We start from the raw sequence: 135,359 nt of genomic DNA on the forward strand, positions 1-135,359 counted from the left end.
CACTCGGGACAGCTGTCCAGGGATATGGTGAGATGGTGCATGGCATCTACAAGTTGGGAAGAAGGGCTGCAACATTACCAGCCCTGGTGCCATCTTGGTCATAAACTTCTGTTCTCCAGAATGGTGAGAAAATACAAGTCTCCTGTTTAAGCCATTCAGCTTGTTATATTTTGTTATGGCAGCCTGACCTAACCAACACATAGTCCTTTACTGTATTTTTGTTCTTTTGCAGGGCTAGGCCAATGCTCTCCCACCAAGCTAGGCTATACCTCTGGCCATTGTAAAATATTTTAAGAAAAAACAAATCTTTATACTTGAGTGCCTTTAATAACATTTCCTCCTTGCTTCTGAAAAAAAATCTCACCTTTTCTCCCCACCAGGTAGGTGCTGATAAGTGTTCCGTCAGCTCCCTGAGCGGAGGCCATCCTGTGCCTTCCCTTCATCCTCACAATGGTGTTCCCTTCATCATCCTCGCCCTACATCAGCTGCTTCCACCCTGACTCTAGATGACCTTTTAGGTTAAATACTCAATGGTAACCAGCTAATTAGAACCTAAATTCTAAATGTATGGGTGGAGAAAACCTCACTGGCTTATCCCAGACTCCAGGTCTGTGTTTATAATGTCATATGTTTCTCTGTTCTGCTGTGCTGGGGCTCTCCCCAGTATACTTGCTGTCCAGGTCGTCATCTGCGAGGCTCAGGTGGAAAACAGTTCTGAAGGTGGTGGTTCAGTCTGGGTTTATGCTCCTAAGTGAGATGATTGCAATGAATCTAGAGAAGGTAACCTGGCTTCATCTGCCAGTTCAACTTCTTCCTACAAGGGCTTTCAGTATCTTCAGCCGTAGTTGAAAGAAGAAAGAAGAAATCAGTGGTGCATTCTGAGGACTACCTCAGGACTGTCTTGGATACCTATTTACTGAAAAATAAAATAAACCACTAACTATAGGATTTTTTTGGAGATTTTTAACAGAATAATGTAAATATTTGCTTATTTTTAGTTAATGGTATCTAAATTCGTGTGTGTGTGTGTGTGTGTGTGTGTGTGTGTGTGTGTGTGTATTACTGGAGATTGAACCCAGAGCTAGGCACATGGTTGTCATAAAAATCTAATGATACTATTAAAAAGAGTGATTCTAATGGTTGGTGTGATGGTGTGATGAGAAACTACAGAGAAAGTGTCACACACGCCCGACAACCTAAGTTTGAGCCCTGCAACGCACATAAAAGTGGCAGGTGAGAATTGACCCCACAAAGTTGTTCTCTGACCTCCGCGTGCTTACCGTGGCATGCACACAACTGTAATAACAAATAACAAAAGTATTGTAATTCCAAGGCATTTGTCATATGTTTTCACAGGCAAATTTGGAAGATTTCTGTCAAAACAAGAGTAAAAGTTAGGATCACGGATCACTGAAAATTTAGCACTACAGCACTTTAATGAGCTGCAGCCTGGACCAAAGTCAAAGAAGAACAAAGCTCTCTGCGCCACTGAGACAGCCACAAAAATCAGTGCCGTGAAACTCCTCTGCTTTATTGTAGAAGAGGGGCTCACAGAATTCATACCCTTGCTTTAAATGTTGTCCGGACACATGTGCTGATGTGGTTTGCTAGCCTCCAGCAGACGAAAACAAGAATTTCTTAAGTAAAACATTGAGAGCAGCTTCTAAAAGGCTTAGAGTGATTACTGATATCTTTCAAGGAAAAAAAAATCACAGTCGTTTGGAGACAGCCATGACACGTGTGTTTCGCCACTCTTGAATACTTGTAATAAGCTTGAGTTAAGGGACCGTCCGTAGCCAATATGCACTCCCAGGATACAGCAGTCAAAAACTTGGTGCCCACTTCAGAGAGTTATAGCATAGCATAAAACACTACTATAATAATGTAAATGGAGATTGACTGGGCTTATGCCAGAGCAATAAGCTAAAATGCCATTAAGTGCTCCCAATGAGATTAAAAACCTGAATTAAGACTGGCTATAAAGTTGGAGAGCCGATCTGTAAGTTTGGCTCTCTGCTTTGGTGATTAAACACCGTGACTCAGGCAACTTAGGGAGGAAACAGCTTATTTGGGTTTATGGTTCCAGAGGATTAGAAGACTTGGTGGTGGCAACAGTGTGGCAGCAAGTACAGCAGGAGCTCACATCTCGAACCAAACAGGAAGCAATGACAGCGGAGTCTTTAAACTGTCAAAGGCTGCTTTGGGTGACGTCCTCCAGCAAAGCCACTTCCTCTAAACCTCCTCCGACAGTACCGCCAACTGAGCACCAAGTGTTCAACTACAGAGGCCTATTGGGGACACTCTTACTCAAGTTCCAGCAGCGGTAAGACTAGAAAGATCAAAGAAGTGGACAGAATTACTGGTGAGGGTGTGAGATTAGGTGTAAGCGGGGAGAAAGGGCAGAGCTCTAGAGTTTGGCTGGTGTGAAAATGTTTGGGGCACCTCACTTTCTCGAGATCATCTTCATCCAGCTGACATTTGAAATGAAGACTTGAAAATCATATATATGTATAAAAGGTCAGAGGAGCACAAAATCCACTTAGTAGTGACTTCCAGCCAGGGGAAGAAAAATCTCATTTTAAATGGCTGGTGCACAGAGAGCTTTGTAAGTTCCTTGAGGGCAAAGCACACAGTGTTTACCCTATATCCCCAGTGCCCAAATATGGTAGATACTTAACAATGATAATGCATTTATGTGATTTCTAGAAACCAATCAAAGTCACCTTGACCTTTTCTCATCATCTCCCAGAGGAAGTAAAATAAGACAAAGAAACGTGTAGATGTCTTTTGTCTCTTAACTAATAGTGGTGCCCTCCTACTGAGGAGGACCTCATGAGCTCAGACTGGCTTCTAACGTGCTATGTAGCTAATGCTGGCCTTGAATTCTTCATCTTTTCCCCTGAGTCAAGCCATATACCACCACGCCTGGCTATTTGGGTTGGAAGCGTCACCCCAGACCCTGACATCCATCCTTGGAGTGCCAATGGAGCAGGGATGGAGCAGGAGGTTTCATTTCAAGGCCCCTCCTCTGGGAGTCGCCTTGGTCTGGACTCCACCACTGGGAATGCCTGTCAAGCAGTGACCCCTCCCCAGGGAGGGTCAGGACCACTCCCACAGGCTATTTAGGCAGCTGCCCAGAAAGGAACACGTGGTCTCCAGGTTTGCGTGGTCCCTCTCTCTCTTGTAATGTGGGAGCACCACATTAATTAAACATGGGCATCTTTTATTTGGTCTAATTTGATCTAATCAGAATTATTTGCATTGGCAGAGAGGCTCCTCTTAAGAAATATACCTAACACTGGTCACATTTATCTTTCAACTTGTTTCTCAGCGAGGTATTGAAAGGTCCTTATCATCTGATGAGTCAAGAGCTTATGGTATCACCCTATCCATCTCTTCAGGCTCTAGCTGATTGTGTGTTTTTCTCTTCTTTTCTTTTCTTTTCTTTTCTTTTCTTTTCTTTTCTTTTTTTTCCTCTTTAGCTGCTGATGCTAATCATCTGCCTGGCTCAGCAGGAGCAGGGAGCAGAGGGAGATCTTCCAAGCTGTGAGTTCATATGCTATTGGCATGCTGTACGCTTACCTATCCAGGCAAGGGTTACCACTCCCTCAGCAAAGGAAGCTTCCCTTTTCCAAATTTGTGGAGCAAATCATTCTCTGAAACATTCCCGCTCCCCATTACGTTCCTGGGGGTGAGGGGGGAGCTCATCTTTACCTGAAAACAAATCAAGATGTACTCAAAGGAAAAGACAGGAATTGAGTCAGGTCTGGACACAGTTTAGACTCGATGCATATGGTGCTTCTTGAGAAAGAATGCTTTTGTGATTTTAGCTACTGATGTCTACTGTGGAATTACTTTAAAAAATTTCCCCTCATTTGGATGCTTAATTTTCACGTCTGAGAAATGGAAGCATTTTATCCTTTATTAAATAGTTCTGAATCACGGTTGATCTCTCTGGGGGGAAAAAGCCATTTAAAAATCTCAGTTGACGGGGAAGCAGGAGCCTAAACAAAACAAAAATCTCACAAGGAAACAAGATCCACCCCTCCCCCAATCACTTGTTCACTCTTGCATGAGAAATACACTCTATTATATCAGAATCAGATCAAATCGGTGAGGCTGATGGCAGATTTTGCACTCCCAAATCTCTGCTTGGCACCATCCTGTGTAAACCATTAAACCACAATGGAAACACAGCCGTGGGCTTGTTGTGTCTCTTGGACAGAGGAACCATTCTTGCTTTATCTGCTTTCTTTCCAGTCTTTCTGGAGTGATTTTCTATAAACCCGAGGTGGGCTGTTTTTCCATTAGCCACATCTTGCAGGGAGTTTATTCTGAAAACATTTCGCAGGAGAAAGGGAAGTCTCTAAGGCTGCCTGGAGCAGAGAGAGGGTGAAGCAGGAGCCAGACCAGGATACTTGGGCAGCTCTGGCTCTAATCACCCTACTGTCCTCAGTGAGGGGCCATGGTGAGGAGAGAAGGATTTGGTGAAGACCAAAATCGGCACAGTATCCGGAAGATAAGTAGAAAACAAAGCAGAGGGTGGGCAGCGCCTAGGTGGAGGGACCAGCAATTAGATACTATTCCATTTCTGAACTGGGGAGGAGCGGGGGTCACAGACATTGTCATCTCCCTATTAGGAAAGGTTCCAGGGTGATCAGGACACGACAGAGCTTTCCGAGAAGACTGTGAGATCAGATCGAGTCATTTTTGGATGCAAACGCCTGTGGCTCTCCTGCGCAGTTCAAGGAAGACTTAATTGCTGTGTGCTGCCTCCCTGCACTCCTCTCCCGCACTGCACCGCCCACCTTCCCGGAGCACATCTGCAGGCTCCGCAGAGACGTGGCAGGCAGCCACGATTCTGTCCCCTACTCAGCACCATCTCAAATGCCAGACTTGCTGGGATTCTGCACGGGAGAGAAGAGGGTACCCAAACAGTCGGAGGAAAGCGCCTTTGACTAGTGTAGCAGCTTCCTCAAAACAAAGCAAAACTCCGGAACCTTTTGGGCTGAAGGAAGAGAAGCTGAGTTTGAGCGTATTACAACAAATGACAAGTTGGTGTGTGTGCTGCTGTTGTTCTCAAACATAAAGTGCTTTTGGTGCTGGAGATTGATATTCGCCTCTCCATGGGGCTGCAAAGAACACCCTCCCACCCCTGTTTCCAAAATTTAATTCCAAACTCAAAGAACACCCTCCCACCCCTGTTTCCAAAATTTAATTCCAAACTCCGCCTTCTGTACTCAAGCTGGGAAAGCAAATCTAAACCGGAAATGGTCATATTTACTCACTCCACAACTAAAATCCTTGCAAACTTTGAATCCTTAGCAATCTTGCTTTCTATCATATACAATGTGTGGCCTCAGAGGCTATCCAATGGATTAAGACATTTGCTTATACAATTACACATTTGGGTACCAGGCTCTAACCAAACCCAGCACACTTTCCTAAAACAGAAGGAAGTTCACCCTACCACACAGTTCACTCGGGTTCATTGACTCATTTATTTGCAACGATGGAGACCCAGTCCATGGCTCACGTATGCTAGGCAAGCTCTGTCAAAGAAGCGCATCCCCTGACCTTCCAGGTCTTCCAGTGGCACTCAACCTTCCTAATGCTGTGTCCTTTCAATACAGTTCCGCATGGTGTGCTGACACACAGCCACAGAATTATCTCATTACTACTCTATAAATTCTATACTGTAACAAATTGTAATATAAATATCTGATACGCAGGGTATCCATGACCCCTGTGGGGGGTCTCGACCACAGATTGAGAGCTGCCATTTTAGACAGTTTCAGCTGAAGCATCCCTGGATTGACAGCACACTTTCCGTGGCAGACCCCAACGACTGACTACCTTGTTCTTAGTGACAGCTGAGGGCCGCTGTTTATTTCAGGGCGGCTCCTGTCTGGTGCCGTCATCCTGGGCCGTTTCCTCATTTCTAATGCATTTTGAATGTTCCTATCTGAGCTTCTAAGACATGTCTGCCTTTTTAACATGGCCAGAAGGATCTTCCCATTTAATTCTCACTCTTCCATCTTCATAACTTCTGCTCCAGCCCTTAGTCTTTAAAGATGCTCTAGCCCCAAGGCTTCTCTGTTCTCAAGGGTGGTACCAATCCCAGAATAAATGTGTTCGTAATAGAATTTCCACTGTTTCCCTTTCAAGTAATTTTAGGGGTGGGGAGGTAGTTCGGTGGGTGCCTTAGTTAGGTTATTGTTGCTGTGAAGAGACACCATGACCATGGTAACTCATAAATAAAAACATTCAATTGTGGTGGCTCATTTACAGTTTCAGAGGCACAGTCCCTTATCAGCAGGATGGGGGAGCGGTATGCAGGCAGATGTGGTGCTGGAGTTGAGAGTCCTACATCTTGGCTCAGAAGTAACAGAAGTCCACTGTCACACTGAGTGAAGGTTGAGAAAAAGACCTCAAAGCCTGCCTCCACAGTGACATACTTTCTCCAGCAAGGTCATACCTCCTAACAATACCACTCCCATTGGGGGACATTTTCTTTCAAACCACCCCAGTGCATAAGAATCCTTGATGTATGAAGACTTGAGTTCAATCTCCAGTATCCGTGTGAAGATCTAGGTGTGATCTTCTGTGTCTGTAACATTGCCATTATGGGAGGGAGGGTAGAGATAAGGGGACCATTGGACTTGTTTGTTGCCAGCTCCAAGTCAAAGTGAGAGCCTCTATCTCAAGAGAATAAGGTGGAGAGTGGTAGACTGGGCACCAGCATCCTCCTCTGACCTCCAGGAATATGCCTGCAGGGGCACATAAACACACATGCACACACAAACACACACACACACACACACACACACACACACAAAATGTTCAAATGTCACAAGCGATGCATACCCATGGTTAAAAATAAAAACAGGAAACTGAAAAGAAAAATCATGTACTTTCATGTTTACTTTTAGAAATAAGTATTTTTAAAAATGCATATATACTTATAAAATAATATATTATATGCCCCATTGCCTTGAAACATTTTCCTACTTAACATATTGCGATTATTTTTCTTAAGTCAAATGCTGGGCTAATTTTGCAGCGAAACGGAATTGATTTAATTGATCTTTTCTATTGGAGATGCAAATTCCTTTTAGGTTTTTGCTACTGGAGATAGCTGCATGGTATCTTAGAGTTTTTGTCTCTGTGCATTTGCCTTATCTGTTTTATAATGTAAGTTTGCTAGACCCGGTTTCTTTCTGACCACAGCTCCGCTCACGGCCTCAATGTTGCCGGCTTCAATGTGCCCTGACTTTGTTGGTGCTGGTGGTGAAATTGTCTTTATTGGATTCTCCATATTAGTTCCTCTGGTGTGGACTCTTGATTTTGGCTGTTGGGTCTCTTGTTGTTCCTCCCTTTGGGTTTTCTGGGCCTATCTGGAGTGGGCCAGGCTTACCTCGATAATCTTGTGATCCCTGCCATCTCTCAGCATCGCCCTTCTTTGTCCTCCCTTTACATGTCTCAAAGCGTATCTTTCCCAGATGCAAACCACGCTTTGTTCCCAAATTCCAGAAAGTTAAAACAAATACAGAAAAAAATTAAAAAAAAAAACATTTCCCAAGGCAAACATATGACTTATTTTACTCTTTTTGTATAATCCTTCAGAGTATTTTATTGTGTCTTGTTTATTGTAGGTGCATGTGTGCACGCATGTGTTTGAGATATGTACGTGAGTGCATGCCTAGCACAGTGCACATGTGAAGGTCAGAGGGCAGCAAACAGAAGTTAGTTTTCTCCTACCCAGGTAGTCTTGGCTGCCACTCAGGTGGCCTCTCTGGCCTTCTGATGAATCCATGCTATCTTTGTAAAGTTGAAGGTGCTTGCTTGTCCACTTCTGAAGTCCAGTTGACCTTATCAGCTTCATCACATTCTGCCAGTCTCTGGTATAAAGTTCCCCAGTGACTTCCCACGGGTACTGACACTGTCCCTCTCTCCGTCCCCTGCTTCATCTCTCAGCTGGCTGCTCTTGCTTCACTATGACCGACTGCATCTCTCTCACATCCTCTCCAGCACACACATGGAAGCCAGCACCTGAACATGTCCCCTGACCCTTCCCTTGTTCGTGAACCCCTGTCTGGATTGGGCTTTGTATAGTGGATCTCAAAACCGTCTTGGTTAGGTTTTTCTCCTGCGGTTTTCTTTTGAGAAGTCTTTCCACGTAAAATTAAATTTGATGAACACATGAAAGGCTTTTGTTTAAATTCTGAGTGTTCTTGGCAGCAGAAGCCCAGTTGGTTCATCACTACCTAATGCATATACACTGTCCCTTTCTACTGAATAACTGGTGTCTATCAAAGCTCAATCAAGTACATTTGTGTGGCTTTATTTACTGACATCATTTCATACAATTTCAAGATTTATGTATTTATACATTGCCCGCTACAGCTATTTGGCTGAGTAGCTACAATGTCATAGGTATTATTTTAGGTATTGGAAACGTAATAGTGGGGAAACGATTAAAATCCTCATCATTTTTATATTGAAAAGACAGCATTGTCCCAGGAACCACAAAGAAGTAAAAAAAAAGTCCTTATCTTGATAAAGTTGACATTGCAGAAGTCACGTGACATATTACATATTGAAATAGTTTTGGAGTTATTTATAGCTGTTGCCCAGCTAAACATTGCATGCGCTTCCAGTGTACCTGCCTGTCCATCACAGGCTTGGCCTGGCTGTTGTGCACTGGGTAAGGTATAGGTGATCTGGACAACCACTCCTCCCCTCCCATTGCCGTTCACTCTGATTTCATGGTTTTTCTTTTTTAACCTGTTGAGACATTCCAGTAGTGTGATTATCAGACTCAAGACACAGAGTACTGTAGGAAATGGAGCTAGAAGTCAAGCTGTATTTAACAACGCAGCCACACTCCAGCAAAGAAGCCTTTATTCTAGTTAAGTACAATGTCCCTGAGAGAAAGACTCTAAGGAAGGAATTTCTTTTTTGCTTGTGCTTTCAGAGGTGTTCGTTTGTGATTGGCTGGCTACATTGCTGGGGTCTGACAAGAGGTAGAAACATTGTGAAGAAAATCTGCTCGCCTCATGCCAAGTGGAAAAGCAGGGACAGAGGGACAAGCGGTCAGGACCAGATAAGCTCTTGAAAGGCATGCCTCCAACGACCTATGTCTTCCACCCGGGCTCCTCTTCTTCCTCCTCAGTAGCTCATTTGGTGTGAACTCAGTGCATTAACTCATTGATGAAGCTAGTACCCTCATGATCCAATTGCCTTCCAGCATTGTCCCTATCTGGGGACCAATCCTTCAACACGTAAACAATTTTGGGAAACATTTCATATCCAAACCATAATAGCTGGCTTTGGGGTATTCTGGACAATGAGCCAAGAATAAATTGTTATTCAGATGGAGGGGGAACACAGGCAGTTTCTGGCAGCTTAAAGTCTATGACTTGTTCATACCCTTGAATTGTGGCATTGTCCCTGTAATGTCTAGACTTGGTATAGAGTTTGGAGACAGGCCCTTGATGAATTCTTTGCCTATTTAAATAGTTTTTCCTTTTTCAATAACTTGAAATTTTCCTTAAGAGAGGAAAAGAAGGAACATGGGTAAGCAGGAGAAATGATGGAGAGGGAGGAAAAGATGAGGACAAAGAGCCAAAGTAAGTTCTTGGAAGACTGAGCTCAGGGCTGCCTGTCTGGTTCTGACTCCTGAGTAGAAACTTCTGAACTGTCGTGAGTCACCTGCAGGGAGAGGCATTACTTGGCTCTTTGTAGGCTCGTGGCCAAGGACAAGTTCCTGGTGGTTTGTGGGAAACACACTTTCAGGCTACTGAATTGCTTGGAAGAAAAAGAAGGGAAAAAAAAGGGATCATTCTAATTATTCCAGGAATTTTATTTTTATATTTTATAATAGATATTTAGAGGTGGGAGGTATTTTGGAGACCACGTATTTTTACCCTTTACCTTATGGGGGGATTCTGTCTTCCAAAGCTTCAGGATAAACCAGTCTATGTGTCATCTATCGAGCGATGGAAAACTTAGTCTTGTGTGGTCAAGAATCAAGAATTGCCATTTAATTACTGCGAGTAACTCCTGACTTGAGATGAATTCCGTTTTTTAGCAACTCCTAGCTATGCGTCCTAATTCCATTCTGTGACACCAGATTGTCTAACGTCCCCTTCACTGGGGAGTCTTTGCCTGTGGCACCTTCAGAACATCACCAAATCCTGGATTCCGTTCCTCCTTCTCTGCACATCTGAGACTTCAGATTCCTTTAAATAGCTTTCTAGTTGATTAGCAATCTTGCCAAGATGTAACGCTCAGAAGGAATACAGTACTACTAGTTTTTTAGACTAGGATGAAGTTGAATGCCAATAAAAGCCTCACTTACACTTAATTGTACTTCTGATTGCACAAATGTCTTCAGTGTCCTTCTGTTTTTGTTTTCACTCTCTCCTGTTTTTACAAAGGTAAAATTTCTAAATTTCTTTATTATATGTGGGTCAAAGATGTGCCTGCTTGACAGTGTTGTTTGAGTCTGTAATTATGCAGTCTTTTATTTTGAAAGTCAGTGACAATAAGCTACCAGGAAATATGAAACACAGAATAAAGCAAAGTCATTCTATTTAAAAACGATCACTAAGCATTTGTAACCAAGGCCACCACAGCACAGGCAAGGACAGTTCCCTGAAGTGTGAAGGCCAAACATTTTGACATCTTTCTTCTCTACACACTAAAATCTACTAACAGACACCAAGGTTAGACCCTTCAATACCTGTGAGCACTGAAGAGGGGCCTGAATTTCAAGTTTGTGTGAATTATAGTCTTCTTCATTTCCTGCAGGGTTCAGATGTTCCTTTTTTAAATAATTACAGTTTTTAGGAAAGCCTAGAAGCTTAGTTCAAGTTATTCAGAGCAGAAACTCTACTAACCAAACCATCCACAACTCTTTCTTGTGTAGAAGTTTAGACTTAGTCAAAAACTTGGTACCTAAGGCATGACCATAAACATACTTGTTTCTGGTCCACACGTGAAAGTAATAGCCTTGTCATTCCAAATGCCTTGACCAACTTCATGAAGGCAGTAACTAGCGATGGAGCCACTGAGAATGCCATTAAAGTATACCAAGGACTCTGGGGTTCTATTCTTGCTAAAGTAAATATACATATAAGGGCTCGTATAGCATACTAAATTTGAAGAAAAATAATAAAAGGAACACTCTGTCCATAGGAGACTTTTACAATTCTAATGACCACCCCAGTTCCTACTCTGTCCTTTGATCCCAAAGGGGGAAACTGTGACTATGTACATTGCAGTACTCATTGGTTCACCTTTTTTTTTTTATTTGTAGTTTTGCCACTATATCCTTTAAAAGCAAAACAGTGAATTAGAGAGTCAGCCTCACACCTCCTTTTTGTGGGGCTGGGATTGAGATGAACTTCATGTTTCCCCTCTCACATCAAATATCCTGAAATGTCTACATATTAAATCAGAGTAAGTAGATTTAAATACATCCATCAATCCCCATCCAAAGACTGGGGAATATATGAGGAGTAATCTATCACGGTTATATAAGGCCCTTCAGAGTTGTGTCTAGTTCTTAGTTCCCAGGGAAACCAGTTGCAGAGATGCAAATGGCTGGTCATACATCTCCCCGCCAGTGTCCATCTGTTGTCGTGGTCTCTGCATGGAAACATGAACATGAACCAGATGGCTACCCCTGATGAGGAGAAGCCTGTGAGAACTGCCTTTCCCAGGATGACAGATCCAGAAACAAAAAACCATCCATAGGGCAGAATAAACAGAACATGACTCCTATGTTTCTTTAGACAGCAAAAGGCAGATGTATCTCTTGCTGGAAGGAGCCTCACCCCAACGACCCAAATATTAACCTGAAGCTGTCATGTGACGCGACAATGAAACCATTAGGTGGGAAACCATTTGTGAAGAACCTTCAGCTGGATTTTCCTGGAATTAAAATCAGAATGGAAAACAATGGGCAAATCTGCTAAATATTACAATGAGAAAATTAGTGTCAAAACCCTGTAGCTGCCCAGGCACGGAGGCAATGGTATGGCTGTACAGACCTGCGATGAGGGTTGGCATTCTTTGAGAAGAGTGGTAGAGGAACAAAATCAGTGCCCACAGGTGAAGATGCATCTGATGGTCATCAGGTCACATGACAGACCATCAAAAAGCAATGCTTTTTAGAGACTCAGTCATATTGAAAGCACACACACTATATGTTCTAGAACAGCCAGGTCCCAGTGTATAAGAAAGGATCTAAGGTCCTGAAAGCATGGGGAATGAGGCAGGCAGAACAGGGTAGACATTGTAAGCCACTAGGGACTTACTGACAGAAGCGAGGTCCTGAAGTTAGTATCAAGGACATGAGGTATACGAGGTGTAAGTTGCACCAGGGTCTAATCATTAAATTCCACATACGACTTGTTATGATTTGAATGTGAAATGTCTCCAGAAGGCTCATACATGTTCATGCACGTGGTGCTGCTTTGGGAAGTTGTGAAACCTTTGAACAGGAGCCCTGTTAGGCAGACATGGGGTTGTAGGAGTGGGCTAAAGGATTATAATCTGCTAGGTTTCCTGATTAGTGGGGCTGTAATAGACCACACCCACAGTCCTTATCGCTGTGGTTAGGGCCCAGTGCCATATCTCCTCCATCATGAACCTGTAGGCTAAGATACATTCTTCTTGGGTTAAGCTGCTTCCTGTCAGATGTTTTTGTCCTAGTGAAAAGTAAAGCATCAGATACATTATTGCTTGACTTCTTTGTAGTGTCTTGGCAAACTCTGTGGGAAACCTAACCAGGGATGTTCCAGGGATACTGCAGTGAGCTGTGAACAGTTACAGCTCAGAATTGCTGCAGCCAGGCCAAACTGAATCGTTATGGAATCTATAAAAGACTCCCTTCCCTGTCTTTTTGAGAAAAGGTTTCATATAGTCAAGGCTGGCTTCAAATTCACATAGCTAAGGCTAGCCCTGAACTCCCAATTCTCCCATCTCCATCTTCCAGATGCTGGAATTACAGGCATAGTCATCACGCACGGCTTGAAGGACTCTTAATATCTCCAACTTTTGGTCACTATTTTTGCTGTTAAATAACTAAAGCTCAGAAAAATAATTCCCACTCTGCTGTTGATTCTGCCATAAATAAGACCAATACATCAAAGTGTAGTTATTAGTTAAAATAAAATAATTCTTTAGATTTTTGGGGGTGTGTGTGAAAGATCCAAGTTAACAGAATAATTCAACATGATCTCCATTTGGGAGTGTATGCATGCAAGACTCTGGGAAGGTCTTCAGAAGGACTAATTTAGGCTGGGTCATTCTTTGTTATAGGGGCTTCGTTGTGCAGAATAGGACATTTGTAGTATTCCCAGCTTCTGTCTCCAGCAGCAGAGATGCCGCCCTCTCCAGGGCAGGTGTGATGGTGCATGCCTCTAGAGCCAGTCACTCAGGGAGCGTGTGGTAGGAGAACCGCTTGAGCCCACATGTCCTAACAGCTTCTTAGGTTCTAAACCTAGTCCCAGGTAAACTTGGGCTGCATCGCGAGACTCAAAAATCAAAACCAAAATCAAAGTCTCCAGACATTGCCAATGGTCCCCAACTGAGAACAGTTTCTCTGCCCTAATACACTTACAGTGGTTAAATCTGTGCGGGATTTAATTACAAGTAACTAAAACTATTTCCATTTCTAGTTGGTCTATGATCTATCTATCTCTGTGTGTGTGTGTGTGTGTGTCTGTCTATCTATCTGTATGTATCTTAATGAATTTTCTACAATAAAAATAAAAACTATTAAAATACCCACAGCCATACTATTAATATAAATTATAGGCACTTTAAAAAAAATCTTTGAAAAACAACTGTAGATTGTGGCTGATGTAAAGTGAGGAACCAAAGAGGGAAAAAGAGAAAACAATCTCTAGATAATTTAGCTTGGATTCATCTGGAAGATGCGGGGGTTTTAATGTGTGGGCCAGAGAGAACATGATTTATGACCCAATGCCCCCAGCCAAGATGATCAGCTCCCTGTTTAATGCTCTCGTTATGTTTATCACACTGGGTAGCCTTGCGCTCTGGGCTGTACAAAGAGCTTTGCCTTGCTATACTGATTTCCCTGAGGTAAGCACAGCCCAGAGCATCAGCTCTTCCTCCTGTTCCAGGGAGACAAGTTCCCTTTGCACACTCTCAGCCCATGGACAAGATAGCACATTTGGTGTCACTCACTTCTCAGTGGTGGGATTGCCTGTCTTTTGTTAATAATATTTATTTTATTTCTTAAGTGTCTGGGTGATGTGCCTGCCTGTCTGTCTGTGTACCATATGCATGCCCGGGGCTTGTAGATGGAAGAGGGCATCTGACACCCTGAAACTGGAGCTACAAATGGTTGTGAGCAGTCATGGGGGTCCTGGGAATTGAACGAGAACATACAGTACTCTGACCATTGAGCCGTCTCTCCAGCTCCAGCGGTGACATTGTGATGTGTCTACCAGTTGTTTAGGAATTATGGGCAATGGGTACAGATTCAGTGACAAATGCCTTTATGAGTAAGAGAAATCTAATGTGGAAGCCGTATGTAACCCCCTGGACTTGAGTGATCACCAGTGGTAAGCTCAATAGCTGAACAGCATTGGTCAAGAACCCTGATGCTTCACAGCCATACTTCCTCCACTGGGATAGATACCCATGAAGATGCAGAGGAGGTGCTGGGGTCTGACCACAGAAGAAAGGATACATGACAGTTGCCTCCCACATCTGGGACGTAGTGACCCTCTCCCTTACAAGAAATATGCCAGAGTCTTGTTTGAATTAGTGAGATGATTTCACTAATTAATTCATCATAGGCTGAAAATATAACTTGAGAAATGAATTTAATATGCTGTACTAGTTTCACGTAGTCACAATAATAGACTGGGCACGTGCTACTCAAAAAGTAAAGAAATGCTGATCTTTGGCTTACAATTCCATTGGTTTGAGCTAGCAAATGAACAGCCTCTTGGATGTGGCCTCTTTGAGGGTCGCATACTAAGTCAAGCATGCACAAGGAAACCAGTGTTCGCAGCACAAACCAGGAAACAAAGACTGGGAGATCTAGGTCTCACAATTCCCTTTAAGGGTATATCCCCAATGTCCTAAATCCCTATACTAAGCCCCACCCACTTGAGGCCCATAGTTTTTAATAGCACAGCCTTGGGGACCAACCTTTCGACATATGGACCTGAAGAGATACTCAGATTTTAGCATCGCTAATCCAACTACCATGGCAACTCAGTCTACCACAGAGCTATTGCCCCTTTGTGACCACAGGGCTGATTGGGAGCTGTGACTTTCCAGCATTAGCAGAAACAACGGCATATCACCAGATAAGAGAACAATCAACTTTCGGAATTGAAGGGGTGCAGTTTCTACAGAATGCATAGACCTTTGATCCAATGAGCAAGTTGAAAAATCTAAGATGAATCCTAAGCCAGGGATTCTTCCTATCTCTGTCTTCCTCTGTGTGTATGCTCACATGTTTCAAGATACTGAAATGCTGAATGCTTCTGATACACTCAGAATGGCAAGAGAGAGCAAGACAATCCAGAATTAGGTTCCTCTTTAAAAGGCAGAAAATGTGTTTCAACACGGGATGATTTCAGTGGCAGCGCAGAGAAGGAAGCAAGTCACTACTGTGCTTCCAGGTGAGAAAAACCAAGTTAGACGAGGCAGACATTTGCATCATCCTCGTGTCAAGATAGCTCCTGGGTCTGATGCTGAGCACACAACTCGGCAGAGAATAAAGATGATGCCATAGCTGCCACTGCACACACTGCCCTGCTCTAAGTGTCCCCTGCAGCCTAGCTCTTTCCCCCCTTAAAACAATGATAAGGAAGTTTTTATTTGTACTTGACAGATGAGGACATTGAAGGATGTAGTAGGCACTTCATAAACAAATAAATATTTCGTGAATGAAATTAATAAGGCAAACTATCATCAATTATTTTCCTTTTGATTCTTCAAAACAACCTAGTCTTTTCTATTCCTGAACTTCATTTCCAGTTTGCAGCATAAATCTGCTCTTCCGAGCCACCAGAATCATTTCTACAAAGACTGAGAAGAACAGAACACTCTGATTAATATGATTATGCTCTAAATTAAACCATTAAATCAGAAACTGTTTGGATTTGTGGATAATTGCAAAAGACCATGACCCCAGAATCCATCTCTCCTACCAGAGCTGTCTGCCTCTGCCAAACATATGACTAAGGAAATAGGATGATATCTGTCTTCCTGAAAGATGCTCAGTGGGCAGAGTTCATAATTAAACAAAAACATAAAACATTGATATTCCTGTAGGTCTAAAACATGGAAACATCAATCGTTTTATAGATTCTGTCGTGTTTAATGTAGTGTGATGTAGAATTTAATTAAATGGGAAAGAAGATGGGAGTAGTTACTGGAATTACCAGGAAGGTGTTTTATGATGTACTTCAGCTCCCATAGTGAACCATGTCAAACCTTAATAAACTCTTCCTCACATAGTCATTTAACTTGCTTTCCTATGCCCCGTGTTTACTTACTGCGGATTTTACTATTATGTAGTGAGGTAATATTCATTCATACATCTCCCTAAGAGGCTTGCCAGTCTTGACTGCTTCTGTAGTGATTGAGCACTTCAGGTGTGGGACCTTTTACAGTTACTTAAATGTATTTCCAACAATACATCTCCCCCCAAACAAATGTGGCATTCTATTAAAAAAGTGTGACAGATCTTTTAGGCAACACAGGGCCCCACTAAATTACTGAGAGGGTGTTATCCTGACTACAAAAGAACAGTCATTTAGCTCACACTCCAAAACTGCTCAAAAGCTGACAAACACTGCCTCTTACGGAAGACAGAAGCATGAAGGCTGGCCTGACTGACTCGTTCTGAGCACGGGTCATCGTGGTTGCGCAGTGAGCTATGCCCTTTATATGTTAACACTCTCCATCCACTTCGTGGCACGTGCGCATTCTGGGGCGTCCTAACATTCACACAATCAACAGATTATAGGGAAGGGGTGTTTATAAAATAAGCGAATTTTATGAAACATTCGGATAGTTTAACACATATGGTAAAAATTCAGAAAATAACTGCACAGGCATTCTTGCTAGAAAATAGGAAACCTTGACCATGGTACACACTCCCCATCCAACCTGGAAATGCTTACTCTGTCCACATTAAAGCTCAGGGCTCTGCATTCCAGAAAGTTCCTTGTACTCCAGGATTTGCTGTGGATTGGGAAGATGGTCCCATAGAAGTCAGCCATCTGGAGGCGTCAGGACTGACTAAGTGCATAAAGAGAAAGAAGACAGTCATGTCTAATGCTGGGGAAACTGAACACAGACAGGTTGACCTATTCATTTCCGCGGTTCACCCCCTGACTTGGTTCATTCATTTGCTGACAGGCACATATCCCATCACTTAAGAAGTCAGTCAACAGAAAGTCTGGGGTTAGCTTTCCATTCGTACACTCAACCCCCATTCCTCCATAAATTGCACGAAATAGTTTTTATGCTCGTCCTCTGGCTTGTCAGGTGCCTGGCTCTCATAGAATCTAGACAAAAGGCCACCCTCTGCGAGCCGGTCTCTCTCGTAACGTCGGTATTCCACAGGCTCCTGGCCAAAGCTAGGTAAAGTAGGGATGCACAGCCTGCCAGTGTGAGGGTCCCAGTCCACCAGTGTGGTAGATGACTCTTCCCCTGGCCCCTCTTCTGAGCCAGGATGCTCCTGTCCCAGGTGACGTAGGTCTTCAAGAGGTGGACCTACGTTTGCTAAAGCTGCCTGTAGCTCAGGTAACTTCCCTGTGCTGGATGCCTCTTCCTGCCCGCAGAACTGGTGGTCTTTGGCCTCCCTGTAGAAATCAGTTGGGACACTGTATTCGGGCTTCGTGTCTGCCTCCGGTGTGGGCATGGTGCCACTAAGCCATTCACGCTGGATTAGGCAAGCATTTCTGTCGCCTCGCTCAACACCATAGACATTGTCCATCAAATACGAAGAGTATCCCAAGTGTGGTCCCTCCACCTCCTCCAGATGGGGCTCCCGGCTCCCACAGAGCTCAAGGTCATTCAGGCTGGAACTATCACTGCGTCTCATATCCTTTTGAGAACGTTTAGAATCATCCAACACATTGAGGGCGATAAAACTGAGCGTAATTGTTTCAGTAGGTTCAAAGAACCTTTCAATTTCATTTCCGTAAATCAAAACCTGCAGAGAGAAGAGAAGGAACTTCACCTTTTCACTTCAGAGAGAGGTTACAAACAGCTGCCAGCTACAACTTCCGGAATAGTTGTATCTGCTGGATAGTGTGAGATCCTCTCTGAATAACTCAGGGGAGAGAATTAGGCTCGGCCTATAGAGAAAACTTCACTCCACCCACAAAAACGCAACCGAAAGTGAACTGCATCACTGGTGAATATCCGGTGTGAGGTTCGCGGGGTGGGGGTGGGGGGTGACTGAAAAAGCGGCTGCTGGTGAGTCAATCAAGTTCTAGAATCTTCTCGATTCTTTAAGATTGGAAACTCTGCTAGATGAAGACTGTTGATGAGTAAGGCGGGTGAGGTGTGTTCTGTTTGTCGTTAGTAAGCTGGGGCTGCCCAGATCCCTAGCCCTTTCCGGGATAAAGTGTGAATATGAAAAGTACACAGGCATAAACGTAGGATACAGGAAGGGAGTATGATGTTTCTATTGTTGCCTTGACAGTACAAAATCACCTGGGGAGTGCTACATCCACGGCTGTCTCGCCAGTGTAGCAGAAATGCTGACTGGATGGGCAAATATTGCCGGCAGGATTGGGATTGGTGCTTCAAGGAGCTGTGTGTTCCAGGCGGTCCCTTGGCAACCAGTTGTGGTGTAATGCTACCTGAGTCGCCATTAGTACTTACTCGACTTGGCTGTCCTTGGAGCCATATGTGTGTCTTTTCCCTCGTCTGTGTGTTCTTTGTGATCTTTACATATTGCTAACAGATCAGACTATTCCAGGCAGTTGTGGATATAAACAAGACTGCTGAGGACATTTTTGGATTCTGCTCCACTATTAATTAAAGCCTTAAAAAAGTGGCCAGTTCTGAGAATTGCCAAAATCATCATTAGGACGATTCCTTGATGATGTGGAATAAAAGGAGTTAATCTTAGCAGAAAAAACCTTAGAAGCCTTCTACAGGGAAACAGCATTAGGCATTTATGTACAACTTAACAAGAAGCCTATGCAGCCTTCCTTATGGCCAGAAAACCTAGGCTAATTATAGCATCTGACCCTGAGAGTCGGGAAGGGAAAGGAGTTGAGATTAATGGTACAAAATGAGTCTCAGAAAGTTTTCCAGGAAGATAGTAGCCTTCTTCTTTCTCACCCAGACACACAAGGTCACTTAGCTGAGCCCAAGTCAGCCACCTGGTACAAGCTGATAAAGTTGGGCTAACTCAAGAACAATGGTCTCTCTAATAACAAGAAAAAAGAAGGGGTAACTTTACAAATGTAAGAAAGCAAAAGTCCTTGTACTCATGCCAAAGCATCTTTAAAGATTCTCTTTGAAAAACTGTTTTATGCCGTTCTTTTCTATTTTATGATCTGATGATGTATGCCTTTGCCAAGTCCTTTGTTTTGTAATAATATATAATCCTGCACTGAAGTAAGTAAATCGCAACAGCATGTCTCAAAAACATTGAGAGTGTCTGTGTGCCACTTTTCCTCGCCGTATCCTGATTTCTCCTGTGCCTTCGCCCTGATTCCCTTACTGTCTGAGTGGCTCCCTTGAGCCGGTCCGTAGCAGGGGAGAAACTCAATGAGTCCATGTTTGGATTAGGTTGGTCTGTGGGCAAGCCTGTGAAAGATTTCCTGAATGAAGCTGAAGTGGGAGGACCCTGAACATGGTCAGCATCTTTGCTGGGCTTTGGAGGCATTAAATCATTGTTCTCTGTGATATTCTGCTTCAAGCTCCCACCACCTTCCCCCCATTCCCCATGATGGGCTGTAATGATGTGGGATTTCCAATTGTATGCTTTAAATATGTTTTATTGCCAGTGGTTTATAAAGAATCTGTTTTGGGCCTGTGACAGCACAGAATAAGGTAAGGTGGGAATTCCAAGCAGAGATGGGGAGAAAGAAGGCAGAATCAGAGAGACGCCGCGTAGCTGCAAAAGGAGACAGATGCTGGAGAGAACCTTACTGGTAAACCTCGAGCCTCATGGTGATACATAAGTTAATAGAAATGCGTTAATTCAAGATGTAAGAGTTAGCTAATAAGAAGGCTGAGCTAGTAGGCCAAGCAGGATTGCAATCAATAAAGTTCTGTGTGATTACTTTGGGTCTGGGTAGCTGGAAACGAACAAGGCAGCCTTTGTCTACACTGTAATTTGGAACTATGGGCTGAAACAAACTCCTTTTCTCAAGAAATTGATTTAGTCAAAGCACTCTATTACAACACCAGAAAGGAGTGGACACGGGAATATAATGTTCAAATTGTGCTAGAAAAAGAAAACAAAAGCAATCATCTGCTGGTTTATGGGAGATTTTAAAAAAAGTCTAAATCATGTCAAGAATATACAAGAATAAAGAAAATCAATAAGGCCCCAATAACCCCAGTTACTCTGGAGGCTAAGAGAGGAAAAGCCATCTGAAGTGATTTAGTCAGACCTTGTCTCAAAAGAAAAGATAAAGAATTGTTTGGAGATATAGCTAAAAGACAAAACACTGTCTGCAAGTGCAAGGCCCTAGCTCCATCCCGAGCAACACAGACATAATTTTTGTTCTGCTTTGGGGTACATGGAAGGCGCCTGTTATTGAGAGAAGCCTTAGTGACAAGGTCCAATCTTCCTGTCACCCCGTGACATGCTTTCATTTAACTACTGAGCCCATTGGGTCCTTTTCACCAGATGGTCCCATAACATCTCATTTGTTTCTTCATCTTGCTTCCTCTTGCAGTGTATGCTCAAGCCCTGGCCATGCGCTTCCTAAGTGTGTTTAGAGTCCACATTCCGAATCCCTATCCCTATGGCCCATTCTCCTCTTTGGGACTGTCATCTTTTCTCCCCTGGACAGCGTCTTAGCTGCGTTTGCTTTACTAGGACAAGTTGCTTTTATTTTCTAGAAGATCTAAAACAAAATGGTGATCAAAGCATTGCAGCTCAGAACCTTACTGAAAATTCCCCGAAGACTAAATAAAGCTCAGCATTGAGAACAACACCAAATACTCCCGCTACACAGCCCGGTGTTGGCTCTCCAGTGTGGCTGCTCAGGGAGGACATGATAGGCTGGTCATATGACAAGCTTTCCCAGCATGCCATCTGCCTTCCCTTGCTCTGCTAATTTCTCTGCCCGTAGTAAGTGTCCCAGCTCTTACTTTCATGGCCTTGAATATGAAAATGGATCTCCCCCCACACACTAAAGATTTCAGGGCTTCCTTCTACCCCAGGAGTCCTCAAAAGCTTGTTTTCTTTTGTTTAACCTTCACACGTTGTGTGTAAGAGTCTTGAACTTGGAGAATGACAGAGAGATCATGACTTAAATGATCCATTTATTCCACAGCCTTATCTCAACCGCTTATTAATTATAAAAGTGTTTCAAACCTGAGGAGGGTTTAGTGTTGGTATATCTGTGAGTGAATTCAATACAAAAGCTGCTTTTTGTAGGGTTTTGGGGTGCAGGGGGTATCACCCAGGATGGCATACACGCTATGGAAGGACTCTCTTACTCAGCTATGCTCAGCTCAGAATGTTTTAGAATTCACCATCCACTTAAGCCACTTGGCTCTGATGTGAAACTGTATCTATTCTGACCCTCCTCTTCTCTCTTTCTGTTGTCAGAACAGTCTTGCACCGTGCCAAGCACTCACCAAATTCGATGGGTGCTTTTCTTTGCCAGCGTGAATGTAACGGTAAACTGAGTAGCCAATCACAGAGAGAAGAAAGACGATGACAGACGTGGGCAAGACATACCAGAAGATGACTTTAGACTTCAATGCTGACATTCGATCTGTTAAAGAAAAGTCACGGATCAGGACAGAACAGTTGTGTTTCTCATCTAGACGCCAAGAAGCTTCAGCTAATGCTGTAAGGGGTCTCAAAATTTGCCATCTCTCTGACAATGAAGGTCTCAAGGCACCGACAAAACTCACCCATGTCTTTATATTAAGTCTGCATAACTAATATAAGTCATTGGGCATTCCAAAATCTTTTTTAATGCTCTGACATTGATCCTGGCTCATGTATGTGAAAACCCATAGGTCTGTCAGCCTAGGAATTCACAGCTCTTCAAACTAAGAAGCAACAACCTCTTTAATTAAATTCCAAGTGCCAGACATGGGAAACCTCCCTTTTGGTTAGTCAGAGGAGTCCAAGAAACTCCTCAAACATTGTAGACTACTGCCCTTGCCCTTGGTTGCTTCCCAGAATGTGAAGGTAAGATCCTATTGCTGAAGATACTACACACTTTGGATACAGAAACTGAAGAGATCAAACTCTTTTTGACATGTTAGCCTCATTCATGAGAACCAGTTCTCAATCTTTAATGGTACAACACAAGCTGTCAAGAGAGAAAAACAATCAATAGTCCTACCCTACTGTAAAGCCTGCAGACCTCAACAATAATCAGCATGACATCATATACTCAAGGGTGCAATAGTGGCTCTTCCATCCTGAGAGTAACCAACAACCACCTAACTTGACCCAACATTGGCTCAATTGGAGGGAATTCATGCCTGGTACTATAAACCCAGCCAACTACTTATGGCTAATGAGGTCATGGACCCTAGAGGAGAACCTACTGCTCCCATTTTCCTAAATCATTATTTTCTAAATGCATTCTAGATATGCCCCTGTATCCTTATACCAAAAGGTAAGTGCAGCTCCAATCCTTCCCTCATCAAATAAGCTTGTTTTCTTAGCAAAGACCATTGCAGAAGCCCACAACTGGACAAAATGCAGATAGCAAGTCACTGTGGAGTGCTCAAACCCAACTGATCCATATACCCAACTGACCATCACACTTAAGGCTCAGGGAACATTTTGAAGTGGGGGTGGGACAATTGTAAGAGCCAGAGAATCAGGATGCAGGATGTCTCCTATGGAATAGTGTCTTCTATGCATGACGGGAAAGCTACACCCATGAAATCTAAAAAAAAAAAAAAAATGTGTCTGTCTACCACTTAAACAGGACAGTTGACATGGCAACGTGGATGGAGACATGTTATAAGATATATGCTACATGTTACATAGATAAAGAGCTACAGGCAATTCATGGTTGGCTGAGAGAGAGAGAGAGACATTCACTCTTCTTCAGGGACAAGGACCCTGGTAGCTTATCTGTTCCCAAGTGGCCAGCCCTAAACATGTATACACAGAAAGGACACTAAACTGACTCGGTAGGTTGTATTTATGTGTCTGTGTAAGAGAGTGGCAGGGGGTGGGGATGAATAACGTGAGAAGATGAGGTCATGAATTTGAGAAGCAGTGAGGTAGGACACAGAAGGAGTACTGGAGGGGAAGAAGGAGGGGTTAAATTACGGAAATACAGTGTTTATGCATAAAAGTCTCAAAATAAAACTTAAAATATTTTAGTTAAAACAAAAGATCTCAACCTCTTCCATGCTACTTGCGGGTCTCAAGTCCTCTGCATATATTCAGTAGATGACATGAATATATGGCATCTTCATACGGTGGCTAGCAGATTCATTTTGTGCTGGTGGGCTAGTCCTTCTGGGTAGGCTAAAGCTTAGGGGTAATCGTGGAACGTTGATGACTCCCTCTCAACCTTGCTACCCTGTGGGCCTGTGATGAGCGAGAAGTCTGTCCAATAATGAAAAGGTTGAGTGAAGAGTTTGAAGAGGAACACCCTGGCTCACGGCTGACCAGACCACACAGCTGAGGCAGGCTCCATTGTGTCTGGCACCTTTGTGAAGCTCATGGGGACTCCTTGGAAGCTGTGCTGGTTAACTTTATATGTCAACGGGTGTAGGCCATGGACGCTTGCTAAACACCATTCCAGATGTTTCTTTAGATGTTTGTAGATGAGATTTAGCATTTTAATGAGTAGATTTAGGGCAAAGAAAATTGTTCTCTACAATGTAGAAAAGTCTCGTCTACTCAAGTGATGCTCTTAAGAGACAGAGACCAATGAGCCTGAAGAAGAGGGAATTCTGCTACCACGTGGCATTTGGGAATGAACTCCAATGCCAGTGGTCCCTAGGGTCCTCAGACTGATGCCTGCTCCAAAGATTCTGTGCTTTCCAGCTTACACAATGACAAGAGCTGACTCCTTAATAGCTCTCTTGTGTCTATATATCCTGTTGGTTCTGTTTCTCTGGAGAATTCTAAAGTGCTTTAGAAACACACAAGTGCATGCACACAAACACACACACACACAGACCTTGCAAACTTAACACAAACCACGAAACCCTAGACATCCTTTATATACTAATAAGATCAGCCAGTGTGTCATAGGAACATTTTCATCCCTGTGGGTGCTGGATGCTGTCTGACGGAAAGAAAAGAGCATAGCATTTTTCCCACTGACTGCCATTCTCAGACAGGAAACAGATGTGTGTATGATGATTGTGATGGGGAGTGAGCAACCACACCAGAGGGAAAATCCATCGTGGGCATCCCTTGAAGTCTCCTTTACCGACTCCACAGTCCGCAGAGAGAGTGCTCGTCTGCTTACACAGGAATGTGCCAAGGCTGTGATGCAAACGCTGAGGTTGTCGGATACTTGTCCTGCTTCAGCTGGGACCTGTTCTGCTTAGATGGCAGCTCGGCCCTCAGCACAGTCCCTGATCTCACTGTGAGACCGGGCTTATCCTGCCTAAGACGATCATGACAATTTCTGGCGCTTAGTATGCCATAGCACATTTGCTACAATAAACCTGCTACATTTTGTTTTCACTTCGGGGGTTTAGTTGAGAAATTTCTGGAGCAGAGATTTTTTTTCAAAGCATAGTCCCTAAAGAGATAAAATTGATTTTTTTTTAAATAAAGAAAGCAGTGTCTTGGAAGGTGTGTTCAGTCATTGACTTGGTGGGGTATTATGAGAAACTTCAATACTAGATATGCTATGCCTGGATCTGTTTCTTTTACTGCACTGGCGAGGAAATGGGTTCCACGTTCTTACAGAGAAGATGTTGGGTGAGCTGTATTTAGTTGCCTTAGCTCTGCCCATTGAGTAAGTGAGCTCCATTGGATGATAGGTAAATGACCTATTATTGGCACTGATCAAACTCTTAGGAAACACAGCACTTATTCCAGACACAAAACTGATACCTCCAGCCTGCTTTGTGTTCCTCTCCTGCTTGCTTGGCATTTGAGTTCTATTTGTATATTCGGGTAGAGCAGCCTTTCTTGCTAAAGAGATGGCATGGTGAAGTGAGGCTCCCAGGTAAAAGGGAAAGGGAAAAGGAAAGCAACAGGGGTGGAGGTGGAGCACAGCGGTACTGAGCCTTGGCCTGGGGACTCTTTCTCTCTATTCTTCAAGACAGGGTTTATCTGTGTAGCTCTGGCTGTCCTGGAACTTGATCTATAGACCAGGCTGACCTCAAACTTAGAGTTTTACCTGCCTCTGCCGCCTAAATGCTGGGATTAAAGTTGTGTGTGTGACTGGCTAAGGGATGTGGGCTCTCAGGGATGGGGAAAGAACCAGAACCTGAAAGAGGTTGTGAGCATTTGTTAGAGGGGAGGGTCAGGATTATAACGGATGAAAACCATCTGATGAGGCAGACGAAGTTGAGGGTCTATCTTTTTTTCTATTGTCAGGTTTGAGTTGAAGTTCTCTCTGTAAGGCAGGCTTATTAAACAAACACAAGGCTCATAACTCCAGGTCTCTTAAAAGAAGCACCCAAGACTACAGTTCCTTGGGAGCCTTGCTCGGAAAAACCAAGAAGGAGGCAGAGAGAAGCAATTGTAGGAGAGTGATTCTGATGATTCCACATCTGCCTGTGGCTGAAAGTGATAGGTCATGTCCAAGCGGGAGCAAAGCAGTGGTGTTTGCAAGTGTTCACAGGACAACACTTTGCTTCTTACTATATAGTTTTTGGGTGTTCTCAGAGCCTTGGTTAGAGGGACTATGGCTGGATAGAAGAAAAAAATGACATATATGGAAGTTTTTTTTTTGAAGGGGGTGGGGTATCAAGACAGGGTTTCTCTGTAGCTTTTGGAGCCTGTCCTGGAACTAGCTCTTGTAGATCAGGCTGGCCTTGAACTCATAGAGATCCTCCTGCCTCTCCCTCCCAAGTGCTGGGATTAAAGACATGGGCCACCATCACTCAGTCCATGTAAAAGTTCTTAATTCTGTTTCTCAAGGTAGGAGAAATGTGAATTAGGGAGGACAGATGCCAATGGACTCCTGGGCCTGCTGACAGTTTTCAGATGTTGTGACAACCCTCTTTAATAGTGACCAAGCTCAATGGCAGAGCCCCAGACAGTTCAATGCAATTAGAGAATTTTACCACTGTTTCAAACCTGATATTCATAGACATATATTTGTTAAGACTCTATCTAAACTGTTGTACTTTTTGTTTTATCAGCTTTCTTTCCTGAAACTAGATAAACTCTCTTACAGCTTACCTTCCAAAGTACTGAAGCATCGCTTCTGAGAAGGTAGAGGGACGCGAGGGAGCCCTGGGACAAAACACTCCACATGGATGCAGTACTGAGTGCTCGGCTCCAGCCAGGTGAACTCCAGTGTGCTGTTGGTGATGTACCACTGGAGCAGGGAAGTGCAAATGGAGATTAGAGCCAAAGCCAAAGATTCCAGGACCTTCCCAGGACAGCTCGAGGAAGAAGGGAAGGGCCAAGATATCACCAGATCCTTCCTGTCATTATAAGTTTTTATTTTTTCAGCATAGTTTCAAAAATATATTTTCATTTAGTTGAACAGAACATAGTTAGAAGTGGACTCATCCTTAAGGTAGAGTTCTTGCTTAACTTTGTCCTGCCTTCTTGCTCATGTATATATAAATATGTGGGTGTATACATTATATAGCATATTATATATTCATATATCTATAATCCCTGGAAAGTGGCTGAGAAATGATGTGTCAGTAAAGAAACTTCCCCTAGGTGAAATGTCCTAGTGCTCTACACTCCGATTGTGACGTCACACACCCTTAGCAGTGCGCATCCGCAGGGAAAGGCCAGAACTATCTTCAGCTCTCATTTTATCTTGTACAATATCTCTTCTGAATAGTATCAGCTATCACCTTCTCGGAAGAGAACTGAAACACCAGAATTGCCCATGGTTGGGCATAGAAAGGGAAGCCCAGAGGACAGACCCCATCCCCGGCAGGGCTCACCATTCTCGATTTAGTGTTATACACAGACACGTTGTACTTCAGAGTGGAGTATATCTGTTGCATAGAGACAGGGTCATCTTCGGGATTTATTTTCCACTTCTCCGGTGCCGTCAGGACAATGGAGATGGACTTCTCGCCCATTTTCAGGACAACCTCTGGTGGGCCAATTTGTGCTTAGAGGAGAAGAGGGTATTAGCATCTTCAGGCGTGAAACAACCCCGAGATAACGCTACAGCACAACCCTTCTTGGATCAAAGGCCTAAAACCACCCTCTTATGGGAGACCCTTTCACCATAAAAGCCCAGAGGCTCTCTGCAGGCCCAGGATCTCTGCTGCAAGGACTCCACTCAGCTTGTGGCTCAAAAGTGTCATTGGCAGCAAGTGAACGGGGTTGGAGTTCTGGAAAACTTTACATGCAGACACTGAAGTTTGCAAAAATCTTTTCTCGATTAGTTATAAATTTTATTTGTATTTTATGTATATGGGTGTTTTGCCTGCACACCACAGTGCACGCATTGCCAGTGGAGGCCAGAAGAGGGTGTCGGATCCTGTGGAACTGAAGTTAGACATGGTTGTGAGCCATGTGGGTGCTGGCAGCTAAACCCGAGTCCTCTGCAAAGAGCAGCATGTGCTCTTTACTGCTGAGTCATTGCTCCAGACCCTGACCTTGAAATTTAAACTTTATATCATTTTCATGTGTCAAAAATATTGTTTTTTAAAAACTATTTTAAAAATATAAATAGCATTCTTTATTTATGTCCTGTTGAAAAACAGAGGAGCCGGATCTGACCTGAGGGCATGGGACACCAATCTCTGATGCACCCCTAGAAAAGGGACCGCCTCCTGGGCCTCTGCAGCCCTTGGATGTTTCATTATAGTGGCCCTGCCTGCATCCCTCATGGTTGGGTCACTCACATATAAGGGGAAGGAAAAAGAATGGCAAAAAAAGAAAAAAGAAAGGGAAAAGGAAGAAAAAAGAAAAAATAGCAAAAATAAAAGCAAATAGCAGGAATATTCTTGCCTTAATTCTGAGTTACACCTAGAAAAAACAGCACAATACCAAGTTTAGTAAAAATGAGATTTTGCTGTGCAATCAGAGCACATATCCATGACTGACTCACCCACAATGTATTTTTGAATGCATAGCCTCTGCTATGATAAAACAATGGTAAGACAAAGTTGCCGATGAGGCCAGAGTATCACACTAGGAATCCAGATCAGAACATGCTCAGTGGACAGTGGTGTTACTCACTTTCTAAGAAAGGAAAGAACCGTCCTGTTTCAGCCCATTCCGAACACTTGGTTTCCCGAATGGCCTGCACCTTGGCATAGTACTGGTGCTCATAGTCTGAGGTCTCAGCAGAAAGATCGCAGTAGGTCCTGCTGACGCTGCTGCATTCAGATACACTCAGCCATTCCTTCTGCCCATATCTGCCAAGAAAGAAAGCATGAATTAGTAATGAGGCCCCTTGCAGGTTTTACAGTTTAAAAACATCATTATAGAAAAGCGGATGGGGAAACCTTCTCTTCAGCAAAACACAGATGCCTTCTGTCGACTGGAATCCCCTTTGGCTGTTGTCGATATTTTTATTAGCTGTCAGGAGCGTGAGTCAAAGTTTCTATAAACACTTTGCTTTTCTGTGAATTATAATGTGGATAGTGCAGTCTGAAAGCATGTTATAGTTTCATACTTCAGCAACAGTAACATTTTTAAATACTGTGTGGTTAGTCTCTAGTAATTAAATTTTTACTCTAATATATATATTAGAGTTAGTTTGATGGATGCATTAAAGGAGAGTTAGTTTTTTTATTGGAAGAGATATTACTTTGGCATTCTTATAAAATTTAAGCTTTACTAAGTATTAAGAGCCTGGGGGAAATTTTACTAGGATGCAGTGTGTGATAGTGTACCATAACCATATTGCTACTGAATTGAGTAGGTTGTTTATAATTTCTTGTGGTTGTTGCTGTTATAATACAACATCCAAAGAAAATGGGGAGGGGAAACACTTTCAGCATTTCTCAGGTTAGAGAGACTGTGGCATAAATGTTCAGTTGAGTGGTATGTCAGTCAGAGAGATAGGGTCGCACTGGAGCCTACTGAAGGGATTAAAGTAGGTCGTTGGGGAACAAGACAAAAGGCATGGTTTAGAAGGCCAACCAGTCATCTCCAGAAAATGTAGTGTGTGGTGGTAGCCTCTAGAGGGCAGTCTGGAGGACACCGCTGTGGTACAGGTGACTGAGTGCATGCAAGCGATCACACTAAAGATGATGAAATACCTCTTCCTGGTTAGGGCAAGAGCAGAGAATATGATTTACCAGATAAAGATCACCAAAGAAGAGTGAGTTTGGGAAATCGGGGAGGGAAGGGATAGGAGGAGGAAATTCTAATAAATTCAGCAGTGCCAGGCTGAGTTTGAGGTATGTTAAGAGTTCTCCAAATGCAGGCACTCAGGGTTAGAGACAGGTATGAGTGGGAGGCAGTGATTTTGGAGTCAGTGTTCAGATTGTTTGTGGATGGCTTAGGCAGAAATACCCAGAGCAAAGTCTACATTCAAACCTCAGGAGCACGACTGAGCAACCTTTGGATATATACATTTACACAATGGAGTACTACACAGCAGAAAAAAATAATGACATCTTTAAATTTGCAGGCAAATGGATAGAGCTAGAAAACATCATTTTGAGTGAGGTAACCCAGACCCAGAAAGATGATTATCATGTGTACTCACTCATAAGTGATTTTTAAACATAAAGCAAAGAAAACCAGCCTACAAATCACAATCCCAGAGAACCTAGACAACAATGAGGACCCTAAGAGAGACATACATGAATCTAATGTACATGAGAAGTAGAAAAAGACAAGATCTCCTGAGTAAATTGGGAACATGGGGACCATGGAAGAAGGTTGAAGGGGAGGGGAGAGGCAGGGAAGGGAGCAGAGAAAAATATAGAGCTCAATAAAATCAATAAAAAAGGTTAAGGAAATAAGGTCTCATAAAATGAAAACAATGTTTTATAGCAGTGTTGATTTTTGTGATTACTTTATGGGCAAAAGTAGAGAGGTTTAAGAAGGACAAAAGTAATTAAAGCTGTACAGCAAAACAAAACAACAAAACTTCAGGAACATTAATTAAGGGGGCCACAAAACAGACTTGGGAATAGCAGCAAAAGTGGCGAGGGGAAAAGTTTTCATCACAGAAGTCATGGGAAGAGTTTGTCTTGATAAGGAGGGTTTGACAACCTTTCTGAGTATTGCCAACGTCGTCAAAAATGTTGCAACAGAGTTCTGAAGCAAATCTCTTTTATTCCATAAATGCCACATCTGCAGAAAGGTGTTAGAAGTTCAGTCAGATCTTAATCATCTTCTCCTTGAAGGTTATCAACAGTGCCTGGGGACTTTCTGATTAATGATGAAAGGGAAAATGGATCTGTATTTACATAGATGGTTACATTTTGATTCTGTTCACAAAGCATACTAAGACACAGAAACAGGTTTTACCAGATTATACCCAAACTTCTTTGCTAGCTGTGCATTTGGTTGTTTACCACTCCATACCATTCCAATTCTTTCCATAAAAGATACTATTTATGTTATTCAAAACTGATTTACTCTTCAATTTCATTTTATTTTGTTTTTGATCTTTTTAGATGGGGGTCTCAGGTGATCCAGGTTAGTCTTGACCTCACAAAGAAGCTGACAATGGCCTTGAACTCCTGATTCTCCTGCTTCAACCTTTCAGATCTTAGGATTAGGAATATGGGCTCACGTTGCCTTCTTAACCTGTCAACAGGTCTTGACTTGAAGTCGGGAAAATGCTGTCATTACTTCCTTTGTGTTCCCTTTTGTAAACTGCCTCACTCCACCAAAGGCAGGGCACCTTCTTATCGTGTAGATGCTGACCGAGAAGAAAATGCCTGTCATTGATATCTGCTTGGGAGACCTGACAAATAGTCCAGTAACAATAATCTCCCACGGACAAATCTTGTGGGGGCCTCGCTGGTCTCCATCTATTTCTAGTAAGTGCCAACATCTATGAATGCCTGTGATGAGTCGAGGCTGGTACTCCAGGCTTACACGTTTCACCCCACTGTAGCATGCCCAGGAAGTGTGCTTCATTGTTCTCGTCCCATTATTACAGAGCAGGGAATTGAAAGTCTGTTAAGATGAAGGAATCCAAAGTAGCAAAAGGTGTATCTGGAATCGGAATCACTTTCCTCAGCGCCAAAGCTGGTGTTTTGGGTGCTCTGCTGTTTTCTACACTAAATTATTTTGTGAGTATAACTGAAACTTTAAACATTTTGCTCTGGAAGCAAACCTCACTAAACACTATAAAAGTGTGTACCATACTCAAGGTTGCTTGGGCAGGCTCACAACCTGGCTACAAACCCAGGACTGTCTGTCTCCAGCACTACACCCATGTTCCTGTCCACTGGAACATAACATACCCAAGTGTGTTGGAACACCCATGGGGCAGGTGTCTTTTTAAGTGCTCCTTTTAAAAAGTTGCATAATTTAACTTATTTGTTCTCATACGGCAATGATAACCCTGACTATTATTTAAAGTACTTTCCGAAGCACTGGGAAGTCTACAGGACAGAGCAAGCTCTTCACCCCCCACCCCCTCCCGAGGGAAGGTGGAATGAGGGTAAGCAGGTGAGCTTTGCTTTCTGCGAAGCTGAGGTCTTCCTTTAAACACCAGTTCCAGATAGCATCCTTGGAAGTGAGAATAGGGTTCAAGACAACGGCCAAGGAGTATTCCCTGATGTTTCCGTGGTCAGAACTCATTTTTCAAGGACAAAAATGGTCATTGTCACTGGCAAATGTGGCGCATGCATGTATTTTAAAGTTCAAACCATCATACAATTCAGGGAGTATAACCAAGGGAGAAGCAAATCACTCTAACTCATTAACCAGAAACATTTGGTGTAAGAGATGCTGGGCGTTTTATCCTACTTATAGGAGGGAGGATGATGAGAGAGCTAGGCGGACAGAAATCAGGTCATCCCTGAATCGCGTTTCTGATAAAACAGCGACTTTTACTTGAATTGAATCTTAATCAAAAGAAATGCGGTAAAATGAAAAGAATCGCTGAAGTTCAAGTGCTCTGTGACTGTGAGAAATACTAGTTCCTCACGACCTTTGAAGTAAGGAAAATGGTTTTGCAAAGCACTGAAAAGTTAGCTAATGAAACAATGATGTGCAGTCAGTCCTTGGTACCCATGGGTGCCAGCTCTGTAGATTTACCAACCGAGGAGTAAGAACATTGGAGAAAGGCTTGCATCTTTACTGAACATTTGCCGTATGGCGGTACTCTGATAGCATTTACACTGGTAGCCTGTATTATAACAACCCCGGGTGGCTTAAAGACTACGGGAGGGTATGTGCAGATTGTAGGCAGATGCCATGTCGTCTTATAGGAAGGCCTGGCACATCTGTGGAGGGTCCAGAACCAGTTCCTCATGGATGCCAAGAAAAGAGGACGTTCTACAGTCACGCTTCCTGTCACAAATCAGTCTAGAAAAATTCTATCAACAGCCTTGTTTCTCAGTACATGCCTGTAATCCTGGGTCTTGGGAGCTAGAGAGAAGAATTAGGGGGCCCCACCTCAAAAACAAGGACGAGCAGACAGAAAAGGCTGGGCTGTTCATGTACTTTAATAAAACAGCCCAGACCATTACTCTGAATTCTTCTCTTCCTCCCATGGGAAAGGTCTTGGAGGAACTTTTTATTCAAACTCACTTTCCCCTTCATGCTCATAAATTCTAGGTTGGCATTATCCTAATTTCTCACTAGTACTTTGAATGTGGCTGGCTACCTGTTGGCTAATCAGGCAAGCCTCATCTGCCATAGTCAGAAAGCTGTATGAACGATCCCAAATGAAGCCAACAAAAGAGCCAACCCTCCCAGCCCACGAGACCCCGAGAACTGTGGAAAGCCTAAAATAGTATTTAAAAGTCTGAGGTGTAGGCGTGGGAGTCAGATAATGAGCCTTTTCAGGGCAGAATTTTAAACTGCTACTTCTGTCAAATACTTTTTTTTTTTTAAAAAAAATCAAATCTATTATTCCCTCTTCTGGGGCTTCTGCCTGCCTTCAGCTCCTGGCCTCCTGGGGCTGGTGTGGCTCATGGCACTCCGGTAAGGTCATGGTCAGCGTGGGCTGTCAAACATCCTCTGCATCTCCTTTCTTCCTGCCTCTCTCTACTCTAGGGTTGTCGCTGCACTGTGACTGGGCCCCCCATGATGAGTGTGTCACTTCAGCTCCCCTTCCTATGAGAGTCTGCGGCACCAAACTGTGGCTCCTTAGGGCTGTCTCACCGGTTGCTAGCTGTAAAGACACGAACTTACCCCTTCTCGGAGTGTTGGACCAGCCTTTTGAGCACTGTAGCCCTTATTATTGAGGAATTATTTTTACTCGTAGAGCTCGAGTGGTAGCAGTGTAGGGCTGGAGAGACTGCGCAGTGGGTTAAGAGCTTTACTGCACCCACGCCAGGGACTGGGAAACTCAAGTTCCAAGAGGTCTGGATCCTCTTCTGGTCTCCACAGGCACCCACACATGTTTGGCATACACTCACACAGACACATACACATGCAAAAGCTCATACACATAAAGAAAATGAAATCTTAAAGTAAATAAAAAGCAGTTCTTAAAAAAAGAAGTGCTGGCCAGATGACAGTGGCACAGGCCTTTAATCCCAGCAGTTGGGAGGCAGAGGCAGGCGGATCTCTGTGAGTTCGAGGCCAGCCTGGTCTAGAAGAACTAGTTCCAGGACAGGCTCCAAAGCTACAGAGAAACTCTGTCTCAAAAGAACAAAAAAAAGGGGGGGCTATTTCACTTTTGGCATCTGTGGTTGTTTCACTCTGGGTTCTACAGTATTTGGTTTGCTTGCTTCACGGTTGGGGGTCTGGGCTGTGCCCATTTCCTTTAGTCTCTGGATATGAACACTGTCTTGAGTATTTTGGCTTATTCTGTGCTTGGTAAAGGGTCCTGGAGGGCAAGGGAAAAGCGTCTATTTGCTGCTATGTTTAGTAAGATTCACATAGAATTCTTTGTTTGAGTTAAGAACCATAATTCCCATAATCTTAGAGGTCTCAGAGTTGGTGGCCTACTTCATTTGTATATACAAATTACCTCTTTAACCAACTTCCTTTCTCCACTCATTTTATCCATTGTTACCTCATCTGTGTGGATATGCATGTGCACCAATGTGTGCACACATGTGCATGCCTATACCACAGTGCATGTGTAGGTGAAAGAGTACACCTGGCTGGAGGCAGTTCTCTCCTTCCAACATGTAGGTCCCAAGAACAGAATTCAGGTCCTGAGGCTTGGTGGTAAGTACGTTAACCTGTCAAACCATCTTACTGGTCTCCTTCCTCAATTTTTGTAAGGTATCTCCTAATGTTCTGGCCTGAATATTAGGTGCTTCTGGCTCCACAAAATAACCATTTTATAATTTATTATAACATCAAAGAAACAGGAAATGTCCAAACTTTTCTTTCTCAAAGAACTTAATGCCGTAGAAAGTTTACCTTTGCACGATTAACAGGGTCTGAATCTCATGTTTATAAACTACATATAAGGAAAAGAAGCAACTTACATGAAATACTGCACAGTGTATGTGACTTCAGCTCCGTGTTGACCCTCGGGTGGATTCCAATGCAGGACATTCTTCATGTTGATAGACAAGAAGGTGATATTTGTAGGTTTAGGCAAACCGCCAGAGACACAAGGAGCTAGAAAAGGAGTGGAGAGGAAGTGACGTTTTAATGGAAGGAAGAAAAACTTAATCCTTATAGTAAGTGGCTGACCTTTAAAGATGGCCCCAATGCCTCGGATTCTGCTTTTTTCTTCAGACTCAACCTGAGTGGATGCTGTGATTCAGTTCATCTAAGAGCAAGTAGCTAATGTGACCCAGGAATTAAGGCATAAGGTCATCTTGAAGTTTCTGCTTTTTGTGCTTTTAACCCCCTGAGTGGCAGAGTGATGGAGAGAGTGAAGGAGAGGGCTGGCTGTCCCAGTGTCCCAGCTGAGCTCAGGCTTCCGCATGAAGTAGTTGTGCTCAATCCAGCTCCCTGTCCCCCCGCCATAGACTGAAGCTCCATGAAAGACCTCAAATAAAACCAGCCAAACCATGCAACTGAGCCCCAGGAGACCCTGAGAACCGAGAGCAGTATCGCCACGCAGATTGCGAGCAGTTGGCTTGAGGGCAGTTTGTTATGCACCAGCAGGAAAACGAACAATCCAGCTTTTAGAGTTAGATATAAAACCCACAAGTCCACACTACACGCTCACCACACAGCCAACCACTCCCCATTTCCCACCCTGACCCAGCATGCGCTCTGCAAAAGCCCTGTGTCTGTCCCTACCCCGCTAAGCTGCTATCTTCTCTACAGTGGGGTGACCCCTGCTGACCCACTGTGCAGACTGCAGGCCTGTGTTAAAGATTTAAACAGAAACTGGTCTTAAAATTTTGGGAGTATCATGTTGGTATCATTCAGATCTGAAAGTTAATTGAGAAGCCTGGAAAAATGTCCTTTATGGCTATACACCCAAAGTTTTATTTAAGCACGGATTATTCTAAAATACACTATTATGGTATTAAAGATGAGAAATAAAATTTCTGATGGATATTATTGAAAGACTGGCAGTAGTGGAGGTTGGAGTTTTGACTGGATTCACCAGCGTATATAATAAGGCAACAGACAGAAAAACAGTCAGTACAAGGTTAAGTTACTCGTTTAGTATGTGTGTGCATGCATGTATGTGTGTACATATGAGTGAGTGTATGTGTACAAGTGAGTTAGTGTGTGCCTGTGTGTGCACATGTCAGTTGTATGCATGCATGTGTGCATGTGTGTGTGCATGCATGTATGTGTGCATGTGTGTGTGCATGTGTATATGTGAGTGTGTGCATGCATGTGTGTAGGTACATGTGTGTGTGTACATGTGTGCAGGATCTCAGAGCCAAGGAGAGCAGAGAAGGCACTGGATCCCCTGGAATTTTAGTTCCAGACAGATGTGTGCCTCACCATTGGGTTCTGGGAACTAAGCTCTGGCTCTCTGCGAGAGCAGTAAATACCCTTAGCCACCAACCCACCTCTCCAGCCCGGAGTTTTATTTTGAAACATTGGCAAGCTCACATAATTGTTCTGTAAGTCAAACTCTGCCTTAGAGGAATTATTTATAGAAATCCTCTGAAAGACATAATGAAGGATTGAGAAGCTACCACAAACAATAGGAAGAATACATTTTTCTGAAATAGGAGGTTCTGTACCAGTGAGATGGCTCTCTGGGTAAAGGCTCTTACAGCCAAGCCTGAGGACCTGGGTTCAATTCCTGGGGTAGAGGGAGAGAACCAACTCCTAAAGACTGTCCCCTGGACTGTGTGCCCTGGCAGGTTCCCTGAAATAAATAAAATGTAATAAAAAGGAAATAGATTGATTCTTTTACTGAGTGTGTGGCAGGGTTGAGGATGGGCTTTGAATATGCTAAGCATGTCCTGTATCCCTGAGCTATTTCCAAGCCCAGTGATGATCCATGAATGAAAATAAATGAAAGAATTTAGTGTTAGCGTGTAGGAATCAAAGCATTAACACTGGAGAGATCACAACATATCATGTAATAAACAGTCCTCCAGATTTGGTGAGGAACTTATCCTTTGGTAAATACCCATATTCTGGTCTATGAACCTGGAAAACGTAAGATTCGATATTTACAAATGAAGCTTAGGAAATCAAATTTAGCCCAGTCACTGACATGGGGTCCCTTGATATGTGTGTGAATTAGCTGGAGCTAATGTCGAGGAAAGGAATTAGCTTAATGCTTTGGGCACTCCTTGGCTCCGATTACCTCTATATGATAAATTATAATACCACAAGGCAAACAAGAAAAAGAAAAAATTATTTGTTCTAGAATTAAACTTTGCAGCATGATCCTGATTTTAAGCAAGATCAGCTCTTTAACATCTGGGGGACTGAGGGCAAGTAGCTGTGCGTGCATGCGCAGTGTTTGTCCTGCCTCCCACTCTGAACCTTGATCACTTTTTAAAATAAAAAAAAAATAATAAAGTTAAACACTAAAAAAGAAGTGCCGTCAGATTAACCGACCTCTGCACACAGGGCTAGTGAGGTGATGTGTGCGGTGGGAACATCTCTGAAGGGCCAGCTTGACCTCACACCTTAGCTCTTCATACTTCCCCTTGGGAACACTTTGTGAAAACTGGTGCTGGCAGGTTCTGTAGAATACGGATGATGTACAGTGAGCAGTTATCAGTGATTTAATTTCGTGCTGTGGATGAATCAGATTTTTGAAGCGGGAACAAGGAATATAGACAGGCAGTGTCTCTGACGGAAATAAGTCCCAACTGTTCAGGACAGAGGAACCGCTTTAACAAAAAGGAGCCTCTAAGATTCTTGTAGGTCTAATTTCCCGTGGTGCCACAGTTTTCCACGGCACTGGCACGTGTGGAGTGGGAGGTATCGCAGGAGAAATGAAACTGAAATAAAACCGCATTCTGACGTCGCTGATGAAAGGAACTGCCAAAGCAAGGCTTTAGAGATGTAATCGCAAAGGAGAGGGGTATTCTGATGTGTAGCAACATGATCTGGAGATACAGATCTCAAGTAATCTTACATCTTACAGCCCAGGCACCTTGCCTCAAAGTTTATATGCATAAGCATCATCTTCCGTAACAACTAGTCTCTATTTGACTTTAAAATAAGTAAGCAACCCACAAACTAAAGGGGCCTAAAACATGCCCCAAAAAGATTTAAGAAACATTTTGGATTAAAAAGAATGGATTGTTCATTTAAATTAAATTTGGTGGTTGTTACAAGGCAATAAAGCAATTTTATTCTGAAAAGAATCGCACTCTGGAATACGCTGTCAATCATTATGTTCACTGATCAACAGACATCTCTCTCTTCCTTGTGCATGTGGTGTATTTATGTGTGTGTCCATGGGTGTAGGTGCTCCTGAATGAGCTGACATATGTGGGGTCTCTGTCTCTCTCTCTCTGTCTCTCTCTCTTCTCTCTCTCTCTCTCTCTCTCTCTCTCTCTCTCTCTCTCTCTCTCTCGTCCTACTCTAACTTAGAACTCATTGTCTAGACTGGCTGGCCAGTGAGTCCCTGGGACCCACCTGTCTCTGCTTGTCCCTTCTTCACATTGCAATTACAGCTGTGTGCTGCCATGCTTGGATTTCTGCAGTTTTATACATGTTGGGGATCTGAATCCGGGTAGTTATGTTTTGTGGCAAACACTTTATTTACTGAACCATATCCCCAGCCTCTCAACAGAGATCTTAATTTATATTTTGTCATTGTCCAAATGGACTTTCACAAATGCTGGGCTAATTATCAAGAGGTTATCACACTCTGGTGATGATACTCAGAATGTCCACAGCTTTTGTAGGAACACATTTAAAGTAGATATTACTGCCGTACTCACTATTTCTCTAGTCCCGCAGATTCACCACTGGGGCCAACGTTATTTGTTGTATTGCTTAGGCAGAAAGTGTAGCAGTTTCGGATCATCTCCTTGTCAACGAATCAAAGTATTATCCATGGGGTGGCCCCATTATGAGCAAAGTAGGTCACACCTTATCTCGCCATCTCTCCGGGATGCAGAAAATATTCTTTGTTGTGGCAAGGCTTGCTGTTTTCCAAACTGTTTTTTTTTTATCAGATTACATTAAGCCATGCTAATCGTCTTTACTCAAGCATGGTACATTTTGTTCCTCTGTTCACAGACTGCTTCTTTCCAGAAATGGATGCTGATCAGTGGCTGTGGGTTAGTGGTTACTTTGTCTATATGTACCTGCGATACCTTTTGCTAGCTATGGAATTTTAATGATTTGTCTTTGACCAGTGACAACAAAGGGCTCTAACTACAGGGAATTTAAGAGTTATGAGTATTCTCCCAGATGCTTGCCCTCTTGGTCCAGGTCTCATTTCAGTAGATGAGGGTCTTTAGGGACAGCTGAAGATGGTGACCTAAGAGACTGCTTTGATAGTGAATATAGTATACACATAAGCCTCAACTTGCACGAGAATGCACAAAACACACAAGTTGGAAAAATCTTCATATCTTGTTGACAGGCAAGTGTGTAATAGAAATAGTTGCTAAGGTTTAGAATCATTATTGTGATAGTGTAATGTGTTTTGCACAACCAACTCAGCCAGTCTCCACAGAAGTCCTATGGTAGGCACTGCTATCATCCTAACTATACAGATAAAGCAACTGATGCACAGAGAAGTTAATTGCACAAGTTCATGTACTAATGTAAATGTACTTGAGAGCACACAATACCCTTTAAACACCACTCATTCACCACCATTGCAAAGCAGTTATACCAAGAGAAGTCAGAGCTTATGAGAAGGCATGTATGTTCTGTATATTCTATGACATTGATATATACAATAATTTATTACAATGATTTGATACAGACCTGATCAACGCACTAAAAAAACATCCACCACATCATATAATAGAAGGTCTTTCCCTTTTCCTGTCGGAATTCTGTCTTCCCTTTCCTTCCACATCTGACCCAGAAGCATGCAAGTAGGAGCTGTCTACTAGTGTGTACTATTGAACACATTCCCCAACAGTGTGGTGATGGCAAAGGCAAGGGTTCCTAGACTGTTGTGTCTGAGTTTAGTTTAAGTTTTTTTAAGTTGATGAGTATATGATCTCTATTAATTTGGGATCATAATAAAACTATATATTTCTAAAAGTTTTACTTTAACCTTAAATGTTAGCTTATTGCCTTTCACACTGAACACTAAAGTCAGTTCCACCTGTACGAACATGAAATGCCGGTTCATCATTTTAGTTATTCCCTTATTACTTTTCGTACTACAAGTTGAATTGTGTTCTTCCCTTCTCTCTAGATACGCTGAAGTCCTAATTCTCAATATCTCTGGATGTGAGCTCATTTGGAAACAGGCTTGGGGCAGAAACTCCGTTAATCTGGGGCCACACTGGAGCAGCATTAGCTCTTAACGCAGCGTGACTGGTGTCTTTGCAATGATTCAACCGTGTGAAAAGACACGAAGAGAGGGAATCATGCGACAATGCTGACCAAGGCTTGGAGAATGCATCGGCATGCACATCCAAAACTCCTTGGTATTTCCAGGAGTTAGGGGACGGATAGACTTAACTTATTCTAAAGGCTTCCAGCAAGAGCTCAAACAGGCCAGCACCTTGATTTTAACTCATAACTTCCAAACCATGAAGGAACAAAGTCTGTCTTTTCAAGCCAACCATATTGTGGAGCTAAAGCCTGGGACTACTCTGAATATATCTAATTGTGACTAAGAGATGAGTTTCTGTCCCTATAGGGCCTCTTGTCACTGAAAAGAAGGAAAACATTAAAAAAAACCCAATCATTGAATTAAGCAGATAGATTATTACACAGTGATAATCAGACTCACGAAGGGTGTCTGTCACCACTGTGAGTCACAGAGCATAGTTGGACAGGGATTTAGGGAGAAACCTGGACTTGGGAGAGCAGCGTTCCAACAGAGACTCTGGCATGGGAAAAGTCATCTGAGAAGACAGGGCTCTTGCAACTGTCTTCACATTTGAAGCACAGTGAAAAAATGGTCCAGCCTCATCAAGCAGGAGATATCATAAGTGTATTTATATCTAAGTGAATGACCTCACTCTAGAGGGTGTTGAATATGAGTTGAAGGGGATGGATAGAATGGAAGTGGAGACCAGTGAGACTATCCCAGCATCATCCCAGGGAACAGACAGGGCTTGCACCAGGATGCAGGCTTGGGGTTAGCAATGAACTAATACCTCAAGCAAAGTTGGGCCAGTTTTCCAGGAAAAGCCCTGTGGAATCAGGTGAAGACCTATCAATGAACTCTTATCCCTTTGCTGTTTCAATAATACAAAGAAATAATAAAAAACAGGAATAATACTTTTTTATAAAAAAGGATAATAAAGCATAATTGAAAAAGGAAAAGCATGCACTAACGAGATAGCTCACTCAGGAAAGTGCTTGTCATGCAAGCATGAGGATCAGAGTTCAATCCCCATAGCTGTGTGAGAGCCAAGTGTGAAATTCTTTATGTCTGGGCTTGCTGGCCAGCCAGCCTGACTCAACCTGTGTGTCCAGCTCCCCGTGAGAGATCCCTGTCTCCATAAACAAGATGGACAGGTCCGATTGCACAACACGTGGCCTCCATATGTACACACACACATGTGTACACACACCCCTCCAACGAGAACATGCACACCCACACACTCACCTACTCCTACCTGCATCCCAAAGAATGAAAAGCAATCTGATAATTAATAATTCTTTGGTGGCTACAGGAAAAAGCTACAAAATTTTAGGCAAAATTTCAAGTTCGGAAACTAGAAAGAGCTTCCCGAATAAACAGTCTGTTGGAATGAGTTATTTCTCTAACCACCTACTGCTAAGACAATCTAATGAATATTAAAGTAAAAAAAAAATAAGCCACACCCGCATTGTTTATAGGAGCTGTTTGCCAGTTTAAGGGTAAGAAAACCAACACCATTTCCTTAGATTATGGCTTGAAAGCGTAACTGATTTTCCAGTAAACTGTCACTACTGAAGTCGGTATATAGATTCTTCATGACCGGTTCTGGTCCTCTCTCTTTGCTGTTTTCCCAGCGCACCAAGTTCACCCGCCATTTCTAATCCCCCTCCATGGCACAGCTCAGTCTGCTCTCTCAGGTCCTTAGACCTTAGTGTTCTATGCCTGCCGCGTCTTTCAGAATTAAAGCACTCTCAATACTCTATCTGTGCGTCGTTTGCTGAGTATCAACTTGTGCTATTTTTAGCAATATTATTATGGCATGGTGACATATATCATCAGTGTGGTCTCCATGCCACTGAACATTCATGACTACAGACAGCTGGGTGGCATGTGATGGATTCTTGACTCCATTCTGATTTTCTTGACTTCTGTGGAGACTAAATCCTTTTGAGTGTTAGAGATTGAAAGGACCTCCATCTCAACAAAGCTGTAAGGGATTGGCAGGGAAGTTTCTGTCAACTGAATGAACTTTAAAGTAAAAACAGGTTGTCTATACTTGTGAAATAACTCTTTTATAATTAGGCCTTGTTGGGACTTATTTCAAACTGGCCCCATTCGTATGCTAAACCTGAGTGGTCAATGTTATATTTGAAAGTGGGGCTTTGGGGAAGTGGTTAGATTATACAGGCCAAGTTGCATGAAAGCTGTTGATGTCCCTGCCCCCTTTGTAAAGATCCCAATGAGATCCATCTTGCCCTGTACCCGAGGAAGATGCTCAGCTGGCAGACTGTGCATTAGGGAGTGAGCTGTCACCTGTCACCAGAGCTACTAGTGTCTTGATCTTGAACTTTCTCATCCCAGTCTCAAGAGCTTTGAGAAGTTAATTTGTGTTGTTTAGAACCCCTCCTCCGTCTGTAGTGTGTTATATCAGTATGGACGGGTGAGGACATTTGTCCTTTAAAAAAGACACCAAGCTCTGCTTCATCAGAGAAACACCTCTGCAATATGGAGTCCTTGGGTCCTTCCAAAAAGAGAATGGGAAACTGAGACTTACAACCCATGAATCTAAGACAGTTTCATTAATGGAAGTTCATTGACTGAATGATATTATAGTGATGGGGGTTTGAGCCCAGGGTTTACAGTTAGGCAAGTGTCCTACCACTGACTGAGATACAATTTCAATCCTTTTAAATATTTTTTTAAAAATTTGAAACAGTCTTGTTAGGTTGTCTGAGCTGATCTCAAACTTGCAGTTTTGCTGCTTCTGCCTTCAGAGTAGGTGGGGCTACAGGCATTCACAACTGTGCCCAGTTTTGTTAGGTACATCTTATAAAATATGGCTGCTACACTGTTTCTACGAGCCGTCTGGGATGCAGTTCTCTAGATAAAGCAGGATGCTATGTGGTATTTTCCTAATTGCTTCAAAGCTAATAATACCATAACACTTTTTAAATAATGTTGCAGTTTAGGGCCTGGAAAGATGGCTCAGCAGGTAAGATCATTTGGAGGTCTTGCAGAGGACCCACGTTCAGTTCTACCACCTACATGGGGGCAGATCAGAACTACCTATAATTTCATTTCTAGGGTATCTGATGTATCATCTGGGTTCTGGCGCACCTGTACCCTATGTGTGTGTGTGTGTGTGTGCTAAATACATAATTAAGTAAATATTCTTAAATGTTGCAGTTTTAATTTTATACTTGAAAATAACAGGAGTTTTATGCTGCTGTGCTGCAGAAAGTGAGAAGACATTGATAGTGCCACTAAGAGCTCACAAAAAATGCCTTTCTCCAAGAGAATGCATGAAGAGCCGGGCCAAGCAGCCTCTGGGATTCCTCCCAGTTCTCTCTTTTAAAGTTGAGGCATTCTGACTTCCCCAGCAAGGATCTTATGTTCAATATGCCATAAGAAACAAACAGAGACTAGGAGGGACCGAAAGTAGCCACTTCTGGGGACTTATGTGGAACCAAATTGCTCAGGTCTATGATTCACTAGAAAAATCTTGACACTGAGGACTTCCTGCCCAACCTTGCTCAGAAAAAAAAAATCCCAGATGCCCAAGCCCACTTTATTCTTCTAAACTGGAGTAGTCAAGATTCACAGGGCTCTTTTAATTGACAGAAGGGGACACCATATCTTAAGGACTTTGAATATGTCATATGACAAATGCAAGCCTTGTTGTTAACAAAACTGAGCAGGGACCTGCCCGACTGATAGAATCATGGCAAGGGGCAGACCCCAGACTCACTTGGGCATCTCAGTTGGGATGAAACAGCTTTCGCCATCAAACTGTTATAGTTTGATTTGTAGCTTGAAATCACCTGGGTGCGCTTACACGGCACACAGGAGCAGCGTGACCCGCAGATGCTCAGCTGCTGTTTTCTTATGATTTTTTTTTCAATGAAGGCAGGACAGCCTTTGATAAGTGGCCGGTCCATGTTGTAAACTCATTACCCAATGGAGAAATACCTTAATAGGGAAGACGCAACACGACACAAAACACATCCCTTGGCCCTGAGTGAGTTTGCTTCTGCAGAAAACAAGGTTAAAAGGAGCTCGAGGAGAACACGCAGAGAGGAAGGCTGACCCATTTCAGGAAGCAAAGGTCCTAATGACTGCATCCTAATGGCCAAAGAACAGAACAGGCGCAACCACTTTCGGGTGGGTTATCTGAAACACGGGCCTGACTTCAGCATGCCGGAAACAAGGCACTCTCTGTCTCAAACTGTAAACTATATTATTGAACGATATTAGTGGCTTTCTCTTCCTTTCCCACCTAATTGCATTCTAAGGACCTTGAAAGGTAAGTCCTCCAAACAGTACTTTATGACTCAGTACTTACCTGGGAAGAAGGATCTGCACTTCCTAGCTGCCTAGCTGCTCGCTTTGGTGCTAACATCCATTCCTTTGAACTTGATTTTCTCTAGCCACCATCCCTGCTGTTATTTCTCTGAGTACTCTCTGTTGTACTCGTGCGTGCCTCAGTTTCTCTGACCTGTCCACTCTGTAGGACACTGCCACTTGCTATATCTCATTGGCCTCTAATAATAGTTTCCATGAGCAGGTCAGAGAGGTTCTGGACACACACTGGTACCTATGCCTAGATTACCACTTGTTAACCACACATCTAAGTAAGTTACTTAACTTTCTATTTCCATTTCTTCACTCGCGATAGTGGAACAGTCAATCCACGTCATAGGCTTGTTCCAATGATGGCAATGCATGGCACAAAGAGAAAACTGATAATTGGTAATAAAATAATTGTTAGTTTGGCATCATCTTCCATAGTAACTACGCTCATTTTATAGCGGGTTGATGGAAACCCAGGGAGACCGGAGGAGTTGCTCAGAGTAATTCAGTTATTTGGCAGATGCATAAGCCCCACTGTCCTTGGCAGGGCTCTCTTTGCTAGAACACTCACCCACTGCCTTCAGAAAATGCTCCGAAGAACAGCACTGTGGAAGCAAGGATTGCATGATCGTTCTGTTTTGCATGCTATGGACGGTAACTTCTAAGGACAGCAGAAAGCCAATGAGGGAGATTGCTTCTTCTTTGAGGTTTTTGTGGTGGGAAAACACAGTCACATAATTCACTTAGTGAGGTGTAAGTGGGCAGCTATGATGGGCTAAAAGCAGAAATGATAGTAGGCACTGAGGTGTGACGGGGAACAGAAATACACGTAAGGTTCCCTTCTCACAAAGCAAAGACTGTGAATCACCCATCACTATATATGATTGAAGAATGGCTGTTTCCTCTGGGTCTAATGATGACCATCAGCCATCATGAAGCAGAGATTGCTTGAGCCCTAGATAATGACAGAAAAGGTAGGAACGATGTAGTGATAGCTACAACTATGACAATGATAACAGGTTATAAGCATTTCTCAGCAGGAAAGGAGGGGAGGGCAATAGGAGGTTCATCTGGAATTCCATCCATCAAATTCTCCTGCCTCCCGGCTGCTCCTGGTCCTGGAACTGTGAGAGAGGATGAGTGTGTAAGAAGAGGAGGTGACCCGAAGCAACACTGATGGAGCTTCCTTCAGGTTGTCACTTATCCTGGGAGGAGTCTGGAAGGGGTGGGGTCAGATAGGAACAGGAGGGATCAGGACAGAGGAAGACAGGGAGAGAATACTGAGACAGACAGCTGGATTCTGGGGGTCTCTCAGGGACAAGAACCATAGCGCAATGGAAACTCCTAGGAAGGTATGAGGGTGACCCTAGTTAAGACTCATAGCAACTGGGGATGTGGAACCTGAACTGGCCATGGGACACCAACCCTGTCACAAACCCTTCAACCAACAATTTGTCCTGCTTATAAGATGTACTGGGGTAAAGATGGCACAGAAATTGCGGGAGTGACCAACCAACGACTGGCCCAGCTTGATACCCACACCATGAAAGGAAGTTCACCATGGAGGGCCCGGTCTCAGAGATGGGATAGCCCAGATGCTAGCATAGAACTAAACCCAACTGGCCAAAAAAGTTAATAAATTGATTCCTAATGATATTCTGCTATATTCATAGATTGGTGCTGGGCACAACTGTCATCAGAGAGGCTTCACCCAGCAACTGATAGAAACAGATGCAGAAACCCACAGCCAAACATTAGGTGAAGCTCGGGGAATCCAGTGGAAGAGGGGGAGGAAGGATTATAAGAGCCAGTGGGGTGCAGGGTACCACAAGAAAACAAACAGAACCAACTAACCTGGGCTTATAGGGCTCCCAGAGACTGAACCGACAACCAGGGAGCCTGCATGGGACTGATCTAGGCTCTTGGTATATGTTACAGTCATGTAACTTGTTCTTCTTGTGGGACTCCTAACAATGGGAGCAGGGGCTATCTCTGACTCTCTCCCCTGCTTTGGGACCCATTCCTTCTACCAGACTGCCTTGCCCAGCCACATAGAAGAGGATGTGCCTAGTCTCACTGCAACCTGACAGTTATGACTGGCTGATATCCATGCGAGACCCTCCCTTTTCTGAAGAGAAACAGAAGAGGGGGAGTGGGTAGTAGTGGGGTGGGGAGGGGTGGGAGTAAGGGGGACTTGAAGGGGAAGAAGGAGGGGAAACTTTGGTTGGGATGCAAGAATGAAAAAAGAAGTAAATGAATAAGCAAAACAACCAAAAAGAGGTGTGATGTGACCTGAAGCTCTGCTGACGCAGGTTTCTTCCGGTTGTCACTTACGTTGGGATGGGGCCGTTGAGCCATATTCTTGTTTTCCAGTCACCCACTCCCCTGTTGGTAAACCTAAGACCCTCACTGTCCCCCTATGCTGGACATGAGAGGAACCATTTCTACAGTTAGTCAGTGGTTCCCCATCAGGGAGGGCTGTTCATGTTTTCCACAGAAAACACAATACAACAGGGCATCCCTCTCCTGCCAGTGTGCACACTTATATGGGAAAGCGAAGGGCGAGTCATGTAGAACACAACACAAGACAAAACCCCCTCAGTAGTATTCCCTTTTAGCCATACCTCACTTGAAAATCTATGCGTTTAAACATGTTTTTGTGTGTTTTGTTGTTCGTGCTTGAATTAAGTTGGTTTTCAAATAGAGAGACTCTTATTTTAATGAATGTATTGGAGCTTACGGTCTACCTTCAAAACAGTCTAAGAGGTTGATGACTGTCCCCACAGTACTGATTAGCTTGGGGCATTTGGACCAGGCTTCCTTTTAGCAACAGAATCTTCATGGGCAGCTTCTAAACAAGCAGTATCATCCAGTGCTGCTTTTTCTCTCATGCTTTGTTCTTGCTCAGTGTAGCATTTCAGGGCTGGGTAGCCCAAGGTTCTTCAAAGTGCTGGCGAATGCTTTGGGGACTGCAGTTTGCTCCCCCAAAGGCACAGGTCAGTTACTGAATGGGATCTCCTGACTCATGTATGTAAGGCTCTACCTAAGGGATTTAAGAAACTCTCCATGGTGAGATTTGGTGCACAGCCTGCCCCAGGTGCATAACAGACATTTACATTAAGATTCATAACCATAAGCAAAATAACAGTTATGATGTAGCAATGAAAATGATGTTATGGTTGGGGGGGAGGGTCACCACAACACCAAGAACTGTATTAAACGGTCACAGCAGTAGGAAGGTTGAGAACCACTGGAATAATTGAACACCACGGAGGTCGAGTGTGTACCACCATTCCAAGCACTCTTAGAAAGGAGATTGGCTTGTCTCTTGACTGGCTCTCCTCTATAGCGGCAAGCTGGTGCTTTAGTGCTTCTGAAGAATGAGCAGGATGAGAGGCAGGCCTTGTTGGGGTTGAATTATGCCTTGGGAACCTGTCTAGCTACACACAGTAAAATGAACACAGGGTTCCACTTGTTCCGTATGCCTTGAAGAAGGCTGGCTAATTGAGATACTTACATTATTTTGTCATAATCCCAAAAGAAGACAATCATGTTAGAAGCACTCAACAAAAGGATGCTTCACAGAGAAGAATCCAAGGCCAGGGCAGGTTCTGAGTACTGCCATGGTAATGTACCACACGGGTGGCTCTGAGATATAGGGATTTGTCTATCCCAATTCTGGAGGCTAGATGCCTCAAATCAAGGTGTCTTTGAAGGGTCTTCTTAAGGCTGCTCTCCCATCTCTTCCAGTTCCTGGGGTTCATGGGGTTTCTGGGCTTTTGGTGGCTGTAATTCAAGCTTTTTACGTCTCTGCTTCCACGGGACCTTGCAGAGTTCGCTTGTCTTCCTGTGAGTGCATCAATCAAGCCTAATTCCAAAGTGGCTGGGTCGTGAGAGCTTCAAGTTGTATCCAGGAAGATACCATTTCCAAATGTCATATTGGTTTGTTATGACCTGAGTTTTCAGATATTTGTTGCACGAATAATAAAAACTCAGAGACAGATATCTGCTCTTCAAGGTGAAGATCAGAAAACAGAGCAGTGAATCACTAGAGAGAACTTCTTTCTCTACCAAATCTCCAGACTGAATGGGTGAGATCCTGTCTCCACGAATCCTCAGACTCCACACTCCAGTGAGTTCCTGACTCTTCCCCTTTATATTCCTCTCTCAGTCCAGCCATATCGCTCCTGTCTCTATCTCCCTAGTGCTGGGGATTAAAGGTGTGTGACTCCCAAACACTGGGGTTAAAGGTGTGATCCACCACCACCTGGTTCTGTTTCTGGATCAATCTTGTATAGCCCAGGGTAGCCTTGAACTCACAGAGAGCCGTCTGCCTGTCTCCAGAGTCTTGTGATTAAAGGTCTGGGCCACCACTCCCTGGCCTGTATGGCTGACTAGTGTGACTGCGTTGTCCTCTAATCTTCAAGAAAGCTTTATTTATTAAAACATAAATAATATACTTCTACAGATATTAGTATCAGCCGATCTGCTGCTGCATTGACAGAGTTTGAACTTTTCCAGGAACAGGGTGAAAACTGGATCAATAAGCCACCCACTACGAACTTATTCATTAAAATTAACACAGCCTTTCAGGAACTGTGTTGAAACAGGAAGTGGGAAACAGCACCTTTATTAAAAACCGCATCTTAACACTTGTGCCTTCTCATAACTGTTTGTGGTTTGATTCAGTGCTGCAGAGGGCTGCAGACCACAGTGGCTTGTGGAGTCTACCAATGACCTTGAGGTCAGTCTCTACCCACAGAGGTCCTGACTCCTACCCACTCCACAACCACCAGTTTCAGAAAGAACATTCTTTCTACGATGTTGCTGTTTTTCGCTCACATGTGTCTTGTAAGTAGGAAATGTATGGGAAAAAGAGTATCAATACCTGGTAATTTAGAGAAAGGAGTCACTTAGTGTGGGACTTACCCCCCCTCCCTTTTGCTAATATTGAAATGAAAAAGATTAGATGTATATTGAATTGAAAATATTTGATGCAATATATAGGAAATGGTTTTGGTTATTTGCTGAATTTGTATGCATTTTCCTAAAAGCATTTAGTGGTTCTTTTCCTATTAAAAATACATTTGTCTTCTGCTGCCTCTTTCCTACTCAAGCAGGAATGTGATGTGGTGCATTCTTTCAGTGACATTTGCGCCACAGCGACAGGAGCGCCTGACGGAAGAGGTTAGGAGAGAAAGGCATTATTTAGATCAAGATCTCAGACAGGTGTCTGTTTAGAAACCTCTGATTAGGGAGGCTGGAGGGAGCTGGGGCAGCTCTGCTGTGGAGGCGGAAACATAAGGCAACAGCTGCCCACCTGGCATGGACCCGGAAGCGGAAGCTGCAGGTCAGAACCAGGGACAGTCACGAGGCCCGCCTCCGGTGATCTACTTCTACTAGCCGAGCCCACATCGTAAAGGCTCTAAGACCCTTAGAGAAGGCCTACAACCTGGGAGGAACATTCCAGACACGAGTGAGACATTTCAGATCCAAACTGCCTCATCCCCATGTTATATTAAGGCTTTTCCTTGCCCTTGGGCTAAACGAACTGGCTTGTTCTGCGTGTCTAAGGAAACGTTTCCTTCAGTTCTGGCATTGGCTCCCTAAATTTTCTGAAGAAAGGGTCTTTTTCTTGTTCAACTTGGAGCCTGGAAGAGTTCCTACGTGTATAAATAATTGACACTAAATGAGTGAATGGGTGGGTAATGGGATTATTTAAAAACCACATTGAGTAAGGATATATTTAAATTTGGGGGAAACTCAAAGTGGATGCATAGGACATTGCACTGATCTCATTTTGTGCTGTCTGACCAACTCAAATTCCTCATTTCCCTGCGTGTGCAATTCCATTTTTCACTTAAAGTCTATGAACTATTTTTTTTTAAATAATACCGTGTTTAGGAACACTTAGGAAGAAATTTAGCCAATACTTTGCAACATACATACATACATGTAAAATGGAGGGAGAGCTGGGTTGGAATAAAATGGGTCGTTTTGCATCCCACATATTTGGAGCACTTAACTGCAGAGATGGGAGGCAGAGGTCTGAGGAGAGAGCTTCCCTGATGCAGGAAGTTAAATACTACCAGTCTTCGTTGAAAGCCCACGGCTGCTGTCCTTCATGTTTATGATACGGAAAGCGTAAGAGAAAACCTCGTATCTACCCTCAGCTTTCTCAGTGCAGCCTTCCGTGTCTGACACGTCCAGAAACTTCCTGTCAGCATGGACACAGCCCACTAGCGGTGCTGAAGAGAAAGGACTGCTGTGTGTGCAGCCGGAAAACATCTTTCTAAAATTCTCACTGGAGAAGCCACGCCAAGCCCGCACATCTTGTCACCTCTGAGTGTGCGGTAGGTGTTGTGAGTTGGATTGTACTTTCCAAGAGAAATAACTGAAATTCTAATGCCTCCCCCTGCACTCGATATCAGTACCTCACAATCTGCCCTTATTTGGAAACATGGCCTTTACAGTCAAAGGCTTGGTTGAAAACCTTAAAAAAAAAAAAAAGGGAAAACTTGAACAAAGAGGCAGTCACACATAGTCTTCAAGAAGACCATGCAAAGGGACAGAGAGAGGCAGACTCTTGGAGATGAGATCAGACAGGGCAGTGGTGGGGCAGCATGCCTACAGGTGTAGGAATACCAGATACTGTTAGCAGCTGAAAGCAGAGGGCGAACCATGCAGCAGAGCCCACCTCCTGCCCCTGCTTAGGAAGGTGCCAGCCCCTAGCACCCGGACTTCCGGTCTCCATGACTGTGAGCAATAAAGTTCTGTGATTTGAATCCACCCAGCTTGTGGTACTTTGTTGTGACAGCCCTATAAACATTATTGCAGCTTTCTTTTGTCCTCAGAAAAATTACCCAGCTTATTTAAGAGAATTCTGCAAGAATTGCTGGGCCACCTGCAAGTAAGAAGGCGGAGCCTGATGTAGGAAGGACGATTGCATAGGGAAGCAGGAGTGTTAAGTGGTGGAACTTGAACAAATGCCAAAAATCTCCACTGTCAACAAAACACGTTTGTTCTTTAGCTGCATGGAGGGAGACTCTGACTCCCATTCAAGAGAAAGCTGGAATGTGCCTGCGAGGAAATGAAGCGTGTCCGGGACAAGTGTGGACAAGATGGAGCATTTATTTCCATATTCTCTGGTTCAAGCAGAATGGGCATCATACTGGTAGTGGAGAGAGTGAGGAAAGTCGCCATCTTGATGAGTGTGATCACCACCCTCAAAGAGCAGGGAGAATGCTGTACAGATAGTGTTTAAAATCAATGAAAACTTCCTCTCCTGGAGAACGCCTTGGTTGTACTAACAGCCCACCCTCATAGACATCGGTAATTCTAGAGAAGACATTAAACCATACTTTCTTTCTCTATATCCCAAGAGACAAGCAGAAAGCTGCCTCGGCCAGACAAGTGAAATTGTACTAGTAAGAAATTCTGAATCTGGTCACAGTTTGTCTCACAGAAGACAAAAGAGATGAGAAGAGGGCCCCTGAAGGCCTTAGAAATGACGGATAATTCAAGGACAATCTATCTAGCTTCCATGTTTAGTAAGGGAGCCAGTCCATCAGGAAGTCACCATTGTGCTGAAAGACATCATGAAAATAACACAGACAGGGGACAGGGCACAAATATAGTGTAAGGGACTGTGAGTAGAGAATAAAGAAGCTGCATCCCAATCTGAACTCAATTTCCTTATCCTGTGGAACCTTTTCAGCTCAAAATAAATGCATACAATGGTTGAAAACAGCAAGAAGCAAGTGTGGTGTGGTTTACAGAAGGAACTTTCAGTAGCTGGCAGGGCATCTTGACTATCTGGGTGCAGGTAGAGAGTTTCCCGTGGTGAGAGGTGCTCAAGTAGAAGACAGGTAATTGATTACCCGGAACCAAAAATGCAAGGGGTAATTCAAAGTAGTTGGGTAAGATGACCAATAAGTATTGTGGAGTCTGTTTCCATGTTGGAGATTAAGGGATGACCTTCCCGCGAGAGTCACATTGAGGTGACAGGCGGACTGGGCTTGTTTAGCCAGCACAGATGGGGGAGGGGCATTCAAGTAGAGGGGCCTGCAAGTATGGATCCTGGACATTTGGCTTGCTCTGAGAACTGGGAAAAGACCAGAAGAGGCTGGAGAAAGAGGAGGAAGCAGGTCGCACAGAACACTGTGGGATTTAGAAAATTCCCAAAACATTGGAAGCCTTTGAGGAATTTTGAATAGAGATATGTCCTCAGAAATTATTGCTTTTCAGTCTCTTATAGGCTTAAGGTATGTTTAATATAATGTTGGCCATTATATACAAACTCTGTTTTATGTTAAGCATCGTTCTGGAGCTCCTCATTCTCCTGGAGATACAGGAATGATACACAGCAATAAAGATACAGGATTATCTATAGGACCTAGTTTGATAAGGCCATAGGGATAAACTGTCTGGTAAAACTCTGGACAGAGAGCCCAGAGAGTAAATAACTGGGTTACACCAGCCTTGGGGAACAGCAGAGACACTCAGAACTCTTGTGATAGTTCACCTGAACCAAAACATCAAGATCCGTATGAAATGTTGGTGCTGCATGAGATGTTGTTCATTTCTCTTGGGTGTTTTGGCATTATATACTCTTATCCTGTTGTGTAACTCTGAATTTTTGTGCAAAAGAAAAAGTTTAAAAAAGTTAAAGTGTTACCTGCCCATGAGAGGCTTCTCATATAACTCTTATAAGTCCACGTTCCTGTCGACCACCTAAGCAGTTAGGTGCAGGAGTGACATCACTAGTCCACCTTCTAACTGGCTTTCTAGTAATCCTCAGAATGTCCATGAAGGACAGTCCCATGTTAAACGCCAAGAAAATTTCTGGGTCTCATGGATCAAAATGCATGTTTCTTTGAGAGTGTGTTTGCTTGCAAATTTTGCTTAGAAGTTAGAAATATTACTGCTTTCTAATCTCCTTATCTTTGTCCAACCGAGCAAATTTTATTTCTCTGATTAAAAGCAAATAAATTCAGTAGGTTGGCTCTATTGCATGCACTATATGTGGAGATCTTCTCTTAATCATCCACACAATATACATATATACATTCATATACACACACAGAGATATACATATGTACATTCATATATATTTATACACACACACACACACACGAGTCTCTCATTCCCCTTATGGCCTCTAATTAAATCTCTACTAAAACCTTTTGTAATAAACTTCATCTGTGCTTTAAAAATCAAAAAGAAATTTTTATCAGCAATGTTTGAAATAAGTCTCTTCACATTTGCTTGTCTGGGATTATTAAAATACAATCATATATTTTCATAAGTTTAGAAATCAGCAAAGAAACTTTTTATATAGAATAGACCTCCCAGCAGTCGCTCTGAGGCCAGTGTGCACGTTTCTTGGCTCTGGAAGCAGCACTGAGCTTCCCGTTTTCTCAGATTGCAAGTCTCATGGACAACTGTCTTCCCCACTCGCTGTTCAGAGCCAGGCTTAAAGGGCACAGTTGCCTGAGTCAATTTTATGTGAACTGCAATCGATACTTTGAGAAGCCTTGTGGCTGTTTCTTTAATTAAAAGCTTAAGTGTGTGTGTGAAAAAGAGATATCTTGCGTTTTTAAAAGTATGTTTTTATATGGAAGAAATACAGAGAAAGAAAAAGAAACTTCCTTTAGCGAATCATGCTATCGTTCTCAATCACAGCGGTTACGGTTTAAACTTTTAAACAACAAAGAAAATCCCTCTAGTGCTTTATGTCATAGCTCGGTTTTGCCACTTCTGAAAAATCAGAGAACATATCTGTACATGTCGCGATTGCGGAGGGAAGACTGTTCCCAGAAGAGCGGCATGTGACTTTCCCTTTGGGGCCGGTCTTTGGCTTTTCTGACCTGACCTCCCAGGGGTCTAGGAATCTTGGACCACGCACGGCATTAGTGCCAGACGCCCCTCGACGTCCCGGTCATAGACCACTCTACCTCCAGCTCGGATCCAGCAAGCCAGACTAGTCTGGGAGCACGGGAGGCTGAGTTAATCTGCGGGCGAGGGTCCCTCCAGCTCCCGCCACGGGACCTTCGCCTCTGCCCCAGCGGAGCCACCTCTTACCTGCGCGTCCCGAAGCGGCCAACAGCAGCAGCAGCAGCAGCAGCGGGAGCAGCAACCGCGGGAGTTCCGGGAGTTCCGGGAGACCCGGTGCTGGGGTCCCGGGAGCGCTCATGGGCAATCAGCTCGGGTCACATCTCGGGGAAAGCTGCGTGACCTCTCCAGGGCTCCTTTCTACGTGTGGCACCAAGGGCTATGGAGCCCAGAATCCGGGCTCCAGCACACGTTGCTTTCCCCGCAGGGTGTCCCCGTGCCTCTTTCTGGGTTTCAGTTTCCAGTTCATAGGCTTCAAGAACGGATAGAGATCGGTACAAGTAAAGGCTGACTCCGGTACAACATAGTCTTATCTCTCACTTGAAACATCAGATTTCATCCCGGAAGAAGATGCTGGAAGAGTGCAATAGATATTTCTCAACGTACTGTTGGGCATGCTGCCTTGTCTTAACCTTGTTCGGGGTTTCCTTCCACCCCTGCCACCACAAGTCAGGAGTCTTTGCATTTTACAGAGAGCAGAGGTAACCTCACAAAATTCAACAACTGGCCTGAAGTCTCCCAAGCCTGTGAGAGGTGGTCCCCCAACTAAGAGACAAAGAAAGGGCAAAGCATTGAAACTGTGAGAAAATTCTACAAGTAAATCTCACCAGCGGTCCTTTCTAGATAGTTTTAAATATTTAGCACGACATGAAAACCAACAAATTAACCCTGTGCTTCAGGCACGGTCTCTCTCTTCTCCTTAGTTCCCTGTTGCAAATTCACAAATAAAGAATCACTCTAAAGAAAGGAGTCTCAACACTTGAAACAAACCAAACCAACCAAACAAACAAACCCCTTTTTGGTGGCGAAGGTAGCTAGAAATGCAACAATTTTCGAAGCGTCTTAAAGTCCTGTTTTCTTCCATCTCAAGGAGACAGAGTCCATGTAGGGTTGTCTCATTGGATGGCTTCTGAAGGTTAAAGCCGGACCAGTGTGTCAGCTGTGCAACTAGGTCTCACCGGTAGGGGGCACTAGAGGAGGAAGAACGGAACTTGTTTGCTGTTCATTTGTTGTTTTCTTAGTAATTCCCCATCCTGGTCTTTATCCTGGCAAAAGCAATTTAGTTTCAGCAGGCTTTGGTCCTAGTTTCCAACTCCTTTGTGTACTCTAAGAATCTGCCTCATTGTCCAGACCCAGTTCTCATGGGTTTGAATTTTCTTTTTGTGATATTCCTTTACCATCCAGAGTCCTTAGGTCCTTCTGTTGTTTCTACAACCCTAAGAGTGAAAGTTGCAATGCAATCAGTTGCTACTCACGTTCCATCTTAGCGTTCCTTTCCAGCTTTTAGTTCTCCGACATCTACCTGTTAAGATAATCATTGTGTTTCTCTCCCTTCCTCCGAAAACCGAGCACTTACTAATTCATATGCAATTTCTGAAAACTCTAAATACATGACTTTTATATCAGTGTTAGAACTTGTACGAATTTCTGTTTAAATATGACTCATCCATAGCCTAAAAGGGGCTATCTCAAGCAGGCATATACCTGGCCCTTTCTTAACATGAAAACTGGTATTTCTTGAGTGATAGTCTGCACCCTGCCTTCTTAGGCTAGAGGCTGGGAGACAGCCAGATCCTGCCCTTTCCCGTGATCCTCTGCTAGGAGTTCTTGCGGGCGGCCAATCCAAGGTTCACTTGTAAGAAATGACCTTTCCATAGCAAGGGACTCCTCACTGCATCCTCAGGAATGTTGAGCGTAGCCCTAGGACTTACTGGGTTCGGACTCTGTGATATTTCACACTGAAGAAGAGTTTAATATCTTGTTCTTGCTTGTCGCCCAGAACTCACCTTAGGACACTTCCTTGACATTTCTATGTATTTTTGTGGTGCGGAACCTTATATTCTAACCTCCCACCATAGCTGTTCATTCCAGGTAGGGCAGTCCTTGTCCTACCCAGGCTGAATAAACTCCAGTGTATCCTCGAAAGGTCTGTGACATAACATAATCACATAGGCATTTTCTTTTACTTATCTACATTGCAGTACCAATGCCGCCATTAATCATGTTGAAATCTTAGCTTAGGGAGTCTATTGGACTATGAGTTTTCTAGTTAAACAAACAAAAAAATAAACTAGTAGCACCCCACTACTTTCACCTTTAAGCACTAACAACAACAACAACAACAACAACGCACACACACACACACACACACACACACGCACACCAAATCGCACATTTTCCTAGTCCACTTTAAGTCCTAACTATTTTCTAGGCATGATGTTTAGCTTTGCTGACTCGACACAAAGTGGCATCACACAAACTGAAGAGAGTCTCTATCGGGAATCGTCTACATTGGGCTGACCCGTGGGCATATCTGTCTGGGATTGCCTATGTTAATTGATGTGAATGACCGAAACCATTATGGGCAACACTCTTGCCTAGGCAGGAGGTCCTGCCCTGTGTAAGAGTGTAGAAGTTGAGCTGGTACAAGCAAGGGGACATGGGCACATTCATTTCTGCCGTCTCTTGATTGTGGATGTGCTGTAACAAGCCGGTGGAAGTTTCTGCCTTGGCTTTCCCACAGTGATGAACCTTAGCCTTGAGTCATAAGCTGACGTAATGCCCCTAGTTGCTTTTTGCCAGGGTACTTGGTACAGAAGCTGAAACGAAACTAGAGCAATGGTGTGATGTATCGTATTGATACTACAAAGTTAGTGGATTCTTCACACAGACACTGGAGAGGCTACGCTAAGATTTTGACATGTGTTGCTTCCTTTAATGCCAACAATCCTGTGAATTAATCATGTTACCCGAGTATCAAAGAAAGGAGACAGGCTTGGACAGGTCGTCCTTTTAGAGCAACAGAAGTGGAACTGGAGCTCTGGTTGCTCTCACATGCCTTCAATATTTTCCTTGTGTGCCTCTTACTTTAAGAAAAAAAGCAAATAACTTTGAGGTGTGAACTGTAGATTAACAGGACAATTAAAGTGCATGCTTGTTGATTTTTGGTTTCTAGGTCACTAACTACCTTGGGAATAGGGGACAAGCGCTTGCTCCTGAAAATCAAGTAGAGTCCGAGGCAGGTCTGTGCAAACACGACTGTTTTGAAAGCACACTTGAATTGGTGGCAGTTACAGGAGAAACTGGGCGAGATGTTGTTCCTTGTAACAGGTTGAGAGTGGGAGGCACAAGGAGAAAAGAGAGTCCTGGGAAGGGGGCACAGGAAACACCTGGGCCTTATGTGACTCCTAAGATGTTTCTAGTGAAACTGTCTTCCTGCTGGGTAGCTAGAGTCCTGGCAGTTTTTTCACGTTACACCATCAATTTAAATACTAGTTTTATCTAATATCTAAAATCCTACGCGACCCCATCCTACCAACTCTTCCACAAAACCATTTTATTTACTCACTTTTTAAAGAAATAGATTATGCTTTTAAAAGAGTAATTCCTGGATATGCTTGGCTGCAGAGCTCTTGCTCAGGTTTGTAAGGCCTTGGGTTCAACCCCCAGCCCTGGAAACAGTTGTAACCTGGAGCATCGTATACAACGGGGAAAATGAACAGAACAGATGCTGTAACTCTCCGAGTCATCACAAAGTGAATGCGCTGGCAAACATCACAGCACCTCGGGAGCAGAATGATGATCCTGCACCAGATGCTCAGCTCGCAGCTTTCAGTGTATTTTCTCACCTCTGGCTTCTTTCACTTAGGCTACCCTCACAAATGTTAATCATGTTGGAGTTGTAGCAATGGCTCACTGGTTAAGAGCACTTACTGCTCTTTCAGAAGACCCGGGTTTAGTTCCCAGCATGGCAGCTCACAGCTCGAAGGCATCTGGCACCCTCTTCTGGCCTCCATGGGCACCAGGCATGTGTGTGCTGCACACACATACAGGCAGGCAAGCATTCATATGTGCAAAATAAAAAAAAATCTTAAAAATTTTCTTATAGCTATAGAATTATCCATTTTATGACTTTCCATCAAGTTACAAATTCATTAAGTTTTTTTTTCTAGTTTGAGTCTTTTGGTCAAAAGAGTTTGAGTCTAGTTTGTACTCTTTTGAGCATTATTGCAAATGTTACTTACACATATATGTATGTGTATTTTTGTCATCTATACAGTTAGTGATACAGTTTTAGAGCTGTAGGCTAGATGTATTTCTAACTTAAATGGTTTGTGCCAAACCAGGTTTCCAAAGAAATTGTACCAGTTTGCATTCTTACAAGTTATGGGAGACAGTTTGTCCACAATTTTGCCAGAATATCCTGTCTCCTTCATTGCTGTGGGTATTTTAGAAGGTGGGTAATGGTATCCATCGTGGGCTCATTTGCACTTTTCTGATGATTAACGTCACTGAGAATGTTTTAAAGTTTTATTTTTGACAGTAGCATACCTGTGTACAGTACAAATGTGTTAGCTGTTTGGATTGTGATGCTGAGTGCTGCTTCCCGTCTCAGCCAGATCCCCAGGACACTGACCTCTAAGGACATACCAGTGAGGGGATTTGCAGAGAGATTTAACTGGAGAAGGAAGACCTACCCTAAAAGTGGGTGGTATCATCCTGTGTGGTAGGGTCCCTGACTGAATAAAAATAGAGACAGTAAGCTGTGTGCCAGCAGACACGGTATAACCAGCCACCTTCAGTCCCTGCCGTGGTGGAGCATGCCCTCAAACCGTGAGTCAAAACAGATTCCTCCTTCTTTGTCGCTTTTGTCGGGTATTTTCCCACAAGAATGCAAAAGATATTGGAAATACTTTTTCATGAGGGATTCTCTTGGCCTTTTTTTTCCAGTTAGATTGTCTTATTGTATTTCTATTTATTTATTGTATAAGTGGATGTGGGGTCAGGGGAGTGTACATCTGCGTGATGTACGTGTGTTCAAGTGCAAAAACTCTATTGAATGGAAAAAGCAGACATGAAAGAACACTGACCACCATATGTTCCTGTTAATAAGAAAATCAAGAACAGTTGAAACAGATCAAGTGGTAATAGAAATCGAAATAGTGACCTCTGGTGTGATGGAGCTATATGAGTTATGAGGAACTTTCTGGAATCTGGAAACAGCCTGCATTTTGATCTAAGATTGGTAACATGTTTGTGCACATATAAAAATATTGAAATTAGTATACTTTAAGATAGATAATATAATTGCCTATCTTATATCTTAATTTAAATTTTAAAAAATCTAATTTTAGTTGGTTGTTTTGTAGGAACTGGAAAAGGATCCTAAAATTTAAATGAAAATGTAAAGAGTAAAAAAATCACTAAAGTACTTAAATGAAACAATTTCATTTAATTGTTCTGTTGGCAAAAAAGACAAAGTATTGTATATTAACATAATAGTAGATAAATGATTAATGGGACAGAATATTGCCCATAAACAAACCTACCCATTAATTAGAAAGTCTATGTGATTCATTCACATTTTATCTTCTTTTTCTTGTTAGTTTGTTTCATAAGCTTTTTTTCTCTTTTTATAACAGAGTGTGTCTTGCTATTTTCCAGACTAGTCTCTGATGTATGGTCCTCCTGTCTCAGCTTCTTACATGTTTGGATCACAGACATGTGCCTCCCCTTCCAACTTCCACAATTTTCTTTTCTTCTCTGAGTCAGGATCCCACTGTGTACCCAGGCTAGCCTTGAATTTGCAGTGTTCTAAGCTTGTCTTAAACTCCAGATGCTCTATCTCAGTCCCCCAAGTGCTGGGATTACAAGTGTGTGCCACTGTGCCCAGCATTCTAGAAAACGTGCTACTATATGTATTCTTCTTTTAGCTGAAAGGCAAATGTGAGTTTTCTGCATAAGAGTCAATGTTATTCTTAACAGCAATGACGACATTCATTCTCAGATCCACCCAGTTCTTCCTCTTCTGAGATAATGAGATGAGCTGTGGGAATTAAATGCACAGAGCATGGGAGAAGAAACCGCAAATGATGAGCAAGCTGGGGGGCAGGGGATTCTAGAATCACACACTACTTAGCTGCTTCTCCCTGTTTCTCAGGGAAAGAAAGAAGCCTACCTGTTCAATGGGAATAAATTCTTTAGAAATTCAATTAATTTCCCCGAGAATTCAAAGTCTCTCCCTGGAATGTAAACATTTGGCTATGGAGGAGATAATTTTTATTGCCCTCATCGTGAAAACAGTTGGTGCCAAGTCTAACACCCTTAGAACACAAAAAGGAAAGGAGTCTGCTGCAAAGCAGATGATCCATGGCAGACTGATTTCCTTGATTCAGAAAGGCAGACCGTCCAGGGTCAGGAAAGCATGGAGCACTGATTCCTTGACACTGTTTCCAGATGCTCGACTATATCTATTTCCTGCTAGCCAGCATTGGGGTTCCTTCTTGTTACCGGTCTGTGTATTTTCCACATTCAGTTCCTTTGCCAGGTGTACGGTACAGTGGTTTTACCAGTTCATGGTTCATTTTCATTTTTATGCCAAGATCTGCAAGAGCAAATTTTATAATTTTAAAAATGTTCAATTTTTGTTACTCGATCCTTGTGTTTTGGCATCCCATCTGAGGAATTTTTGAATTTCTCAAGATTAAAGAGCATTTTGTTCTGCATTATTTTTAGCTTTTACAAGTCTGATCTATAATATTTGGTGAGGTCTTCTGAGTATATGTGAAGAAAGAGTTGAGATTTTTGGACATATGTCTTCTTGTTTCTGTTCCATTGTTTAAAAAAGACTTTTCCACATTTAATTATTTTATCCATTGAGTGCATTGAGGTGCTTTCCCCTTCTTCCTGGGAAAATTAGTTGAGATTCTAGAGAACTTGTTCACATTAAAGAAGGTTCCCTCCTTCTCTCAGGAGAGTAATAGCAAAGCAGTGTGTAGCTTCCAGAATTCTCTCCAAGTTTGCTTATCATTTATGGCTTCATCGTGTACTGATGATACATGCAAACTGATACACATGCTACTTATCTATTAATGATACATGCAAACTGATACATACGATATTTATCTACTAATGATACATGCAAACTGATACACACAATACTTACCTACTAATGATACATGCAAACTGATACACATGATACTTATCTACTGATGATACATGCAAACTGATACATATGATACTTATCTATTAATGATACATGCAAACTGATACATATGATACATATCTACTAATGACACATGAAAACTTAAAGTTCTGGGTTTGTATTCTTCTCATTGATCTACTTTCATATTTTTGCACCAATATCATTTTTGTTCTAAAGAAACCTTTTCCTTGTCTATGGTGTTGGGGTCAAACTTAGGGACACTGCTACTGAGATGTACATCTGGCCTTCTGCTGTGGTTGGTTTTGTACCTTGTGTATAGAAAAGTTGAGAAGGCAATGCATGTTTCTTGGCTCCTTTACAATTTCAATTCTATTTTTAGTTAAAGGAAAAAAGTTGTGGCAGGAGGCAGGAAGGTGAGTGAAAAACAACAGGTTCCCTAATACCCTTATGTGTTTAAGCATTTTATGTAATACAGGTGAAAAACCAAGTATTCCTAAGGACCCACAGATTAACAAAATGTAAGCAAGCAAGCAAGGTATTCAAGGTAATTATTTGATTATTATCTCAAAGGTAATCTTCTAAAAACGTTTAAAAGAATCACAAATCTAAACTTTTATCTATAAAAAGAAACCAGTCATTTCTACTTTTAGTCCCCGGAGTGCACACCTATCCATCAACCAGGAAGTGGAGGGCAAAAATGGGTACAAGAAATTAATCATCACCTTTGGTCACCAACCCATCTTTAGCAAGAAAGATACATCAGCTAGTGATAAACGGGCTGCCTTTGTTCTTGTTCTCTGACCTCAACGAGTCTCTTGTTTAACTATTAAAAGTGTGCCTTTCTAAATTTCAAATTGTTCCCAAAGATCTTCCACATCAAAGCCAGTAGCAAAAATATCTTTTTTAGCATAAATCTTTTTTATTGTTTTTATTGAGTTATACATTTTTCTCTGCTCCCCTCCCATTAGCAAAGGTATCTTAACCTAACTTTACTAATAATCTACATCTCTAAATTCTAAGGGTAGTGATTGAATCATTAATCTGCTCCAGTAGCAGTGCTTGGAGAAAGTCAGTCACTACCATGGTAAGTACCAGAAACAATGCCCCTGAGGGACTAGAAACCTCCTTAGAGTTTTCATACAATCCATAGATTACGAGGGATATGGCGACCTCAAAGGCAATAAGCAGAACTATGACATCATGGGATTCACAATAAAAGTAGTCTCAGGGCCTCTGCCTCTCCGAGACACACCCACCGTGATTATGCTAATCATGAACCGTTTTCCATGAGCTCCAAAGCAGCTTGCTGTTTCCATCGCTTGGCCCCCAACACAAAGAGAACGTATAGTTCCTGATTTCAAAATTTACTGAAAAGTGGCAATAGTCAAGATGGTATGGATTGCATGATTTCCACACCAGGCGTATATATGAAAATTTAATAATAATAGTCAATGGTCCATAACTTTCATCATTGATGACAATTCAGCGTTGGAAGAGTTTTCAACATTGGTGTGGGACCACTGTAAGCCTAGAAATCAAGAGATAGAACTGTACTCCACCTTAGCACACATACAAACAAAATGGATCAGAGACTTACTTTGAGCAGCGAGATAAAACTTTGATACGAAAACATAGTAAATCTTACAACTTTGGATTTGAGAATGGTTTCAAGCCTGTCCTGGAAGTAGCTGTTGTAGACCAGGCTGGCCTCGAACTCACAGAGCTCTGCCTGCCTCTGCCTCCCAAGTGCTGGGATTAAAGGTGTGTGCCACTACCACCCAGCTGAGAATGGTTTCTTAATATGATATCAAAGCACAAACAACAAAGGAAAGGATAAATAAACTATATATTATCAAATTAAAATTTATTTTTTGCTTCAGAGCTCATCAAAACAGTGAAAAGACACGAAGAATAGAAGACAATATTCACAAACTTGTATCTAAAATATAGATACTAATATTAATATCCTAGAGTTCAATAATAAAAAGAGAAATCAATAAAATTGTAAAGTCTGAGGACAGTTTACAAGTAAGGAAGGTAAATAAATGGGGAATAAGAATATGAAAAGATTATTAATATCCTAGACTTTGGGAAAGGTTATTAATAACTTAACTACAAAGATATTTTCAACCCATATTTTGCTTCTTTTGAAACTGCTGTTTTTCGATGCTGTTTTGGTCATTTCCTTTCCATGCTGAGGTTGAGAACTGCTCTGCATAAGAAAAAACGTTTTCTATGGGTAAAGAAAGGGTTTGTAAATAGGTTCAGGAGGTACTTCAGTAGCCACCAATCGCAGCGTAGCAAGAAGGAAAGAAGGAGGGAAGAAGGGAGAGAGGGAGGGAGGAAGAAAGGAAGGGAAAAAGAGAGAATCCTGCAGTATAACTATTGTTGGTAGTTATTTAGCTGGTGCTTGTGTTTGCCAGGTATACTAATTAACCAATGAGCCAGTGTGTGTGTGTGTGTGTGTGTGTTGTGGGGGTGGGGGTGGTGTGTGTGTGTGTGTTAGGGGGTGGCTCCTAAAGATTCTTCTATTCTACTTTGGCAAAACAGAGCACAATATTAACTATCTACTTTGTTCCAAATCCAGGCATAGCTAGGCTTTCCCTCAGATGCACCACTACCCCATCATCCAAGGAATTTAAGGAGTTACTATTAGGAGAGTTTTAAAAATGGCTGCTTGGTTCATAAATAATTTTGGAACTTTTGATTTCAAAACAAGCCTACAATCTCCAAAATAACATTGAAGAAGAATAAAATTGGTTGACTAACATCAGGCTTACTATCAAGCTATAGGTTAGCAAATTAGATGTTATTAAAATTAAAAACTGATACAATCATAGAAAAAAGATTGCTAAGGGAGTAGAGGGACAAGCAAAGGTCAGGAGAAGGTATTTGCAACACGCAAGCAGAGAATGCAATGGTTCTACAAATAAGAGAAGCAGCTGACTTGGTAACTTTTTCATTGCTGTGACAAAACTGTAGGGTGAAGACATTTGCTGAAAGAAAGTGTTGCACAGTCTTGGAGGGTTGGAGTCCATGATCATTGTGGTGAAGAGCATGGCAGCAAGCAGGCAGGTATAGTGTGGGCACAGTAGCTGAGAGCTCACATCTTGATCCACAAGCATGAGGCAGAGAGAGAGAGAGAGAGAGAGAGAGAGAGAGAGAGAGAGAGAGAGAGAGAGAGAGGGAGAGAGCGCTCTAACCAGGAATGTCACCCCCACTGACACATCTCTTCCAACAAGGCCACGCCTCTTAATCCTTTGCAAACAGTTCCACCCACTGGGACCACGTAGTCAAACATAGGAGCCTATGGAGCCATTCTCATTCAGACCACCACACCAGTATAAAAGTGGGCAGAAGTTTGGATAGGGGCCTTACCAAAAAAAGACATCAGCTGAAATTCTTAACAAGTTTGTCTTCAAACTTGATTTTCGAAAATGAAACCTTAAAAAAGGATGGGACACAGGAGCAAGGAGCTGAGCAGAGAAGGAATGTGCATCTAGGGTTTCTTCTGCAGCTGGTTCCTGCTTCTTGTTTTCAAGTCATGTGAGCACAGAGTCCTGGTGGAACCAGGCACTTGTGCATTTTACAAGACTCAAAGGAGAATGTGGTAAGCAGGGTGGGGATGAGGAGGGGCTCTGAATGCCACCAGAGGCTTTGCTTTACAGCAGAACCTGCTGTGAAGGCAAAAAGAGGCTGCTACCTAAGGACACATACGCACTCACATACACACAGATGCACACAAAAATACACACACACAAATACATACACACAAACACAGACATTGACACACACAAGCACACACGTTTCTCTTTGTTCTTTTAGTAAACAAAGTGAAAACTGAATGTATTGATTCAACGTAAATATTTTATGAACTGAAATTTAAAAAATTCTTAACTTTCTGTGTAGTATATTCAGGAGCAAAATGCATTTACAGGTGTAATGCATGGAATATGAATTTCTTAATTAAAGGATTTTGCAAACAGATTATTTGTTTTGTTTTGTTTTGTTTTGTTTTTTAAGGCAGGGTTTCTCTGTAGCTTTGGAGCCTGTCCTGAAACTAGTTCTTATAGACCAGTCTGACCTTGAGTTTACAGAGATTTGCTTCCTTCTGCCTTCTGAGTGCTGGGATTAAAGGCATGTGCTACCACCATCCAGCTCAGATTAAATATTTTTGTACCCACTCCTAAAATTTCCTCTGCACAAATAAAGATAGATAGTAAAATTCAGGCTAATATTTAACCATTGTAATTTTTCTTTACTTAGAATGACACTAAATAGCAGGAATGGCAGGGTAGGGAGAGAGAGAGAGAGAGAGAGAGAGAGAGAGAGAGAGAGAGAGAGAAGCAAAAAACAGTGTATCCTCATGCTTTGGCATTACTTTTACAGGTTTTTGATCAAGTTCCTTTGGATTTTCAGTTTGCGCTGAGCCTTACAATTATGTATCTGGTTCAGCTTTTAAATCAGTACTTTTAACCATGAGTGTATACTCAATAAAAGTAAGTGTTTATCTTTATCATAAGACATTCTAAAAATGTTGGCAACATATTTTCCTTAATCCAAAGTAAGAAACAACCTGTGAATGGAATAAGCTGTGGTACATTCATATCGTGGAGCCCTAAATAGCAAAGAAAAGCAAATTCTTACTACATAGAGCATCACAATACATTTCACAGATGGAATATTAAGAAAAAGAGATCAGACATAAGTATATATGTATATATGTGTATATATGGTAAGAGATAATGTGTAAGAAGTTCAGAGTACATGTTGACGGTGACAGAAGTCAGAATAGTGGTCTCCTTAGGGGGAAAGGGAGAGGGAATCTTAAAGAGGCTCCTGAGAAGATGGGACATTTTGTGTCTTGTTCTGGGGTGATAGTGGATGCTGGTATTGCAAAAACTGAACACAGAGTACCCTTAAGGTATGTGGAATTTACCGTGTGTAAGCTGTACATCAATCAGGAAGAAAGAAAACAAGAATGCTTCACCCTTTTCTCTAACCAAATACTGACGTATGACAAATATGTGTGTGCATGCATGTGCACACATGTGTGCACGAATCCCTGTTTGCATAAGCATGTGTGTGTCCAATGCCCTTACCCGACAAAGCAGAAAGAATTGTGTGCCAGCCTCGCTCCTGTGAACTGTGCTGGGAGTGAGATGCTGAGTAGAGCCCACATCTGCACTTCTGATTAGTAGTCTCTGGTCCTGCGGCAAGCTCTTGGTTATTAGACCACACTGTATGACTCTTGAGTTGGACTCCTAATTTGAAGACTGACCCTCGCTGACAATCGTAATTCCTGTCACAGGTTTCCCCATTAACTCAAAGCAGAATTAAAATTGCTGTCAGCTGTAGTTATTGCCAGCACCGACAGTGCGTCTTTCAGTTTTCTCCAGGGTCTCCGCCCTGCCCTGTAGTCATCTGTATTGATTGCCTTTGGGAGGGCTTCCCCTCAGCTGACCCTTGCTTGATTCTGGTTTCTGTTCAAGTTTCCTTAGAGTTTGCCTGGCCATGTGAACTCAAAACAGCACCAGTTCTCTGCTCAGAATCTGTGACCTCACCTTATCTCATTTTTCTTCTTAGCACTTGCCACAGCTTGTCAGTACATGCGTGCATGTATGTGTACTTGTTTGCGTACATTGCATCCTGTCTTCCGATAAGAATGTAGCCTGTAATACTGTCAGCATTCCTACACTTTTTGTAGGTGCCCAGTAAGCATTTATTGAATAATAATCCTTATTTTGAAAATTATAAGAAATGTAATTTGAGGCTTTACATTTCTTAACCATTGAATATCAACCTTCATTACTTTTTAGAAGTTTATTTTTATTTATTTCAGAATACTCATTTGTTTTTATTTTACGTATATGGGTATTTTGTCTGGTCTCCATGTGTGTACATTGTCTTCAAAGGCCAGAAGAGGGCGCTGGATCCCCTGGAACTAGAGTTATGAATCACTGTTTATTCTGTATGGGTCTTCTGGAAGATCAGGCTGTACTCTTTACCACTGAGCCACCTCTCTAGCCCCATATGTAGATTGTTGCATGATCATATGTGCACCACGTGTGTGCCTGGTGCCTGAAGAGGTCAGCAAGGGGCTTTGGATGTGGCTGCTCAGATTCCCCGCAAGAGTAGCAAAGTGTTCTTAATCATCTTTCTCTAGCCTCCATTTATTACACTGTGTGATGCAATTTAGCCTGGTAACTCTGGAGAGAACAGAGTGCTTACGCTGGAAGCGAAAAGATCGCTCGGGAATGTGGGCAGGGGAGCGTCATCGGTCCAATCTCTTCTTGAAATCATAATCTTCCTGGAACATCTCTTTCCGGAATTTGAAGGTCAGAGGCAGAAATCGTTCTCAGAAACTGAGTGTCTAGCACAGCAGAAATGTGACCCACTGGCCACTGGGTGTCACTCTTCTCTCAGGCTCCCAAATCTAGTTGTCCTCCCAGGTTTCTGCATATGAATACGCCATGTCGAAACGTCCTCATAGGAAACCACGACAGAGGGCGCAGGCTCACCTGTGCAGTCCCCCTCAATCCGGGAGCAGTTGCACTTCCTACAAAAACTTTTCTCCTTTTCTTTTCTTTTTTCTTAAGTTGAATTTTGATTCTCAGCAGTATAAAGTGACTGAGAAGAGACGAGTAAGCCCAAGTGGGGCTTTGGATTCAGGCTCAGCACCTAAGTGGTGCTCAGAGGGTTCCGGTTGTTTGGACACCTGCCAGTCAAGAGGAGGCGGGCTCACCTACAGGTTTCCGGCTAGAACCAAGGATTGCAACTCGTTTTAGTTTTACAGCTGGCACAGGTTGCATGTAAATTAACAACAAAATCCTTTCATTCCAAAACAGAACAGGATGTGCAAAACGGGTGTCAGTGGCCAGTGTGATATTTGAAAGCTGCTTTCCCTTGAGAAGAACGTTTTAAGAGCAAAGGTCACAGCTTGAACCGGATGTGGCCTCAGCACCAGTTCCAGGAATGTTTCCACCTACAGGGACGGCCTGAGATTGCCCCCTTCCTACCTTACCTACCATAATGACACAAATGGCTTTGGAGTCTTCATTTACTGTCCATCCCGTTGTCTTTGAGACTACATACTTCATCATTCACATCAAGGCGTGAATAAGCCTGACACAAATCGCTACCTTCCCTGTGGGGCCCTTCCTTGAGAGCGTATTTACTCTGTTACTCAACATGAAATCATGCCTTTATTGGATGCTGTTCTCTGAGTTCCAGGCACTGGTAGGGCTAGGGTTGAGCAAGAACCCAGCACACGCAGTATCTGTTACTGTGGAATTGAAGTACTTCCTTGTTGAGATCGCAAACCAAAGGACACAGATTTGTAGCTATCAGTCAGTGTGTGGAGGTGGCTTGACTTTCCCATTGCCAAAAGAGTGGCTGACTTAGCCACTCTGTCTTCAGAGGCAGCTTCAGGAGAATGGCCCGCCTCTGAATCGAATCCTGCAATAGCCCTGAGGTGAAGGCTGCTCGCAAAGAGACCAAATAGTGTTAGTTTTGTTTAGACAAGTTTCTCTTCGGAGCTTTTTTTGCTCGGCAAGCTTCAGTGGTGTATGGTTGCGCTTAGGGTTGTTCCCCTCCCCCCAATCCTCTCACAGCTGCGACTTGGACGCTGACTGCTTTTACAGCACCATTAGGTGCCATTTATTTTGCTTCTTCTCTCTCTCTCAGGAGATTTCGCTAGCTAGTTCGCACTTCCTCTTGCTGCCAGGCAGTTTTCTACTTCGGGGCTTTGGTAAGCGAAGCTTCCTCTGACTGGAAAGTTCTTTTGTAACCTCTCTCTCACTTCCTCTCTGCCACATGCGCACTCAAGTATCAGTTTGAACTCTATTTCTACAGTGAAGCCAGAGCCTCGAGTTAACCAGGTTTCCCCCATTCTACAGTTCTTATGATCCTAGTGCCCATGACACTTGCCCCCAGCAGCACGTCCCTTTTTGTTGCTATTGAAGAGTTCAAGAATAAGAAGATACAAATGTAGATTCCGGAAATAGGAATGTAGAAATAAAGAAATATAAAGTTGTAAGCCTAGGAGAATGAGAACAGACTGTCAGCAACTCTCTCAGCAGTTTGAGTATTAATATCAACAGTGGGTTACTCGGTCAAAGCGTCTCTCTGCAAACTGAGAGCTAGCCTATGGATTTGAGCTGAGTCAACTTTTAGCAAACAGATATATGACCTCTGGGTTACGCCTTATCCTTGTTATATGAAACTGGCAGTATCAAAGGGGGGACCACAGGGCTTCAGTAAACATCACCTAAAAGTACCAGGGAAGAAGATTAAGAGCAAACACTAGTTTAACTGAAAACTCTTGTTAATGGAGATTGCAAAATAAGGCAATCTGTATCGAGTTTTACCTTGAGATTGTAAAAATTCCTTCGTTCAGACCTAATGCTTGGTGTCCCTACTATAAAAAGATGGGTTCAGAAACCCGCCTCTGCCACAGCCTTACACAAACCATCTCTGGCTGTGGTCTCAGCTAGCTGATAAGCTTTTGTTGCCCCATGGAGATTTTTTATTTTACTTTTTTGTTTTTTCTTGGATTCTGGCTTCTGGAATAAAGCTTGCTTCTGGTTTATTAAACTTTGGTAGTCTGTCCCCACCTTTGCGGAACCCCCCTGGACCCAACACTGTCCCACGGCTAGAGGAGTTTGATGCGTGATCCCTGGAGCCTGCTGTCCTCACTTCTCATGTCCCCTCTTTGCGTGGGAGAGGGGGGTGGTCTTCATTGCCAACTGGCCAGCAAATAATCTTATCTGTAGAATTCCACTAAACATTACCTGCAGGACCACTTCTGAAGCCAGGTGTCTTCCTCTGAAACAGTTCTAACATGGAGACTTACGGGCTTATACAGCTAACTGGTAAGGGCCCTGCAGGCAGGACCTGCAACAGGACAAGGAAGGCCCTTTAGTAGGAAGACTGGACGGTGACGCCTGGCAGAAGTTAGGACCAATTCCACGGCAGGTGTTGGATCTGGGGCAGGATGGGTCCTTCGGAAGTGTTCCAACTGATGCCAGAGGCTGAGGGGATGACCTGGCACCCCCCAGTCAGTGAGAACACAGCTCTGGGTGGGGGCAGCTCCTTTCAGTCAAAGGCAGAGCCTTGGAATGATGCATCCAGAAACTGTCAAGAAAGTGGCCCCGGGAAACAAGAAGGTTCAGTCCAAAGTGGCCTGGGGGTGTGGGGTGGTGGTGGTGCCCTGAGTGTTCACTTCAGTCACCCAGCCAGACCTCCCGCCATACGGTGAGGCCTCAAAATAATGACTGTTGTACTCTTTATTTCTGTTAAGCATGACCCGGTAGCCCTATTAGTCACCCTGTTGACCTTCTGTTCTCAGATATAATCTTGGTTTACTGACAATTTCTGCTTTCCTAGTTGTAGACATCTTCACCCAGCAGGAAAGGAAAACCCACCAGTACACACAGGTGTTGTGTGTCTTAAGCTTGTCTTCTTCCCAAACACATCTGTTGTCATTCTTGACCTCTTCTGAAATGTGTTGAAATCTTTCATCTTATCGCATTGCCCCAGGTTTTCATTTCTAAAAAGATTTTTTGTTTTGTTTTGCTTTTGTTTTTCGAGACAGGGTTTCTCTGTAACTTTGGAGCCTGTCCTGGAACTAGCTCTTGTAGATCAGACTGGCCTTGAACTCACAGAGGTCCACCTGCCTCTGCCTCCCGAGTGCTGGGCTTAAAGACGTGCACCACGCTGCCCAGCTCGAAAAAATATTTTTTAAATGTTCTAACAATTTCTTTTTCCCAGAAGTGACACAATATATATATATATATATATATATATATATATATATATATATATATATATATATGCATGTTGCAGGGAAATAAAAACTAGATTAAAAACTAAGAAACACATTTTCCTAGTAGTACTTAATCACACCATGAATTATTTTTACTATGCTTTTTTTTTTAAAAAAAAGGTTAGTTTATTTTATGTAAATGAGTTTATGCCTTTATTCCATAAGAGAGTATCAGATCCCACTACTATAGATGATTGTGAGACACCTTGCATTGCTGGGAATCAAACTCAGGATCTCTAGGAAGTGCAACCAGGGCTCTTAAGCACTGAGTCCTCCCTTCAGCCTCCACTTTACTATGCTTTAAATGGTATTTCTATACCATTTAAGTGTACCAGGGTACACTTCCGGCTACAACTCCAGCTCCCAAGAATCCTATACCCTTTTCTGACCTCTGGGGGGCACCTGCATTCCTATGCACATAAATTAGCACACACACATACATTTAAAATAAAATAAAATTTAAACAAAAAATGAATTTTTAAATGAATAATTTTTGGTTCTTCTAAATCCACTAGCCCTTATATCATGTGATCTATAATTCTTAACAAGGTATTTATTTGTAGTTTCCTGTAAATAAATTTCCCAGTTCTGCGGTGCACCCAGGAATGATGCCACCTAGGTTACTATAATATTCTGTGTCTCTTTAACTACAAGTCATCTTGAGAAACTGGGTATTACATTTTTGACTTAGAATCTGCTCACTGTTTTGAGTTATTTCCTCCTATGATTCAGACTACTGGGATCAGTACAGGGAGGGCTACAGGTAGAAGAGATTGGGGTCTAGGGCCAGCACAGGACTATGGGTAGAGGAGCCTGGGGTCTAGGATCAGCACAGGACTATGGGTAGAGGAGCCTGGGGTCTAGGGTCAGCACAGGACTATGGGTAGAGGAGCCTGGGGTCTAGGGTCAGCACAGGACTATGGGTAGAGGAGCCTGGGGTCTAGGGTCAGCACAGGACTATGGGTAGAGGAGCCTGGGGTCTAGGGTCAGCACAGGACTATGGGTAGAGGAGCCTGGGGTCCAGGATAAACTTCAGCTTTCTAATGAGTGAAAGATGATTCATGTTCATGTCATGTGTTTCGTCAGACAGGTCAAGAAACTCCATGTTAAGCAGCTTTGAAAGTGGGAAGATGGCCTCTGCTACAGGATTATTATTAACCAAGAAAAGTAAATGGTGTTTGTCGGCTGTGTGGTGCTTGGTGCTTCATATGGGTAGTTCCAAAGTCATGCTAGGCAGCGGGCAGGTAGTGTTTTCCACAATTTGAGGATAAGGACTCTGAGGGTGGAAGGTTAAAGAACTTCTTGATGCCCTTAACTGTTGCTGGAGTTTGGATGTGTGTCCACTGAAACATCCATTTGTAAAGGCTTGGTCTCTAGAGTGGCATCATTGGGGGTGGTTAGAAGTCTTTGGCAGATAGGGCCTAGTTGGAGGTCTTAGGTCACTGGAGGCAGGCTCTCCAAGTGGGACTGCGGGCTGAGGCTTCTCAGCCTCTGTAAACTTCCTGGTTTGATATTTGAGCAGTTGCTCTAAAGGCTGCTTCTGTTTTGATGGGTGTGACTCACCAAAGGCCCAAACGAATGGGCCTGCCAGGGGCTGCGTTTGATCTCTCCTTATAAGTAGCTATATCTGTTATTTCCATAGAGTATCAGGTCTACATGATTGATACAAATACTGTTTGAGTCACAATTCACACCTAGCTTCTTTGAGCTAAGCCCTGTCTTGTACCCAAATTAATCAGACCTTCTTCTTCTTCTTCTTCTTCTTCTTCTTCTTCTTCTTCTTCTTCTTCTTCTTCTTCTTCTTCTTCTTCTTCTTCTTCTTCTTCTTCTTCTTCTTCTTCTTCCTCTTTTTCCTCTTCTTCTTTTTAAGATGTTTTTTTCTACATAGCCTTGGGTGTCCTAGAACTCCATCTGTAGACTAGGCTGGTTTTGAACTCAGAGTTCTACCTGCCTCTGACTCCTCGGTGCTGGGATTACAGGCATGCACCACCAACGCCTGGCTTCCTTTCCTTTCCTTTCCTTTCCTTTCCTTTCCTTTCCTTTCCTTTCCTTTCCTTTCCTTTCCTTTCCTTTCCTTTCCTTTCCTCTCCTCTCCTCTCCTCTCCTCTCCTCTCCTCTCCTCCCCTCCCCTCCCCTCCCCTCCCCTCCCCTCCCCTTCCCTTTCCTTCCCTTTCCTTTCCTTTCTTTTCCTTCCCTTCTATTTCCTTCTTTTCTCCCTTCTTTCTTTCTTTCCTTTCCTTTCTTTCCTTCCTTCTCACCCTCTTTCTCTTTCTTTCTTTCTTTCTTTCTTTCTTTCTTTCTTTCTTTCTTTCTTTATTTCTCCTTTCTTCTTTTTTTGGCAGAAATTTTCTGTGGTGAGCTTGTCTACCAACTCTTCCCTTCTCTCTGAGAATTACCTGTGGCAGCCACCTGGAGCTGTAGGGGCACAGGCCATGACTGCAGTTTATAATCACTTGCTAATAGCAGCACAATATTATCAGTTTCTCATGTTTATTTTAGAGTAAGGAATCTGAAGCATAGGAACACATTTCTCTATATCTGATTTGAATCCTTGCACAGAAGAAATGGATTTGGGGCTGCATCTCCCAGGTTCATTCCAGAAGGTTAAGAAGTACAAATGATCTGAGCTGTTGATTCGGCTGAGGTCATTTGATAAGTATGTGCCTGCACGTGGGTCTATAATATGCTTCATCTCCATAAAACTGCAAGCTTTATGGGCCCGAAAGCACTAACTCATGTCTTAGGAACACTTCGTGTGGATTATTATCATTCCTGCTGTACTGCTTACCCATCTGCTTAGCTGCAGGAATTACAATCCAATGTAATGGCTCTGCTCCAATCTAGGATCAGAAAAGAAATACGACAGTACCTGAACCCTCTTCCATTCTGTTGAAGCAGCACTATTTCGGGACACCCTCCCAGCATAATAATAAAAGATGCACTGACTTTGTTGGCTTCCTCCTGATTGGGGCGTCCTTCGTGTTCACCTTGCTCTGTGAACACCATGAATGGTCTCGGTGCCTGCCAGGAGGTTATCCACACTGAGATGTTTGCAGTCTGGTGTCTTGTCATGGCCTCTGCTTCGTTTCAGTTTCCAGATTTAAAATCATGTCAGGTGCTGGGTATATAAAACAACTCCATTAGATCACCTGGTAAGGGTTTGTGGTTTTATAGGCAGAGGAAAGGGGCACTGGAAGGCAAAATGAAAAAATTCCCATTATAGGGCCTCTTCCCTGATGGTCAGATCTCAACCTGATAGCTGCATGTAAATAACACATTTTAACTTCCCTTGACCACATGACTCTGCAGGTATAAAATTTAGATGGGTTTTACTTAGTGTAAGAGCTACACATTTTTCTCTCTCAAAAAAGAGTATACTACTTGAAAGAGAGATTGGACTGCAGAGAATATGAAAATAACATTGGGATTGGGTGACATATATTGGGTTAATCCTGTCTCGTGGACACAGATTATAACCTTAAGCCTTGTGTCCCGAAAGGCAAGGCTAAAGAGTATAAATCTGTGATAATGCCAAAGCCAAAAATTAATTTTTTCTTTTCTTTGTCAAAATTTTATAGGCAACTATTAAATGCTGGCCAGACGCTAGTGTCAGGGATAGAGGAGTGAACAAGAAGACACAGGACTCGGCCTCATGAGAAGACACGCCTCAACAGGACACAGCAATTTTACTCAGAAACTTGGGACTGCAACGCTGTGAGCCTGTGACAGATGACTCCCAGACGACAGGAAAATAAGGATGGGAATTGGAGAAAGTCAGTTTGTATCAGGATGTCCTTAAATAAAATCATTTTCACAGTTTCACCCTTGTTGGAGAAACAAAAACAAAAAAAGAATTCAGCTATCTCCCCACCCCTTTTCTCCTTCTCCTCCCTTCATTGCTGTTACTGCAGCCTGTGGCAGGGCCGGTGGCAGGTGGGAGACCTGGGAGATAGACTGATAAGCTATGCAGAGAGAACTTGGGTTTGGAGAGTTTATTTAGTGGGTATTGGAGGGAATGGGAGGGTAGGGGCTATGGTGGGGGAGAGAGAGAGGACAGAGAGAGGGAGGGAAGAGGAGGGGGGAAGAAAGGAGACAGGGAGCTGCCTCTTCAGAAGAGCTGGACAGAGAGGAGAGAGGAAGAGAGAGAGAGAGAGAGAGAGAGAGAGAGAGAGAGAGAGAGAGAGAGAGAAGACCTGCCACCTGCTCGCCTCTGGGGAACAGGGAGATGGGAGTCGGTGGAGCTTGTCTCTTAAAGGGACAGGGTACCCAGGTGACAGGGCAGGCCCACATAATTATAATTATAACAATAACCTTTTCCCTTGAATCTTCACACCTCCCTTTCCTCTCTCTCTTTTCTCTCCTATCCATGACTGGCTATTTTCAACAATTGCCTATTGGTGTTGGAATAAATACAATGTTATGGGAAAATAATTATAGTTATGATAACTTTGATATAGTTCTCCAACCAATATACACACCACACACTAATGTATATTTTTAAATTACCTCTTATGTTTTTATTCTATTTATCCTAGACCCACCCTTATACTTTGTCTTATTCACATATATGTATTTTTCACTTGCTGCTAACTTGTTAGGTCAGAGTTCCAATTTTCACTTAGGGTTAAAGAACGTCAAAAACACCTTTTAAACCATCCTGTCTTAGTGGGTGTCTCATTTGTTCCCAGGCTGTTATGATAAAACAATCTAAAGGAGAATATTTGGTTTGCAGTTTCTGGGTCTGGTTCATTGCGATAGTCCTGACAACAGAGTTTGAGGCGGCTAGTCACATCCACAATTAGGGAGCAGAGGATGAAGGATGCCCAAGCTTAGCTAACTTTCTCCTTTTCATGCAGCCCAGGATTTAAACCCAAGGAAGGCTGCAGGCCACTATTAAGGTGAGTCTTCCCAGCTCCATTAACCTAACCAAAATAACCCTCAGGGCCAGTTAACCCAAAGGCTATTTTAATCTGAATAATCCCTCCTCAATGGTTTGCTGTCTCCTAGGTAACTCTGAATCCTTCCAGGTTGACAATCAACACTAACTAAGGGGCTCAATGGATAACTTCAGCTAGGCCTCAGGGGAGGAGAAAGGCATTACTCTTCTGGGACAGGGCTGTGAAACAGTGAATGGATTGGTGCACAGTATTGAGTCAAGTGATTCTGCCATTCTGAAGTTTGGCTTTTACATATAGTTATGGATTTTTAAAAATTAAAAAAATATTTTAATATACCCCAAGTATCTTAATATGAAATTGTGCTGGTTAGCTTTTGTAAAATTGACACAAACTGAAGTCAAAAGAAATTCAGAATGAACAGGTAACTGGGGAGCCTATTAGCATACCAACCTGGATGCTGGCTTCTAGACTTTCTCAGCAAGTGCCTGTTACAGAGTCCTGTGCTGGCATCCTGGCTCTTCTTGGTTCTTCTCATTCTGCCCCTAACCTTCTCCAGTTCAGGGCCTTCCCTTCTCCAGCTTCTGATTCCTATATAACCCTGCCATTTTAGCCATGTGCTGTCTTGGTCCTTTCTTTTATTTCTGGGCTTCCTCTTGGTTCTCTCCTGGTCCCCACTCTCTCTCCTCTTCCTCTCCTGCCTCCTGCACCACCATGGCCTAGTTCAGTCTGCTGGTTGTGCTTAGTCTACTATGTTTTCTCTCTTCTCTAGGCTCTTCCAGAGGCATCTGGCTATACTTTCCCTCGTATTTACAGTGAAATCCTCCTCCTCAACCATACCTTGTGATGAACCAGTGCGCCTCCACCCCGGGTTTGAAAGCCATCTTATAATAAAGACAAACTCGGTTCATTTCTGTTTTATTTTAAAATCAAACCTTTAGTTCTCAAGGATTGGGCTATGTACTACCTGTAACCTTAACTACAAATGATTTTGTGTTGCTTGTTCCAGAAAACAGCAACCGTGCCTTGTTATGACCACCTGTTCCTAAGACTACATTCTTATAACCAGCTTGCAACTCTGTCTTTGTTTCAGGAAGTCATTAGGACTTTACTTGTTAGCTTATGTTCTTCTACTATAGCCCTGCCTGTTTTGTCCACCAAGGTCCCTGTTTGGAACCCCCTACTCCTAAGCAATAGAAACCTTGTCTTCCTTATATCCAATTCTGACCTCTTAAATCCTGCTTTAGGAGGGAGCAGCCTGTGTACGTTAATAAAAAGCTTGCTTTAATCAACTGCCTGCTTTAATTTATTTGACCATGGTGATTTGGGTCGGTGATCTTTCTCCTCAAAATTTTGGGATTAACACTCGGACTTGTCATGTTGCCATTTCATTCAAGAACCTCAGCTGGAAATTCGCCTCCATCAGATTGGTCTGTAGGGGCACTTTTCTTGTTCAATGATTGAGATGAGAGGGCACCACATAGATCCCAGTGTCACTTCTGGTCTTGGGTTCTGTAAGAGAGCAGACTGGGCAAACCATGGGAGCAAGCCAGCAAGTATCATTCTTCCGTGGTTTCTCTGTCAGCTCATGCCTCCATGTTCCTACCTTCGTTGACCTTCATAATGGACTGTATCTGACCTATAAGATGAAATAAACCTTTTCTTCTCCACATTGTCTTTGGTCAGTGTTCTTACTACAGCAACAGTGAAGCAAACGAGGATATTTGTCAGCATAAAGTTTTGAGAGGCTTTGCACTGTTTTTTTGTGTACTAAGTCTTTGCATGTTGGTATATTTAGCTATGAACTTTCAACTGATTTCTCTTCCTGGAGTTTATTTGTAGAAGGTCTTTGGAAACCCTAATTCCATGGTATGTTAACAAATGTTACATATAAACAAAACCCTTCCAAATCTATAAACAAATGAATTTCTTTACCTCCACACCACTCAGAAGATTTAAAATCCAGCCCAGTGTGACTCACCATGGCAAGAACCAAAGCAGCTTGCTTAGATTTGAGACTAAATCTCCTTTTTTATAGAAGTGCCTAGAATTGGTATTTCTTGGAAAGAGATTTTGGGAAACACAGACCACTTGGTAAACAAGTTTATTCTCTTGCATATCAAGGTAGGACAGCAAAAAAATGCTACTTAGGATGGCAGAGAAAATAGTGATCGGATATTAAGATGTTACCATCAGTCACTGACGGGTAAATTCACAAAGACAAAGTCATTGAGAGCTGTCAGCTACTGTGATTTCACAATAGCATGGCAGAGATGGCCTCTTCTGAATGTCTCTAGCCCCAGCTGGCTTCAAATTCACTATGCAGCCAAGAATGACCTTGGATCCGATCCTCCTATCTCCAACTACCTAGTGCTGGGATTACAGGCATGCACCACTATGGCCAGATTTTGTGGGTGGGATGGGGGGCTTGTTGCATGCTGAGTAAACATGTAACTAACCAATCTACATTCCCAGTGCCTAAGGGAAGTTTTTGCACATATTTGGCAATAAATTCATTACTGGTTCTTTCTGGATTAGTTATGTAATGATAGAACTCTTTGAATTATTTCATTCTTTTGGTCTTCTGAAATTGCTGTGCAAAATCCCTGTATACAGTAATTTACTGATACAGTAAATTGCTGTATCATTTCCATTCTCCTTTTTCAGGGGATGAATGCCCTGGTATAGAGGTAGTTTCTCTAGAAATGAATAAAAGTAGAGCATGACAGAATGCTGTATGATTTCATAACTCTATATAACCACATGGACCAGTCTGAATTGGCCTACCAAGATTTCTTTCTGTCCATATCAATACCACTTTCCTGCTGGCCCTTGCTGCTTTGCTTGAGGGGATTTTATCATGTCTTCTCAGGTGCTAACGCACTTTGGAATTCCTAGCCTGCTTCTTTGTCATAATTCATGATAGATGTTAAAAGTATCTATTTTTCTTTCTTACAGTGGTATCTAAAGATTTTCATTTGTTACATTCTTTTGGGAAACTAGGCTCACAAATCTACTTTCATCGTCACCCTTTAGCTTGCTGGCTAAATAGTGAGAGCAAACATTTTTAGGAGCTGGAGATGTATTTCAGATTGATGGAGGTTTTGGTTTAAAAAAGGAGGGTCCAAGTTCATGTGCCAGAGGGGAGAGAAAAGATTTCTGAGGCTGTGGAGTTAATAGGCTCCAACTGGTACAATAGAATTTAAAATGAAAACCAAAACCATTTTTAAAGATGTTCTTATTTTTATTTACATATCTTTATCTCTGTGGATATGACATCTATGTGCATGTACCCAAAGAGGTCAGTGGAAGGTGCTAAATCCTTTGGCACTGGAGTTACAAACTACTCCTCATGGGTGTTGAGACTCATATTTGGGTCCTATGAAAGGGCAGCAGTCATTCTTAAATACTGAGCCATCTTTCTAACCCCATAAAACCACTTTTTAATGCCATTAAATCGCTTTCAATCATAATACTTTTATAAAGAAATGTAAGTCCTTTTCCTTTAGGTTCAGTTCTTCTGGATCTGGGGTGGGCGTTCCCACAGCAGGGCTGCTCAGTTCCCACCCGGAGCTGGGCAATTTCTTCAACACTAGTTTAATGAATCATGGATTGAGTCTCTGCCTTTTCTAGGCTCTAAGGTAATTGGTCTTTGTGAGTGCTCTAAAACCCTTGGCCATGCAGCATATCAGATTAACAAATTATTATAAAGCATTTTTAGGTAGCTAGGCCTTGTCTGAACATCAAATAATAATGAAAGGGAAGAGAACTTAGACCATCCCAGATCACCAGATCATGGTACATTATCTCTTCTTTAATTCTCAGGGTGGATTTCTTGAAGTGGGATTTCTTGCGCGCGCGCGCGCGCACACACACACACACACACACACACACACATGCACGCACACACTTTTTTTTCTATCAAACCAAGATTTTTGGTTCCGCATCTAAGAGCACTTGTTCTTGTAGAGAGCTTGACTTCAATTCCCAACAACTGTATGGTGGCTCAAAACTATCCACCTATAACTGTAACTCTAGTTCCAGGATATCCGACACATTCTTCTGATCTTTGAGGGTACCAGGATTACACATAATGTACACACATATATGTAAGAAAACATTCATACACAGAATATATAAAATACATTTTAAAAAATAAAAATATGTTTATCAGTAGAACATAACTTTAATTATAATTATGTTGAGTTTTGAGGAGTAAAGGAAGCCAGATATCCATTTAACAGTATGGATTGATAGATGTTGCACATAGCGAGTATTGCTTTCCTTTCTACTCTGTCCACTGAGCCAGGAAAATAGCTTCCTTTGTTAGTAGGGGATCTTTTTCATTTCGAAATACAGCCTGGGTATGGTATCACACATGCCCTTTAATACCATTTGGGAGGCAGAGGCAGGAGGCTTTCTCTGAGTTGAAGGCCAGCCTGGTCTACCTCGTGAGTTACATTAGAAAACTTGGTCCCCAGATGGTAGAACTATTTGAGAAGGATAGAGAGGTGTGTTTTTTGTGGGGGGGGATTATGTCACTAGGAGCAGATTTTTCTTGCATCATTCCCAGTGAATGTGTGTGTGTGTGTGTGTGTGTGTGTGTGTGCACTTGTGCATGCGTGTGTACGTGCACGCGCGTGCGCCTCCTGGGTGGTGGTTGTGGATCAATATGCGAACTCTGTTCCTTCACTCTGCCATCACTGACTCTAACTCTCTGAAACCATAAGGCACATTAAACATTCTTTTTTATTTCTGGGACAAAAATCACAAATATTTATTAATTCAAAAGATTGATTTAACTCAATGTATTCCATATAATGACAATGCAAAAGGAAACTTATATTATCAGCAAAAAGAAAAAGACCTCTCTAGTAAATGAAAACTTATGAAGATTAAAGAATTTGTTACTGAATGATGAATGGGAGAGAGAGAGAGAGAGAGAGAGAACAAGAGAGAGAGAGATCATCCTGGAATGGAATAAAAATGCAAACACAAAAAATGAACCAAAAATTCCTGAACACATTAAAAGCTGTCATATGATGGAGAATTCTAGCTCAAAGTGCCTACAATAAAATATCATGGCCAAAAGATATAACTCAAAAATTACAAAAATCAAGAATGATTTTAACCCAACGCCCGGGGACACAGAGAAATAATAAAAATCAAAGCAGATCAAGGAAATATAAGCAGAGAATATACAGAATCAATTAATTCCATTGTTAATTCTTTGAGACATCAGGCAAGAGTGCCAGACTCTTCACCCACCTGAGAGAGAGAGAGAGAGAGAGAGAGAGAGAGAGAGAGAGAGAGAGAGGCGGGGGGGGGGGAGAAGTCAAAATGAAAACAAAAGATCAGGAAAAGTTACATGCAGAGACCTCTTCTTTTATCTTTTGGCCCCAGTAAACATCCTTTTTTATAAGATGTCTTGGTCATGGTGTTTTAGCACAGTAGCAGAAAAGTAATGGAAACAGGGATCTTAGAACAATGCCCTGAGCTTTCTGTGGTTCCCTTCTGCTGCTGGACATCCAAGCATTTAAAGATACATTACCTTTCGGTTTGGATAGAAGTTTTATTAAAACAGATTATAGTTGCAATAGTTCATGGGCAATTCTGAATAATGCTATAAAAGGAGAAACATTGATTGCTGCAATAGACTTTACAAGGAGCTTCCGTAAAGGTTATTGCAACCCCCAAATCAAGGAAACAAGAACTAGAAAACTATGACCAGTCAATATCAACTGAAAATAAGTGTTGTGCAGAAACTTCCCCTAGTTTAACCTTTGTATCTTGGAAGTAAGTTTGTTAAGGCACAGGCTGTTCTAAGAGGAGGGGAAATATTCCATCTCGTAGGGAAGGTCTTTCATGTACAGGAAGTAAGCAACTTAATTGCTTCAGGAAGTCCCCCAAACTGATCAGATTTGCTAGACTATCCTTTCCAAAGCATATTTAAGCAGTAAGAACTGCTAAGATACACGCTCAGACAAGACAAGCTGTCTGGAGGGAACATTCTCTAACTGTTGCATGAGGCCACTTCTTCGTTCCTGGCTGCCCAGAACTGACAAAACCACACAGAAACTATTGGCCAATAGCTTAAGTGTATTTCTGGCTAACTCATATCTTAAATTAACTCATTTCCATTAGTTTGTATTTTACCTTGAGGCTCGAGGCCTACCAGTAAGGCAGCTCACATCTTTCCCCTCTGGCGCCTACATTGCATCTCTCTGATTCCGCCTCCCTTCTCCCAGCATTCAGTAGAGTTTTTCCTCCCTCTAGCTCTACTCTTTTGCCCTATCACAGGCCAAGACAGTTTCTTTATTAACCAATGGTATTCACAGCATACAGAGGGAAATCCCACATCATCTAACCTAGTAGTTCTCAACTTTCCTAATGATGTGACCCTTTAGTATGGTTTCTCATGCTGGGGTTACCCCCAACCACACAATTATTCTGTTACTGCTATAGATCATAGTATAAATATCTGATATGTAGTATATCTGATATGCAGCCAGCCCCAAAGGAGTTGCAACTCACTGGTTGAGAACCACTACTCTAACCTCTTGAGCTGCCTACATCTGTGCAGTGATCTCTAAATTTCCTGCTTGCATTGAGCAGACACCAAGTGGACTTGGTGATGCAGCTGTCTTTGAGTCATTTCTGCTGTTTGAAGTAATCCCTCCCCCATACTTTTGTAAATAACCCCAATGAGCTCATTGGTTTGTCAATTGGTGTTATCCTTACTTTGGGCAGTCACTGCAACCCATCACTACAGATGGCGCCAACGTGGATAACTGAATCCACAGAAAACTTGAAAAGTTTGGGAAAGAATAGAGTGAAGCATGTTTTCTTGGTGGCAGCAATTTCTCAGGTCTGCTCTGCTTGCTAGAGGCAAGCAATTCTTTCATTTAAGAGAGGTTTCCTGACTCAGCTTTAGCTGCAAAACTTTGTAGCTCATTGAGAGGTCCTGCCGTGAAACACTTAAATGGTATTGATGAAAAGCTGAACGCATGCTTTTCGGTTTTCAGCCGTAGCAGAAAAAAAAAAAAAAAAGCTGCGCTGTTTTAAAATGCCATCTATCTGGGCTGCCCTGCCAGGGCAATCTCTGACTGTTTCAGGCAGGCAGTTCGACTGAGTGTGGTCTGTGAGCAGAATGCTGCAGCTTGCTTGCTAGCAGGGACCTTGAAATGCCACAGAGTTGTGGCAATAAAAATGGCTTCAGCAGTACCTCTACCATGAGGCTGAAAAGCTAAGAAATGGCCTAGATCCAGCCGTCAAAGCCACGGTTTTAGGCTCATGTGGTCAGAAAAAAGGAGAGATATACAGTAAAGAGAGATTCAAAGACAAAAAACCCCTCTAAATGGTTTATAGTGTGTTACAAATAAATGCAGGATAAAAGTTAAAGTTCTTAAAGTCAAAAGAGAGTAGTTATGTGTGGGGGTACACACCTTTAATCCCAATGCCTGGGAGGTAGAGACAGAAGGATCTCTGAGTTCAAGGTGTGGTAGCACACGCCTTTAATCCCAGCACTGGGGAGCAGAGACAGACAGATCTCTGTGAGTTCAAGGACAGCCTGGTCTACAGAGTTATTCCAGGACAAAGATATACAGAGAACCTGTGTCAAAAAGTAAAAGAAAAAATAAAAGAAATAGAGGTTAAAAATAAAGCTGCATAAAGATGGAAAATACACAGAGAATCTTGATACTGTATGCTATTATGCTCTCTTTGAATTGTTTGAATGCTGAGGAAGGAGCAACAGCTGCTAAAAGATATTTGTTTATAAATGCTGCTGAACTAATCCAAGATAGATCTGTTGAAAATACCTTGACTTCTGAATTTGGATCTAAGGATATGATACTTTGGAAAGGAGGTTCTTCTTTTGTTTTCACAGAGGATGAGACCCTGTGGATTGCTTCTATCCCAATATGGTATGATAGACCACGCCCTCCTGAAAGGTTGCTGTGAACACCCTCAAAAAATTTCTTCACTCAACTGCCGACTGAGATGAACCTGGCAGACAGGTTATACCATGAAAGACCTGATTAACTGCGCCCCTATACAGCAGGAAGAAGTTTGGAGAGAAATAACTACGTCCATATTCCCAAATATTGTTTATAAATGTTCTTTTACATTTAAAGGGGGATATGATATAGATATGAATAATTTCATTGGTATGGATTTTAAGGTCAATTTTGTTATATGTATATATATTTCTGATCTTGACTGATGTATTGTGATTGTGTAGTTCATTTTAAAAATGTAATGTATAATTAGAAAATATAAGTTGTTAATGGATAATCATCGATAATAGTAAAGCTTGTAGTAATGTTAGTCTGATTTTCTAGAAGTGCGTAGATATATTTCAGATAGACATTCATATCTTTCAAAGACTACAGAACATGGCATTTAATGTTTTAATAACTTAGGAATTTTCATGACAATGAGACACGTCTGCTCCTGGCAGTACCAATCTACTTCAAGAGGAAGATGGGCATCGAAGAGGCTCCTTATGGAGTTGGTTAGCCATTTGGGCAAGAAACTGCTCTTGCCTGGACTGTTATATAAACTGGACACAGAGAACCTGCAGAGAGAGGACTGCTGAACTTGCCTAAAGGTGAGATGATATTTCGGAGTTCCTGATTCATGAAAGCGTCTGCGAGACATTCTGCAGGACACAGCAGATAGTGATTGAATTGCCTTTGAAATTTCCTGCTTCATGAAAATGTCTCTGGATATTATGGGCCTGAAGGCTGAAGATGGGTGCCCCAACGATACAGAGGAACTTTGGGTGACTGTCCAGGCAGCGAGATGTCTCTGTCATTTCTAGAGTTTTGGAAGTTGCTTACTTCTTGTATACTTAGGTAATATATCCTTCTGGAGTCTTTGATGGAGTTAAAGAATGGATAGTCGTAGTTATAGTTTTCCATTATTATGATAAAGATTTAGTTATAAATATTGTGACTGTAATTCTTGCTTGATAACTGTTTTGTTATGTGTAATTTTACTATGTTAAAATGAAAGCCTTTCTTTTTTGTTTAAACAGAAAAAGGGGAAATGATGGAGGAGGGTTATCTGTCTATTGTGTTATTTTCATTGGTCAATAAAGAGACTGCCTTGGCCCTTTGATAGGACAGAAAATTAGGTAGGCAGAGTAAACAGAATAGAATGCTGGGAAGAGGGCAATGAGGCAGACGCCATGGAGCCAGCCACCAGGTCAGACAAGCTGAATCTTTTCCGGTAAGCCACTACCTCGTGGTGCTACCACAAGATTATTAGAAATGGGTTAATATCAAGATATGAGAGTTAGTCAGTAACTAACTCTCTAGAGATAATGGGTCAGGCAGTATTTAAATGAATACAACTTGTGTGTTATTATTTCTGGGGCTAAGCTAGCTGTGCGGGAGCCGGGCAGGATGAAAAGAAGGCCTGCCTGCAGCTCCTTTCTACAGTTCCTTATTTAAGGGTTAGTAGTTGTTTGCGGAGGTCTTCCTGGGAATAGTGACACCCAACACCAGGTAAGATTAGCAACACTGGACCACACGGCTCATCTCATTTCTCTCCCTGACGAGTCTTCTCAAGGATTTGAGCAAAGGTTAGCAGATTGCAGTCTGTGGTCAAATCAAGATGTTTTTGAACAGCTTATGACCTGAGAGTGATTTTTTAAAAAGATCCGTGTATTTATTTGGTACTTATGTATGTATTTTTGTCTCTACATGAGTTTATGTGGCCCATATTCCTGCAGGTGTTCTTGCTGGCCAGAAAATGGCAATGGGTTCTCTTTTACTTGCAATTGTGATCTGCCTGATGTGGGTGCTAGGAACCAGACCTGGGTCCTTTACAAGAACAACACACAAGCGTAACTGTTGGGCCATCTCTCCAGCGCCCTAAGAACAATTTTCATATTTTTAAAAAATTGCAAAAACCAAAGAATTCTATTGGTCCAAAAAGTCTAACATACTTGCATTGTGAGCATTTCCTAGAGGTTTCAAGTTCATACTTTCCTCCCCTCAGGGACTATTCATGTAGCTAACCCAGAAGAACATTTGGAAATTCTTACAGTAACTAAAAAGATTTACACATTTTAAAAAACATTGTTTGAAAAAAGCAGTTCAGTTTTCCTGATGAATATGAAGAATAACAACTTAAAAACAGGTTGTACATGTTCCTAGACCAGAATGTGCAATAGTCAATTGCACATGTCACCACCCAACTCCAGGCTTAGTGATAACAAGACGAAAGCGTGGGATAGAGATGGAAATATTTACATTATGGAAATCAACACAGTCTATAAATGAAGCCTTTTTCTTCTGCAGCAGCTGCTTGTGTGGTAACAGCGCATCGCTGGATGTCTGTCATTTGATGTCTGAAGTTGCTCATTATCAGAGCTGATGCACTTACATCCTAATAAGAAAGAGATTTTGGTTTTTCTAATTTCACAGAAAACAGCTTTGACACGATACTGATACGTTTTCTTAGAAGATGAAGCCAAGGGTACAAAGAGATGGATGTCGCTTGTAGAGGAGAGGAATAAGAATAGCTAGGTTATGAGTTGCTGTGAGAATTAAATGTGTAAGTCCACACAAATTTCCAGTAAGCGTTCATAATTGAAGTAGTCATAGCAGCGTACAGCACGTGCTTACTATCCCTTAATATTAAAGTCTGCTCTTTCTGTATGGGCTGCTAATTCTGTCCACTAGAACACATCTAGACCCTGCCTGAAGATAGCACTGTGTTGTCTTTGAATCAGGGAAACCGACTGCCCATTTTCATTCTGCCCTTTGCGTTACCAGCCTCCCATCCTCACCTTTGCTTTTCAGACTTTTACTTAGTCCTAGTTTGATGAGATTAAATGGAAAGTTCCAAAAACTGAGCCATTTTAAGCCTTAAATTGCATACTGTTCTGAGTAGCACAATGAAATTACACATCATTCTGTTCTGTCCTACCTGTGATGAAACCACCCCTTTGTTTAATATGCCAACTTAGTATGCGCCACCCGCCTTCAAGTCACTTTGGTTATGAGGTTGACCACTGTCGCATCTCAGTGCCTTTGTTTTTGTTGACAGTGGGCATAAATCAACAGTAGCGATGCTGGCAATTTGATATTCCAAGGAGGTGCTGTAAAATGCTTCCTTGAGGTAGCAGGTTGAAAAGAGAATGAGGCAGGATAATTGAGAGGAGAGAGAGAAAGAAGGCAGGGGGTGGGTAGAGATTCATATAACATATTATGTTGCTATAATTGCTCTACTTTTATTATTAATAATTATTTCTCATCTTTTTATGTGCCCAGCTTATACATTAAACTATATTTGTAAGTATGCTGTTAGGAAAAGAGTATCATTTATACATGAAGTTTGGTACTATTTGTGATTTTAGAATCCGTTGAGGATCTTAGACCATATGCCTTCAGCTAATGGGGATTAAAGGCAAGTCAGTCTTGGGGTGTCTGACCCTGCTCATCAATAAGGAGTGATTAATGTCACCTGCCTTGCTAGCTAGCGAATGATGAGGCAGAATAATAAAGGGGGAGGTGCTTCACTAATGGAAGTGTGCCACATGAATGGAAGGCATTATTATCTTCCAACAGTATCTGAAGTGTGCGCAGGGAGACTTGGGGTGACACTTTGCTGAAAGGAGAAATAAACGAGTCCCATCTTTTTCTGCCTCTCTACACTCATCAAAAGTAGGGACTCACTGAAAATGAAAACATGGCTTTCATGATGATGCCCTGAAAACTTGTATCCCAGTTAGAGATGTTCTGGTGGCCTTGTGCGCTGTAGGGAAACCAAAGCATTGTCTGGAAGCCAAGATCCTGGAGACTATTGATGCAGAAAATAAACAGGATGTTCAAATAAGTCATTTGTTGTTTTAGAAAATGTGTACTTATAAAAAGACTGTTCTCGGACTGGATGGTGATAGTACAAGCCTTTAATTCCAGCACTCAGAAGGCAGAGGCAGGTGAATCTCTGTGAGTTTGAGGCCAACCTGATCTACAAGAACTAGTTCCAGGACAGGCTCTAAAGTTGCAGAGAAACATTGTCTTGAAAAACCAACCGACAAACAATAAAACAAAAACAAAAACAAAAACAAAACAAAAACCTGTTCTCTTACTCTCTTAAAATGTTAGTTGTTCATTGACCTCTCCAGCACCCTCAGGTGCTTCTCTAGCACCATGCCTGCCTCCACACTGCCATGTCCTGCCGTGATGTCGTGATGTTGATAGACTAAACCTCTGAACTGTAAGCTAGCCCCCATTCAATGTTTCTCTTTATGAGTTATCATGGTCACGGTGTCTATTCACAGCAATAGAAACCCTAACCAAGACACCTGATCTTAACTAACGACATTTGCAATAACTTCTTATCAAAGAAAAGATATGTCCTGAGGTACTGGGACTTAGGATTTCATTACATGAATCTTGGTAAGATATAATTCAATCCACAGAAGCAACTTATGTAATTTATCAGTGTCTCAGTTTTCTCTCTTATGGAAATGTAGAATCTTTACAAAGCACAGAGGTGAGGAGTTTAGATTTAGCTAGTTAGAACACATAGCACATTGAGGTGTTCTTAGCATGTTGCAAACTATCACCTTTCTTCTTTTCCACCATAACTACAAATACTGTTCCCAGAAAGACTTTTTTTGTTTAATATTTGCAAGTTTATACTCCCCCTACCTCACCAATACCCAGTGTTTTATACATATAAAAATAACATAAAGAGGGGCTGGAGAGATGCTCAGTGGTCAAGAGAGCCAGCTGCTCTTTCAGAGGTCCTTGGTTCAATTCCCAGCACCCACATCACATGACAGCTCACATGTAATCCCAGTTCCAGGGGACCAGACACCAATGGCAAAACACCAATGCACATAGAATAAAGTCAAATAAAAATTAAAAATAACATAAAGAAATATATGCTAAGGATTGGGTCTTAAGGAGGTGATTGATGCTTCTGTGTTAAAAGTGGTTCTGGCAGACTGGAGCGATGTATTAGTGGTATGGAACACTTGCTGCTCTTGTAGAGGACTGTATTTTGCTCCCATAACCCACATTGTAGCTCATGATCATCTCTAATTCAAGTTCTAAGGCATATGATGCACTCTTCTGGCTCTGAAAGCATCAGGCATGAATGTGGTGCACAAACATACAGGAAAGCAAACACTCACAGACATAAACTAAACACAAATAAATATTTAAAGACTAATCCTGGAAGACTTCATGGGATGTGCTAGAAATGAATGGATCAGGGAAGGGGAGAAGATTTTAATTCTTCTTCCAAAATTTTCTTTAGTGAACTAAATTTACTAATCTTTGACTTTCATTTCTCACCTATCAAATTATGGTGACAATACAGTTATTACAATGATCAAATGAGTCATAAGTGAAGTGTCTGTCAAATGTTCCAAACATAGTAGATGAGTAATGAATTGTAATATGTATACATATGCATGCGTACATACATACATACATACATATTTCTGCATATATATTATCCTATGGATAAAGACTTGTGCAAATCACTAAGGCCAAGCCTGTAAGTTTTAAAATTACTAGTTCATTGTTTCAATATGCAATCATGATGTCTAGTTTTCCAATTATGACACATCCAGATCTCACTACAGACCTCTGTCGCAGATGCTGCAAGGCTGGCTTAAAGTGGAAAATGGGCCCCTTGAAAATAAGGCCACAGGGGGTCAGTCATGTGCTGTGTTCTACAAAGAGGTAAAACTGAGCCCTTTGAAATAGTATTAAGCCACAAATTTTCTGTTCTGAGCTAGGAGTATGTTATTCCTTTGAAACCTTTAGACAAGTGATATTTTATCTTGAAGAAGGTATGATTTAATCTATAAAATAGAATACTCACTAACATCTTCATAAAGATCCATGTGCTGTGGCCAGTGTTCATTTGAGGAAATGGATATTTCCATTAAACCTATGCTATGGCTAAGATTGCTACTAAATGTACCACATTTAGATAATTATTTAAAACAAAAATGCACACAGACACAGCAAATACTAGAATTATATTAAGCATAGAATGAGATCACTTTGTTGTTTAGACTGGTCCTTCAATCTGGATCTAATCATTACAGGTAGTAACTAATTTTCTTGTGGCCCAGATTTTCATCTTTATGATTATCATGAGTAAATTACAAATAAGAGAGTTATTGACACATGTAAGTCAGATAATATACATGTCTTTGTCACTGTTCTATTGCTGTGAAGAGACCCAAAGACCATAGCAACTTTATAAAGGAAAACATTTAACTGGGATTGACTTATAGCAATTCTTATAAAGGAAATCATTTCATTGGGCTTGGCCTACATCTTCAGAGGTTTAGTTCATTATCAGAATGGTGGGTATCATGGCAAAATGCAGGTAGACATGGTTCTAGAGAAGGTAAGAGCTCTACATCTGGATCTACAGGCAGCAGGAAGAGAGACACTGTGCTTGGCTTGACCATCAGAAGCCCCAAAGCCTACCCCCAGTGACACACTTCCTCTAACAAGGTCACACTTGCCCCAACAAGGTCACACCTCCTAATCCCTATCAAGTAGAGCCATTTCCCTCATGAACAAGCATTTAAATATAGGTGCCTAAGGGGAGGTATTCCTATTCAAACCACCACAGTAGGAAAATGTCCATCATTAGGGTCTAACATTTTGTGGTTCTGGATGTTAAATATCCTTCTTACTAGCCTGTTAGAGCATAGGTACATGACCAATGTGTGGTCAACAGACCTGCCCACTTGGGTTGTGCTTGCCAAAGACCCAGAGCCATTTAGATAACCTTTGCTGCAGATGTGAGACTCCCAGAAACCAGGAGCAGTAAGTCCAAGATGATGTTGTAGGGCTTGTTTTTGCCTAAGGAAGCAAAGTTTTCCCCAAACTTCATACAACTAATTTGTATCCTTCTAACAAACTCAATCACATTAATAATTGTCAGGAAATGCTCTGTTTTCTGCAACTCAGAAATTACTATCTCAAGCTGATAGTAATATAAAAAGTTCAGGTTAAAAGGGCTTCTAGTTGGTGGAAAGTGGAGTTTTTCCTAAATTTTATTTCACAATACAATAATAATTGTAAAAGAGAAATTAGACATTTTAGAAAAAGATTAGGATGACTCTAATGGTATTTTCTAGACTGAGAGAACAATGCTTCAACCATTCTACCTTGGGGATTGAACAGAAGGGTGTCGGGATTGACTAGAGTGGCCATCGCAAGGAGCTGCAGGGAGGCATTAACTAGGGCCTGGCTTTCTCTTCCTCCAACTTTGGAGGCTGCACTCAAGCTATTTTTCCTATGGGACAAATGACTTCATCCCTTAAACTCAAACAGCAGAAAATGTAAATACCTCAAGGATCCATTGGGATGAGAATAGTGGAACATTCTGTACTCGTGTGTATGTGCAGATATGTTTCCTTATTAAACCATGGGTTTCTAAGCATAAATCACCAAACACTCCAACTGGCTGCTACCATTGCCTCAGATGGCAAATATTAGATGATATTAGACGATCACTTGCTCAGTTTCTAAAGTTAAATGTCATTAGCTTTTCAAAGCACCTATGGTGACTTAAAACCGGTAACTAACATCAACCTACTGCCTCAAAACCAAAGGCCCAAGTGGCTGCCATTTGTTTCTCAAAATGGATCTTATTCCTTGATGCAGCACTACCAGGACAAGTTCTTGGAAAGAGCTCTCATTTCCCTGCCATTCCTGCTTCCCCAGAGCTGGCCTGGGTGATGAGACAGTTTATGACAAAGACTGTCTCCTAGTGTGGATGGACACGCAAGTGTCACTCCCTCTTATAGACATTTGCATCGTCTGTATTCTAGGCTGATGACAACCCACCTTGTCAAACTCAAGTGATGATACTTATAGCTCCTTCTGTTGGAGAAATAGCTCTAAGCTGAAGAGAGTGGTACCAAGGGATGACCCCTTCACAGTTTTCACTAGTAAAATATGAAGCCTACAAAATCCAGTCATAATGGTGCCCAACTATATAAAAATCAAGATAATTTTTCTCCTGCCTTCACTCTTTAAAAGCCATTTGGCTGATCATTTGGGGACACCTAAGTCAAGGTGTCCGAGGAAACAGCTGTGGCTGTTTATAGCTTTGCATCCAGTAAGATACTTCAGATTTGAGACTCATGATTGCAAATTGCTGTTTATAGTTGTGTTTGCCGAATAACTGCAAGTTAAAATGAGATGATAAACCCCTTTACGAAAAGGGCTTAGCTCAAACCCTTTTGCTTTTTAAACTCACTCCTTGCAAAATAATGTATTTGACTTAATAGTATTTTCCTTTAATTCTTAAGTATTTTTAAACTCATTTCACAGCCTTCCATAACTCCTCTCAATACCAGAGACAATATCAGAGAGCCACCCTCTACCAACACTGACATGCATAACTTCGTCCTAACATGTTACTGGGGTACGGTCAAAAACTAAACAAAGGAGAAATGAAGGTAATAGAAGCTAATAAAGAGGGTAGATTAGACACCATAGTGTCACAGGGAAAAAAAACAAGCTCCTCCTTCTTGCATGAGGGATATTTAAAAGTCACTCGATGAGCTATTGTGGGACCCCTCTGCTTGCAGTCTGTGTAGTTAACAGATGGGGCACATTTACAGCATCCAGTCAGTGGTGATTCAGGGTCCAGGTCGGAGCTGCCGATCTGAAGTTTACAGGCTTACAGGTATCAGAAAATTTCTTAGTAAGAAAAACAAAAAACAGCAAAGAAATCTTGACTTACTTTTTCCTTGTTTTTTTTTAAACTGGCAAGTAAATATTATCAGCACAATAGTTCTTTCTTTTAACAAGCGAGAAATGACACAAAGATCTGAATATGTCCACTTCCTGTCAAAGACACAGTGAACAGGCTTGCTCCACAGCTTAAGTTAAAAAAAACATGATGTTCCAAGGATCTGGCAACAACTCTCCCCTGACCTCCTCAACAAAACATTTATTTGCAGAAGTGGCTGAGAATCTAAGAAAAGAATCTAGGTCAAGACACCTTGACCAAAGAACGGTGCTTTGACCATTTTGATACAAAATTATTGTCTTTCAACCTTGCGTTTTGTTGAAAATGGCAATGGAGACGCATTTAAACCTTACGGAGCTAGAGTTAGAAGGAAAAAAAAGACAGGAAACATAAAAACAACTGAAAATAATTTTTGTAACGAATGTTTCACTAAGCAGCGTTTGGCTCCTGTAAGCAGTGCATGCTACAGATAACACAGAAGGAGGTTGCCTCCATCTTCTGTGATGCGTGTCAGTGGTTTCAAAGCATTGCCATATCAAAACATGTGAAGTTCTTAGAAGGAAACACTGTCATGTAGATAGTGTGGTCCCTAATAGAAGTGGCAGTCTAACTTGATTGAACACATAAAAATTAATACAAAAAACCCTCTGAAGATACCGCTTTTTATATTACAACTGAGTGTTTGAAATAGTTTGCAGTTCCATATGAAATGGTGAGAAAAGTATCCAGAACACTGATGGTTTGTCCTATGTAAAAGGACTAGTTTGGACTTAAACAACAAGACACCAGAAGACACCAGAAAGTGGAAAGATTGCCCATGCTCTTGGGTAGGTAGAACTAACAAAGTAAAAATGTCAATCTTACCAAAAGCAATCTACAGATTCAGTGCAATGCCCATCAAAATCCCAGCAAAATTCTTCACAGACTTTGAAAGAATAGTACTCAACTTTATATGGAAGAATAAAAAACCCAGGATAGCCAAAATAAACCTGTACAATAAAAGAACTTCTGGAGGCATCACAATCCCTGAGTTCAAACTCTACTACAGAGCTACAGTACTGAAAACAGCCTGTTATTGGCATAAAAACAGACAGGAGGACCAATGGAATCGAATCAAAGACTAGAATATTAATCCACACACCTTTGAATACCTGATTTTTGACAAAGAAGCAAAAAATATCAACTGGAAAAAAGAAAGCATATTTAACAAGTGGTGCTCGCATAACTGGATTTCAACATGTAGAAAAATGAATATAGACCCATATCTATCGCCATGCACAAAGCTGAAGTCCAAATGGATCAAAGACCTCAACATAAAGCCAGCCACACTGAACCTTATAGAAGAGAAAGTGGGAAGTACACTTGAATGCATTGGCACAGGGAACCACTTCCTAAAAATAACCCCAGCAGCACAGACATTGAGAGAAACAATGAATGGGACCTCTTGAAACTGAAAAGTTCCTGTAAAGCAAAGGACACGGTCAACAAGACAAAATGACAGCCCACAGAATGGGAAAAGATCTTCACTAACCCCACATCAGACAGAGGTCTAATCAAGAAATTGGTCATCAAAAGAAAAAATAATCCAATAAAAAAAAATGGAGTACAGACCTAAACAGATAACTCTCAACAGAGGAAGCAAACTGGCTGAAAGACACTTAAGGAAATGTTCAACATCCTTAGTCATCAGAGAAATGCAAATCAAAACAACTCTGAGATTCTATCTATTCTGTAAGATTAAAAACACTGATAACAACTTATGCTGGAGAGGTTGTGGGGTAAAGGAAACACTCCTGCATTGTTGGTGGGAATACAAGCTGGTACAACCCCTTTGGATGTCAGTGTGACGATTTCTCAGAAAATTAGGAAACAGCTTTCCTCAAGACCCAGTAATACCACTTTTGGGTGTATACGTAAAGGATCTCAATTGTGTCACAAGGACATGTGCCCAACTATGTTCATAGCAGCATTGTTTGTCATAGCCAGAACCTGGAAACAACCTAAATGTTGTTTCCCATTCAACCAAAGAATGGGTAAGGAAAATGTGATACATTTACACAATGGAGTACTACGCAGGAGAAAAAATGATAACTTGAATTTTGCTGGAAAATGGATGGAGCTAGAAAACATCATGTTGAGTGAGGTAACCCAGACACAGAAAGACAATTATCACATGTACTCACTCATAAGTGGTTTTAAACATAGGCAAAGAAAACCAGCCCACGAATCACAATCCCAGAGAACCTAGACAACAATGAGGATCCTAAGAGAGGCACACATAGATCTAATCTACATAGGTAGTAGAAAAAGGCAAGATATCCTGAGTAAGTTGGTAGCATGGGGACCTTGGGAGAGGGTTGAAGGGGAGGGGAGAGACAAGAAGGGAGCGGAGAAAAATGTAGAGCTCAATTAAAAAAATAAAATAATAACAAGGCACCAAAGCCTCATTGACTTCTCAACTACAGATCTTTTCCCCAGCTCTAGGGACTGGACAAGTTTTGAATCTCCTGAGAGCCCAGGTCTTTGTTCCTGGGTAGCTTTTTCTTGCTGTGTTCTCAGAGCAAGGTTGAAGGTTTTTCTTCTACCTCTTCAGTAAGAATATTAATCCCAGTTATGAAGGCTCCTTCTTCATTCTATAGTGGTCTCTGAAAGGTCCCTGAGGAATTCGAATCTTAAATGTCCTCCCATAGTCCATCCCATAGATGCATTGAATTATTATTCTTCACATAGTGGCCCTATTTGGGAAGGCTATGGAACACCTTTAGGCTGTGGGGACTGAGTGGCAGAAGTAAGCCATTGGGGGTAGACCTTTGAAGATGATTGCCAAATACCTGGTTCCTTTCACAGTTTCTGCCATCTGGTCAACCAGGATGCACATGGTTGTAGTTCACCACTAACACCTACTGTATAATTTTCTGCTCGAGCATGCAGGGCCCAAAATTTATGAACTTCTGAAACCAAGAGCAAAAGGAGACTTTCCTCTTTTGTCTCTGTCAGGTATTTTTACCAAAGCGACACACAGTCCCACTTCCTTGAAAGGTAGAATTACAGCATAGGTTTTTTTCCCCTTTTATTAAAGAGATACTTTTCTCATAGAATATAATCTGAATACATTTTTCCTTCTAGTTCTTCCTCACCTCCTCTCTCTCTGGATCCACTCCCATTCTGTCTCTCATTATATATATAAAAAAAAGGCTTCTAAGAGGTAACAACAAAATAAAACGTAATAAGATAAAATAAAAACTATGGTATCGAAGTTGGACAAGCCAAGCTAACAGAAAAATAAAAGAGCTCCCAAAGAGCCCCCAAATCACAAGAGTCAGAGGCCTGCTCATGCACACATTCAGAAGTCCCACAAATGTACTAAGTTGAAAGCTGGAGTATCTAGGGCAACAGCTTCTTAAAGACACATTTTGCTGAGTGTGGTGAGCAATCCTGATCCCTCCAGCCTTTGACAGTGTGAAGCACTGGGAGAGGGTGCCTGTACAGCTTGGTCCATCTGTGCTTAAACCACATCTCAGATGCATGCCCCTGAACATGAATTCTGGGCACTGGGCTTACTCTCCCAGCGCCCAGACACACAGAAAACTAAGCCCAATTCCCAGGGTTATTTCAAAGATCAACAGAGAATGAAAATAATAGTTAAGATCCATGAAGGAATCACCATATGCCAGGCACGGCTGATAGTTTGATCAGAAAACACACCCTCAGATGAAGTGTCCAAGGAAAAGCTGTTGAGCAATGGGCTTTTACTCCGAGTTTCATGGCAAGCTCTTGTAAGAAGTTTTCCTTTATTTTTATTTTCTGTGTATGGGTGTGATGCCTGCACATGTATGTCTGTATGGCACATGTGTGCACTGCAGAGGCCAGAACTGAGCAGAAGATTCTTTGGGAGTAGAGTTTTAGATGATGGGAAAGCACCATTTGGATGCTGGGAATGGAGCCTGGGCCTTAGAAACAGTAGCCAGTCCTAACTGCTAAGCTATCTCTCCAGCCCGAAGAATACTTTTTAGTGAGAATTTAATAACCTAACAGAGACATCTATATACTTATAAAAAATCACTATAATTGAAAAACATTTTGATGGTTTCCACCCTGTGTATTTTTATTATTAATAATTAACAAAGAAATATTTTTAATTATTTTCTATCTACATTAAAATCTTTTGCCTTTGAAACAACTAAGGCCAGAAATATTACTCTGTCAAAAGACATGAACATTTTAAAGCCAATTTGCTTTCCAAATTGGTTTCCCTGATTTATTGATCTCATGCCATCTTTGCCAAATTGAATATAATTTCATATTTTTCTAGTTGAGAACTACAATGATATTTTGCTTAAGATTTGAACATTATTAATGAATTGAATAATAAAATGAATAGCAATTTAAATTTTCTCCTTTGAGAATTGTTTTTGTCTTTCCTGCTTACCTGGTATTTTTATTGCTTTGTGAGAGGTTTTTAAATATTAAGAATATTAACCCCTTGTTCATGTCTTTGCTCCAAAATTCACATCTCATTATTCTCCCTTGAATTCAGTTTATGATAATTTGAAGATTCATAAAATCTTATGTATGCTGCAAACTCTTGAAATTTTGTCAACATAACCCCTTCCATTGTTTTATGCTCCAAAATCCCTTAATCTTCCAGAAATCAGAAAGATGAGTGCTTCTTCCTTCTAGGTTTATTTTAAGTCAATAATACTTTTGCCTTGCTCCTTGGGTCAGCCTTGAGTTTCTTTGATGGATGATGGCATGAGAAGAAGGAGAGCATCCCTTCGACTGCAACACAGAGCTGTGCCATAGACCCAGGTCCATGCAAGTGAGGGAGCAGCAACAGTTAAGGCAAATAAGGGCCAAGAAATATAGGCATTGGATTTCCTTCTTGAAAACACTAAATAACGGAAAGACACTTGGTAACTTGTACAGCCTCAGGTTTAGCTCAAGATTTTTAAACCTTGAGGAAGTTTTTGTCTTTTTCCTTAGTTATACATGGCAAATCATACATTGCTCTCACCTTATTTCAGTGCCTCTGTCAAATAAAAACTTAGAATGCCCCCCTCTCTCCCTCCCTCCTTCCCTCTCATTTGGCCATGTAGTCACCATTAAGTTCAGGTGAGTAAGGATCCTATCTGGGAGACAAAAAGCTTGCTGGCTTGATTCCCTACCACGTTGTAAGTTAAGACTGCAGGCAGGGATCCTGACCAAGGCTGAAAAGTATACACAAATAAATCCCCAGCCAACGCTTGATTGGAATAGATATATGGGAGTCGGGGGCAGAATTGACCAGCTGCTGGACCATATGAGAAACACAGAGGATCACGGTGTGGTATAAAAACTGGGCATTTATATGGTACAGCTGGCCATGCATAATCTTCCCCTAATTTATAAGGCGGGAGCATCTGCTCGCTAGCCGCCTCTCTTTCCAGTTTTCTAACAGCCTTACCCTTGAGCCTCTAGGCAGTGAGGCAGCCCCATGATACTGCAGGGAAGAAGGGAGGGCTCTCTCCAGGGAAAAACGAAGGTCCAGGATCCTGTGCAGTGGAAACATCAGGAAGACTCAGATCTACGCTCTTTTCCTGGATGCTTGGCCACTTTTTTTTTTTTTTAAATAGTAGAATTTTGAAATTACATTGTTATATGCAGAACCTTGGGCTGTCATCCCTGGATAGGGTCTTTTTATCCATTAATCCATAAAAGGAAGATTTAGGCCAAAATAACCTCTGATTGTTTCCAGCGAGAGTCAGTATTAGTTTCTGCTTACTTTAAGTCAGTTGGCACTTTCTGGGGCCCACCTGGGAAGGGGATGCAGCGTGACAATGACACTTTCTCTGTTTGTTAGCTGTCACTGTTGGGTTAGCAGAGTTAGAGTCACCCACAACACATCCTGTGAAGGCTTTTCCTAAATGCTTAAAATGAGGAAGTTAGACCTACCCCGAATGTGGGCAGTATTATCCACGGGCTGGGGTCCAAGACTGAAAACAACAGAGGAAGCAAGTGACCACCAGCTGTTGTCTCTGCATCCCAGTGGGGGTGCTGTGACCAGCACTTTGACCTTCCATTGCCGTGCCTCCTCCATGACAATGAAGGCCTGGGTCCTCAAATCTGATCTCAAATAAATTTTCTCTTAATTTACCTTTTCTCCTTAGGAATGTCCTCACAAGAAAAGCAGCCAAGGCTCCCTCTTAGCCTTTTAACTGCCTGCCACAACCCTCTGACAGGCCTGTCTTCACTCAACGTTCCTCCCTTCTTCCCCCACGCTCTTCACGCTGCTTCCAGGGAGCGAAAGTTTAGGTGGCAATAGGCCCAGGTTCCTACTGCTTTTCTTTTGAACTCTTAGTGGGTGGTAGATGCTTGGAATATTGATGTCTAAGATTCAGAGGAATGAAAATCTTAACAGTAGAACTTCATCTTCTGGGTCATGAGGGTAAAATCATGGAAAGAGAAGTGTCACCTTGCCTTTTAGTCACACCGCTTTGGAAGAAGCCCAGTGTCCTAGACGAGGCATTAGCATTTATTCTGCCACTTATATAAAGTTGTGATGTTGACTGAGGCACCTAGCCTCTCTGAGTCTGTGTTTCTAGAACTTCGCAGTGGGGTTAAGAGCTCGAACTCATGTAAAAATATGTTCAAAGACATAAGATCCTGGACAAATATTAGCGGCTACAATTTGATCTTTGTGGACATGTAGAAGAGTAGGTTTATAAGAAAGTGACATAATTACCATTCAAACCAGGATATCTTTGAGGGAGAAGAAAGTGAAGACTCCTGGGGTAATAGCAAACCATCCAAGGAGAGCCTGGGTATACTGGCATTCTTGTCCACAAGAGGCGTTAGAAGCTGTGAAAGCCGTAATGAAAACGGAGCCTATTACATGAACGACAGCAAAAAATTAGCAGAGAGGTCACAGGCAGGAATCCTCATTCACAATTTCCTAGTAGTAATTTACAAATAGCTCTGTCAGGAGCACAACCTTCATATACACACATGCATGCATAAAGCTTTTACAAGACCATTGGCCAAAAGGACTATATAGTTCACACTGGTACCAACCTCATTACTAGTCTTTGGGGCCAAGGGTGGTTGTTTCCAGGTATCTTATACACGCCTCATGGTACCTTTCACAATATTGCCCCAACCTGTGAAGGTTTTCACAACTGACTATGGCCTGTGTATTCCCAATGCTGGGCCATTATAGTCCCAAATAAATTCTACTGTTCTTTCAAGAGCTTCCCTTTGATATCTAAGTTGATAAAGACATGTTCTAAGTACTCATTATATCAGCTTTCTTTGAACATTACCACACACCCAAGAGGAGACAAAAACAACTGAGCAAACAAACAAAGAACTTCTTCTTGTATATATTATGTATTTGAGGACACTAATATTAAAAAATACTCAGTGATCTTTAAATTGCATTAAGTGATCTTTCAGTATTGCCCCTTGACCTGGAAACACATAGACTGTGCATTTTGTTGAGTCTTTTGTTCCCCACCCACAAGGGTTAACAAGGCCCTTGGCAAGGGGTTGAGATGGTTTCAGCAACAGTTTGCACATATGCAGCAAAGATCCTGTTGGTCCTTTCTCACGCTCTACTTCAACTGTCTCCTCATCCTGGAACCCACAGGCTTGCCTTTGACTGTCCACAACCATTCCTTCGTGACTTGCCTAAGGTCCACATTCACCAATACAACATTGCTCAATACCAACGTTTAGTGATGCATCCATGAAGTGTAAGAGTCATCAGAGATGCTCACGCAAGGATGGCCGAGCTGTCGAGTTGGCCAAATTTCTAGGTGATCCTTATGAGTCCAAGACAAATGGATTCAACTAATAACGAAAGCAGAAAGTTGCTCTTGTGATCATCTGGGCCAACAGCTCTTAAAGTGGAACTCAACCAGGGCTTCAGCCATCACCTCTGGACTTGTTAGAAATACAAATCAGTGTAACTCTGGAGGTGGGCTGGTTTTCTGTGTTGTAATCTGCCTTTTCCTGGAACCTTCTCTGTGGTTGTGAACAGGGTGGGAAGTCAGGTGTAAAGGTCTACTGAGGATCCACCTCATTGGCTGTGGTCCTCAGCTCTCTCATTGTGCTGGGTCGGGGGAGGAGCTGCTAAAGAAAAGAGGCTCCCGAAGAGCCATGCCCTGTGGTAAACCAGAGCCCAAGGGTTGATAATGACACTTCACGAAAAAAATCCCCTGAGAATCCAGCCACCGAGGCGACCTGGTTCCCTCTAGACACAAAGATGGTTCACTGTCCAAGTAGTTTCAGCTCTGCTTTCGGTGGTTAGCTGTTGCTCATCCTCAGGGTATGTGATGTAAGACTCTTCTAATTATTGCCACCTGTGGCAGATGGTGGGGCAGCTCAGTCACACCTCTTTCTGTCCCACTGGTGGGAAAGAACCGGGAGGGGCGGGGACAGACAGTTCACTCTTTCCGGTCCCAGCCTTTCCAGCCTTCAGCCAGTTGGTTCCAACTATCTAAATGGCTCTCATATAACTAAAATCTATCCTGTCTCTCCTATAATACGCTTAATGTGCTCTTCTTAAACAAACAAATTCGGAAAGGTTTCAAATGAGCTAAAATCACTGAGAAGGTGCTTCGAAGAGCTCACATATACCGCACCCATAGTTTCCTGCATTAATAGTGTCAGATGTTAGCAACACACGCTCATCGGAATTGATGACCTAAAATTCATACACTCTTATGAGCTAAAGTCTCTCTTTTCCAAACACAAATGTTCTTGGTTTTATCTACTGCTTTTTCGTTATTGTTCCTGGATATCATTCAAGGGAACGCGTTAAAAGTAATTAACGTATGACATTTGGGTCCTGACCTAGAGGTATTGCATAGTGGGCTGCTGCAAGATGGTCTTTCTCTGATGCTGTCCAAAGACCTTTGTCAGATTCAGGAGTCTTTTATCTTCTGCTGGCATCTACAAAGTGCTGACAAGTTAACTTACTCACTTCCAAGTAGACTAAAGATCGCATGTCCCTATAGTTCCTGATGACGCTTCTGTTCTTTGGTGAAGCACTGAAAAACACGAAGTCTAAAACCCCAAGTTTATATGTATTTAAAGTAAGAAAATTATAGAAAGTTTCTTAGGAGTGATTGGTAAAAGCTGCCAGGTTGATAAACAGAGTCAGAAAAAAATTTATTAGTTGAACTTAAAAACTTCAGTAAATGCAAAGGATTTGAAGTTATAATTTTTACAAAAAGTGCAAAAATACATAGTATCTTGACTTTCTTTTCAGTCAAGGACCCCCTAATGTTTATATACACATTATTGAACCAGTTTGGGGTTGAGGTTTTACTGTCCTTCTGTTCTAGACGAAAAACTTCTTCCTAGTTATGAGTGGATTATATTTGTACTATGGTTAAAAAAAAATGAACGACTTTGTCAGAAGAGTGACTGACTGATGACCGATTTTTAATTCCCACTAACTAATTAGAGCCCCTTAAGTTACCGTGGGAAGCAGATATCTGTTCCTGAGAGGCAAAGGAGAGACAACGGTCTTCTATTTGGCTCTTTGTGTCAGCATCATGGTTTACAACGGGTGCATTTGGTATTTACTGGATATGTATGAAAAGAAGTGTGATTGAGTGAATTAAGGATTCAATTTTAGCCCTATTCTAGTTTTAGTTTTAGAAAGCTTACTCCGGATATATATGAAAATCAGAAGGAAGGAGGCAACAGTAGGCTGGATACCAAACAGGAAGTCTGTGGCAAGCCTTGGTAGTGATCAAGACCCTTACCTAGTTTTGCCAGTAAATAATTAGTCTAGTCTGGAAAACGCAACTGGCTTATTAACTGGACCGAGGAAGGCTGACAGCCCGCATGTGGGATCCTATGTTATCACATGATGTGAGTATCCCATCATGGGTATATGTGCTTTGTTCTTTCAAGTCATGAATCTGGACAAGCATTTCACGACTAGATGCGACCATGTCCTTTGGAACTTATGAAAAGTCAAATGGACCCCATCTTGACAATCACACTGTTATTTAAAAATGTAACTTGGTGGAGTGTGCATGGCTAAACAGCTTCCTGTCTTTCCAGAACTGGCTGGCTAAAAGATTGTAGGCTCCCAGTTGCGATAAACAGCCCTACCCTGCAGCCTTCTAGCTTCTGCCCCTACCAACCATCCCCAAAGTGTTGAAACAAGTGATTCAGGATTACACTCCCTATCTTCTTGACTCTTCAAAAATCCCCTTCCCTGTCCCTTGTCAGAACACACCCTGGGTCCGCCCTTGGTTGAGTACCAAAAGTGCCATTCCTATTTTCAAACAAATTCTTCTTTGGCTCGTGGTATTTCTTCGGGTTGGCAATTCTGTGGCACAAATGGACTGTAGGCTGCGTAGGATCCACAAGCAAGGGGGTTCACTCTGAAAAGGGGACCCATTCAGTCTCTTTCCCAGGCACAGAGATTGTGGGCAGGTGTTTATGCAGCAGAAGCTGAGCCCTGTGCAGCTGTGAGGATAGGTACTGTCGGCGTGTTAGGACCTCCCCTTACCTAGAGACAAACCTCTGGGCAAGTCGATGAGGGAGTTTCTAGATTGGGTTAATCAAGGTGAGGAGAGCCACTCTACATGTGGGCGACACCATCGTGTAGGCTGAAGGGCCAACACTGAATAATAAGCAAGCTGAACACAAGTATCCATCTTGATCTAAGTCCTTAGTGCAAGTGCCACTGCTCCGACCTCGACAACAGCCCCACCATGATGGGCTGTACCTTCAAATTGTGGAAGTCAGCCTGTGTTCTGTAAGTTGTGTTTGTCAGGAATTTTGTCGTCAGCACAGTGAGGAAAGTAACGTAGCAGTGTTGACTCGGCAGCCAGGGCTTCCTTGGTCTGAGCTGAGTAGTCTTAGTACCCCATCAACCAACAGTCATGACTCGCAAACACCCGGCTTGTTGGCATGCTTTGGAGGGCACAGTGATTCCCTAGGGGAGTGAACACATCTGTATTTGGCTTGGCCTCTATATTCCATGATGCCTCTGTGTGGCCAGAGCTGTGGGCTTCCTGAATGTTTCATCGGCCTTCGTGTTTCATCATACAACTCTGCTTCTCACTAAAGAACCCCAAATGAACTGGCATTGGGTCCCCTTGCTGCTGGACCTGGAATATGAGAGTTTGTGTTGCCTGCCGCTACAAAAGCTAATGAATGGAGCCCATGAGTTGACTCTTTCTGTTGTGCCTAATTCAGAGCCACTGAGAAGGCAACAGATTGGCATCCTGGTGATCTGCTTTATACCTCTCCCTGGGTACCAGACTCCGCAGTGAATGAAACAGGAAAATGAGAGCTTGTCATTATAAGGTGTACTTATGCCCCTCTGATCATGGCACGGGCACCCCTCTCCTCTCGATGACCGACACCTCCCAGTCGTTATCGCCTCTCTCTGTGTAGCTGGGTTTGCATAGTCCCAAATCCACGGGGTAAGATCTGCACATGAAGGTAGCAGCCATCCTGCACCATGTGTCCAGTCTTCTGTTAGCAGGGCGTCTTACTGGTAAACCTCTGCATGTAGGAGCAATCCCTGCGCAACCACAAGCAGTTGTGTGGAGACAGAGTCATAAGGCTCAGAGGGTAGGAGAAGACCCTCTTCCTCGGCCTCCCCTCTCCTCCCTTCTCCACCGAGGTAATTTTATGAGCTGTCCTGATCTTTTGCTAAATATAAATAACTTTAATTATATATTGTGAAAGCAAATGTGTTTGGCAGATGAGGGATTTGTAGCATCCCCTATCCTGAGGGTGTGCCTGTTTCCTGTGAGCTATCTGCATTACTGAGGACTCTCCCAGCTCTTATCTGAACCCAAACCTTCCATAGGACAAGTCTCCTCACTTGTGACTTTCTTTTGTCAGTTTCTTTTCTTCTTTGAATGGCAGGTACCTTGAGGTCACCTGAAAAGAATGAGATTGTGTAGGAAGACGGAGCTCCTGGCCCAAGGGTTCCTCAGCTAAGGAGGATTAGCAGCCCCCCTGCCCCGGGAAAGCCTGTGCACAACAGTTTTCTCTTTATCTACTTGGGACGGCCATCAGTTGTCCTATCAAACTTTACCTGTCTCATCCTCTGCCTTTCTATTCTTGCTCATCCCTGCTGGCCGGCTTGCCATGTCTGGTCTTCATTCTTTGCTTTAAAGGAAATACTTGTATGAATAGCAAGACAGTCATTACATCTCAGTATTCTCATGACTTACAATGGCTTCCACTGAATTAGCAGAAGGGACCTGTAGCTGGTAGTTTTATTACTTTTTACTCTTTGGGGGGGCCTGCCACCCGGCTCCCAAATAAATACACATGGAGGCTTATTCTTCCTTATAAATGCCTGACCTTAGCTTGGCTTGTTTCTAGCCAGCTTTTCTTAACTTAAATTATCCCATCTATCTTTTTCCTCTGGACTTTTATCTTTCTCTATTTCTGTAAATCTTTCTTTACTTCTTACCCTTTGACTTGACTGTGTAGCTAGATGGCTGGCTACTACCATCCTCCTCTTTCTTTTCTTGTTCCTTCTTTTCCTCCTTCTATTTATTCTCTCTGCCTGTCAGTCCCACCTATCCTTCCTCCTGCCTTACTATTGGCTGTTCAGCTCTTTATGAGACCAATCAGGTGTTTTAGACAGGCAAAGTATCACAGCTTCACAGAGTTAAACAAATGCAACATAAAAGAATGCAACACATCTTTCTATCATTAAACAAATATTCCGCAACATAAACAGATGTAACACACCTTCAAATAACAATCCACAACAGGGGCCTATGTGTTTAGTTATTGTAGATGACACTTTTACCAAATGTCACAGTCAGACTTCTGCTGTGAAATACCTGGGTTCCATCAGGGAAGGGGATTTATTTCAGTCTCAAGTCCACCATCTTGAGGAGGTCAATATGGCAGGATCCTGGAGCAGCTATTCCATCCAGTTAAAGGCAGAGAGAGAATGAACACTTGTATACACATACTCAATGCCCCCAGGACCTAAATGCAGGGAATGGCGTCACCCTTTTAGGCTGGGTCTTTTCCACATCAATTAACATGGTAAAGATGACTCCCTCCCCAGAAGTTCACAGACCAGCCCGGTCTAGACAATGCTTTATTGGGATTCTCTGCCCATCCCATTCACTGTATCAATGTCTTGTGCTAGAGCAGCGGTTCTCAATCTGTGGGTTGCAACCCTTTCATGGGGATCACCTGACGCCCTCAGAAAACACTGCTATTCGTATTACTATTCATAACAGTAGCAAAATTACCACTGTGTAGTAAAAATGAAAATAATTTTATGGTTGGGAGTCACCACAACATGAGGAACTGAACCAAAGGATTGCAGCACTAGGAAGGCTGGGAACCACTGCTCCAGAGTTTGGTTGGGGTGGTGCCACGCTCCCTCTCTGTAGGACTTAGGACAAGCACTGAGCTGTCAAGGAAGGACAAGGTCTCTGACTTAAACCTGACAGACATTTATTTCTTACCAGCGCCGAACTAGTCAGCAGATTCTGTTCTGTGAAATCATTCGGGACCCATATGCATGAAGACATCTTGACCAGGCAGCCCATGGCTTTAGAAACAGAAAAACAGGAATGATTCAAAAGCGACTGTCTTTCAGAGGATGAACTGGCAGGTGTATATGCCAATTTCATTCACTTCTATGTGGGGAGAGCTAAAATATGTGAGTTTGCCTAGCTTTAAATAAGGCTAAAACGTATCGCAGGCAGGCTGGCACCAACCCTGAAAGTGATGAGCATGATTTTGGGGCAATGATCAATGTCTCAAATCAGTCTCTTCTGATTCTTTAATATCTTTGCAGCACATGACAATAAATATGCTATAATATAATCCCTTCTATTTTGGCATTTTAGGTAGCTTCCAATTTGTTGCTGCTTAAAATCCTCTTTAAGATATATTAGTATATGCAGTATATATTATATATCTTACACACAGTAAAACAAGCATTTGTACCTGTAATTTATTTTATTTATAATGAGTATGTATGTGAGTGTGTGCAAATGGAGGCTAGAGGTGTCAGTTGTGAACCACCTGACACGGGTGCTTCGGAATTCAGATCCTACGAAAGAGCAGTGCTCACTCGTAATCACTGAGCCAACTCTCCAGTTCTTCCCCATACCCTGTAATTTTAATAGCTGCACCTAATTTGACTTTTGAAGCTATCCTTCACTCTAACTCATCATTCGATTTGGGGGGTTATGTGTACCTGCTTTCCAACAATGACACACACAGAAACACATCTTATCAAACTTCTTGGGTTTTGTTGAGTTTTTAAATATAAGATACTATCTCACTTTAGTTTGAGTTTTCTTTTTGGTCTTTTTGAGACCGGGTTTCTCTGTAACTTTGGTACCTGTCCTGGAACTTGCTCTGTAGACCAGGCTGGCCTCAAACTCACAGAGATCCTCCTGTCTCTGCCTCCCAAGTGCTGGGACTAAAGGTATGTGCTGCCACCGCCCAGTTTGAATTTCTTTATGTTCAAAATTTTCATCTTTCCTCGTAAATATTTTTAGTTCTTCTTTTAGCATTGTCTTGAGAAAGTGTCTCGGGTTTTTCAAGTTCATTAAATTCTGAGAAACATAACATAGTAGCACGATATGAGACGGTGTCATTTCCCATGAGGCTCCTTTTCACCTCTTCTGCATTTCTTTCCTCTTCCTGTCCACGTCCAGACACCCCAAAACCAGAACCTTGGGAGAAACACACAGGGGCTTTCCAAGAAAATGTGTCTGGTTGTGCGGGCTCTGATAAATTCCTTAGGTATTGGCAAACCTTTATTATAGATAGTATTTTTTGTTTTAGACAGGTCTCATGTAGCCCATGTTGCTTTTGAATTGTAGCCAAGGATGAGTTTGAACCTGTGATCCTCTTGCTTCCACTTCCCAAACACTGAGATTTTAAACATGTGATGATAGGAATTGAATCAAGGTAAGATACTTGTGTGCTAGGTGAGCACTCTGCCTGTTGAATTATAGCCCTAACTGGCTCATACCTTTAGAACTAAGGGTCCTCAGACACTAAAGTGTCAAATATGAGGATCAGGGATGAAAATAAAGAAGACAAAAACAATAGTTGGGACCAAGCAGTCTTGCATAAGGTGATGACTCAAGCCAGGCTAGTTTATTGGGAAGTACAGCATCATACTGTTTGCCAGCAGAGTGGGAGATGGCCAAGGTCAGCAGAGAGCTAAATCAAGACAATGTTGGCAAAAAGAACCTGAGATACTTTAGACACAGCCACCTAAAGATTAATAAACACAACTCGGAGAAAGTTGGGTTCCCAGAAACTGCAACTTTGACTCCTTTGAGATTCTTGGCTCCAGCTCTAACCAGCATTGCCAAAGTCCACTCCTGGGCAACGACGCAGAACTCAAGTTCCCTTTGTCCTTCTTTCCTGGCCTCTGAGAAAGTCTTGAGTATGTCTGCCTTCCCACACCTAGCTGTAAACAATAAAAACTTTAGATCAAAGCAAGAAATTAGAAATTTTTGCCTGTTGAGAATAAGAGAATTTTCTTCAAAAAAACAACTGAAACCTGTAAAGATATGTGAACGTAGACGAATGTTAGAAACACCATTTTAGATCAAAGGCACGCTTCAGACAGTCCAGACCCTGTTTCCAAAGATGCCCCCAAAGAACAACGCTATGTTAAAACTTCTCAGTAACCAGGAAATAACCAGTTAATGCCTAAAGGTTTTACTTTGACATCATTCTTAGAGCTGAAGAATGAATTAAATTATCCTGCTTTGCTCTGGGTTCCACTGGACTCTAAGGCTTTGCTGGACCCTCTTTGAAGCCTGCATTTGTTTCTCTCGCTCTCTTCTCTCCACTTCACTAAAGCACGTAAGGTTCTGCCCCTGGAAAGAAGGCAGGTCACGTCACTGATGCTGTCCACTGACTTCACAAGCCGCCAGAGACAATGTTCGTCTTCTACACTGTGTTCTGGGTTCACTTCTCGGGAGATCGGTTTTCATTACCTCTCTAAATTTCAGGCAAATACTAAAATAAGTAAAAGTCCCCTCCCCCAGATGCTTATCTGATCTAATTTTTCTAGATGAAAAGAAAAATCTTTTTATGTTCCATTACTGGGCTAGAACCTTTGTGTGCATGAATTACAGTGTGAAATTCCTCCGTAACTTGTAAAAACAGAATTGAAACAAACAAAACCAAAAACAAACAAACAGCCGCAGCAGCAACAACAGTAAGACATGTTGAACCATTGTTGCTGCTTCTCATGATGGAAGTTTGGAGTTGATATTTTCTTTCACTGGCACTTTTAAGGTCAATGGTTTTAAAGGACTAAATTCTATTAAATATGTGTGTAAGGATTTTGCATTATGAAATTAACACCTTTTTTTTAGAAATCTTATAACATGATTTAGAAAAGGAAGACACACTCTTTGAGATTTCTGATCTCTGAATACACAGACCATGGAAAGTGATGGCCTGACTGTGGCCCTTTCTGTCTGGATATCATGGGAACCACATGCTCAATGTCGTTTCTAAAGGGCCTTTGATTCACGAGGAGAGATAAGTATTCAGGTTGCAGCATGTCTACACAATAGATTATTTTTCCACTCTTAAAAAGGTCATATACTTTACTTTTAACGTGGCGATGAACATTGAGAACAGTACACTAAGTTGTTTGTTTGTTTTTTTTGCCAGTCAACAAAGAACAAACACTGAGCAATTCTGCTAAAATAAAATATCTGAAGTAGGTAACCTCAGAAAGTCAAGTGATGGTGGCCAAGGGCTTGGTGGGAGTAAGGAAACCCAGTGTTTCTGTCCTGTAGGGCTCGAATTTAAGAGTATGTGGGGAAAACCAGGAGATGGAGGCGACAGTAGTGGCATAGCAGTGTGTGTGTATTGTAGGCCTACAATGGCTATGTTATATATATTTTACCATAATAAAAAAATCAAACTCCTCCAGATTAGGCTAAAATAGCACCTATAACACCTTTGGAATCAAACTTCTATTTACCTTATTTCCTCCCCAACTCTGGACTGAATTGTGGTGTGAGTGCCTGCAGCAGCAGAGAGGCCTGGATTCCGGGCTGGGAATGTAGCTCGGTTGACAGAGTCTTTGAAAGCCTTGGGTTCCATCCCTAGCACTGCAAAACTTAGGGCTTGGTGGCATCTGTCTACAGTCCCAGCACTCAGGAGGTAGTGACCAGAGAGTCAGAAGTTCAAGGTCATCCTAGGGAGTTGGAGGTCAGCCTGGGATATGTGAGACCCTTCCTCACCATAAATAAATAAATAAATAGGAAAGGAAAGGAAAACGTGCTGGAATAATTTTCTTTTCATTTACCTTTCCTCTTGCCTCTAGATTTTCTTATGTCCTTCCAGGTTTCCCCAGGCCAGATGTTGGACCGGGTTTACTGAAAACAAAAGCTTATTTTGGCTGCGTTGGTGCTGTTTATCCTCTTGTGTCACGCATGGCCTTACGACAGGCATCCAAAGCCATTTGTAAGGCACAGTTGGTGACATCTTTTTCATCTTCGGAGGTCATCCACCCACACAGATGTACTGATACGCTTCTACTGCTCCACAGTAAATGATCTCAACGTTTAGCCACTAAAGACAACAAGCATTCATTTCCTTGTGTTGCTGAGAATGAAAACTTTGGAATGAGTTGGCTGAGTGGTTTGGGACCACAGTCTTTCACGATGTTGAAGTCTGGCCGTCAGATTAGGAAGCAGTAGTCTTAGGTCTTAACCGAGGCCAGAGAACTTAAATAGAAGCGTTAGGTTGATCAAAGAGCTTTTGAGCAGTGAGGCTCAATCTGTTAGCTTGTGGCTTTCTGCATGGCTTTGTTCATGATGCGGCACATCTGTGGCATGCTCAGTGTATGTGAAGAAGTAAAGGCTGGCACAATAGTCTCCCGATTATGCTAGATTCATTCTCGGGTTTCCTTAGGTGGCTCGGTGGAAGAACCATGATCCCCGTGAGTTCTTCCCACAAGGAGAAGTGTGTGCTGCCCTTAGAGAACAGATCTGAGAGATGGATCTAGAAAGCACAAGATAAATATATGTGCTATCCCATTATGATCCAATCTCTACGGAGCACACTCTCTTCTGCTACATGATTGGATTTTGTTTTATAAGCAAGGGGGCCATGGGAGTGTGAATGGTTAGAAGAAAGGACTTGAAGAGACAGACACCCTGGAACCACACCAAAAGTGCCAGCCCTCAGGAGATGACTGTGTCTGGAGTCCTCTAGTTTCCACAGCCCCAATGCTAGGTTTCCTTCAAGACATCTGGAATCCAGCTGTCTCACTGGTCTCATAAGAACACCATTACCCTTGCCACGCTGAGGTAATGGTTTTTCTAGTTCTTCCCACCCCCTTCTTGCTTCCATCTTGGACCATTTATACATTCATAATTTTTCATAAGAAACTTGTCATCTACATGTGCAAGTTCACACATTCACAATTCCAGGGACAGCATCAGTTCTCCCGTGGATCCAGAATTCCAGACTCTCCCAAGAACTCTCACCAGCTGCTGCTCTGTAGTGGTGTGACCGGCTGACGGCTTCCGGCAGCTGGGCCAGCCCCAGGAGGAAGTAGGACACCTGCATCCTGCTGGGCCACATGCCTTCTCTTGGAATTCCCCTCAGATGGCTGGGTGGAAGAAGAACCACGATGTCCGTGGATTCTTGCAATAAAGGTTTCTTCACAGAAGCAGACAGAATGAGTAGATGATAGGGTCAAAGGCCTGCTTGGCCCTCCACTTGCCGGGTATGGAGAGAGATGTCTGGCAGAACTGGGCTGCATCCTTATACTACAGAGATATCTGAGCAGTGCAAGGGGATGAGAGGAATCTCATTTCACTTCCTGATAGATATGTGATCGGGTTCGGGGAGAAAGCACCAGCATGGGAGATGTCTTGGGGATGCCTTTTGTCTGAAGAGTGAGCAAGTTAACAAGGCTCGTGCTTCAAATACCTGAACGCATATATCCAAGGGATACTTCATCCTACTACAGAAACACTTGCTTGACCAACTTTATTGCTGCCCTATTCATAATAGCCAGAAATTGGAAACAACCTAGACGTCCCGCAACAGAAAGAAAAAGGATAAAGAAAATGTGGTATGCTTATTCAATGTCTTTGAAGTTGTGTATTACTCAGTAATACTGGGTATTACCCATCTATTAAAAAATGAAATTTACAAATAAATGGATAGAGCTAGGAAAAAATATCATCCTGAGTGAGGTAATGCAGACCCGGAAAGACAAATATGGTATGTACTCGCTTATATGTTGATATCAGCTATTAAGTCAATGATAACTAAGCTACAATCCATAGAATCACAGAGCTTAGCCATAGAATAAGGGACTAGAGGGTCAGAAAGCTCTTTCTAAGAAATATTTCTTTCTAAGAAATAGAATATATAGTTATAGATGATGGTAAAGGCTAGAACAGGAGGATCAAGTGGGCCTGTGAGAAGAGAGGGGGAGAAGGGAAGGAATATAGCAAAAGACAACTAAAACTAAGGGGCATTTGAGGGGTAGTGTGGAAACCTAGTACAGTAGAAGCTTCCTAAAATATAAACATTTATAAGGGTTATCTAATGAAATAGCCAAATAAAGGAGAGCTGCAGCCTGAACTAGACATCTTTTGTCACCAAATGAGACTTCTAGTACTATGATTGGGTTACATCCAATTGAGTTGTTGGCCAAGGAGGCCTTATGAGAAACTCCGAATAATTCAGGGTTTTGCCAAGACTATAGCTTGCTCTTCAGAAACTAATGGCCAGGCCCCATTGCTGAAGACAGTCACTACACAACTCATTGAACATGGAGAAGTCAAGCCTTCACCTGCATAGAGCCTTCACCCTTATGCGCCAGTGGCTTTGGTACAGGAAGGCACCCTACACACTACCAAAGGTAAAATGCAGACAGCAAAACAGCTACAAACCATTTGTTCTACAATTGTGTCCTGCATGCAAGATGTACTAGTGTAATAGTGCACAAAACTTGTGGGTGTAACCAGCCAATATTAGAGTTCACTTAAGGCCAACTCCACGACATGGAACCCATACCTGACACTGATTGGGTGACCAAGGAGATTAGATAGCCCAGGGACCTAGGGTAATGCCAAATGCTACTAATCAAAAGAAAAAGACTCCTAATGACATTCTTCTATACTCATAGATTAGTGCCTTGCTCAGCCATCATCAGAGAAGCTTCCTCCTGCAGCAGATGGGAACAAATACAGAGACCCTCAGCCAGACATTGTGCAGAGAGTAAGAGACTTTGGAATACTCATCCCTAAATGGGATCTTCATCAAATCCCTCCCCACAGGGCTCAAGGAACCCAGAGGAAGAAGAGAAGAAAAAAACTAAGGGCCAGAGGTGATGGAGGATGCCAAGTCAACAGGGCCTTTAAATAAACAGAATCAATGTACTTATGAACTCATAGAGACTGAGGTATTATGCACAGGACTACATAGGTCTGCACCAAGCAGAGTCCTAGAGCTGAAAGGAGAACTGGACACATTGCCCCTATTCCTAAATCAGAAGCAATCTTCAGTTAATAACCACATGCAAAAGAAAATTTAGTTTTCTCCGAGAGAGTCTCATTGGGAATCAAATTGCTTTTAAGAGTAGGTCCCATGCCCAGCAGTAAATGACCAACAGAAAACAAACTCAACAGGATCTTTGAAGGTTCTTGTCTCACAGTGTCATGTCAGGGCTTTTCCCTCTTTTAAAATTTTATCTTATTGGGGGCTGGAGTGATGGCTCAGTGGTTAAGAGCATTGCCTGCTCTTCCAAAGGTCCTGAGTTCAATTCCCAGCAACCACATGGTGGCTCACAACCATCTGTAATGAGGCCTGATGCCCTCTTCTGTATACATAATAAACAAATAAATATTTTAAAAAATTTTATCTTATTAATTTTTATTTATATATATAATTTATATAAACATATACATACACACATATGTATTTTTTTCACCCTGTGCCTTCTCTTGGAATATTTTCCTTCTGTTTTGTCCATCTCTGATGTGTTAGTTTTTTATCTTATTATATATTAATTATGTATATTATTCCTTAGGAACCTGTTTATTTTCTAATGAGAGACAGAAAGGGTGATATAAATGGGAGGTGAGGTGAGCAGGAACTGGAGAGGGATAGAGGGAGGGGAAACCATAGTCAGGATACATTATGTGAGAAAAAAATCTATTTTCAATAATGGGGAAGAAGAAAGTCAATTGAATATCAAAGATGGTTGAACTTCAATATTGTTACATATATCTAAGCTTCCTATTAAAGGATCAATAATATTTAGATGAATATTCTGCCTATCTACTATCACTCTATGATGTGAGATTCCCCTCTGTATGCTGTGAATACAATTGGTTAATGAATAAAGAAACTGGCTTGGCCTGATAGGGTAGAATAGAACTAGGTGGAGAAAACTAAACTGAATGCTGGGAGAAGGAAGGTGGAGTAAGAGAGAAGTCATGTTGCCCCACTGGAGACAGTTGCCGGAACTTTACCAGTAAGCCACAGCCATGTGGTGATACACAGATTAATAGAAATGGTTTAAATTAATTTGTAAGAGTTAACCAATAAGAAACTAGAGCTAGTGGACTGAGCAGTGATTTAAATAATATAGTTTCTGAGTAATTATCTTGGGGCTGAGCAGCGAGGAACAAACAAGTGATCTCCTACTACAACTCTATAACATGTATTCCTTGGACCTCCTTTCTAATAGTTTCTATTTATAATTACTGATTATATTTTTTACATAATGATTGCTGTTTATCTTGTTTTACATTGCAGTGATGGCATTCTTCCATTCCTGCTGTGGTTTTAGTTTTTAGTTTCTTTCTGATTTTAATTTGGTGAAGCTTTTCCTCCACTGAGGCCTTTGAATGGCTTTAAAAAAATTGAAACAACCTAACTGAGCTGGGTGGTGGTGGCTTCTCCACTTCATTTTTAAGAAGCTTTTGGTACTATACAGTGTTCCATATCAATTAACTGTAGAGGAAAAACATTCAAATGCATTTTATTTTCCAGCATAGTTCTGCAGAGGATGTCTCTGCTCTTCTTTTAGGGCCACTTAGTCATTGTTTGGATTTTTTTACAAACAACAACATTGGTTTAACTGCTGTGACTCAGCACACTTGTTCCTGTGTGAGTGGTTTGTAAAGTCAAATTTAATATGTGTTCCAGAAATTACTGATATTTAAGCAGATGGAAATAGTTGGCTTAATCCCTAAAGTGGTTCAAAGAATTTCATTACTGTTGACACAATTTGGTCTCATCTCAGGGTAGTAAATTCTGACTATCATATACGTGATTGTAGACAAAGACTGTGCATTCATTTTCCAGCCTCTCAGTCCTGAATAATAACATAGAAACTATATTAATTACAACATTGTTTGGCCATTTCTGTGGGTGCTGGGGATCTGAACTGAGGTCCTCACACTGTGTGGCAGGCAGAGAGAGCCACCCCAACCCTACTCCATCCCCAGATCTATTTTATTTCTAGACATAGGACAATACATGAGAGAAATGTTTCTCTGAGAGCTGAATGGTATAGATCAAGAGAACAGATGTTCTGAGTATGGGTTGTATGTGTCAACAATTGGATGTAGTGCACAATATAAGTTCCATATACTTTTAATAATTCATAATTAGGTCACCAGAATTGGAAATGAGACTAGTGTTATTGAGGCCATGAAGCTCGGAGCAGGAAGCTCACAGATTGAAAAAAAATGTTCAAGGAATTTTAGTATATGAGAAAAACATGTTCTTAGTGGTTACTAATGGTTTAATGTTCAGTTAAGAATCATTTTTAACTTGTTAATCAAATGGCATTTTTTTGAAAGGCAACATTTCCCAAAATAATTGCATATTCACACAGGTAATAAAAATCTTATCTTCAAACATTTAACATCTATTAAAATCTAATAAAAAGCCTTTCAAAATGAATTATTATAAAATCATAACTCACTAATTTTCTAAGCCTCACAAAATAAATGTAAAATAAAAAAATATTTTTAAAGTCCACTAGTAAAGATTAAACATTTCTCTTCATTCTTAGTCTTCACATTCCCAGAGTCACATGGGGTTTGCTAATCATCGATTAACACTTGCTTAGGTTTTTAGCAGCCTGACTAAGTCAAAAGGAACACGAACCTCACTTTGGGCCACCCGACTCCCCTGGTCCCTGGGTGTAAATGACAGATCTTCAGACTGTGCCAGGAGTTCCAGGACAGCTAGGGCTGTTACACAAAGAAATCTTATCTCGAAAAACCAAAAATAAAATGAAATAAATGTTTTATTAATTCTTTGAGAATTTCACACAGTATGTTTTCACTATATTCCTTCCCAACTCCTCCTCTAACTCCTCACAGATCCACACCCTCATCTCTGGGTCCTCCTTTTTAATAATTTAATAACTTGTCACTTCTGGCTTATGCTATCTACTCAAGTGTGGTCAATTCACCAAGTGCCAAACCTTTAAAGAAAGTTGACTTCCTCTACCTCAGAAGCCATCGTCTCTGTGTATCTCCTCAGTTAGGTGTTAGGGCTGATGTTGCACCTTGCACTCTGTGCTGAACTGCTGGCTGACTTGATCTAGTACTTGTCTCCTGCAGGTAACTCAGCCGCCGTCACTTCACGAGTATAGTGGTCCTGTCGTGTGCAGAAGACGCTGTTTGACCCTGGCCCTCCCTGACCTCTGACTCTTACACATTCTCCACCCCTTTTTCCTAGGCAGTCATTGAGCCTTGGGGAGGAGGTGTAATACGGTTGTCCCACTTGGGGCTGAGCTCTCCACGGCCGTCTGCTATCTGCACTTTCATGAGTTGTGAGCGTCTGCAGTAACCACCATCAGTTATTTATCTGAGGAGGTCTGACAGCTGCTTCTCTCCAAAGTCTTACACTTAAAATAGTAGAGATCACAGCATGAGAGGAGATTGTTGGAGGAGAAAGACATGGAGAGACAGACAGACAGAGACAAAAGCACAGAGACACAGAGACAGACATACAGACAGAGACAGAAATGAAGAGACACAGAGATAGAGACAGAGAGGCAGAGACAAATTCAAGGAACTATTTGACCAAGCCCTGAGGACTTTATAGATGAGATCCATAAAAGTTTGTTTGCTAACACTGCCCTGGCCATGTCTCAGGATGCCAAAAATCATTTCTGGTATAAATTTAGAATATTAAAAAAATCAAAGGACTTGAGCTGGGCTTGTTTTCTTGTGCCTGCAGTATCAGTCCTTGGGAGATGGGGCGGGGGGGGGGGGCGGAAGAGGATCATAAATTTGAGGCCAAACCTAGGTTTTTATAGAGCAAGACCTTCTCTCAGTTTAAAAATTAAAGACATTTTGCTCCTGAAGATTATATTCACAGAGCAAAAGAGAGCTCTTGGTCTTTGGTGTAGTAATTACATAGCCTGTGACCTTGGAGACCACCACACACCCTGGACTCACTGTTCTAATGAGCGGAAATGAAATCGTGCTTGTATTTAGAGCCAAGAAGACTGAAATTCGAACCAAGTGGTAGAACAAGCTGAGAATTTGCTGGAAATACAAGCCCTTGATTGGAATCATCTCTGGAAAACCCTGGCCAGAATAAACACAACAATCCTGTAGGGCAATGGCCCAAGGTTATTTTGGTAAATGTAGTACGTAGTGTACACCTCACTCCTTTGCGTCATCTCATTCACGGATCTTCTCATTGAAAAGGACAGAAATTCAAGCCCAGTTAAAGTAGGAAGAAGAAGGAATTTACTTGTCCACTGAGAACCCTAAGTTTTGAAGTAGGGTTAGTTCTCAGATCAGCTGGATTATATTATCAAAGATCCTCTCTCCCCCATCTGCCCTGATGTCCTTGGGAACTGCCTTCTCTTCTAGGTTTTCTCCTTCTGCTGGGACCTTTGCCTTTGGAAGTTTCAGGCTCATCTGATGCCACAGTACCTGATTCCAGCGGTGACAATAGACCCTGTCCTACACTCCAGATATTAATGACTGGAAAGAACCTGACTGTCCTACTCAAGACAAGTCCCACCGGGTGATTACCCTGTGTGTATGTTAGGGATGGAAGTGGGATGGTCCCTCTGAGAAGATGACAAACAGGGATAGGGAAAGGGAGGAAGCACATGACTCTGGGGGTGTCTTGCAGGAGTCCCAAGCTTCCTGCTAAGACACAGGATGTGCGCGAAAGGAGGGCAAATGTCTAAACCAATCAAACAGAGTCAATTTTGGGATTACTAGCCTCGGGTACAATAGGGTTTCAGATGCCGGACAGAAGGCATGTTTGCGCCAAATACGTATTTTCAGTTGTACAACAAATGATGGTAGGACATGCTCAATGAGCGCCTGGAGGCTCACTCACAGGGCCTCTTTGTAGCTGTAGCTCCTGGAAATCCAAGAATACTAAGCAGGATTTCATCACACAGACTCACAACGAAGAACAACAACGTCAATGTGCAAAGTCAGATTTATTGAAGTAATACAACAATATGTTCTTAACATGATCATGTTATGTGAAAATTGCATCGTTTCTCAAAGCATTTCTCACTTGCATAAGCATAGCTGTGCTCCAGTATGAAGGCAAACCCAAAGCAAAACAAAATCAAAACCAAACTCTTATATTATCCATGACCAAGTTCACAGCCTAAATGCTGCCACCATGCTGCACGCTCCTGAGCCCCACTGATGGGGCTTCTTCTCAAGTCATTGCCCTTCCCCGGGTACAAAAGCACAAAAAAGGTACTAAGGCACAAAGAGAAATAAAAATTGAATAGTTCAAAAATAGCAGTGAAAAAAAAATCAATGTTTTCTGATCACACACAACAGCAGGGCCAATGCTCCAGATGTTGCTTTACACATTTCTCCCACAGTTTGAAGGACCTGTGGCCATTCATCATGGACAGTCATTTTGGGAGTTAGATTTTAGAGCATCTTTCACGATGATCACAGATGTTTTCTCATGCATGTCTCCTTGCTAGTAGATAACTTAAGTTCAAGGAACTACAGAAAGATTTAAGTCAGGGGGAGCTGGCCACTTTCTGAGCCTTAGGGTACCTGATCTTTTTATTTTGCGGTTTTAACAGAAAAAAAGGTTATTGTTAGGGTTGCTATATTCAGAAATAAACTTCTGTGTTTTATAGAAGATCTTTATCTATCTATCTTATCTTATTGAGGCAGAGTCTCACTATGTAGCCCTGGTTAGCCTGTAACTCTCTAAGGAGACCAGGTTGGCCCCAAAGTCAGAGATCTGCCTGTCTCTGCCTCTCCTATGCTGGAATTAAAGACACAACCTATCACAGCTCTGTAATCTCTTTCTCTTCTTTAAATTCTAATCTTTGAATCTGCTCAAATTCACCTTGTAACTAAAACAGAAAAGAAAGTATTGACAAAGAAACCCTGGAAAGGTGTGGGTGGGCATTGCTCTAAGAAAACAGAAACAGAAGCCAGCAAGCTGTCGCAGGCACAAACCGGTCCCATCTTCATTATGCGTTTGGTTTCGGCACTGCCGAGCGCCTCAGACCGGCTCATGGAAACTACACACATCTCCGTTCACTTCTCGGACTTTTTCTGCCTAACACGGGCTGATATATTTCCGCCATTACGCAGTAACCGGAGCGAGGTGTCAGACCTTCAATTTGAACAATTCTCTGAGTCCCTTCATAGGCCTTTTGCTCCTACACAGGAGAGAAATCAGAGGATGAAGTTTCCAGTGAGCTACTGATTTACTTTTCCTTTGTTAAAATCAGTGATTTGTATGTGATCGCTGTAGATCTTCAGGTAAAGCCTCCTTCCCCAAAGCCCTGGGCCATAACTGGAGAAAGTCACTTGTTAAATGGTCAAGCCGCATGACTTCTCCTTGAAGGCTAAGGATGGTTGGAGCTGTGGCCAGAGTCCCATTTTCGAGTATATAAGTTCTGAGTCAGGAAATGACCTGGACTTGCAGGGGTTACTGAGCAGGCAAACTTGGTCAAAGAGAGGGAAGGGGTGCAGGGGGGAGGGAAGGAGAGAAAGAACAAAGACAAAGAAGGAATCCAAAGACTCAGCTCCCATTTTACTTTTCTGATTCTTAGAAAGTCTGGCAGCACCTGTTTCTTGTTTCTGGCTATCATGGATGGCTTCTTGTGTCTTCCTGAGCTAGCCCTCTGCCCTCTTCTTCTGTAGTTGAACCAGTTTCACTACTTTTTTTTTTTTTTGTCTTCCAACTTAATAAGCCCTGACTTAGATGGATACAGAAAAAGACATTCTGTTCACCATAGAACCTAGATAAAGGTGCTGATAGTGGGCTTTCTATTACAAACTACCACAGCAAGACTGCTAAACAAGGGTGGGAGTGGGGAGGGGAGGGACTTGCAGGAGAAGAGAGAGGGAAAACTGACCGAGATGTAAAATCAATCAATCAATCAATCTCCCCAAAGAGACTGCTAAATGATACTGCAATTCAAAGGCTGGTGAAATAAATAGGGAGTATAAAGCTAACAAAATTAACATTAGCAACATAAAAATGAATGAAATATTTCTATTAACTTTTCACTATGCAAGGAAGTCTAAGGAGGCAAGCTGACTATCTGAAAGGTTCCATACACTACACACAGGAATGCGTGCACATAGAAGTTCTGATGCTGATAGAGACACTCACTCAGCTTCTCAGGGAAGATGAAAGAATAAAAAGACAGGGGAAGATCTGGAGACATGACATCAAAGCGACAGGTTGTGGGATAGAATCAAAATGCTCGTTAAGCAAATGAAAGACCCAGACATCGAGTCACTGGAACTCACCTTTTCTAGCAAATTGTCAATTATGAAAACTCGGTATACCAAGTCGTAGTAATTTTCCATAGATGTATTGTTTCCATTTTGGGCTCTGTACGGCAGCTCTGGGGCACGGAGGAGCACCAGCAAAGATCCATTAACTTGGACCGTAGTCACGGCGGGAGGGTCCAGCTTTGCTGGAGAAAAAATAAGTAATGTTGATAAAGCATTCCAAACAGCTGACTGTGACAGATTGGCACCATACACCATGTTAATCACTGCTGCGTTCTGAAGTGTGTCAAAATCATTATGAAGATAGTTTTCCTTCCATTTGTAAAAGACTGATCTCAGTCTCTTTCAATATTGAGAGAACGCCTGCCAATCATTTTGTCAACTCTATGATTTCATCATAGATTTTATACTTAAGTATAAAAGTTATGTAGAGGGGGGGCTTAGAACAAGAAAGGTATTATCTAGTTCCTTAAAGAGGTAAGATTTCAGAGCAGTTTTAAAATCATTCAAAGACTTGTAGCTATTAAATTAATTCAAGAGGATTATGTTGTATATTATGGGAATGGCTGGGTAGAAAGAGAATTTTTGGGTCATGCATTTTGTTGCCAATAACTGTTTTGTTTCTAGACAGACCTCATGAGTCGGAGCACCGTGGGCTGTGACAGGTTGCTTCTCAGAGCAGGTCTTGGGAGTGCCAGTGCATACAGGTGGCTCATTAACTGGCACACCAGGCTGTAGGAACATACTGTCCTCAGATCCTGGAAACCTGTTTTTTAACACAGGATGTTTGCACCGCCTCAGGAGTTGGGGAAGAAGAGGGCCAAGAGGAAAGTGAAGAGTCAGAGGAGGGGGTGGGACTCCTCCCAAGGGCTTCAGGTAGCTCAGCTTAACTGTTTTAGATGCTGGGTGTCTCTTCTACTTGGGAAGCTACAAAAGAACCCCCTACACATGCAAGGTTTTTTCTCTGTGAGGAGGAGTACTATAGAAATAACCTAAACCCTTGTTAACCAGATACCATCCCTATCTAAGTAGGACAGTCAAAAGTCTCCACTGCTCTGAGCCGGTGTCTTGGGCTGTTCTCATCTGATGGGTCAGACATTGATAAATATTTGAACTTGATCCCATTTCTAGCCTTAAATATAACAAATGACCCACATGTTCCCTGAATGGTACAAATCAGCTCAATTATGCAGCTTCCTCCTTTACCTCAGAGAATTGTTCATGGACTGACTTGAGTTTCAAGTCGTGCCCAGAAAAGATACTAGAGAATACAGGTGGGTTTGTTAATTTCTTCTGCTCATCTCCCAAGTAAAAAGCTCAAGATGATCAATCAATCAATCAATCAATAAAGTTACTTTTCTCCTGAGTTCCATTGCATCTAGCATTTTGAACCCAAGTCACTAAGTTTACGTCTAAGTGGACATTGCATCACTTAGAAGAGGTAGATGGATGAGTCCCAAGTTCTTCAGACCAGGGGCACCACACCATCACTACAGATGTTAACCAGAAGGAATTCAGATCTTGGGATATGTTCTCACAAACACTGAGCAAAGTTGGCAAATGTCTGCCCGACTTACGGTATTTGTACTTGGAACTAAACACATTTATATGGGGCTGAAGAGATGACTCAGCAGTTAAGAGCACCAGCTGCTCTTCCAGAGGACCAGAGTTCTATTCCCAGCAACCGCATGTGGCTCACAACCATCTATAGTGGGATCTGATGTCCTCTTCTGGCATAAAATTGTACAAGCAGATAGAGCACTCATACATAAAAGCTGAGGCTAGAGGCAGGTGGATCTCTGTGAGTTTGTGACCAGTCTGTTCCACAAAGCGAGTTCCAGGAAAGACAGGACTGTTTCACAGAGAAACCCTGTGTTTTTACATGGACTGTAAATAAGAGAAACAGGATCTGTGAAGTGAGAAAGCGTTGGGATAAAGAGAGAAATAATTGTTGTTTCTGAGTGTTTTGGGGTTAATAGATTGAAAGGTTTCTGTGTAAGCAGGGTGCTGAAGTTTTGAAACTCTTGCCCAGATTTCCAGGGTTATCAAATAGAAATAATAAAAACAAGTGCCTAGTGTAGTCCTGAGGATTGCCTCAGGATGACAGTATGGGTCTCAGCAGAGCACAGGACCTGGCCAAGCATCCAGAGGTTGTTCAAAGGCAGAAAGGAAATGGCAAGCGACTGGCTGAAACTCACTTTCCCACCACGGGGTGAAGCGGGGTGTCCTGCTCCAGGCGGAGTAGCTCCCAGCCCGGGCTGTCTTCACCCTCCCATAGTACGGCTCGTACAGGTTTAAGGTTTCATTGGTCAGGTCACAGAAGAGCGCTGGGGTCCCCCAGCAGTCCGTTTTATTTTTCCATTGTCTCTCTCCATACCTGCAGAAGGGAAATCACAAATGTGAGTTTCTCCTCTCCCGCCTGAGGATGCCAGTTTTTCTAGTGTGTTAACCCTTTCTACAGTTTGAAATCTTATGCTGTCTTCAAGAATCTATGAAAGTCCTTTCATGCCAGTCAAGGCATTGGCTTGCTGAGCGCTAAACTGAACTCTGAAGCCTTCTGTGTCACTAACAGAAGCGCTTATTTCCTTTGGTGTGCAGCAGTGTGCTTCTTCTGGTATGCGGACCAGCTTCCATTTTAAGTCCTCCATCCACATCCTTCCCACTTCTGAACCCTCAACTACTGCCACATGCCTTCTCAGGTGATGCTTACTGAATGAACACACATGGCCCAGCTCTTTATTGAGTGGAAATTGCACTGAGGGTTCCTTAGGGAGCTCTGGTACTAAGGACCTGGGAGATAGAACGCTGCAAAAACGGGGTGAAGCAAAAGGCCAACCTGAGCCCATGGGGCGGCGTCAAAACCAAACCTTCCTACCGCTCACAAGTGAGAGAGGAAGACCACGGAATATGCCAAGCAGGAGGCTGAGGAGGAAGGGCCCAGTTGAAGGACTGACTTTGTCCTTCCATATAGTGAGCAATATTGCTGCTCCCTATCCTCTACTTTCTACGTAATTACAGTAGTTTCATGGTGTCAGGATTAAAACAGAAGCAGCAACACAAACGCAGCGCAATTGGATGAGCTTGGACCATCATTTAGTGATGACATATTGTCAGAGGAGCGCATCTGTTGTGACTGAGCTTTCCTGTTTCCTGTGTGTGTTCTATTCAAAGTAGCACAGATATTAATTAACTATGAGCCATGCAAACAAATGAAAGTTCTCAAAATTATACATAGGTCTTGTGCTGTTGAAAATACGATGGGGACAGGAATCATCCCAGATACTCTGAGGTTTGAATTTTATGTAAACTTGAAGAATTGCAGATTAAAGTTTCGTGGAGCCTCGGGTTGAATCTTAGCTTCGTGGTAGAACAGTTTCAAATCCTCTTATTTCTTTGGCCACAGACAAGCTCGTTTTGGACCCAATTGTACTGCGTGCAGGGGACATGCAAACAGAGCGCCAGTCCCTATTTCCCACACGCCACAAGCTTCTCCAGCTGGGTCCAAACCTTGTTTACAGACAGAGAAGCTTTTATTGAAAAGATTGCTACATTTTACAGAGGGAAATTAAAGAAAACACCAGGATACTGTTTTTTAAAAATTAATTCAGAGGAAATCTGAGCAAGGAGCCCACTCCAACTAAAGGGACATGGATGGATTTATGGATTAAGAGGCATTATTCTGGCTCGTATCTACACCTGATTTCCTGGAGTTTTCACTACAGACCACGAAAGCTAAGCTGTAATTGCTCCTGCCTTTTATTTAGCCAAGTTTCCAAACTATTTAGGAGGAGGAGAATCTCAAAACCCTTATGGAATGTGTAGACTGAATACCCCTACTCTCCAATCAGGAGCGACTATTTCTCAGCCTTGACAAAGGAAAGGTGTTGATTACATCTGGGTTTTGGCATTGAACTGGCAAAGCAAGCACGAAGATCCGACAAGAGGAGCATGTTTCTGCGTGTCCTAGTGTGTGTGCTCACAGACGTCTTTAATACTTACATAGAATCTGGTAGATCGTAAACCTACCCAAAGACAAATTTACCAGTTAATAATATCTTTTACATACTTCCATGTCTGCCTCAAGCTCAACCACCAGTAGCTTTGTCTTAATTGAGTGTTTGCTCTGGGCTGAGCGAGTGGCTGCCAACATCCATTTGACAACTTGAAGAGCCATCGTGTGCTGGAAATGTCCGAAGCCTAAGGACTCCTATCCTGAGCTCCCTGGAGCTGACTTATCTATTTGTCTTAAAGACTGCACACATTATCACACCTTTGTGTCCCCAGACAACCTTCTGTCCCTACTTCCGCTTCTGCTAAACCCTCCTGCCTGGAACTCCTCAAAAAGCCAAATAAAGCAAAATCTAAAGGTGTCCGTCGCCTCACACTCTATTGCATTCCAAAACATATTCCCTGGTAGCCCCTGCCAATGGAATCTACTTACATTTTGTATTGCACAAAGTAGATGCTGCCATTCTTAGTGAGGAAGCTCCCTGGCTGCCATCGCAAAATGTTGTGGAAATTTCTGGACTGAAACTGGACGTTCCGAGGCTTCAGAGATCCATGGGCTGGCTGAGTTTCTAAAGTGGCAAGAAGGACAGCGTTGGGCATGGCTGTGACGACTGCTGCCCACTGCTGCTCTGGGCGGCAGAAGATTTTTTCATGAAATCTCTGCATCAGGAGGCCGCCGGGAGCCACTCCAGGGGAAGGCAGAGGTGGCAGGGTCAAAAAATCAACATTTTCGACTCTTTAGTATGATGGTGAGAAGCCCCTCCCTCTCCAGTTCCAGGGAATGAACTCAGGGCAAGTTCTCTGCCCCTGAGCTACACCCTTAGCCTAAGGTAAAATTGCAGAATGATGTATTTCATGCTAGAAAAACAGTTGATGATATCACCACCACACCCCCAATACTCCCCAATGGGTAAAGAAACTAAAACTCATGAAAAGAATAGAGAACATAATCTCTAGTTTATGCCCAATTAGCAATGGGCTAATGCTGTGAAAAACAGACAAACAAATAAAAAACCATTTCCTGTCTACTTGCTATAAGTACCTATGTAGAATTGTTCAGATTCACTGGCCCACACTCACGGGGAATTACTCAAGACTGTGGACTCTGGTGAGGGTGTGAAGTCACAGGCAGGAGAGGGCAAGACTTCACTTGGCAGGATTATTTGCATTTCCTTCTTCAAATCATGTGACATGGGTGACCTAGCTTTACCTACATTTAATCTTACAGAGGCTGGGGATCAATAACAAAAGGTATTTCAGGGTTCAAAGTTTCTGGTAAAGGAGAAAGGATGGTTTCCTTGGATATTTCTTCTTACCCATTGAATGGTGTTATGGTGTTGACATTGTCATTTTTTTGTATATGTTTTGAAGGCCTCCTGCAATGTGTGAATCTTAGTATGGACTAGAAAATGTCTATCCCCATGCCTTATTCTGTGCGCCCAAATCACTACCTGCTTAATCCTAGTTAGTACATAAGATTTAGTAGCAGGTGACAGGCACAATTTCTTGGAGATCCACCCAGAGTTGACTTTCTAACCTGAAGATGGTTGTCTCTTGCACTGTCTCTTATGTCTTCGGGCTTGCCTTGGATTTTTCTAACAGCTTCTCTGTCACCGCTGTTCCTAGTGACAGCTCACAGTGCACAGAGCACTGAGGGGCTTTTTCCATCACCTGCTCATTGAACTTGCCCAACTCCTCCTTGATAAAGATTCCGCCAGAGTCTTCCTCGACTGATCAAGAGACCCAGCCCTGGAGAAGTGAAGGGATCTGCCCAGGATCAGGCATGAAAGCTGATTTTGTGCCCAGGCTGACTCTATAGCCTGCTTCTTACTACTGAAAACTGAAAGTAAAGTTCCAGGCAAAAAGGAGCTGATGGTGGAGGCAGAGTAATGCAATAATTATTATTATAATTGCCTCCTTCAATTCCTTCCTTCTTGACTCTTATTAATGAACATATAGAAGCATCCATCAGAAGCTGTGCTCCTTCTTTACAAAGTATCCACCGACAACTGCATAAGAGAGATTACTATTACTGCTGCCTTTCCGGTGTGGATATAGGCTCAGCAAAGTTACACGTCATGCCATGCCCCGGGTTACAGGTGCTGTACAGTCGGGAAGCAAGATCATTTACCAGCCCTGGAATTCTTGCTAAGTGAGTCCTTGCTACCAAGGACAAGAGGAATAGCCTACTCTAGTTCCCTTATTTCTGTCACTTGAATGTAGAGTCATAGAACAACTTCATAATTGTGGACACTTACCTAAGCCACTTATGTGAGCGTCCCTGTCTACTGACTCGGGACTCCAGGGCCCTTTCTGAGAGGTTTGTCTTGATAAAAACATTCTTGAAGAGGTCTCTGTAAGCACCATTTGTTTGTGGGCTCTGTTCTCTGGGAGAGGCTGCTTTAAATACTCAGCCTTTACACTAACTCTAAATCTCCACAGTAACCTACAATCTTCATTCCACGGATGAGAGAAAGCTCAGATGGGGTGTTAGGTAAAATGCCTGTTTTTCAAGGTAACAAATGGCAGGTGAAATCTAGGCTCTATGTGGCTTAGGGTCTTGTGGTTTGTGCTCATAATCACTTGATGATTATATCTATATCTATATATTACACACACACACACACACACACACACACACACACATATATATATATATATGAGAGAGAGAGAGAGAGAGAGAGAGAGAGAGAGAGAGAGAGGAGAGATAAAGAGAGAGACACACAGAGAGAGGTTGAGACCATGAACTGTCTTCTACTGTCTTCTACTATGAAAGTGGTCCCTCTGTCATGAACTCAGGTACCTACTATTCATTCAGGATGCAGAGAGCAACTTACCCTATGTTTCCTGGAACCATTTAGTGACCTTACAGAGTTCAGAAAGACATTCCTAAACTTGCCTTGATCAGACCCAAAACTGGCCAGTTAAAAGGAAGTAGTAAAGTACTTACCTATTCCGATGGTCAGGAAGGACCTGATGAGGAAGCCTAGAAAGTAAAGCTTCAGCATCATGGTGGCAAGTGTGCCTGTCTTTCAGTGAGGAGACAGCTGAGAAGAGGGAACTATAAAAATCCACACACGGATCGTCACTTCCGTGGTTTCAACCAATGGCAAATGTTTCCTTAAAAGAAATGTATTTTGTTACTTTATTTTTGTTACACTAAAAATTAGAAATCCCTTAATGCATATTTATATATATATATGTACACACACACATCTGTAAATGTTCTGACCATGTGACTTAGGGTTTTGTGTCTTGTGCCCATAATCACTTGATGACATTGAGAAAGAGAGAGAGAGAGAGAGAGAGAGAGAGAGAGAGAGAGTGAATCTCTGAACTGTACACATATATATACACACACACACACCTGCATGTTTATCTAGCAGTTTAATAGCAAATCCTGAGGGCAGGGTGGGACAGGAATTATGCAAGGTGAGTTGAATGAATCTTGAGGGAATTTGGCTTTAAGAAGCAGGATGTGTTTTGGGGACCAAGAGGACTTCAGAATAATATGCTTGGCAATTGTAGCAGCCCCAGCCCCTGGCAGCTGTTCAAAGAGTTGTAGGCAGTGCTTTTTAGATAACTTCTCTGTCTCCCTAGTATTTATGCCTAAGGCCCCTTGGCACTCCTAACTCTTCCGAGAGCTCCCTGCTATACTGTTAACTTTTTCTTCTCCAAGGTGGCCTTGAGCCCCTATCAATAGATGCCTCTTGCTTCTCAATCCCACCCCCACAGTTTCCAGCCACTAATCTCAAGGAAGATCTTCAAAGTTGCCAAACTAAATGATGACTGAAGACAGTAACTGTGGAGGGCCATCAGTTTGAGCTGCAGCAAATCCGGTTCACAGCTCCATGAAGTCAGATTGAACCAACTCGTGGGCTCTTTGTCAGAGCTTCATCACATTGCTTTACCAACAACCCCCTCTCCCCGTGCTTTTGGAGGCATTAAAAACTATGCATATCAGCAAAGCAAAGTCAGAGGGTTTTTTGTTTGTTCATTTGTCTGTTTTATGCTTTGAAGAGGCTCTTGAGGTCAAAAGAGGAAATGTACTCTGGCTTCTTTTTCATTGTATATGGATGAAAAAAAAAAAGAAAGAAAGAAGAAGGAAGGAACAGTTTGTCATCTGCATTGAAGTCCACGTTGTAGAAAGGGCAGTAGACTTTTGAACTGTAGTGCAAGCCTGAAGGCACAAAAATGATTTGGGGCTAAACACATGAATACTCTTTCCTCTCTCCAGAGAGTGTATACAGGTTGAACGGACGTGTTTAGCATGAGAAGCACTCATTCTATACTTAGAAGGCGACCAAAGGAAATTTAAAATCTTGAGCTTGTGATTATAATAGTGGTCAGTGTTTATCAGCGCTAGATTAAGAGCTTATCAGACTTCTATTGATTAATGTCAAGACTCTGGACTTTTAAAGTCTTAGCTTAACAATAGCATAGCGATGGGAAGATTTTCTTTCCATTTTTATATACGTTGATCACTTTCTTACACTTTTATAACGTGCATAGACTTTAAACTTTTTTAGTCCAGTTATTTAAAATGAGACATGGGAGGTTGATAACTGAGAGCCCGCACTGTAAAGCAAGTTCCTTTAAGTAAAGGAATAGTAAAAAGTTACTCAGAAACCTGTTTTGTGAGTTTAATCTCTTTTCAGAGTCTGGTAGCAAGATAAACTGTTTGTCTTTCTCAGCTGGGGGCCTAGAAGCTCCAGGTGAGTAAGGCCTGATTTTTCTATGTCAGGAGACCTGAGGAGGCAGCTGAAGCCTGGGGGGGGGGGGTTGGGTACTTGCTGATGGTTAAATTGACAAATAGTCAATATCATCAGGGATCCGAGAAGAATAAATTATAGCTGGAAGTATAATCTCAATGGTCTATGTATCAATTAAAACAACCGCGATCCATTACCTAGACAGGTTACCTTAGGCTCCCAGAGTTCTTTGGGAGCAGAAGGCGTTGATCTTTGTAATATGTTTTCTGCCTCCCCCCACAAATGAGCTTCTCCACCGACGCAGTAAGATCAAGGTGAATTGAAAAAGTAGGATAATAAGCGTATTTGAGCAGTTCTGTCCATATTGGGTCATGGTCTGAGTGGATGAAGACGGTTGGCCAGGTCTCTTCCTCTTAGTGTGGTAGCCTGTAGCTGACCAGCTGGACCTCTTTCCACCCACACACTAAATTCCCCAGGTTTCTAGAGGACATAACTGGTCATTTCCGGTCTCCTTATCAAGGAGGCAGGCTACCACATACAGGAAGACTGCGGAACCTTGGGTGTGACAATAACCCAAGTCTCTAGGACTGCCCAGGAGAGGAACAACTGGAGAACCGCCATAAACGGGCTGCCTATGCATGCTTAAGAAGCATTGCTGGGGTAGAAATGGTGTTGATGATGATGATATTTGAGCAGAGCAACTCCCAGGCAGGTTCTCCAATACCAGAGATCAAGGCCAGAGAAGTTACACCCCATGCGTTGGAGGCTAGGGGTGATGACCCAACATGCCTGCCACAAGCTGGGTTTGTGCCCAAGTGTGGTCGAAAATGGAGCACTCAGGTAGGGACTTGGTTAACTGGCAACTTCAGGGGAGGGAGCTGCACTAGCCACCAGGAATTGAGCTTTGGGGGCCTTTCTTTTGTTCAGAGACTCTCTGAACAGGAAGTGTTTGGACAGAGAGAGAGAGAGAGAGAGAGAGAGAGAGAGAGAGAGAGAGAGAGAGAGAACTTTTTGGATCATGGAGAGGCTAGCTGGAGGTTCCAAACCAACAAACCAACACTTTGGATGTCCCAACAAACCAACACTTTGGATGTCATACAGGATAGCAGAAGCCTTTGACTGTTCAGACTCAGGTCTTAGAAATTTTTCCTGTAAAGGAACTTGGGAATGCTGACTTTACTTTTACCAGACAAAATAGGGCAAGCAATAAAAAAATGTCCAGTTTGTGCAGAGCGCTGGTGGCAGGCAGGACATGAGGTGGTTTCAGGCAGGGTTAGCCTTACCATGATCCAGGTGGAGCCATCGTGTTCCATATGTCTCCCTTGGAGACCTTAAGGGTCCCTGCTAGGAGGGGCAGTATTGTCTTTTGTGGGAAGCTTAAACATTAAAAATGCATGTTCAACTGATCTCTTAAGAGTTTGAGGACCTTCTATCTATAAAGCATATCTATTTTTTTTTACTTACTTTAGGCTTAACTTGGAAAACACATAAGAGGCCAAATAGAGGTTGTCACTAAATGAACAGTGTACAAGTTAGTAGATTAACAAAGTCACCAAAGACAAAGGAACTAGACAAATATGACTGTGAACCTAAGTAGACCTTAAGAATTTATAAACCTTACTTATCAAATATACTTTATTTATTAAACATATGTGGTTACTTACCTAAATTTTTTATAAACATGATATTGAACAGTTAGTCAAGACATAAGTAGTTAGAAATACATTACAAAATTTTGTCACCATACAAAAGTCCAGACCAGTGCAAAATATTTTAGAGACCTGTTGCTGCTTCCTTGGTCTAAAAGGGGACACATGATAAACCAAGGGTCAGTAGGACTTAGAAGTTCTACCATTGTTGTTTTAAACCTTGCGGTCATCTTAAGGTGGTGGAGTCATATTGCATGTATCCTTTAACCTTAGTAAATACGGCTGCCAGCTATGTCGCTGCTTACATCTTGATGATGTCATCAACCAATATTGAGGAGAGCCACACGGCTGCTATTTTAAAACACCTATTTTCCTATATAAGAGTCAAATCCAAGTTACATATATAGTAGATTCTAAACCAGAGTTGAATCATATATGTCATATGTTGTGGCAAACTAAAATCCTTATGTATAGTTTTTAATTATAAACCTTTTGTTATAAGTTTTAAGGTAATTTTTTGTGGCAGATTTTATATATTTTAAACCATACCCAATGAACTTATAAATCCTGAGACAGAGTTTACAGCATAGTCTTAAGAGTTTTTTTTTCCTTTAGCAGAGCACAGAAAAATCATAGAGATAATATTTTTAAGAATGAGAAGATGTGGAACCTTAGGGATAAGAGATTTTGGGGTCGTTTACTTTTGTGGTAGCAGAAGTTGTTACAGTCTGTGAGTATTTGAAAATCAGCTGTGCCAATTTTAGGCCTTTGATCTGTACTGAGGCCAGTCTGTAGTAATAGGGTAGGAGCCTGTAGACAAACACAAAGAGAGAGGCAAAGTGGAACATTGTGTGCAGGGACGGGGTGTTCCTGTCAGTTCCACGAGGGGACTGAGAACTGAAGCTCTGGGAACCTAGGAGCTGACAGGAGGCTTAGTGGGACTGCAGGCATAGCTGACAGGAGACTTAGTGGGACTGCAGACAGGAGCTGACAGGAGGTTTAGTGGGACTGCAGACAGGAGCTGACAGGAGGTTTAGTGGGACCGCAGATAGGCTGTAGTTCCCCGAGGAAGGCTCGAGAAAGCTAAGAGAGAGCAGGGAAAAGGGATACAGTGGTAGAGACCCAGACAGGTGTAGCAAGCCAGAGCCCAGAGCTGACTGAGGTGGATAAAGTATCATGCTGACAAAAATTTCCATCTAAGACATCCCCAAGAAGAAAGAGAAACTTGTCAGAGAGAAAAATGCTCCAAGTCACAGAGAAAAGGCATCTCTTGTCCTTGTAATTGGAGCCCAGTGAGGATGAGAGGGTCTTCCTGGCACACCTGCTACAGAACTTTGACCAAGTATTCTCAGTTTCTCCATGCCTCAGTTTTTTCATCTGAAATGTCAAAAATAACGATACCAATCTCCTAGGCTGAGAGATAGTTTTAAATAAGTGAATGCACACAAGACCCTTAGCAGTGTCCCATGATTAATGAGTGTTATCCTTGCCTTTCCATGGCCCTTCTATTTTGAAACAAATCACGCCATTTTAACCTGCCACACTTCAATACGTCCCTCTGAAAAAGACCAACGGCAACAGAAGAGTAGCACCCCATATCGCATCTAAAAATAAGTTTTTTCCTTAGAAGAATTGTTGATCTTCTGGAAGCCACAGAAGTAGGAAGGAAGAGACTCAAGTCAGGGGCTTGGGCAAGTTTTCCAGACACAACACAATGGGGACACCACGTAGACTCCCCCTCCTGAGCAGTGGAAGGTAGGAAGGAAAGGACACAAAACGGGTCTAAAGCTAGCATTTCATGACTGGAGGAAGGAGAGCAGAGAGCCCCCATTAACTGGTTAATGCTATTTTCACAGAAGATGACTTCAAATTTTACATTTCAAATTTCATTTGTAACAATCCTGTACATGTTCGTTGGCTGCCAAGTTAACGGGGAAAATATAATTTGTCTTTTTGTCTGTTGAATGAACGGTTAGAGATGTTGGCTTTACACAGGTTGTCATTTACACAGGTGGTCACTGAGACAGCTCATGGGTTTGGTTTCTGAAATGTGACATGACGAAAGCTCAGGTTATTGAGAGGATTTAGTCCTCAAGCACATTTTTTTCTTTCTGTGCTTTGGATGCTAAGGATCGAAGAAGTAGAGAACACGCTTGGCAAATACTCTACCACTGAACTATAGTCCCAACCAGAATTCAGTTATTAAGGATTTTTACATAACTTCCCCCTTCCTCCCAACTTCTTATTTGTTTTACAGAATCAGTAGCTCCATGCAAACCCTAATCTCACTCGCCGCTGCTCAACATGATACTCTAAACTCAGGCATTTCCCCTTCCCCTTGAACCAGAACCAGGAGCCGTTTAATTGCTTCAAAATAAGATTCATTGATGGTGAAGACATTGACTGTCACATGTACTCAAATCCGACGATCACCCACCATTTAATAATCAGGGCGGGTGCAAAGTTTAAAATCCAGGGGGCAATGTCAGCAAATGAGGAAGGATGACCCCAGGGAACTTGGAACGCCAAAATCATGGCAAGGGGACATAGCATATGCTGCACGACTCTTCTTCAAAGAGGCAACCTTCTAACCAATGGCAGCTTCACCCACAGAAGGGAGAGTTCTGGATCACAGGGAGGCGTCAGACCTGGTGTTGTCGTCACACATCTCCATACAGTGTTTTTGTAAAACACGCGTGACATCTATCCTCAACTACCCTGCTGTCTGTCCGCAGCACCCTCTTTCCTGAAGTTCTGCTGTCTTCCCACCTCCAGCTCCCTTCAGCTCTAGCCCTAGTTAATCCCCGTGGTGAAGAACAGAGGAAGGGATCTCCCAGCGCCTCCTGAAACCTTTCCTTTCTCATTTAAGATGGAAAGAGAGAGAGTGGACAGGGATAGAAAGTCACAGCCCAACCTGGGCTCGGTGCTGTCTACATCCCTGACCCCTCTGGAATTCAGCATCGGAACTTAAGGGGCATCTCTGTCTCATCTGCTGCTTAGAGCAATGCTTGCTCTGTGGTAGGGCAGCACATATTTGCCAAGTATGACTGAATGAGTGGGTGAATGAATGAATGAACGAATGACCAACGACTCCTACTCAGCAGCCATCACCAAATGAGCTCTTCTAAGAATCTGAATGAGTCTACATGTATACTGATAGGTTTCAAACCCAGTACAAATGGCTGGAGTGTCTATTTAACATATCAACTAGACCTGGCTGCCAGGTTCTCCCCATATTCCCTCAATCCCTACCTGTTGCAGGGCCCTCCTGGCTGGCATACCCTGACCCCTACCTGAACTCTCCATCCCCGAGGGCTGGGCTGCACTGACCATATAATCTAACCATTTTGGTACCTTCTCTTTTTGTGACTTTGGGTCTCCTGGCTGCTGCACCTAGTTCCCATTTCTCCCTCTTCTTTCCCTCCCCTCTCCTCACATGGCTCAGGGTCATGTCCACTCTGGACTCTCCCAGATGTCCCTGCCTATGGCCATGCTCTCCCACATGTCTATAATTAAGTTTCTCCTCCATCAAACCCAGAACCAGTCACATCCCTTTCATTTCTCTTCTCTTCTCTTCTCTTCTCTTCTCTTCTCTTCTCTTCTCTTCTCTTCTCTTCTCTTCTCTTCTCTCCTCTCCTCTCCTCTCCTCTCCTCTCCTCTCCTCTCCTCTCCTCTCTTCTCCTCTCCTCTCCTCTTTTTCCTTCCTTCCTTCATTCCTTCCTTCCTTTCTGTTTTCTTTCCTTCCTTCCTTTTTTCATTCATTTGGGGCTAAAATCTGAGACCAGTCATGTTCCCTTTCCCTTTCTTATTTCTTTTTTTTTTTCATTCACTTGTGCATGGAAATCTGGGAATGGCAAAAATGAGCTCCCTTCTGGGAAACTCAGAGGATCTGAGCCAAGCTGCTAATCTGACTTTTCTAAGGTATGTTTGGATCATGTGCTTCTGTTGGCTTCTGCCAGACACAAAACCTGATTCCAAATTCTGGAGTCTGCTTCTTCAGCTACTGCTTCCTTCTCTCTACTTTCTAATGACTACTCTTTGGC

General features: G+C 42.4%; 2 protein-coding genes across 2 annotated transcripts; both read right to left on the bottom strand.

The window, feature by feature from the left end:
* Nucleotides 1–17,037: 17,037 nt before the first annotated feature.
* On the bottom strand, nucleotides 17,038–55,715 carry Il20ra (interleukin 20 receptor subunit alpha). The gene is made up of 8 exons (XM_048425377.3): nucleotides 55,567–55,715; nucleotides 54,744–55,127; nucleotides 34,897–35,032; nucleotides 28,547–28,725; nucleotides 27,295–27,467; nucleotides 26,567–26,705; nucleotides 21,847–21,986; nucleotides 17,038–18,223 (listed from the first exon to the last, which is right to left on the bottom strand). The coding sequence occupies exons 2-8, from the start codon at nucleotides 54,853–54,855 to the stop codon at nucleotides 17,471–17,473; spliced, it is 1,632 nt and encodes a 543-aa protein (XP_048281334.3). The 5' UTR covers nucleotides 54,856–55,127; nucleotides 55,567–55,715; the 3' UTR covers nucleotides 17,038–17,470.
* Nucleotides 55,716–118,635: 62,920 nt separating this feature from the next.
* Il22ra2 (interleukin 22 receptor subunit alpha 2) lies at nucleotides 118,636–128,065 on the bottom strand. Its single transcript, XM_048425319.3, has 5 exons — nucleotides 127,906–128,065; nucleotides 125,389–125,524; nucleotides 123,146–123,324; nucleotides 120,963–121,132; nucleotides 118,636–119,860 (listed from the first exon to the last, which is right to left on the bottom strand). The coding sequence occupies exons 1-5, from the start codon at nucleotides 127,964–127,966 to the stop codon at nucleotides 119,720–119,722; spliced, it is 687 nt and encodes a 228-aa protein (XP_048281276.3). The 5' UTR covers nucleotides 127,967–128,065; the 3' UTR covers nucleotides 118,636–119,719.
* Between the last annotated feature and the right edge of the window lie 7,294 nt (nucleotides 128,066–135,359).

Source organism: Myodes glareolus, chromosome 1, assembly GCF_982192425.1.
Source record: "Myodes glareolus chromosome 1, mMyoGla1.1, whole genome shotgun sequence".
NCBI classification, from domain to species: Eukaryota; Metazoa; Chordata; class Mammalia; order Rodentia; family Cricetidae; genus Myodes; species Myodes glareolus.

Excerpts from the sequence above, each read along its gene's own strand:
- Il20ra (XM_048425377.3), bottom strand. The coding sequence starts at position 54,855 with ATGAGCGCTCCCGGGACCCCAGCACCGGGTCTCCCGGAACTCCCGGAA. Across the intron at positions 35,033-54,743 it reads GGCCGCTTCGGGACGCGCAG|CTCCTTGTGTCTCTGGCGGT; the intron begins GTAAGAGGTGGC and ends CTCCTTTTCTAG. Across the intron at positions 21,987-26,566 it reads ATGCTTCAGTACTTTGGAAG|ATCGAATGTCAGCATTGAAG; the intron begins GTAAGCTGTAAG and ends TTTCTTTAACAG.
- Il22ra2 (XM_048425319.3), bottom strand. The coding sequence starts at position 127,966 with ATGATGCTGAAGCTTTACTTTCTAGGCTTCCTCATCAGGTCCTTCCTG. Across the intron at positions 125,525-127,905 it reads CTTCCTGACCATCGGAATAG|AAACTCAGCCAGCCCATGGA; the intron begins GTAAGTACTTTA and ends TTGCCACTTTAG. Across the intron at positions 123,325-125,388 it reads TACTTTGTGCAATACAAAAT|GTATGGAGAGAGACAATGGA; the intron begins GTAAGTAGATTC and ends TCCCTTCTGCAG.